A 136,157-nucleotide genomic window follows, 5' to 3' on the forward strand; every position below is an offset into this window, starting at 1 on the left:
CACACAAACACACACACACACATACAGGACACCTACACACTCACACACACACAGATATCCTTATCACTGACTACACTGAGGCATGAAAAAACATTATGGTTTTTAATCAATTATGGTTTTCACCTTTGGGGCAGCACATTCATTACATATGATAGGAGCAGCAAAGGGACAATATTCCAATGGCGTGCAGAGATTGAAATGAAAGAAATTGTATGGTTAGAGGGTAGACAAAGACTGCAATTTCGCAAAGCTGAACATCCCTAGCTGGATTTACATATGTGCACACAAAAGGCCTATACCACATGCGATTTCACTAATATAATTTATGTGTACCCAGTGATTTACCATCCTTAGATGACTGAGTAGAAATCAAGCACAGATCTCCTAAAGAGGACCACACATGCTGCCAGTAAATGATAGCTATTATAAAAGTTTATCATGGCAATGAAATGGAAGAAATCAATCAAAAAGGCACAGGTTGCCATCATGCAAAATGGTGCCCAATCAAAAGGTAGTTATTTGGTAGGAGGAAAAAAAAAAGATTTAACACATGCAGAACATGCAGCAACACTTACATACAGTAATTGAAAAGGGCAAATGGTGTTTAAGTATTATTAAACAGGACGTTTCAAAGAAACATCCCAGATGTGTTCATAATTAACCACAATGTACATGTAATAGAATCAAAAGATGTCCATCCACACTGAACTACACATGTAACACTACACATACAGTACATACAGTACAACACAAAGAGACACAGTTTTGGAATAAAGTACAAAACATGGTAATTATGTGGGACACTATTTCCTACTTTAAGTGTACTATTTTTTTCATGGAAAGTTAAGTATGGTTATTTCAGGGTAAGCAGTAAAAGGCAGTTGGAATTGGGAATTTAGAATATTAACAGGCAGCATTAGCATAAGATATTCAAAGAAATCATAAATCTTGAATTAATCACTGTTTAGTAAAGAAAGACAAACATCTGGAAGCTTCTGGTAAGTACAATGTAAGTAAGTAAGAATGTATCTCAAACACATACATCATTTTCGCACTTATTCTCTCTCAAGTAACTCAAGTCACAAAATGATGTCAGGTAACATAAATACTTACATACATTATGTCTAACAAACTCTGGGACAGAAGATGGCAATGGAGAGTCAGTGCATTCAGGAAGTCCTCCTCAACCTGTAAAGTCAAATATTTTAAGACATTGCCCTTAAAAAGCAAACAAAGTGTTAAATCTATGTCGGAACCTGTGACAAGCTCATTGATCATCATTATGTGTGGTGATTTTTCACTGTGACATGAGACGGACAACTGGCAAATAATGTACCAGGTTATTAGTAAATATATATGTATGTATTTTTTATTTCTCTGCAACAAAAAGTGATATATTTACCACTGAGTGATGACTGTGAAAGTGAATACATGGCAAGTACAGTATGACCTGCTCTTGCAGTATTTCCTGAATTTAGAAGTTGGTGAGGATGGCCCTGAATTAGACACTTGATTACAACAACTGTCAAAAACATAATTGATTTGGGGATGTATAGGACTACAAGGAATATACTGTTGTGTCCTCAAACAATGAAAGCTACATTTTTTGGCCATAATTGGAGGGATCTTTGAAATGAGACAAACCTTTGTTATAATTACTTTGGTCTAAAAACTTGAACTTGAACTTGAACCTGGCAATTGTCTACACCATTAAGATACTGTGGTCTGGGCTCAAGTTGCTCATCTTTGAGGAATTCTTTTCTAACAAGAAATGAAACAAGAAAAGGCTGCTACAAGAGAACTTCCAGCAGGTGTCACTAATCTAATGTAGTTACTAAAGTGAATACAGTCCAAAAATACAACCTTCCACCTTTTACTGGTTGCAGTCAACTCCTCTTGTACTCTTTATCTTTTTTTAAGTATGTATGTTACTTTGGAAATATATACTGAAAATATATAAACGTATCCATAAGTAAATGTTGACAAAATAAATTACTCACTGTAAATTAATGTATATTTAAGCTTTCCTGTAAGGAAAATCTGTGATCCTTAAAGAAAGACCCCATCTGTGTATTTGGCACACAGTCTGCTGGAGTCTACTCCCTTACAAAAAAGCTGTGAGCACCCTTGCGGCTAGCTGCACAACACACGTTTGCTGCTTGGTGTAGAAGTAGAGTCCTTTCCCCAGGCAATGGCCCGTCAGGCCAGACAAGGAGGCCGGGTGTTAAAGTGTGAGGCGGGTACACAGAGTAACAACAGGGCCATCTGCCCTGGGAATGCACACATCCATCTTACTAAGGACAGATAAAGGAAAACAAGGGGGAGAGAGAAAAAAGAGAGGGAGAGAGGAAGTAAGATGGGGAGTGACAAGGAAGCAGAAGGGAAGATACAGAGAGAAAAAGACAAATGTGTACATGTATGTGTGTGCACAGTGTTGGTGGTGGAGGGGAGCTACGAAGGAGTGAAGACAAGGTGAGAGTAGAGAGAAGGGAGCGGTTGCTATAACAGTAATCTAGACTGGTGGCACCATCTGCAAATAGTGAAGGCTGAACAAATTACACCATCACAATATGCAAGTTTTTTTTCTCTCTCCTGCTGTCATTTACAGGTGTCCAAAAGCCTGGAGTGGACATTAACACCTATAATACAAAACAATAGTAGGTACAGTGAACAGCTGAAACGTTACTAAATGAATGACCCAACTTTACTTTTAAAGCTTAATTTTGCCAGCTACTACAGATAAAAAGCACAGTAGGAACGTCATTCAATTTTCTTTTCAATTTAATATTCCCACTTTTGTTCATAATTCATCATGTATTTGCAGATACAACAGATTGCTATGCTCTTTTATCTTATCAAGCGTGACATCAGAAAGGTCGGTTGAGAGGACAGCAGTAAGTCTTGGCTCCCACCGTCATCCCTGCTTCATAACCATCTGGATATGACTCCAAACACTGCAGTCAGCAATCTGGGTGCAGTGATATCATCTAGCATTCTCCATTTGTTTTTATTTTTAGACCATTTCCTCATCATTGTATAATCAGTATATATGGTCCCACTGATACAGCACTCTTTCGCCCTCTCTCTCTCCGACTCCACATTACCTTATCACACTGAGAGCTTTTAGCTGTGCTTCCAGCCATTGGCTTCAGACAGTGGGTAGCTACCAGACTGGAACGGAGAGAGAGAGGGAAAAGTGGCCTCCCGGTGGCTCTGGATGATGTCAGTGTCGAAAACGTCTTTTTATAACACCACTGCCAATCTTGTCTATGAGGAGGCTCAATACAGGTCTCAAAGCATGGGGAGCCACTGTATAAAATGACCTTTGACAATTTTCATTTCACTCACACAACATATAAAAGTTCATAGGCACTTTTGTCCTATTCAGCCTCTGACTGGAGTGACAGCCACTATGTGCAAGGCACTGAACCTCACCTGCACAAGAGCTGCCCAGTAGCTTGTGATACAAGATTGTTATACAATTAAGGCAGCTCCCACATCTAAAGTACTTTTTCCAGACATTTGCTGTAAAGAGGTGTTTGTAGTTAATTTACCTGGGTAAAGGTTAAAAAGGAATTGTGTACTATACATATGCCATGCATCAACTATTATTTTGAGTGCTATAGAGTAACGTGCGCACTATAATTCATCATTTATAATAACTGCAATTTTATCACAGCGAGAACAGAATTAGTATATGCCCATCATTTCCAAACAACTTTGTGGACCCCTGACTGAAACAGACGTGAAACACTTTAGCTTCAAGCCTCCTTTCAGAGCAGAATATTTAACATCACATTGGGAACAATTGTTCAGCTGCTTTCTGAAGCGTTTGAGCTGGTCAGAGTGCCTGCCGTGTGAGGCGACTGACGTGTTACTGACAGATGGCCAGGAAATTTGCCCTCTACAGGAGACTTCGTAACCAAACAACTACTGGATACACCAAGGTGATCCTCACATCAATTTCAATCTGTTATTCACATATTTGTGCTGGCTTGCGAAAAGCAGCTTGACTGCATTTCATAAGTGCTAGACTGACATGCATTTTGTAGGAGGGGGAATGGAAGGAGCCCAGCTATTACCCTGCATTTGATCCTACAGTTGTGGTGAATTTTCGCACTGTCACAGCGTGACATAGAACTGCGATTAAGTGGGTCAATGATTCTTATTGTCTGCATTACAGCCATTAGCTTTTATGGAAGAATACATCATGTACACCAGTTCTATATTTGAAGTAACATGCAGAGAAGCCTGTTTTATTCATTTTCAAATTTCTTTCGACGCAAAACCGAGGTCAAGCCTTAAACTTTTCTGCATACTAAGTGCACTTGAACTGAATACATAACTAGGGAGGAATATTTTTGTGTGGGCGCCTTAGTTATAGTACATGCTGGAGAGGAAGAAAAGCAGAAGCAATAGTACTGTAGTTATACAAGCAGTTGTGTCTAGTGGCTTTGGCAGTACTTGAGGGAGATCTAGTTTATTATTCCTTGTTTAGTCAGCCTCTCTGGACTTTTTCCTTGAAGTGCTTCATATGAAGTATAAAGTAAAGCATTACTACACTGTGTTTAATATGATGTGCTTTGGTTTGTCTGAGTACATACCACGACATGCTCTTTCTCCATTTCCCTCCCTCATGTCACACAGAAATATTAAAGCTGTGCCCCGAGGTCAACGGCAACAGCCCTCATTCTACCCATCACTGTGCCCTTGTGTTCTTAATAGCCACCACTATGAGAGGCAGTGATTCATTCTTTTGATCCACTCCAATATCATTAAGTTATTAGTTGATTTCAGTGGATTTAATCAGCATAGTAATTCCTCTCCATGGGAAGATAAGTCTCTCTCAAGAGCAGTTACGCTGTCCACTACGTCTGCTGATTAGACACAAGCCCCTAAAATAATTCATCAGAAAACTGCGAAAAATAATTTATCAAAAGTGCTTCTCACAAAACCCGCTCAGGACCTTTGCTTCTTAATAATTAAACTCTGCAATTAGGCATCTTACCGTGCACTCAGTGTGAGGCTCCATGTAATATTCATAACCATACATAATTATGCAATATATTCAGTGAAATAAGAGGCCATATATTCACGGTGGGGCTGTCAAGAGGGAAGACATTTTTATTTGGTTTATAACACTGTTTCATCTTATACATGAGCAGCTGGCTTCTGGAGACAGAAGAGAACGAGGACGTCTGGTCCTTAGCAGTCTGACACTGTATTCTATGACTCTGGCTTTTAGAGGAAAGAGAAGGAGAGAGAGGGAGGAAGGGGGGGGGGGGGAGAGAGAGAGATAAGCACTGAGTGGTGAAGCTCACACTATGGGAACCACTAATATCAAAGTATATTCTGCTGGACACAACAAAGACATACCTTAGTGGTATCATACATTGACCACACTCAACACAAGATGCAGAAAGAAAGAGGAGGCATTAAATTAAAATGGAGTCGAGACGGGGTGCTGTCTCGGGATGTATTGTATGATAAATTATACATAATGCTCATCCCAGCATGGTACAGAACTATAGAAAAAAAAAACAGTCCCGAAGCCCTTGATGGTGCCTGAAGGAAATAAGCAACAGCAGCGGTCTACAGTGGACACACTATGGACAAGGTTGGCTTTCATCTTGAGATGCAGTTCAAAGCTACGGACTACGCACAGAACAAACTGGCAATCAAAGCTAATGTGTAACTGGGCAGTGGTGCACTTCACAGAGCCTGTCGTCATAAATGCAGCGGAGATCACACGCAGACGCGTCTCTCACATCACAATGGCTGATTTTCAACACACGGTCTTCGGAATTATTTTTCACCATGTTAATGTAAGAGAAACGTATTGCTGTTGGGAGCAGGCGCCTTTTGAAGGCCTTTCATGACATGTACAGTATATGATGAATGAGAAGAAAAGCATACATTTCCCTCCAACTTTACTGTAGTTAAAGGTGGGGTATGTGATTCTAATCCAATACACGTCTTTTTGTCAGATTAAGCGAATATCTCCTCACCATCTGCTAGCTGTCAGTGTGTGCACTGAAAAAAACTTTGGCTCTGTAAATGCTAAATAATCAAAGTGACTCGGACCGGTCCACACAACACTATTCCAGCCATTCCAGCCATGATTTGTCTGTCAGGTAACGTTAAATGATATTCCCATGGACATTCAGCTTACTTTCTAGTTTGCGAAGATACGCTGTTGTTGTGGTGTTAGCTATAGTAGCAGGAGAGTTGTGAGTATTGCTGTCTAGAGCTGGTTTGCTGGCTCTGGGAAACCGTCTCGTCCTCTCTGGCTGTTAGCTTCGCAGCAGCAACTGTAGGGACAGTTTGCTAACTCACAACCTAGCTAAGCTAACCCAAAACTTACCTAATGTTAGTTACATTACTTGCTGTGTCGTTGTTCACTCTATATCATGGTATTTGTCATGGTATTGGATTTCTCCAGAATTGCATACCCCACCTTTAACAAAGGCTTTCATTCTCCCTCAGTGGAGCCATCCCCAAGGATATAATTTGCTCTTTGCTGAATAAAAACTCCAATATATATTCTGTATCATAAGATGTATTGTAGTGGACTAACATCAATAGAGCATGTGGTTCTATTCGATGTGGTTCGACTTTAGTGTCGTAAATATCATGAAGCTCTTTGTGGAGGGATTTCATAAGCATTTAATATCCACACCAAACATCTGTAATGCTCACAAGTTGTTATAATTTGTTACAATAACATGGAACATGCTGTATATCCCCATATGGTATAACACTGCTGTGCTCTATATTGAGCTCTACTACACTCTGCAATATGTTTTATGTATTTGAGATTACAAGTTGAATCAATGAGAAATTAAATTCTACTATTTGTATAGTACATACCTTTTGAATGAATGTCATGCAGATCAAAGCAATGAATGTTATAGTTTCATTTTTTCTGAAAAAAGACAGGATAAAAAGAAAATTGTTTTTATACAAACATTAAAGAGTCAAACCTTCCTCTCAAGACTTCTTACACTTAGTAATAAACAGAACCAGTGTGTTTTTCTGTCCTCATCATATGCTGTACTGCAAAACAATGACCTTTCAGGATATGACACAATTTTACTGTCGGTATAATACAGATGTGATTAACATAAATAAGACTTAAAGTCAAATAGGCGTAAAGGTCGTCACTCAGGACTAGTCTCGGGTCCGCAAGGTGATTTACAACAACTTAATTTGACTGTGTGGAGTAATTTATCTGTGACAGAGCAAGCCATGCAACTCTCTGGATGTCGTGCACACATGCAGGCGACAATATGCCATGAGTGCACACATCTCATATCTACCCAATCAGTCAAGATGCTTTACAACTTCTGTCATAGGCCCTAACAGTTCTCATAAATTACAAGGCCATTGTACATGGTGCCAATAACTTTTGAAGGAGAATCTCAGCCAAACTGGACCCAGTTGTATCTCTTGCTTTTATACATGGAAGTCAAGATGGAATACCCCTGGTATAGTATATGAAGGAGACAGGGCAAGTACTTTGATGGTAGATTTGCTTTTAGAAAAGGGCTTCCTATTTTCACTCAGCTGACAAATTCCTTTCAAGGATAAAAACTGGTCCAGACATTGACATTTTGATGCAAAGCAGGTGGCAGGCAGGTTTGATTCTGTTAGAGATCACTTGCATTTCCTTTCACATCCCACTTCCCTCCACTGCGGCTCTGAGTCTCCTGTTAAGCTTCGCATCTGTGTCATCTGCAGATCCACTGTGACAGCTAGGGAATATGGTGGCATGAATGATGCAGAACCATTCATAAACAGCAACAACAATATAATGTGATAGGGACAGAAAAGTGAGTATGTGGGTCTAGAGTCTGCAAGCAATAATGTGCTGTGATTTATTTCAAATGCCCCATGCAGTGTTTACTGATATTCTGCAGGGAAATCACAGCCAATACTAGAGTGTACATCATTCTGCATCTCACTCTAGTACTATCAATATGAGGATAATTAAAGAAAATACATGTATATACGTAAAAATCATGCGCACGTGTGGAAGAAAAATGGATGACACGTGAGTAAGGTAGGGAGCCTGCTGTTAGCGCAGGATGCAGCGATTTTCCTGGTGTCACACTGAGAGGGCGAAACTCAGATTGAAGGGCAGACAGTGATAACCATGTGCAGGGATTCACATCCCGTTCCATTTAGTCACCTTTGGAATTTTCACAAGGAACAATTTTAAGATGCTGGGAAACCACTGAATGGGCATCACTACCAAAGCCTATGTTTTGCAGGCAATTAGAATGAAATTGCCTGAACCAGCTGAAAGGCACATTCCACCAACAAAGGAAAATGTCAAGTTTACACATCAATGCTGTGGTTTTAACACTATGTTATCTTCCCCCCCCCATAATCAAATGTGTATAGCACTTGTTTTCAATTTTTTCAGATGTGTTCTTCTCTAGATCAATCAAATAAAAGTCAGACCATGCAATTCTACTTAGAATAAGTCATGGAGAAAAAAACTGACTTTCATAACAAGGTACATATCTCTCTCATTCTGTCTGAGTGGTTCCAAATTACAAACGACATGGGAAATATAAAGAGCGGTGAATAATCCCAGGCTCTCAGCATGGCACACCTTGATGTGCAGGTGCCTTTAATACTAGAATAAGTCATCTGAGATTGGGAAGCAAAAAAACCCACTCAACCAGATGGTCTCCATAAAGCATGGCGTAAAGCTCTCCCAGATGTTGAGAGGTGGTTGCGGATCCGGTGACATGCAATGTGAGGGAGGAACTGGTAATGCAGAGTGTATTAGTGGTCTCTTTATGGGTGCATTAGGTGCTGTGGAGGGGAACACGGGGGCTGCCGCTGCTGCAGCCAGTGAGCTACTACCAGGCTTTATGCTTTGATGAACCTACCCTTGAAAAACCGGGACATCCGTGAACGTATTCTGCAAAGCCTGGAAGACACCTCCCTCTCCTTAGCCTCCTGGAAAACATAAATCAGTTTCTCATATCATCATCTAGTCATATTCAATGCATATGCAGCTCTAAATCGGTAAATCTGTCAGCTTTTTCTCCTTTTAGTGATATATCAGATTCGTAATACTCTCTCACATATGCAGTAAATCTCTGACCAAGCCTATGTTTCTTAAAATTCAAAGATGGTGGGCTGCGTGAAGCAGAGAACTTCATTTGAAAACAGATACAGAGTGGAATAGCAGTTCAGTTTAGGTTGTCTCTGTACTGAAAGCTTCAGTGAATTCCAAAGTGTCATCTTTCTCCTTACCACTAAACAGCAGCCCAGACAGGAAGCCAGAATAAATTTCCCCAGTTCATTGTCCCCGCTGAGGACTAGCAGAACATCTCAGTCTGATTAATGGCTGTACACTGTCTAATGAACAGTAATTGAATGGTATAATGCAGTAGGTCCTTAAAAGCCCAGAGGAGTCGTCTACCTCTGCCTAGCTCTCTGGAAATGCAAGGCGGTGACATTGTCTAGAGTTGATTATAGTTGACCTTGCATGTAGAGAATAAGGCCTTTGAAATGGCTAACCTAAGCTTCAGGGAATAGGAGCACGAAAAAACAACTGAAAGACAAATGAAATGGACTTGCATTGGAAAAGGAAAGGAATGGATCAATGCAGCGGTCAGTAACGATTCGATTTTTTATCACAAAATTCTTACGAAGAGGAAGACAATTGATCAAACATCCCTAGTCGTATTGGCATTTCTAACAATATTAATTAAGAAAAAATGCTTAGCTGACTGGTTGATAAATCAGCCAATATTGTTAAATCAAAACAAATGATAGTTGTAAACACAATACCAGACCAGTGAGTACAAATCTACCCTTGTCCACATTTCCTCAAAGTGTATGACATCTACAACATAGACAGAGTCCCCCCTCATGAAATCAATCAACTCCTTAACAGAGTGCACTCCAAAAGAAAACCCAACCTTCAGAAAGCCCAACAAAAGTCAGTTAAGTGATTATAAGAAAAGCTTTGATAAATGTGCTCTAGCCCGCCATCCTTTGCTCTCTTCCACTGAGATAGCCTGCCTTCACTCCCAGCGGACATCTCCACTTGGCAGTGATGCTGAATCTCGTTATTCTTTATTTGGCCTGGACCACACAGGTCAATATGACACGCAAACACAACTGCCTCACCGGTGTACTGTCTGTAAATGTATTCACTATTTAAATTCAATGCAATAAATCATTTAAAGCTTTGGCTGAAAATGTAATCATGTAATTGAATTTGGTCATCAATATCTACTATATACATGCACATATACGGAATGCAAGGGGAATTTCACAAGCACATACGAGCACTGGAGTGGGAGGAAATCTGTCCGAACTCAGCATAAAGTATGAGTCATAGCAGTGCAGTTATCCCTCATTATTATTCATAGCCCTCTAAATGATGAGGTTGCAGACAACGAGACAGCGACAGTCTGTTTGGCCTCAAAGGGAAAACCAGAGAGTATGCATGAATGATGGTTAGACTTTTAAGTTTTTAAGTCTCACCTGCAGCATTAGTATTTCTGGTCTGATGACAACCTTTACAAATATACTGGAATCCTTGATAAAACATGAATAAACATAAAAATTGCAGCAAAGTAAAATTTTGTTAATATAGAAGGTGTTCAGATTAAAAAAAGTCGCAAAAAGTAGCTGAGTCTGTAACAGGGATTATTATTATTATTATTTTCCATTATCTAATGGCCTTTCCCTGCAATCCATAGCCAATCTGAATCAGCAACATTCATGTATGACTACAAGCGATAAGTAATGAATTAAGCTATTGATGAGGTCTTTAGCCAGGGTCATAACTGGCCCCCAGAAGTCAATAATTACCCCGATAAGAATATCTTTATTGCAAAAGTGCATATGGCAGCAAAATCATCACCACACCAAAACATTCCCCTATGGTGTAATTGCCACTGCTTGAAATTATAGTTTTCATTAAAACAAAATGTTCAAGGTTATTGATTGCTTAAATAAGACTCAATATCTTCTCATTTCAAAGCTGAATGAAATTGCTTGGAATAGTAATATTGCCAACTATTGTGCGCATTCATCACAGTTACACTGCTTCACATGGTTATCCCTCGAGGATTATTAGAGCAAAATAAGTGTATTTAAATGAGTGTAATTTCTAGGAACCACAGATCCATGCAAAACATCTGTATACACATCTCAGCCCTACTTCATCACTGTGAACGTACACTATTGCCAAAGTAAAGGACAGACATCAAATATAACCACATACTGTTATGGGGCTCTACTCTAATCACAAATGCACACTACTATGTATCTTTTTAAAGGTGCTGTGATACATACAGTATATTTGGCTACAGCTAAGCTCTATAAACTCACACTACATAAAGTTGTATTTGGGGCTCAGGTGTCTTTAATCCTGTGTCTCCAGTATCAATACTGTGCCCTCAGCCTTTCACAGGCTCTCCTTGCCCTGAAGAAAGGCTGCGCTGGTTAATACACAGTACACAATACACAGAGAGAAGCCATGGAGACAGAAAAACAGGTTACACACACATTATATAAAAGAATAGTTGCTGGAAGCAGGTCTACTTGACGCTCTTGCAATTATGGAAATGATGATTACCATAATTGCTGGTTAGACCGTTTTTATGTGACCTAATCCAAAAGCAAATGAAAAAAGTGGACATAATAATAAAGTTAAAATGAACTAAACGTGAAATAGTAACTACTTGAAACTCATAAAAAGGGTACGTACATCCTTCCTGGAACCTGCAGACGAAGACCTCTGCAGACACAAGCTGTCTGAATCATGGAGGGAGGCCTTGCAGGGACTCGCACAACAACTCCCATCCTCACACTCCTCGTCAACTATCTTGGCCTCAACCTGCAGGGAGGAAGAAAACAAGATCCCCCTTGGCTTACACTGTACTGTACTGCTGTATTGATTTTGTAAAATATTTATATATTTATGTAACTTGTTCTACTGAGAATTCATGAGCCTTATTCCAAGCAGAAAAAGTATATTGCCAGTCCTTTTTGAAGCTGAAAAACACACAGGAAGGTAGGTAAAGCTTAATGGGAGGAAAATGGGGAGAGGATGCTATAGAGGCAGACACCTTTGCCATCTATACCATACATTTGCTAAAGACCTCCTCAGGCTGCAGTGCTGTGTGGGGCTGTGCTTTACCTGATCAATTGGCAGATCCACCTTCAACTGGCGGTCTTCCTGCACCTCAGCTGCTCCTGCCATCTCGCTTCTTTTGTTTTGTGCATTGAACACGCTGCCCTCTGAGAAAAGTGATTAATCACAATTACCTCATCTGCTGGCAGTCACCATCTCATTCTTCTGCACACTCATTTTCTCTCTCTCTCTCTCTCTCTCTCTCTCTCTCTCTAACCCTCCATCCCTCACTGCCCTCCTGTCCTCTCTCTTTGCTGCTTTTCCTGTTCAGCTTCACAAGAGATCAATGTTGCTGTCAAACCATTTATTTATTTTGAGTGGTCCCACAGACCAAAGGGCCACAGAAATCCACAGCTGCCCTGACACAAATATGGCCAGCCAGCGTGAACTTTCGGTCCAGGGTTAGTTCCTGACAGTGACAGGTTGCTCTTGATGCATGTGAAGAATAGCTTATACGGCAACATCACACTGTTTTCCCTTGTAAACAAACTCCTTTTTGTCTGTGGCTGCTGGATCTGATACGAGGTAGAATGTGAATAATTAAACACACTATTGAGCTTAAATCTACTTCAATAGCCTTAAGTAATTTAATTTAAATAATAAATAAAGCATGTTAGATTAATCAGTGATAAGACAAAGGAACAATGTATAGAAAAATGTATGTGGTTAATAAGTTTAGCTCAAAGAGGTAATTATACAACTACAAAACATGTAGACTTCATTATGTTTTTCAGTGAAGCATTACTTTTGGATCTCTTTCTAGACTCACTCCATTTAGAAAAAGGCAAAATGATGGAAGAAATCTGGTGCCAAAAGCTCTGATCCTGCACCAGATGATGCTTGTAAACACTACTCAGAACTATTGCCTGTATGAAGGGTTCTAAGAGGTAATTTAGTTAAAAAGAAGACTCGTGAATTCCATCTTTTTAACTCTTTTAGTAATGTGTTTTGTGGGAGGAAACAATACTTTAGGTATGATCAAGTGTCCAAAATGTGGCCAGGGGAATGCACTTTGGTCTAGCTATTAACAACAGCATCATCATCATCATAAGCCCAACAGAAGAGAGCCACTTCTATTTAACAATGTCACCTATCTTAGTTGCAACATATGAAAGGATGGCATGTTTCAAACTGTAACAATTAGCCCATCTATGCTACCATATCATGTCATGTGATATGTGTTCAAACCCATCAATCTAAAGGAGTATTTTGTCACTTTTAAGATCTTTTGTCAGCATTATTTGTGATTAATAACTTATTCCCATGTTTATCCCCACGTCAGGAGAAAATTAAGAGCATTTTGTTTTCCCCTACATAGTTAACAAGGCTTTCTGGATACATATTCAACAAAATGGCCTGATTGAATTCATCTATGATTTAAGCTCCCTTGATGGTGTTTGAAGTCTTGTCCTGTTTAAGATTCACAGAAAAGACTGGTGTTTCTTTCAAAGAGCAGGGAGCAGTGTTCTGTTTGGACTTTAAAGAACAGGTTGAGAATCCAAAGAAAGCTCCTTCACCTGCCAAATGTTAGAGAAAAACTAAGTTCCAAACACACACTAAACTCATATCTCCTCACATACACACGCAGAGGAATGTATGGTGGTGCACATACCTGCATGTGTGCCCAAATGTATGTGCCCTACACATGTACGCGTGCCCATGCACACACATACTGTATCCAAACACGTGCATATACATTTGTCTTCAAAGGCCAACAGGTTTCTTCAGATTGTCATAATGAGAAAGGATGTGTTGGAGGGAAAAAACACTATGAGGACAGGGGGTCCTGGAGAGAGAGAGACGGGGAAAGAGATATTTCTGTAGAATTGCTCTGCTTACCCCCTGTCGAGAAGAGAACTGGGTTTCTGGACACCTGCATCTGTTGTTTGGTTCTCTCCAGCTTGGCTGCGTGTTTCTTCATCTGGCCCCTGACTGTGTGCTCAAGGTCCTCTCTAAAGCCTGTGTGAGCAAACTACATGAAGAGACAAAAGAAAGAAGAAAACAGGGGCACAGATTAAGGCATATTTCCTCAGATTTCTCTGTGATTCATCATCGACTTTTTGCTGTTGTTTTGTAAAGAGGAAGAAGAAGACAAAAGACATTGGGGCAAAGCTTGTTTCTCCACGCAACATTTTCTTTTTTTTTTACATTTTCCATTGACCTCAATTTTTCATGAGCTGATATGCTTTGTAGCTCCCCGGTGACTCCTACTGTATTGAATTCATCTGGTTCCAATACATCCCGTGCACAACCTATCAATCACTAGGGAGTGGGGCAAACTAATCATTTATTGATGAAATGGGGCAGCCATGAATTTCAAACTGCATTTGTCTTATTTATCAAGCTAGATCAAACAATGAAAATCCAAACAAGCTTAAAGGGAAAGGGAGGGAGTTGTAGGGAATAACTTATTCTTCAGCAGTAGACAGCAGAAGGTTATTGATGGAGAGGGGAGGGGAAAAAAAGAGGCTTGGGACTTAGTTGCGTGGTGGGAGAGTGAAGGAGTGAGAGAGGAAGAGAGATAAAGAGAGAGAGAGAGCAGCGGGGAGAGTTCAGAGTGATGTTCAGACAGCAGGGTACACATCTGAATTAATGCTTCCACAAAAGGCAATTTTCTCCTCACAGGCTCCTCATCCCCTCTGTAGGTAGCAAGGTGAATGAGAGACACAGACGCAGAGAGCGGGAGAGAGCAGACTTAATGTTTCTTTTCAGCTACAGTGCTCTTTACTGCAGCTGCCTGGCTGGATCCCTGGGCTGGCTCGGGGGATAGTGTAGTGATCTCAGGCTTCCACCAGAATACACTTCTGGCAATGGTGTTTGCAAGCTCACTAACATGGACTCTAGGGAATAGCAGCGTTGTTTCTTCACTTGTTTGCTTTCTTTAATGCAGAGGCAAAGTCTGTTGATATTCTTTTGAATTTCTACAGCCATTGGTGGGCCGAGGGAGAAAAATAAAACAACAAAAGAAGAGTGAAGTTTGCCTGATATATTCAGCAAAAGAGAGTTGAAACAGAGTTCACACTCTATCGCTGTAGTGTCCACATAACCACACGAGATCAAAGACAGAAGGCAGTGGCACTGTCGCAGCGGTAAGCTGTTAATTCAGTTTCGTAACCTCAATTCGTCTGTGAGTAATGTGAAACAACTTCACGATAAAGTTCAGAATCAAAATACATCTGGGCAATCAAAAATTGAACAGCTTGTTTTCCATGTTTGCAGCCTGGTGGTGAGATGTAAATAGATCTTATTTAAATCAACAAAGTTAAATCAAGACTGTCTCACTCGGGGAGGAGAAAGCAGAGGACGAGGGGTGCCTCAGAGCCAGGAGAGTACAGTACAAGTAGCAGCACAACTGGAAACACGACAGTGGAAAAGCTGAGGTCATCTCTCCTCTCGTTCTGCATGACATATCTACAGTACCATGTCCTGTGGGAGCAGACAACTGTGTGTATCAGGAGGCCCCAGAGAGAGAGAGACCAAGAGAGAGAAAGTGTGCTGGAGTTAGTGTGAAGGGGGCTCAGGGGGACCAAACAGCAAATAATCTGTGGCCCTCTCAAGTGGCAGCGAACAGGAGTCAACAAAAGCACACCGTGATATGATAGCCAGGGGAAAACGGGGGTCCCAACCAGTTGGACCGACCAGCCTCCAGACATATTGGCTGTGGTATCAGTAGGAGCCACTCCCATGGCCAGGTCCTCAGTGAGCAGACATGCTGGCAGCAGTGAAGGGGTATAGTTTTCCACTGGGCATTGCTACTTCCCCTCACCAATGAGATCATCCAGAAACAGCGGAGAAATGGGGAGCAGCAGCAAGTCATCGCTGATGTCAGGGAAAGCAGCTATTTAATTCAGGGCTGCTTTCACAGGATGCTTCGTGTGAAGTACATGTGAAGCACAATTACATTGCTCATTATTATTACTATAATATGAAAGTACTCTGCTTTGATGCACATCATTATTCTCTTTTTCTTTTTGTCTCTTGGCATTCCTCTCCCCCCTATTAATCTTCTCTTTATGCTATGTCTACCTCAAAAGTTTCTACCTCATCATGTCTGTGAACACCTAACTCAGCATATATGCTTGCTTGGGAACATGGTGTGCTGTAGAATTTCAATATTACACTCTGCAGAGCTGTCAGTTTATACTTCAGTGGTTGCTCCAGACTCCAGATGTCCCATTCAGCGGCGCAGAAATGCTCCACCGAAGGTGTGGACAGGACAGGACAGACACTGTTCCCATACAGCGAGGTTGCAAGAGCAAGGTTACATTTTACACAGCCTCAGTGGGCATGTTTAAAGGATCTTTTAACAGGCATTTCAAACCAGACTGCTGTTGTTTTGTGAGGTCAAACTGAAATTAATGACGGACATGACCCTATAAATGTATGTGTAATCAGTAAGCTAAACAGCTGACAGATCAAGACAGAGTGGGCCATTTTTGTCACATGTATCTTTCCCCACTGAAAGGTCCTTATTAACTGGTCAATTCATGAGGGATCAGACATAGAGGCAAAGGGAGTAAAATGCGGCAGCATCATGTCCATTGAATGACTAATAATACAATAGCTGGTGGATGCAAAACACAGCCATAGCTCTGTCTTTGTCTCCACCTCATGGTACTGTGTGAAATGGCAAAGGCTATGGTCTTAGCAGTGTTGATTCAGATTTTCCTATCTAAAGACTGTGGTTTTCATATATTGTTTTATGCTTGGACAGTTTTTAATAACATGAAGAAATCTTACAAATAAGCCACAGCATTTAGACGGATTCAAATATATTACTAATAAATAGTCATCATATGTCTGAATATAACAGTAGTCAACCACAGTTACAGCTGGAGATAAGGCATGGGGCTTTTTTCTCCATCTGAAAAAAATTGGCATCTGCCACAGCATTGTCATCTTTCATGGTTACAAAAATCAGATGTCAGACACATCTCTCACAGGGGGCCCCATCACCACCTCAACCTGCTGAGTGGGCAAGTGCTCATCTTCACCATGTGATTTGGTGTTCATCTCTGGCCCACAGCAGCGCAGTCAATACAATACAAACTGTCCCAGTTCTGGTTTGAATAAGAGATTTTTTTTGTTTTCAGTCAGTGAAGTCCCCCTGGTGCATATGATCTGTCTATGAGGCTCACTGCACTTGATCAAGTGGGCCAGTCTGTCTCTGTGGGGATTACCCATCAAAGTGAAAAGCAAAGGTAACTCAATGCCTCCCGCAGACAGTGATTGATGATAGTGCTGTTTCATAACGAATTGCACCCCCACAACAAGTCTCACACATGGGAAATGTTAATTGAAATGCTGTGTGTGCAAAGATATGCTTTTCAACTGTGATACTACCAAGGTGTTACAGCAATAAAAAGGAGGGAATTTAATGTCACGAGTGAACATTGAACAACCAGATGGCAAACTGCAACAAACTCTGAAGCAATAGTACTTACTCCATCCTTTTCATGTCTTGTCTTTCTAATAGCAGGCAGGATGTCTTGGCTGCAGGGGGAAAAAAGGGAAACCAACATTGACAAAGATATTTTCACTTTCTTTTTCACATCAAAATAGTGATCCAGTGATTATTTAAAATACATAGATAAAAACGTATTTAATTGATTTAAAATCATATGTCTCATACCCTTCAAACATCTTGTTTTCCCGGATTAAATCCCTGCAGGGGATGCACTGCTCATATGGGAGAGCTTTAAACTTTTCTGCACCAACTGCGACATAGTGCTGGTTGTTCTCCAGTTCAGTGGAACCGCAGACAGGACGTCCATCTAATGTGCAAAGCCTGGGAATTCAAATAAAGATTCAGTATTGTACTGGTTAACTTTTAACAACTTAAGTCTTCGAATTCCTGTAATGTACACACATTTTTGATTGTTTTGATTTCACTGCAAAACATGATGAATGACATCAGTTGTGTCATGATTCATAGTATATTTGAAACTAAAAAATTCAAAAACATTCTTTAGAGATGGGTCCAATTTTCTTATTACAGAAAAACTACAGGTTATACCTTTGCTTGCCCTCACTGGTACATGACTAATTTAAAACTATATGGGTTCATAATGTACTGATGTCGGACATTACCTGTACACAGCACCAGTGCGAAGACGTACTTTCTCTGTCACCATGGCTAAAACATTTTCCCAGCTTCTAAGAGTATACTTTGGGATCCGTATTCGAGCTGGAGGAACCAAGACATCTCCGTTGGTAAAGACACTATGAAACGCAACAAAAAAAATGACACACAGAGAGATAATCATTCAATTGTTGAAAAGGAAACGGGAAGAAAAACATTATTTCTTTACTATCTCCTTTTTACATTCAGGATAACTTTGTATCCAGCTTAAAATCAACACTCACTTTATCGTGCAAGTCTCATCAGTAGTTCTCCTCCAGCGAGCAGAAGCTACTATTCTGCTGTGAACAACAGGTCGGATCTGAAAATGTCAAAACTATGGGTCAGACAATTAATATGGACCAGTGGTAAACAAGGAATGAAGCATTTTTAAGTCTCTGACTCAAACCCGGATGAGTGATAACAGTACTTTTTTGTTTATCATCACTGTTTGGTATTATTGTCATTCAGACCACTGTAAAGGCAACTTTGTTGCACTAGCAGGATTTAGGCTTCAGCCACCTGCAACCTCCCACTATAGATCGCTTTATAATCATACAGTATGGTCACACACAATATAGCAACTGAAAATAAAGGTCAGACTTAGTTTAATCGTTTTCAGTACAACTGATCAAGCACAAAAAGGGATCTTACCTGTTCTTTTTTCTTTTTCTGTGGCTTCTTGGTTGTTATATCACAATAGCTGGAAGGCATTAAAAAATCATGTATGACTCAAACCCAGGCTTCAGGTGCTACATGTGAAACTATACAGTTACTGATAAAGTTAGACGGAAGACATCTCTAGACCTGATCACGGCAATTCAAATAAAATACTTACCTATAAAAAATTTGAATATAAAGTGCTTTAGACATTCTTGCTAACTAGACTATAAGAATACTGGTCCGCAATAAGACAGCACATTAAACACAAATTTAGACTTTATTTAAGATACTGTATGTATGTGTGAATGTAGGCTAAGCACATAGAGGTTAATGAAATGGAGACATGTTTTAAGGACCTTGGAGTACCAACCCAGTCAAATGCCCACCAAACAAAAGAAGAAAACATATAGCAATGTAGCTAACCTAGCATACTGGCCGAAATAAATGCCCCTTCTCAGGGCCCAGGGTGGAGCTCGTCCTTGGTTAAAGTGACCTGACCTCCCTGCTATAACCCACACACACCTTACAGCATGGTACCTACTCCAGCTTTTTGAACTGCTCATTCCCGGCTGCAACATATACACTCCCATGCTTCAAGTCGTCCAAATGCTGAACTTTGTGGCCCTCTCTGGGAGTGTACAGCTTCCTCACGGCACCAAACGGAGCCTCGATCCCTCTGGTCAAATAGGTCAACAAGTTCTCAAAGGTTGACACCTGCCGCGGGTTCACAACTATTTTTCTTCCGGGAAAGAAACCGTCCCCGTTCCTGTAGACAATTATTGTTTTTGTCGGCGGCAGATCCCCTGTCCCTGCTGTGCCCGGCATACTTAGCTAACAGAAGCAGTTTAAACATCAATGGCGCTTGGCGTCAAAAGTAAATGTGACACTGGCAGATGTGTTGAGCCTCCGGAGACGTAACTGGAGATAGCATCTGATAGGGAAACCACTTCTTCACATGAGAGGTGTATCATCAAGAAACCTGTCCACTGCCTGTGTTGTTGTTTGCTAGTTTCTTCTTCTTGTGTTCAGTTAACGTTAATTTAGTGTTTGATTCCAAAACTTAAGTGTTACCAAGGCAACCAGCAGGGGAGCATTAATCGATTCGTATGTATTTATCAGTAGTCATGTGAGATCTAGCCCATATTAATTTGACTTCTTTTCTGTAACTAAATTGGGTTATAGTACTTTAAAATAATACTGTAGTATACTATATCTAATGCCCAACAAGCTAACACATTTTATATTGAAATTTCTTATTTCTCAATAGAGAAATTTCTCAATTTCTCATTTCTTTGCATTCTGTTATGAGTTGTGTGATTTTTATTTTAACAGGTGTTTGGGGAAATTTTATTTTGTCAATGGCCCTGAGTCCATATTTCTGTAAACTTTGGACCACTGGACTTCCATTAAATGAACCAGATTCAGCACAGTCCTTGATTATCTGCGTTTTCAAGACTGACTTTGGCATCATGTGCCTTAACATGGGCTGAGTTTTGCTTTGCAAGATAACCTTATTATTGTATACAAGTTGCAATAAATAATACATAATTTTGACCATTTGGGAACAGAAAGACAGCAGCAAGCCTTGATATACCATACGCTGTATTGCCTTTAAGCAAACAACTGCCTACTACATTTGGCATAAACAACCTACGACCTCCCGGCCATAAGCTCGCTTCTCTAACCTTTAGGCCACCACTGCCCATATTGATGAGAGCCATTGGTACGCATAGTTTGAATAACCAACTGAACAGGGTTACAGCTGCTTTACACCTCAATACCACCTCTATGCCCCAACCTCGTTGGCCATCCCCTCCTCTAGAATCTATCACATTTTTATCTGAAAGCATATCCTGATATTACCTGAACTGGCTGTTTATTTTATTACTTTTATGTATTTTATTTCTTTATATTTCATCATTCACTGTGGTATTTTATTTCTGTTGTTGTGAAGCACTTTGTACTTTGTTTTGATAAGTGCTCTATAAATAAAGTTTTATTATTATTATTATTATCATTATTATTATTATTATTATTATCTATCAAAGTATATGAAATAAGGATGTGAAACACTGTGGAGAGAGACAAAGTGCATCAATTTAAACAAGACAGGTGACTTGCTGACTGCGCTCCTGTAGCTTGCCTTTCCAATTTATTTTTTTTTTCTGTTTACTGGAAGATCAATTAAACTTTAGTCCATTTATTAAGAGCACAAGCTAAAACATCACTATTACAGTACAAAAATGAAAATATCCATGGTGGACATTGAAGTAGATATAACATCAGATGAAGAGTGTGCTTTTTTTCTCATTTTCATGCACTGTAGCCATATCTCCCATTTGCAGGCCATTTTTTCATCCCAGATTATCTGCCAGTCCACTTTTAGACACAGCTGTCCACATTGTTTACCACAAAAGTAACCAGAGATTGCACCAACAATGACACCTAATTGGTTTATTCCAGGCAACTCCTGGTCAATTAAATGCATAATTCATCTCAGCATTAATTATTCATTTCTTAAGGGATTGGTGCTGTCCTTTATTAGAAGAACTGTATCATGCATATTCAAATTCCTCTTCTTAGAGAGACTCAGTAGGCTATCATCTCAGCTGGGCTGCCCATCCTGAAAAAACAATAGCAGCCAGGACTGTAAGACAGCGTCTATTAATTACACAACTAAACCATAGAGGATTTACAAAGATGAAAATGTCATATTAACCTAAGGTATGTAATGTCTTATTTTTGTCATTCAGGAAACATTATGCTGTCATATTGTTACCACGTTTAATTAATTTATTATTATTTTAAACTCTCTTGTGTTTAGACAATACATTTAAATAAACAGTCCTGTCACAGCAAAACTGTCTGTGTTAATTTAGCTCAACACTATATGCCAGTGTGTTTGCTCCACATCGTCAGATTTAAATCACTGCTTAAGTTAAATTTCAACATTTTCCCCAAGGCAATATTAATATTGAAAAATCCCCAACAACACCAAATAAACATCCCTTAAAAAACATCAGTTAAATCTGCTCTGCAGCTTTAAAGTCTATATGGTGTTTTCCTTGAGTGGTCGCAATTTTTTTCTTAATGATCTTCTTCCCATCCTGTAACTGTAACACAATGTGTGATTACCCAAAGAAAAGACTCCTGTGTCTTGTCAAGTGGCGAATCAGGGAGTAGCAGTGGGTGAGTTTCCTTGGTCACATTATGTAATCACTGTGCTCCAGTGGTTAAAGGTTCCCTGTGGAGTTTACTTGTCAACAAACCAAAGTTGTGTTTTCATTCTGTGTTACTCAGAAAAACACATTGTGTGTATCCTTGAGGAACAGATGTGATGAATGCATTTTCCTTCCTCATAAAACACTTGCAAGACAATTGTTTATGTCCATGTTTACTAGCAAACAGTGTTTTTCTTTCTTGCCTTCCAATACTGCATAACTTGGCGCATTACGTGAGTTATTGCATCCAAAAGACTTTCGAATACTCCAGAGGGAGGTCTTATCTATTAACAGTGGGTTGGGGTTTTTTATATTATTATTTTAGATAATAATAATAATGACAACTAGACGATTCTGATGGGGGTTTTTTTTGTTGTTTATTTTGTTTTTGCTGTTATTTATTCCCCCTTTTGTGCCAGAGAAACAAAGAAATCTTCATTATAAAAAAATAACTGAACTGTATGTCTTTGAACAAGCATAAATTCAATCATACAAATTTATGAAACAACATTTAATATAACCTTCTTTCACATGAAAAAATTTTGAAAAATAACTGCTTCAAAATCCCTTTTAGCCTGCTTTACAACAAATACAAATACGCAACCCAAAATTCAGCCAGTGCAGAATTGATGTGATGCAACAGATAAACATTGGCCACTGCTATCCAAAACATAAGATATGAAATCATTTAAATAGTTACATCAGTAAAGTGCGAATAGCTACATTATGTGTAGATACCTTTTAAACATGTGCACAGGCTGTTTTCACAGAAGATATTTCACAGTAGGAAAGCCACAGGTGTAATTAATAAAATGAATGATGGCTGAATTTGTTACTGTTTCAATTTCAGGGCCCAGGTATTGTGCAGCTTACTGGGACACTTGAATAGAGCGGAGCCATCGTTAAAGTTATTAGTAACACCTGTGCTTTTCCTACTATGGCAAGTCAAAATGTCCCCCATGAAAAAGGCCTGTGGAGCAGCCACAGCCACTAAAGTTACATCCCAGTGTACGAAATTGCCACAATGCTGTACAATTTTCATCCAGCGGGTGGGGGCTGTCTCACAGTGCTGGAGTTGGTTCAGCTACTGCTCTGGATAAATGTAGTCAGCTCAGGGGCAGAAAATAATGCACAGACACTGTCACTCTCTCTCTTTTTTTATTATCAGTGAATCTTTATTTTACAACAACCGTCACATAACCTATTATATGAATATAGAATGAATATTGTATTCCATTTCTCTGATTAAAAGCACCCAGCTGGAACCAAAATCTTTCTTTTAATTTCATATTTAATGCACAAACTACAGCCTTCTGCATTTGCTTATTTGTCTTGTTTGTTGATGGCACTGTTGCAAATATTGCTCAGTGGATAGTTTGCATAACATAAAAACTCAATACATTGCCTGGCCATGCTTGAAACACTAAGGAACAGAGTATGAGATTAAGGGTGTACTTGAAAGTAACATTCTCACAAAAGAACAAAACCCCAGGATGTTTTGTGAGTTAAGAACATAAATAGCTTTTTATAGAAGAGAGAAAGTAGAAAATTTACTAGTTTGCACAACTTGCATGTAATTTTGTCATCCTATTTACAGATAGAAGATATAGCACAAACAGTACATCTAACATTTGTTCCATTATATTTATCCTTTCTTTAAGCAGTCTCTTTAGCATAGACTGAACTCAGACACTGTCCTTGTCAAATTCACAAACAAAATACATGGTAGGGTGGCACGCTACATCAGTCCACTCCCCAGAGGCCACCATCTCAGCACAGTCCTCATCGTCATAAGCGTTGTTCGGCTCTCCTTTTCTCCATTTGCTGAAAGTGGTCATGGGAGAGAGGTCCACGTAGGTGAAGACACCCTCACGGTGCAGGTCATGAATGCCAATGTAGACTCTGTTCAGGCCCGCTTCAGTTATGTACCCCGCGATGGCCGTGTTGGCTCCCTCCTCCTTGGGCATGGCCAGGTGCCCTCCCCTCGTCTGGCAGTAGACCTCAGCGTCAGAGTAGCGTTTCTCCTCCTTCACCAACAGATAGACCTTACTGTCTGTCTCTTTTATGCCAGCAACAGCTGCAGGGGAGGGCAGTGCTGAAAAATGAGCACTTGTATTTCTATAAATTTCACATTGACATGTCCAGCATTTGCAGTTCTAATGAGGTACAAGTGAAGCAATAGCATGGATGGATAAAAGAACTGATCATGATGCAGATTAAATGTCAAAATGTTTTCAAAAATGCACAAGTGCTTTTTTAAACGAATGCTAAGATCATACCATTTTTAATGAATTTCAGTTCAGAGGAGAGCTGGGCCACAAGAATGTCCATTTCTCCAATCATCTTTCTCATTGGTGTGCACTCACATGGAACACCTGATAAGACAAAAATGTGGGGGATTACCACACGGCTGTCTTAATTAGTTCACAGATTCCACCAAATGTGTCTGTCTAACCCTGGAATAATCACAACACGGTATAATATCTCACCTGGATCTCCATTAGGGCCCCTTGGACCTGGATCCCCTATGTCTCCCTTCATCCCTGAGATATGAAATGTAATTATCCATAAAACATGAAATATACTATACTTAATTCACTCCTAAACAACTACACGTAAAGTACATTTTCTAATTACCTTTCATTCCACTTGGGCCCACTTTTCCATAACGTCCCATTACGCCTTTCTGACCTTTAAGCCCAGGTTGACCTGAAAAGAAGAATTAATATTTTGTTACTGTGCAATCTATTTAAAAAAATATATTGTGTTAGACAACATTTCTGCACCTTAAAAGACTACAAATTAATTTGTGAAAATAATAACTGAAATTCTCAAACCACTATTTAATTTCACTAGGTACATTAATTAAAATGCTGAGTCTGTGTAATTTCCTCAAAAAGTATGTCAACACTCTCCACTCCTCATTAAGTTCTTCAGTAAACACTTGTCCACAGCAGTGGACTCCGCAAATCATTTCTCCTCCAACCTCTCACCCAAATGTAAACACATAGCCATCTCTGGATGGCCTGGTAGTGATGTAACAGCACATTATCAGCCCAAGCAATGCAATCTTTACCCCAGTTCTTTTTTCTTTCAGCTTAGTGGTAGCATGCATAAGTTTGGGTGTGTGGTAAATGTTTTCCCCTGCATTGAGAAACAAAAATATTCTGCAGTCATCTCCCTTTGTTGTAAGTGCAAAAACTATACCAGTCTCTCCAGGAGGGCCAACCCTTCCTGGTCTCCCCGGGGCTCCTTTTTGTCCTTTTTCTCCTGGTTCTCCTTTTGCAGAAGAAGAAAAAAATAATAAGAAAATACAAAGACAGATTCTATTTTCTGTTTTCCTAGTATGGTGTGCGTAAGAAAGTATGTAGAATGGTGTACCTTTGAGTCCAGGGACCAGGATCTGAACTGTGCAGGGCTCCTCTGCCAAGTGCTCTCCATACGTTGTCTGTAGTGTTAGTAAACTCAGCACAGACATTAGTATTAAGGGCAGAAACAGCTTCTCTCCTATCATCCTTTACATGGGCTGGTTGGTGGGCTACACTGGAGAAATGAGAGATGAAGAAAATACAAATCATTTCACAAAATATATAAAGAGTGACTACAGATATCTTCATGACAATACCGTGTTTCAGAACTGAAACAGTGGAATCAGAAGTAAAAGTTTGTTTCAGCAGCAAAACAGAAAAAAAAGTAATGCCACAAAGTAATTCCATAATATATTACTATAAAGTCATTATCCATTACATCCAGTTTGCAGGCTACTGAATTCCTGAGAAAACACGCCTTACTGCAATAAGTGAACATCCCATTTAAATAAAAACCTATACATGCAGCATTTGTTTCATAAATATTTCCCCGAAAAGAGTTTTGCAAAATACATGATTTCTTTATCCTAAGAAATATTTGGTAGTTGTGAAAATCCCCACCACACGTTTGAAGCCATAGATACAAGTTTAAAAAAAGAAAATAATTATTTTAAATCAATCCATGCATATCCTCTAGATGAGTTAATGTTTGATATTATAAGTATTTAAGGATGGAAGTAACATCCAGAATCACATTTGCCTAAACCAACAACATATTCAGCTTTTTTGTTATAAACTTGGCAACACAGGAATAAATATAACCCCAGAGAAAAAAAACTGTTATCATGGGTTTAACAGTATACTGCATTTCAAAATGGCCTACCTGTAGAGATATTTCCAAACAGAAATAGAGAAGTATTGCCAGCTTGCAAAGACTTGCAGGAGCTTTGAACACTGGTGGTCCTACAGAAGCATTTCATGTTCCTCCACAGGCACCACAGAATGTGTGTGATAGGACATTTCATAAACAGTTCACAGATAAAGTCCGAAGCAGCTGGGGCCTCACAGATAATTGGCTGGGAAAGTAGTTGAGTGATTGACAGTGGAGGGGCCCGATAAATACACTGACTCAACCTCAAACTATCACAAAACCTTTGAAATAATTGCACATGTATAATAACAGTATAACGTTTATTATTAGCATTTATCTTAACAAGTGACATAGCCACCCTATGTAGCTGTAGTATTGATTTACCTATGCTTCAGTTTGTTTGGGGTGCCTGAATTCTTTCATAAAAATTTTATTTTATAATGGGTTGTGTGAAATTGCCTTATGCATTTCATTGTAGATGCTAAATAATGTACCAGTTCCATGTATGTATTTTATGCTTTGTGTAATATAATTACAAACAACTTTACTATCTACATTCTTTTGAAATGTACTATATTTTGTGTCTGCAAGTTCTTACTTAAACAACACTGTTTATTCCTAAATTGCAGTCTGGTGTGTGTGTGTTTCTAAGGAACAATAGAGATACTGCTGAGTCTACCCTGAAGCTAAAACGTACATACCACAGGAGTTAAATCTATCATGATCACATTTTCTAAGGCATGACTGCAAGTTTTGCGTAATTCTGTCTCCAAGAGTCAATCCAAGTTAAGCATTTAGGATTTAACATGAATGTGATACTTCACTTATATAACATTTCTGCCATTATGATCTCCCAAGAGTGTGCTGGTTCCTTGTGATGATTAACTCTCCAATGCATCCCTTCTCTCTCTTTGGGATTTTGCTTCACATATACAGATATGCTTATCCCATTTTTTGACCACCTGAGGGAGCCATTGTCTGTGCAAGTACAGTAGTGGACCTCCACAAAAACTACTGGTCTGTATCTTAAATGTACAATTACTTTTTGCAATACATCAGTTAGAATTACTGTGACTAACATAACACATAGTCAAAATTACAAAATAAATATATTTTCAGGCTTTAAATAGACTTAAATCCTAATATTTGCATGTGTTCATCTTGACCAGACTGAAAAGGAATTAACAAAAATACAAAATGGTGAATGATGAATAATTCCCGTCCATAATTGTACAGTAGTTGTTGTTTGGAGACTAGGATGAACTGTGGGATCCCAAAATAATATATGTAAGTGGTGCTTGTCTTTGTTGTGCATTATTTAGGATGTCCTGCAAGTTCTAATGTGGACTTTTAACTTGTGACAAAAATATGTTATGTTAATGTTTACATGCTCTCATCTAGAGTCAGTAATCAGATATGGTCCAATACAGGAGTATCAGATATCCTAATTAGATTTACAAACCCAGTGGTGGCTTTCAATGGTGGATTGGGTGTCTCCTTCAAAAATCCCCCCAAAAGTTTTAGATTACCTGCCTCTCAAATATTCATGACTCTCAAGGCAACATTTGCTGTCTTTTCATTGAAGCCAGTGCAGTAGCCTAGTTGTATGTGTCCTCTAACTCCAGTTTTATGAATATATTGAAGTTAAATATTCCTCACATTGACATACTGAAAACTGTATTTACAGTGCAAGTGTATGTGTTAATATATGGGGCCAAGCACACAGTTTCCAGAAATGTGTCAATATGTTAGATATATTTTATTGTTTACTCTATCTAACCTGATTTTTAAAATTGAATGTTACAACAAAGTGTCGTGCATACTTGAAAAGGGGTTTAAAATGGCACATGTTCTCTGTTGCTGTGAGGGGGTAAAAGCCAAATTTGGAAATATGTGATATTAAATAAATGTTAGACTAAAAAACTGCCAGTTTAAAAAAAAATTACCTGACACAGGATCTTACGCGCAGCACTTCAACGCACCTTCAGTAGTGTACAGTCAGAGTGACGTCACCTGTGCTCACCGGAGCGCGAGCACAATCATACAGATAGCCTGCAGCGCCGGGAAGAAAGACCGAGAAAGTTGGACTACTGCTACAACTACACATCCGTATGAGGGACTTAATACGCATTGCTGTCGCCCTGAACGTAAATTTGACTGTCTGAAGGATAAGAGTCGTAAGTGCCCCCGCTTATGTCTAACTTTGACACTTTTTAGCGAATAGCCAGGGTCAGAAACAACTTGAGGTACTTTGTATTATCTTTGCAGTAACATGGATGGAGTGAGTACCGCTGCTGTAGTCTAGTGTGTATGCTAACTACCTATAATTTTATTTAATTAATCTTTAATTATCTCTAATTAAGTCTTGCTTGCATAAGTATAGAGGTACTTTGCTCCTACAGTAGTCATAATGGATTATTTACAGTTCAAGGGGCTTAGTACCGTTAGTCTCTTATACAGACGGTCTTGATGTGTTTAAATTCATTCAGTTATGAGGTTGTCTTGAACTGACTCGAAAAATCACAGTAAGACAGTAAAATATACTACCCTTTTCACCTGCATGACATCACAGATATTACTGGTTTGTGTTAATAGATACTACTTTTGCTGTCTTTTATTCATAGTATCCCTGATACTTGATAGCCTGATAAACATGGTTACATTTGGCATATTTCTTTTATTTTTTCATTTGACTGTCTAATATCCTCTGTGTGCTTAATTCTTCTTTTTCTGACATGTTGCCACCCCTCAGCCAAGTCAACCCCAATCTTGTCTGACCATGTTTTTTAAAGATATGCATGGGACAGTGTGACCTGTCTGTACATCTCTCTTCCTCCCGTTGTCGATATCCAATGCATTTTCCATGTCCCCTTTTGCCTGGTAGAGAACAGGAAACAAGAGGCAGGAAACAAGAGGCGTGTTTGTGTGTCCTGCTTTAACTCTGAGCCAGTCTCCATTCATGTGTGTGTATGTTTATGTTTCCTTCTCTCTGTACTGTATGTGTCTCTGTGTTTCATGGGACTTGTGACACCCTTCTGATTTGCATTGTCTCGCAACTGATCATTACTTTTATTTTGTTAGGCTTAGATCTCACTTGAACCGTCTCACCTCCCTGCCTGGATTAGGGTCAAACACTAAGAGGATTTAGGGCTGCAGAGTCAAAGTTACTCATGAAGGACTGGTCTCTGTTTTGCTGAGAGGAGTCAGGGATGCCTTTGCTTTGTGATGTAGACGTTTAGGCTGAAGGCCACCTCCCTAAGTGATATACCAGATTGTTTGGAGGTTTGCTTTGAAAGTAGCATGAGAATCCCAAAGCTCTCAGTACATTGAACAGACAGATGTGTTGTGTGTGGAATTGAGTTTGCAGCAGACTTGGATAGACTGCTCTTAGTGTATGCCAGATAAGCATGAATTTTGTCTTCATTGTGCAGTATATGGAATATTTCCATTAAAGCAAAATGTGTGTAGTTATGTAGGATTTTGGTGGTCTTCTATTTGTGTATTCTGTGTGGACATACTGTAATTAAACTTAGACTGAAGTAGGGACTGTGGGAAAGCTTTATGGTTATCAGTCATCTGACACAGACAGTCTTGAGAAACCCCCAGCCTTGATCTCGCACTTGAAGGTTGAAGATAACAGACTGGGAAAGTAATCTCTTCCTCCTTCCTTCTGATGTATTTCCCAGTTATGTTTGAATGTGGTTTGAATACAGGAGTATGCTGTGTTATTTCACCATTAACAACCCTACAGTTTTAATGTTTGATAATCAAATGATCACCACTGCAAATTTGCATTTGGCATCCATGTAGTGTACACACAGTCGTAAGTTTCTGAAAGTTGCACATAGGGCTTTTGCACTTGTTGCAGCCAGCTCTAGTGAATGTTGTAGAATCAGATTTGTGTATTGGCCTTTAGTGACTGTAGTATGCATCCTGTCAGTGTGAAGACAATTCATTGGCTCTTCTTTCTACAACCAAGTTTCAGCTTCTAGTATCTTATTGAATCCAATTTTGCTAGTATGGATCTGACAGATTGCATTTCTAAGCGGCCATGAAGTCTGCCTCTCAGTGAATTGTTTGAGTTTTTTGTGCTATTTTGGTCTTGATGGTGGGTCGATCCTTTGACGTGTGAAATCATCCTCTTGCTTGGCTGTTGCCCTACACTGTGCAAAGACATCTATTGTAAACAAAGATTATTACTCTAATAATAGATGGGCCATATAACAATAAATTGAGATAACAGCATGCTATTTGTCTTATCTTACATTCACTTTCAGTGGAAGCAAAGTGGAAGAAACATTTAACATTTGAGCCTAAGATTACAAAGTCCTAAAAGTGAGTGACTGACTGGAAATTGTTGTAGTGTATTGACAAAAGCCAGATGCACGGTAGGTGTATTGATCAGACATGACGTGCTTGATAACGAAGCAATAGAAGTCTGTCTGCTGTCACCTTGTTACTGTAAGCACAAACATGCAAGGCTCTATCTTTTATTTAGTAAGAACGAAATGGTTGACTGGTTTTGCAAAGAAATTTTTATGTAACACAAAGAAATCAAATATCTTCCAGTTTCTTGTCAACTGAGCTGTAGAAGTAATATCACGATCAATATCATAAATATTATCTAACAGAAAATGTTGAGTAATGCAACATCATTGTTGTCTTGCCTCATCTAGGTTCAAAAGAAAAACAGAAAAGCAATTGAGATGGTCAGTACAGGTTACCATATCCATTCTCTCCCCAGGGTGGATCCACCATTATGCTGAGTAATGTACCTGTTGAACTTTTGAGTCCTTGTTAAAGGCTGCATCAGCAGTTTCCAGCACCTATCCTCTCTGACAATTGACCCCAATCCCTGAAGTTAATAGGATACTCAAGCAAAACGTCAGCACTTTTGCTTTGAAGAACTCTCAGGTTGTATAATTAACTGTCAAGAACTGTTAATGACACGCAGCTTTCACATTTGACTGAAGATGTTCTGAGATTGTCAACACAAGATTTAGGCAGAAATTATCTACTTGGTTGTACTCTGCATCTGCCGGGGTCCAACTACTGCTGTCAATTACAGAACAAAGTCTTTTATAATTTGAATATACAGTTGAATGTATAAAGCTGTGCTTTTGGTAAAAACAACAGTGCTTAAGAGAGCCAGTCAGCAATATGTTCTTGTCTTAGTTAGACTTCCAAAATATGCCCACATGGTTGATAATTAAGAATACCTACATTCAACACTTAAAAACTGTATAGTTGGGATTTAGTTGCATAACAGTCTATATGCAGAGACCACTATACAAATCAAATACAAAAGATTGTTACTTTACCAGTGGCCATTGTGAGCACAGAGTACACCCCAAAATTACATAGTTTAATAGCATTGTCTCAGGAATAGCTGCTTTAGCATGGACACTGCACAGTTTAATCATACACCGACAGTGTATGTCAGGTCACTTGGGGCAGTGTTGTCCTCACTAGAGATTGCAAGAATCTCTCAGGAGACAACCCCAGTCGTGTTCCAGTGGAAAATCCTCTCTTACAAGATCAGTAGGAGGAATAACAGGTTAATGGAAAGCGAAGCAGACATCAGCAGCAGTGGGTCAGGTCTCAGTCACATCATGCAAACGAATGCCACTGTAGATCAGTTTGACAATAAAAATGTTTTTGTGTGATTTCACTTCAGGTTCTATCTGTCATACCTAGCTTCTTTGATACTAGTCTCCATGTCAAGGAAAAGATAATGTTTACAGACAAAATATTAATGTGTTAAAAGGATTTTCATTCATTTTTAGGGTTTAGTTAAGACTGTGACGATACAAAGGGATGAAAGTGTTGCCATGTGAATCGGGATCAGGTGCTCAACACAAAAAAACAGATCAGTGACACAGAAATTACCCTCACAAGGGATTAATGTTTTCTGAGTTCAACTTTTGTTTGTCAACTGTGAAGAAAAGGGGAAATACATATTGTGTAGCAATACAAGCTTTGGGGAGCGACCAGCTTAGAAGCAAATTCAGTTTGTTTGTACTTCAGTAAAAATGTGTACTTTACTTTGCATTTCTATTTTAAGCCACATATGTGCTTTCCTGTATTCATGTTGCCGTTCTTCCCCTTTCTGTCTCTCCCCCTCTCCCAGTTGTGTGGTCGTGCTGACTGGAGGTAAGCCATGGAGGATGGGAAGCCAGTGTGGGCGCCCCACCCTACCGACGGGTTCCAGCTGGGCATGATCGTTGACATAGGAGCTGACACGCTCACCATAGAACCACTGAACCAGAAGGGCAGGGTGGGTCATCACACACAAACACACATGCACATACACACACACTGACTTTCAAGGCAAGTAAGGTCAACTGAGAAAATGGGTGAGGAGCTGATGCTTGTTTTTCTTTCATGTGGCTCTGCGACTTGATGTGAGAATCGCACATTCTTTGAGTGGGTCACATAAATGGGACATTGTTTGCCTTAATCCCAGGATGGTGCTCATAACATACACAAATACATACATTTATAATTCATGTACAAGACTTCCATGCAGATTACAATGCAGTGTGTAAGAAATGAAAACATATATTTTCTATAATTTTGTCGCAATCTGTCTAAAGTGCAATTTCAGGTAGAAAGGCGTTCGCACAACAATATGTAAAATGTGAGAAACATGAGAGACCACATGTACAGAGACATGAATAAATAAAGAGAGCAGCAGCAGGTGTGCTGATAGTGTTGCCTAGAGGGAGAGCTGCTCATTAGAAGGTAAAGGCCACCTGTTACACCTGAGCCGTCACGTGTTCCTAGCAAGCAGACCTCTGAGCTAAATGGAATTCAGCCATCATTAATTTTATTATTTACACTTGTGCTTTTCCCTTTTGTGACATGTCCAAATGAAAAAGGCCTATTTAGGTGTTTGAGTAAGCAATTCCAGTGAGTCAGCATGCACAATACCAAGTACTGGTACAGCTAAACTGAATGCAATCATGAGTAATGTTAAGAGTTACCCCTGTGTTTTATATGTTATTAGTTTATTAATAAGTTTGATAGATTTACGTTTATCTAGATATTTTATGCAGAATAGCTTTATGTTTTTCTGGTAAAAAGTCATGTTCATGTCGTTGAATTCCTTGCACTTCAAAAATATCTGCTCTTATTAAAATGTTAGAATCTACCAATGTAGTCAGAAAACCTTGTGTTTGCATTGCAATACAGTCTCACTTTTTAAAATTATTTTGTAAAAATATTGTGAAGTTTTTATAATTGATACTGTACTTCATTCTCATCTCACAATGTCACCAGTTACAAGAGACGTGCTGAATCAAAGTTGCATTGGAAATGAGCAGTTATCTTACCCAGGCAATTGCATGATATTAAGACTCTGCAACACACTAAATGACTCATGAAGATAAATATTTAAAGTTGTACTACCCTGAGCTGGAAAAGATTTAAAGTGAATCTCATTTGAAATAGCTGTGAACTTCACATGATCAGTTCATGTCTTATTGCAAGGCATAAACTCTGTCCCATTCAGTGAGGGAATAAAAGGCCCATTGAGTGTTTTTTTTTTTTTTACTACCGTGTGGAGCTCATTAGTGCCTTAGCTCAGTACACGACCCGCAGCCTGGCTGCCTCGTATTCTTTGTCAATTTTATTGGTTAGACATTTCTCACATGGTTATTATTGTGGATGGGCATGTCCAGACTGAGCCAGGGTACTGGAGCAGGCACACAAAGCAGACTCTGTTTATGCTTACAGCCTGTTTGAGATAATAAACCATGCATAATAGCACAGACTGGGTCACACACACACACACACACACACACACACACACACACACACACACACAGGGAGTGGTATTGATATAGGGAGTGTAATGAAAATGTAAAGAGAGCAATAGATGTTTATTATATTGATATATACTGTAGGGAATAACCAGACATTGTTCGGTTTTGATAATGTCACTTGGTCTGATTGACTTGATTGGTTCCTACAAGATCAGCACAGAGCACCAACGCCCTCTCGTCTCTACCACACACATGCACCACGTACACTCACTCACTCACTCACTCAGGTGTTCAGATCCGGTTGCTCTCCCACCAAATTATTCATTACCCTGCCATGTCTCCCCTTGTTTCTCTCACAGCTGGCTTGTTCCATTGAGTTTATTTCCATTAACTCAGACTCTTAAACAATAGAGTGAGAATATCAGTAACTAATTTAGCCTGGGAACATGTCGCACCAAACATCATTACTGTGATCTTTAAGCATGATGAATGATTCATGTTTGTGCATGCTTGCTTAGCTTTTTATGACATCTAATATGTCACTCTTTTTTGGATGCTAACAAACATTTTTTTTGTGTCATAGGCTTTTCAAAGAACAAGAAGTAAACAATGAATAATCTTGTACATAAAGTTGGAAAGGATGAGTAGAGACAGTGCCACTTGTAGCATGTCTAGCTATTCTGGAAATGACATCATGTGGATGTTACAATAAGGAAAACTGTTTGTGTTACAGACCTTTCTTGCTCTGATCAGCCAAGTCTTCCCAGCAGAGGATGATGTCAACAAACATGTAGATGACAACTGTAAGTCAACAATTTTTACATACATTTTTTTTTAATGTTATTCTTAACAAGGTCTATTTTCCAAGAAATAATTTCATTGTATTTTTCTTGTTTGTTTTTTCCTCCTTGATTTCAGGTTCCCTTATGTACTTGAATGAAGCCACTCTTCTCAACAATGTCAGAGTGCGGTACAATAAAGACCACATCTATGTATGTCTTCATCTCCTCCTATACTAGCCTGCATTAGCGAAAGTATAAATCCTTTATATATGTGCTCTTGCAATGGCTTAAAGTCACTGCTATCCAGTTGCATCATAGGCGATACAGTAACAGGTTGAGGGATATATGAAGAGAGGATCCCTATCTTTGTTTCCCTGGGGGAAAAGTACCAGGTGGTAAAGAGGGAAGGGAAGCTTGAAAAGGTTCACAAAGTCAGACTGGCAAACCCAATCCTGATCCCAGTCACTCACTTAGGAAATGAGGGACAGCTGGTAGATGGGAAAAGCAAGACAGGGAAACAAGTTAAGGTGTGTCTCAGCAGCCTTTACTCGGCTCGTTTTTGCCTCTGTTGTCTCATTATTCAATAATTTATATGTATTTTTGCTATTTATTAACTTTCTCTAAATACATTGACTCTAATCATACATGTATTTATATCTCTTACAGACTTATGTGGCCAATATCTTGATAGCTGTGAATCCTTACTATGACATCCCCAAACTGTATGGCCCTGACTCCATCAAGTCGTACCAGGGGAAGTCACTGGGAACTCTGCCACCTCACGTCTATGCTATAGGTGAGAGCTCACACTTTCTATTCACTGCTAAGTAAGGGGCTAACATAAATACAAGCTCAACTGATATTACTTAAAAAAACAGAGTTGTATTTGAAACAAGTTGCTTTTTAAACTGATACTGTAATGGTACTTTCTAAAGAGGCTATTGTGTTAACCCTCATTCATATTTATTGAATTGAATGGAAAAAATTTTTTTTGTTTAAGGGGAATGCATCTTTACATCATATATTATTTCAGTGCCAGGTGTTCCAATTCAAATTTAACTTTGTTAAATTAATTTGTTCGGAGTTGGAAATAATACAGTACAAGAAATATGTGAAGTCAAACATAACAGAATACAATACAATTAAGACAATGTACAGTTTATTTGAAATGTCCAGTCATTTTCAGTGTCATCTTTTAGAAGCAATCCCCTTAACACTTCTTATTCTGTAAGACAACTTAACAGCTACACTTTGAAATATTGCATTATTTGATCCTTGATATTTTTTTTTTAGCCGACAAAGCATACAGGGACATGAAGGTTCTCAAGATGAGCCAGTCCATCATAGTTTCTGGTGAATCTGGTGCTGGAAAGACTGAAAACACCAAGTTTGTTCTCAGGTATGAGCCCACGATTCATCCTGCATCCCATCTTCATCTTCCCTCCACACTCACCTTTGGTCCTCTCCCTTCTGATTGTGTGTTCACAGGATACAAAGTGGTGTTGCAAATCAAAGTTCCCCTCTCTTTCTCTCTCTCTCTCTCTCTCTCTCTCTCTCTCTCTCTCTCTATATATATATATATATATATATATATATATATATATATATATATATATATATATATATATATATATATATATATATATATATATATATATATATATATATATATATATATATATATATATATATATATATATATATATATATGTGTATATATATATATATATATATATATGTATATATATATATATATATATATATATATATATATATATATATATATATATATATATATATATATATATATATATATATGTATATATATATATATATATATGTATATATATATATATATATATATATATATATATATATATATATATATATATATATATATATATATATATATATATATATATATATATATATATATATATATATATATATATATATATATATATATATATATATATATATATATATATATATATATATATATATATATATATATATATATATATATATATATATATATATATATATATATATATATATATATATATATATATATATATATATATATATATATATATATATATATATATATATATATATATATATATATATATATATATATATATATATATATATATATATATATATATATATATATATATATATATATATATATATATATATATATATATATATATATATATATATATACTTTTACTGCACCAAGCGTTACTGATAATACTTAGCAAAAATCTCATGGTAAATAGATGTACAGTAGAGGTGGTAATACAACATTAAACTGGGTGCAACTGCCAATTAAACTAGCCATGGCCTTCCACATTCTTGCTGTCGGCTTTTATGCAAGTTGCAAGTGGCGTCCCATTCCATAGCGTTATTGTTAATGTTATTTTTTCAACTACCTGTCAGAGCTCTGTTTTTAGAGGGCCACTCCAAACAATACAGAAATGAGGGGAACATTCATGGGAGAGAATTGGTCAAAAAGGCAATAAGTACTTCATTACTGTTACTGCAGCTGTATGTCTAGCAGTCGTAGCTGCTTTGCAAGGGAAAGCTATTGTAGTAATCTGTAAACTGTGGATTGGGTTTTAGTGTGAGTGTCTGTTTTTTAAACTGTTTTAACTTCTGGTGATTTACGATACATATTCATCATTGTTGATGTCATCCGAATTTCATCCCCATCCTGTAGATATCTCACCACAACATATGGAAGTGGTCAAGATATAGACGAGAGAATTGTAGAAGGTAATACAATAACAAACCAAAAAAAATAAACTACAACTACTAGTAACTATCGATACTGTTTGTACTGTATGGGGGCAGTGTGGTCCTGATTCTGTTTTTTCCATTTCAAAACCCAGCAAATCCCCTCCTCGAGGCCTTTGGAAATGCAAAAACAGTGCGGAATAATAACAGTAGTCGCTTTGGGAAGTTTGTGGAAATCCACTTCAATGAGAAGGTAATAGATGATCACTGATTATGTTTTAGGTTGGTCTATAATTTGCTGTGTGTGGGCCATGAATTTTAAAATCTGATTTTAAGACCTGACTCTTCTCTTGTGTCACCAGAGTGCAGTTGTGGGGGGATTTGTCTCCCATTATTTGCTAGAGAAGTCGAGGATTTGCATGCAAAGTAATGACGAGAGGAACTACCACATCTTCTACAGGCTGTGTGCCGGGGCATCCGAGGACATAAAGAAGAAACTGCACCTGGATTCTCCGGACAGCTTCAGGGTCAGTGGGCTTGGACAGACACCATGGTCAACAGTGTCATAATTTCTCAGAAAGAACACATATTTTACTGTACAAGATAGAATTAAGATAATATTAATTGTGCCATCCCAAAGTGAAATTAAACTGAGGAGTTGTGGTTTTTGTAAGAGATCAGTATTTTGAAAGCTGTTTTTTATGTAATTAAATGGACTTTCGCTTTGTTTTGTTTTTTAGTAATTTGGAGTAGACATTGGTTGGCATTTCTATGGAAGCCCACTAGATGTCAAGAGGTCCTCCCAAGTGAAATGAAAATCCCCTCAGTAACAAAATATTTCACAATTTAATTCTTTTCCCTTTTGAATGCAGTTTTCTACTCAGCAGGGGCAAAGTCAGAGAGCATAAAGGAGTTTACCCCAGCCTTTATTTTCTTCTACGTGCTCTACAAAACAACGTTTAAAGGAACAACAACCAGTGCAAGCTGTTCCTTTAGATGTTTATCATAGTGTCATTATATTACATCCCTGAGGTGACACCCACATCAACAGAGGGAATTACTTTATGTGATTCACTACTAGTCAGCTGTGGAGAAATATTGGAAGACAGCAAAGTAAATCTTTTAGATGATGAAAATCAATACAAATATCCCCAGTAGGTTTGCCACCACAAGTGAAATGCATTTATTCTGTGTCTATATTTAATTTATCAAAATACTAATTCTGTTTAAATGTTTTTAAGCTGATCTTTTCCCTGTTGCAGTACCTGAACCGAGGATGCACCAGATACTTTGCCAGTAAGGACTCTGATAAACAAATCATGCAGAACCGCAAGAGTCCTGAGGTAATGTCACGTTCAGTTCTGGATTAATTACATGATTGTTTTGGACACTTGTGTTACACTTGCCTACTGTATGGCAACATATTTTATGTCAAGGAGCAAAGCAAAGAATGTATTGTAATGCAACACTTTTGGATTCTTTCCTGTACAATAAATCATTCAGATAGATGTACATTATTCTTTTCTCAATAATGATGAGTAAGCACTCGACTGAAAGCTAATCCCAGACCGTATTCAAGGAAATCAGCTGCAAATGTGAAATGAAATGCAGGAAACTGGTCAATAAGAATATTTCATGCCACGAAATTAGTTCAGGTCTGTGTATTTGATGAATTATGTATGCCATGAAAAGAACCAGTGCCTTGTTGAGTTGCGCTGCAAAGCATGCAAGAGATGTGTAATTAATATAATGAAACAATTAGAAGAATAATTGTAACATGTTGCTCTCTCAGGGACTAATTATACATGTTCATTTCACTTCTTGTTTGCTAAGATAGAATATCTTTTATGCTAATCAAAGTTTCAGGAAAGTCACGTGAGATGGTGGTAAACAAAGGAGGTGTTTTCAGTTCTCTATTAATTTACTTATAATGGGTTTATTTATGTATATATGCTTTAACACTGAAATATTGTAATCATACTGATAGATTTATAGAAGTTCAGAGCAGCTGGTGTTAGATTAGCTGGGCTTCAGTTTCATTGTCACCATACCAGTCCAGCTTTTAACTGCTCTATGTACATGTAATTTGTATTTTCCTCTTGAAATATTGGATCAGTGCAGATTAAAATGTGTTCTCGTCTTCCGTTCCCCTTTTTATATTTGTAAGAGACATTATTTTAGACTAGAATTTCAATGAAATAAAGGTCTTTTTTATAGATGTCAATTATAGATAAAATTTGAAAGGTCTGTATTTAACATGCTTGCTATGTGCTTACAATATCAAGAGCAGTAACTTAATGATGGAAGTGTGGTTACTGTGTGGTTGTAAGTACCTTGTGTGTTATTAACATGTTGCTAATGTCATTGTACATCTGTCTGTCCTTCCACGGGTCTGTGTTATATAGGACCATAAGGTGATGTTTCCTTTCTTATCAGAACTTTGTGCTCCCTGCTCTTTATCCTGTATATTTCCTGAAGTAAACACTGAGACTCTCAGGTTTTATGTGCTGCTGTTTGTAGTGCAAACAGGAAATAAGAGTGCATGTTTCCTCTTTGTCTGCATGTGTCTTCCAGGTTTTGTTGGGGCTGGGTGGTGCTTAGAAAAATACAAAGGATGTTTGCTTATTCAGCTTTTTTCGTTCATACAGTGCAGGGCTGCACAATTATTGTATATTTTCCATAGTTTACAACTGATATTTGTTAAAGATTGACATTTTATTTTGAAGGCTCACTGTTTTTGAAAATGGTCAACACGTAAATAAAACATGAAAAAGGTACAAATAAAGCATTTAGTTCTAATTAATACAAGAATTGTGAACGGTATCTTATCTTATAGTATAATCATTTAGTGATAATTGTGCAGACCTTGTTAATTATTACTGTATGATTAATCTTCAATCTTGACTCCTAATGAATCTTGAAGTGCTCTGTCTCCAGTGACATTTCACACTGCATGTCTGTTTTTTCTGCTTTCATCATCCCTGAGATATTGCTAAATATTACATTGGCTCTTTTTTTCTTTAATTGTATAAATACAGTATTTGTCAAGACATTTGGAGACAAGGCTACTGTAGCAGAGCAGCCTTACAGTAGTTCATAGGATGGTGTGCTTGCTGTGTGCTGTTGGTGGTGGCTCTTTCAACACATTCATGTAAAATATTTTGGTTTGTTAAAAGTGCAAAGTCCACGTCAAACATGTGGCTTTTATAGTTTAATGTGGGCTGTTGGATACCCTTCAATTCAATTTAGAGTCAGATTTACTCAATATAAAAAGACAATTTAATGAAATTACTAAAATATAGAACATAGTTTGCCATTTGGGAATTGCATCTTGTTTGAGTAAATCATGATTTGAATTGAATTCTCACACGTTGTCTGTTTCTCTTTTGATCTCTACTTTTTCTGACCCACTCGTGTTTTGTAGCATGTAAAGGTCGGTGCTCTGAAGGACCCTCTTCTAGATGACCAGGGTGACTTCAACCGAATGTGTGTAGCCATGAAGAAGATTGGCCTGGACGACACTGAGAAGCTGGACCTGTTCAGGGTGGTTGCTGGCGTTCTTCATCTTGGCAACATTGACTTTGAAGAAACAGGGAGCTCCTCAGGTTAGATGGACGCTGTAATTACAAATATTTATGACATTTTTAGAATAATCTGTGAGAATCTGAATATTTTGGTACTGGCCAGATCTTACTTGAGAACTTGTCATTGCAAGGGTATCTTGCAAGATTACTTTGACTGTCACCATGTTGTAATGTCTTTTTTGTGTGTAGCACTCTTATGTTATATTGTTTTTTCAGCCACAGCACTTATCACTGTTCATGCAAACCACCAATATCTTCTATTTTTTCTGCTGCCAGAAATAAGAAATATTTTAGGATTTTTCCCTGAAAAGGCCTTCCTGGCAACAGGGGTTAAGAACATTAATTGTATAATCTTTTATGAACGGAATATGCAGCCCATTAAAATGAACATGTGGGTATAAATAAATTTTTTCAATAAATGTGAGCACATACAATTCCACAGATGTGTGTTACAGTATTAGATCAATATAAAATATTGAAGAATATATCTACTGTCCTTGGATATCACCACCATTTAGTCTTTAACGGTGATAAAGAGAACGTCTGTTACCCTGGTAACCAAGATTTTTCTAGTTTATTCTTTATCTTTCTGTCTCTACAATCAAAGTCTCTGAAATAAATAAGTAAACTTTAACTTTTCTTGAGAGCAGTTTTCAGAAGTTTCTCCCTTACTGTACCTTACACCCACTGAACCTGAATAGCAGCTCTGTACCAGGCTGTTGATTCCTTCATTCTCCCACCCATACTTGACTGTTCATGTTCCATTGTGGGGCACAGCTACAAAACTCTGTGATGATTTAATGATGGTTTGTAAAGAGTAGATGTATTACTACAAGACCCTGAGTTCTAATCTCTACACAGTCAAATTAGTGCTAAAATGGATCCAGCTCATCTTACAGTACTTGAATCGCGTGAACACATTGTTGTTTTGAAGGTGATATGAAATGTGTTTGTAATGATTTCCCTTAAAATCCATTGGCAGGTATTTAGAAAGTACGGCTGATACAAAGGGAAGAAATTATCTTGCACATTTTCAGAAACTTACTTTATGTTTCAGGTGGTTGTGTCCTGAAGAATCAGTCAGGCCAGACATTACAGTACTGTGCTGATCTGCTGGGTCTGGACCAGGATGATTTGCGTGTCAGCCTCACAACCAGGGTCATGCTCACTACAGCAGGGGGCGCCAAAGGAACAGTTATCAAGTAAGAAGCACTCAGCTCCAAAGATCTGTGACTCTTTGCAACTTCTTTTGAAAATGTTTTTGTTGAGAAAAAATTATCCTCTTAGTTCCTTCATAAGTCACTGTTATTGTTTACTAACAGCTGAACTCTGTGAAGGCAGTAAGTTTATGATAGGTCTGAAAATAGCTGATAATCCTAGACAGAGATTAACCAACTAGAATGTTATTGACACGGGCAGTGCCCAGGCAGTTGTTGCTGATGTCTTTATTGTGCAAGACTATGAGACGAAATCCTGACACTGAATTAAGCCTTTTATTTTTTGGTCTTATTATAAAAAGCATATGATGATGGATCTTATATATTCCTTGCAGGTAAGTAAGTGGACTGTGACTCAAACACCATTGCTAAATCACTCACAGCAAACTTCAATGGAAAAGGGATACAGTAACACAAATTTAGAGGGATGTTTGGGATATTTTGCGTAGGTAAACTGTACTTCTACTTCTACATGCAGTATTGGCACTGCTCCTCTGTGCTTTGGTGGTGATGTGGTGTTTGAGTGATGGGGCCAGGTTTGATAGATTAATATTTCAGAAGGGCCAGATGCTGGCCTGGCCTGGAAGTGTTTTCTCCACATAAATAATGCAGCCTGTATCTGAGGAGGCAGGCGAGCATGGCTGCAGTACAGTAAAGGCCCGTCGTCTAGGGAGCAGGTTGAGCGGAGGGGGCCTGGCTTTGTCATTAAGCCCCAGACAGATCCACCCTACCCCTGGGAGGTTGAGAGTTGAGGGGGTGGTGGACGTGATGGTATCAGGGATGACTGAGTCTCTAACTAGTGCACATATGAAACATTGCAATGGGTAAAAATGCCTGTCACTGAGATGAATTGTAAGGATTTCATGTGTCTTCTAAGACTTGCTGCATTTAACTCATGTCATAGTGAAATGGATGAAGGTGGCTTATTCTCTGGCTGAATAGGCCACCTTAGCATAGGTGGACTATTCCTGTTTGTAATGGATGAGGGTTTTTTCTTTTTTCTGAAGTGGACTGGGCAGGTAGAATATCAAAAGAAAAAAGGGTAACAATCTATCATAGCAAAAGACAGACCTTTTCATTTTAAATTCACCTTCTTCTCAGCTGGGACAGCTGAGTTGAACTCTGGGTCACTGTGGAACTGCACTTCATCCATACACTCAACCCCTCTAAATAATTTAAAAATAAGTTGTGTTAAAGCGCCATTAGACAGTCTAGTAGAGTTCAAAGTTCATATTTTAGTTTTAATACATCTTTGGCTCAGAAACCCTCATTTTAAAACGATCGCCTAGTTTGACTATAGAGATCAGAAGGGGAACGGCACTATGTGGCAACAAGTGTCACATCAACACAGCTAAACTTTTGCTGCCACATGAAAATTGGGTTGATTAGAAAAAAAATAAAAAAAGAGGGGTTTAATAAGAGACTAGCATGTCCCAGTTTCGGACTGTCTCTCACTGCCCCACTTTGTGTTTCCCTCCAGGGTGCCTCTAAAGGTGGAACAAGCAAACAATGCCCGCGATGCCCTGGCCAAGGCAGTGTACAGCCGCCTCTTTGATCATGTGGTCAAACGAGTAAACCAGTGTTTCCCCTTCAAGACTTCCTCCAACTTCATCGGGGTGTTGGACATCGCTGGGTTTGGTAATAAAATGCAGTTCGTGTTCAATAAAATGTGGAAGTTTAAATTAAACTTAATACAATATATAGATTTAGCCCAATATCACTGACAACATAACAGACAAACTGAAAATATGGGTTTCCACAACATCCCAGGTTGAATTCAATTTAATTGAATTTTGCTGCTGTGTAATTGGCACATTTTTTCATTGTTTTGTTTAAGATTCAGTCTGCTAACGAGACACTTGTCTGTGCAGCTTGTTTTTTCACATAAGTACCTAATGCATACACAGACTTCATTACCTGGGCTCTTGCTTGAGAATTAATTTCCCCCATCTGCCATAATTAACACAAGCTTTGCAAAAAAATTTATTTTGGAAGATGAATTGAAATATGTACTTTTTCTGCTTCTTCTGTTTTTTCCTCCTCTTAGAGTATTTTGAACACAACAGCTTTGAGCAGTTCTGTATCAATTACTGCAATGAGAAACTGCAGCAGTTCTTCAACGAGCGTATTCTGAAAGAGGTGGGTGAGCAGCGTGTGGATTAAGGTGAATTGGTGTGGTTTACTTTTTCATCCTGGGAATCCTGCCATGTCATGTCACTCACAAGCCAAATTTACTGACTCTTTCACGAGCCAGGAGGAAGTGTTTGGCACACTAAGCTTCAGTGTCTTTCTCTTCTCTCTTTCCACACTTATATGTTCCTCCCGTCTCTCCTGTGCTCTCTCTTTAGAATGCTAATTTCTCAAGGGACATGATGAGGCTTGTTTCTCTCCTGTGATCTCTTAACATTATTCTCTTCCAAGATCTGCAATTAATGCGCAACAATTCTGGTTTAAGCCTCTTTCTCATTATCTGAATCGTGTGTTGTCGGTTTGATGTTTTTTTGTTTAGTTTTTGAGGTTCTGATATTCTGAAGCCACTCAGAAAAATGTAAACTAATTCTATTTCAGGAAATTTTCAGAATGCAGTTTTTTAGTTTTGATTTTTGACCATGTCTGTACAGGAGCAAGAGCTGTATCAAAGAGAAGGGCTAGGAGTGAATGAGGTACATTATGTTGACAACCAGGACTGCATAGGTAAGTCTGAATGTCAGCTTCCCTTTTAGTACCCTGTTGATCCCCAAATTTTACTCATTCCCTGTGTGCTTAGCCAGTTCTCAAAAGTTGACTATTTCCCTGAAAAATGTCTCAGCATTGCATACTACAAAATAGAAGTAAAAAAACATAATGCAGGACTTTGATCATATCTCCTTCTAAAGCTGATAAGATGTCTGTCTTGAGCTGGTTTCAGAAAACCAGAATTAAAGGTATTCATGTGTAGGAGTATGTGTATTGATATCATATATGCATCTGTACCTTGGGTGATCTTTGGAAGTGAAAACAGGACCCATTGAGCAAAACACAAAATGACTGACAGAGATGTGGCTGTCTGAGGCTGGTTCAAGAGGAACATCAGCTCACCCACATGGCATTCATTTGGGCCATTCCCTGTGCTCTGGGCTACACGTCAGAGCAGGGAAAATACACCTGTCAGGGGGGAAAAAATACCGACTTCTCATTATCCAAGAAGCTGAAGGGAAGTGTCTGAAGGGAGCAAGCGTAATGAGTATTTGTGGGTTTTATCACTTCTTTTGTGCAATGAGAAGCTGGAGAAATAATGCCCCCTTGTTTTTGTTGTCTCTGTCCTCGAATGAATCCTCGAATTATTGGGATGAAGTAGTCAGTATATCAAGGTGAAGCAGTTTGATTTGTATTTCAAAGGCTGTGATTATTCAGGTGCGAGGTTAACTGACAGCCGCAAATAACATTTATGACTTGCAAATGACCGTTTGGGCTGGCCATTAATTCACTCATCAATCTTCACGATTTATGCACAGGTGCTTGTTTATGCAAATTTTTTCTGAGGTCCTTGGCTATTAGATTATATTCCAAACACAGAATGCCGTATGAATAATTCAAATATATGGCTAAATGAGCATCCTGATGAACATGTCTTGTGCTTTGAATATTCACATCTAGAAACAGTAAAGAGTGGACATTTCCAATAAATGTCATAATCAGAAACTGAATGTTTAGTGATTTTATAACTTCTATCATAATGGCCACTATAATTCCCACCTCCTAAATACCTTAGTAGGGATTCATGTGTTTTGTTGTTGAAAATATCTATAAGCATTTGATGAAACTTGCTGATTGGAAATGTTATCAATTTGGAAGTACTTCAGGTTTTGTCAACTAACATGTGGCATCTTAGGCATTAGGATATTACTTTTCATGCAGATGCTTCACTGTACGTTGTAGAGCTGGGCTTAGACATGAATCAAAATACTGTTGCTGATACACATATAATTGTTGTTTCCAGACTTAGTGGAAGCAAAGCTGGTGGGAGTCCTGGACATTTTGGATGAAGAGAACCGTCTTCCTCAGCCCAGCGACCAACACTTTGCACTGGCTGTTCACAGCAAGCATAAAGACCACTTCAGACTGACGGTCAGACCCCTTAGCAGACCCCTTCATTCACTACGTTTCTTATTCTCTCTCTCTTTCTGTCTTTGCTTTCCCTCCAGTATTCTGCTATTATTCTCTTCCTTTGTGTGCTAAGTTCTTTTGTGAGAGCAGGCAGCGATGTAACTGCACATTGTTTTTTTCATTGTGATAATTTTTACTCTGTTTATAACAGCAGTTTTGTGAATAACGCAGAGTCCCAGTCCCTCCCTCTGTCTCTCTCATTGTCGCTATTGTTCTTCACTCTGCTTGTATCTCTGCAAGCATGAAATCCTTTTAGAATTGTAGTCTTGACACCAATTCAAGCTTAAGATTAGAGGTGGCTGGCTGCAGCCACACTCTACTGCAGGGATAGTTATTACTCAAATAAAGACTATTCTATACATTTAATAGGGTGAAAGACATTAATCTTAATCTAAAGTGCTTGAATGTTGAACATTTCTACTGTGCAGGGTTCACACTTTATGGATAATTTATAATTGTTCTTCTCACTGCTACATTTAATTTTTTATCCTGAAGCTGAAGTTTTACCTGAATGTTGGTAATGGATTTTTGGTGCCCTTGAGCCAGATAAGAGGAATGTGGCATTTAAAAAATATATCTTTACTGTGTGCAGTTTTATTTCCTTTTTATATCCATGCAAGTAAACATATTAAGTAAATACAAATTACTCTGTACAGAGTTTGTAAGAATATGCCTGTATTTATTACATACTTTTTTGCTGTATTTCACTGCATTTCATTGATCCAAATGTTTCATTCTCCAAAGCAGCCCTCCTCATTCAATAGGGGTGTGGATAAACAAGATTCTGCTGTAGAGATGGTGATGCATAGGATTAGAGTGAAATCAATATATATGTGTTTTAGCAATGTCATTAAATTTGATTTGCTTTCTTCCTCCCCCACTTAGGTTCCCAGGAAGTCAAAGTTGACCATTCACAGGAATCTCCGGGATGACGAGGGCTTTATCATCCGGCACTTTGCTGGAGCTGTCTGCTATGAAACGGTAATTCTTAACACAGATCTTATGAAATTATAGGGCTGTTGGGGCCGGGTGGTATTCACAAAATCCAGTATTAGAATATTTTTCACCAAACACCTCTATTTATAATGTGTCCTAAATAGTTACCAGTTACATAAGACAGTGGAGTTATTAGCTAAGGTTAAAGCTAACTAAAACTCAATAGCCAATGAAGCCAATCACATGTTAAACACATTTTAAGCTTCCAACTAATTTTATGATAATTATACCATTTATTTTCATTGTTGATTAATCTTCTAATTTGTTGCCCTGATACAAATGTCACAACAATACATCACTTATGCTTAAATAAAAAGTTGCTTTGGTGATGTGTTGTATGCTCATCCTCATTTGTTTTTGCATTTTGTACATCTGTATAAAACTCTGCTACTACATAAATGTATGCATTTACATGTGTGTATGTCCACAGACTCGGTTTGTGGAAAAGAATAATGATGCCCTCCACATGTCCTTGGAGAGCTTAGTGTGTGAATCGAAAGACAGATTTGTTCGAGAGCTGTTTGAGAACTCTAACACCACCAAGGACTCCAAACAGAAGGCAGGCAAACTCGGCTTCATCAGCGTCGGCAACAAGTTCAAGGTCAGAGTAGCTGTTAAAGTTTGTTTTTAAATTTTTGTGGAATTTTTTATTGTTAGACAAAGTCCCTAACTTTATAAAAACAAGCAAAGCAAAGCAAATAAAAGCAAGCAAATTAAATTTTATTTTTTCAACCAAATGATGAATCCACTGAATCTAAACACTTAGATGCTACAATATTTTGTGTTATTGTAGATGCCAATGTGTTTTATTGTTTTAAATGTACTGTTGACCGTAAAATGTTCTAAAATAGTTTATAGTACTCCATTATCTTTTTAGCTTCTTCTCAGACTTTCCTATCTCTAATCTTTCCTAAGACCTGTTCTATAACTTTTCACCTTTTCACTCTTCTTCCCATCCCTCTTTGTCCTCCTTATTCTGGGTTCCCCTCTCTTAGATTTCCTCCAGTATCCCACCTCTTTCCTCTGAGAAAGCCTTCCTTGGTGGATAAAGCTGGATAAAGTCAGATTGAGGTATAATAGAGAGGAGTTAGAAAACAGAGGGAGTAAAAGAAATAAGAGAGAGAAAGAATGAAACACGTTTTCTCACAGAAGTGTGTTGAGTGAGCCAGAAGTACACAACTTTTGTTTCAACAGCAATCAAAAAATCCAACGCCAGTCTTATTTTGACTTGAAATTTCTTTATCACTAATATAGCTTCTTTGCTTGCATCACTAATGCACCAGGCATGGACCAAGCACAAAGATGATGTGCATGTTTCAAAAAGCTACTAAAAGCTAGAAAGTGTTATATGGAGAGGAAATGTGGGACTAGTTGTTTTCATTTTCTACAGTTGGAAACATCTGCCAAAATGAGCAGTCTTTACCTGGATGTGATGTAAGAATCTGTTGTTTTTTTTGTGGAAGTATTCATCTGCTTTACAAGTATCTTTAAGGCAGTATTGCTTAATCACTTATTGATGAGTCACCCATTTGTGCACAGTATGACCTGTATGCATTGTTGTTTTTGTTTGATTGTAAGATTGTGTTTGTCAGTGCAAGTAGACATCTTTTGAATATGTTGCTCTTGAATTCCGCATGTCAAGCTGTATTCTTAAGCAGCACTAAAGAACTGTGTGTGTTCTGTATTCTGGATAACTATGGACTGACTCAGCATGTGAAGAGGCTTTCTCTTCCACACCTGCCCCAAGCTTGGGTCTCAGTCAGTGATCTTGTACAGTAGATCATTTCAATTCTAAAATTACTAATGTTATTGATGACATTTCTCCCACTAAGGTAAAGGTGGTCTCTGGTAAGAAAAAAGCACCATGAAGAAATGCCACACTGGTAAAAAAAAAAAAAAAAAAAAAAAGAGCTGAACACAGGTTGTGAAAAATAAATCTCCAGGTTCATTATGACATCTATAAAGAACTGAGAAAGGCAGTCCTCCTTCTCTGAGATAATAGCCAAAACCAATAATAATGCACATGCCTTATTTGCTACTGTTGACAGGCTGACAAACCCTTCTGTGTCAATAGCCCCTGAACTTTTATCTACTAAGTCATGCAATGAATTTGCCTCCTTTTTCACTTACAAAATTCAGAAAATTAGACAAGCTGTCAGTACCTCCGTATCAGGTATAGCGTCTGTATTGTCCTTGCATCAACCTAAAACCAATTAAATTAGCATAACACAATTTGATTCTATCAACCACATAACCTTGGATTAAAATTGTGCAACATTTGAAATCCTCGTCCTGTTGCCTTGATATTCTCCCTACAGGCTTTTTCAAAATTGTTTTCAACTGCATAGCATCAGATCTTCTGCAAATAGTCAACACTTCTCTACTCTCAGGCTATTTCCCACAGGCCACTTTTAAAAAAGAACAATCTACACCCCTCACCAATGAACAGCTGTAGGCCCATATCAAACCTCCCATTTTCAAGTAAAATCATTGAAAAAGCAGTTTTTCAACAGCTTAAAGGGATAGTTCACCCCAAAATCAAAAATACATATTTTTTTCCTCTTACCTGTAGTGCTTTTTATCCATCTAGATTTTTTGGTGTGAGTTGCTGAGTTTTGGATTTGATTTTGGGTGAACTGTCCCTTTAACACCTTCTTGACCCTAAAGAATCGTTTTAATGTTTTCCAGGCAGGATTTCGTCCACACCACAGCACAGATCTTGTTAAGGTCTTGAATGACATCCACTTAAGCGCAGCCAGTGGAAAAGTTTCACTTTCATTACTAGACAGACTGGAAAACTGGGTGGGGCTTTCTGGCACAGTGCTAAACTGGTTTGAATCCTATTTGAAGGACAAGGGCATTTTATGTGAGTGTAGTTCCTCAAGGCTCTATTCTGGGGCCCCTTCTGTTCAACATCTTCATGCTCCCACCAGCTCAGATAATAGAAAACAACAAAATATCTTACCATTATATGCAGACGACACACTGATTTATATAATGATCTCACCAGGTGACTATGGTTCCATATAAGCACTGATTGCATCAAACAAATCAGTGATTGGATGCGCCAAAATGTTCTCCAGTTAAACAAAAATAAAACTGAAATTATTGTCTTTTGACCCGAAGAAGAACGATTAAAAGTCAGAGCTCAGCTTCAGTCGCTAACGTTAAAGACCACAAACCAGGCCAGAAGCCAGTGTAGTCATGAACTCAGACCTAAATTTTAACAGCCACATTAAGACAATTACAAAATCAACCTACTCTCACCTTAAGAATATATCAAGAATTAAAGGACCTATGTCTCAGCAGGATTTAGAAAAACTTTTATCTTCAGTAGGCTCGACTGCTGTAATGCTGTCTTTGCAGGTCTCTTTAAAAAGTCGATCAGACAGCTGCAGCGGTTCCATTATTAACCGTCCAGACCTCTCAGATAGTCTGGGACAGGTCTGCTTACTGTCCCTAGAGTCAAAACTAAACACGGAGAAGCAGCCTAAGTTTGTATGCACCACATATCTGGAATAAACTCCCAGAAAACTTGAGATCTTCTCCAACACTCAGTTCTTTTAAAAAAGGGCTTAAGACTTTTCAGTTTGCCACTACCTTTTATTAAGTTAAATTTGGGACTATTGATTAATATATTGCACTGTATTGTAGCTGCACTGTAATTATATTCTAATGTTTAATCTGTTTTATTCTATTTAAGCTTATTTTAATCTACTATTTTACTTTGTTTTAATCATTTTAAATCCTTTTTATATTGCCTTGTGTGTCTTTTATATCTTGTCTTAATGCCTTTTATGTCTTATGTAAAGCACTTTGAATTGCCTTGTTTTTGAAAAGGTGCTATACAAATAAATTTGCCTTGCCTTGCCTTTGTCTTTGAGTGACTGTTAACTCTGGTTGCTCCCTTCCCTCACCTGTGACGTGGATGTGTGTCACTACTGCTTCATTTCAAATGCCTGTCTGGGCTACCTTCATCACAAACATTAAAAACAAATCATTAAACATTTCCTTTTTTCTGCTTGCACACACAGACCCAGCTGAACCTGCTGCTGGAAAAGCTTCGCAGTACTGTGAGTAATATGTCAGTCATATGTCAGTTTCATTACATATTTTCTAGAAAATGTTTTGCTTTCCTGCTCGGAATCAATATGAAATAAATCACACTTTACAATATACAGTACAATATGTACTAGAGTGTACTTATTACAGCACTACTATTACATATATGTTGTTGTTCAGATGCCAGTTATAAAGATGGCAGGCACAGACTGAGAAGTACTGTGCCGAGACAGGTGTTCCTGATTAATCTTTGTGTGTGTAGGGCTCAAGTTTCATCCGTTGTGTAAAACCCAACCTGAAGATGGTCAGCCACCAGTTTGAAGGCGCTCTAATTCTCTCACAGCTGCAGTGCTCAGGTAGGACCAAAAACAATATGTACAATATATACTGTAGGAAAATAAAATTGTTAAAAAGTTGTTATATTCAAAATATATAATCTTTAGGATGAGTGGATATACTAAGGATACCTTCCCCCAATGTAGCCCTACTGTAATGTTAATACTACATTTCTTCCAACTGCTTCCCACAAAGGTAAAATTATGCTAAACTGTAGTGACTGGAAAGATCTTGTAATGCATTTGACTTTATTTATTTTACTATATTTCAGTGCAGTTTGTCCTTGTTTGGCATACTACACTGTACACTGTCAGAACTTTTTAGACAGTTTCCTGTTCATATTAAATCATTTTGATGTTTTTGTAAATGTTGCATCTGCACTTGGGGCATGGACTACGATGAAAGTGGAAGTTTGCTTCATGTTTCTTTAAAAAAAACAAATAAAATTATGCTAAATTATGTATTTTGATGTCTGTGCATACTGTTAATTAATGCAGAAGTTAAAGGGATAGTTCACCCCAAAATCAAAAATACAGTACATATTTTTCCAGAAATCATGACCCAAAAAATCATGACCCAAAAAAAATTAAAAATTCTACGTGGTCTTTGCATTGTGCCTCCCTCTCCCCCCTCCCTCTTGATTTTGGGGTGAACTGTCCCTTTAAGCTGTTGAAAAACAGCTTTTTCAATGATTTTACTTGAAAATGGGAGGTTTGATATGGGCCTACAGTTGTTCATAGTTCATTCATTGTTCTTTTTTAAAAGTGGCCTGTGGGAAATAGCCTAACAGTAGAGAAGTGTTGACTATTTGCAGAAGATCTGATGCCATGCAGTTGAAAACAATTTTAAAAATACCTGTAGGGAGAATTCAGGGAGAACCGTTTTTTTTCTTTGTTTGTGTGTTTCTCTTGATTAGGAATGGTATCGGTGTTGGACCTGATGCAGGGGGGCTTCCCCTCCAGAGCCCCCTTCCATGAGCTCTACAACATGTATAAACAGTATATGCCTGACAAGCTCACACGCCTGAATCCACGACTCTTCTGCAAGGTGGGATTACATAAATTAAATAGTTTTCTCCTTCACTGGATACATACAAAGTGTACCATTGGCTTTAAATAATTAGCTAATCTGTTTAAAATAAAGCCTAATTTGTTGTGTTAAAAAAAAAGCCTATAGCCACAGTGACCCATTTGGGAACTGATTAACTAACATAAACTGTTAAGTGCTCTACATTCTTAACGCATATACAATGTTGCTGCGTCACTGAATGTGAATTTGTTCCTCTGTAGGCGTTGTTCAAAGCTCTGGGACTAAATGACAGTGACTTCAAGTTTGGATTGACCAGAGTGTTCTTCCGCCCTGGAAAGGTACAGAGAAGTCAAGAGATTATGCATTAATGTTTCAGGTCGTTATGCAGAACTCTAGAGAAGACAAAATTGCCTTAAACTACATGGATAATAGTTTATTTTGTGTCTGTGTGCGTGCATCAGTTTGCTGAGTTTGACCAGATCATGAAGTCTGATCCAGACCACCTTGCAGAGCTGCTAAAGAAAGTCAACACATGGTTGTTGTGCAGTCGCTGGAAGAAGGTCCAGTGGTGCAGCCTGTCTGTCATCAAACGTAGGTTGAATCCACTGAACAACAAAACTTGTGATGTGTAACTCAAGTAGCCCCAATACAAGTATCTGCAGTATAGGTTAGGAATGATTTAGATTGTCTTTCTGCTTTATCATTTCCCTAATGGGAATTATTTTGTCAAATTTTTGTGTATTTTAGTGTGTTTTAGGATTGATCATTTACCACACTTGGTCTGGACATTGAGGAAAATATGTAATCATTATTTAACATTGTCTTTGCCTAGGTTATGTCTGTTTCAGATAGAGACCCTACCTATAAAGTCATGATTTAATTTCTTTTTTTTTTTTTTTACATTTTTACACATACAATATACAGCTCAATGCAAGCATTTGTGTGTCTGTCGTCATGCTGATATATGACACTTGGCCTGAGTTGGTCCTTTTCTAGAGAGGTGATGCCATATACCCCATATGGGAAAATCAGCCACATCACATGAGACTTAATGAGACTCAAAAAATTTAGAATTTAAGAAAGGCCAGTTGCACAGCTTATTTTTGTTAGTTAAGCTTTTTCACTTTCCAGTGGTTGACTATAGGATGCTTTGTCACTTCCTCACAGTTTATTATACAGCTCTGATAGCTATACTAAATCATATTTCACACTTTTCCATTCATTCTGAATATTGAAAGCAGCAATCTCTAGCAGTATGGAATAGTACTCTAAAAGCAGTTCCTTGAACCATTACACTCTGTGCCAAGTTATTGATTTCCACCATATAACAAAGGCTGGTTTCTGCTTATTTGTGTAAAAGCATCAAATGAAATTACAAGTTAGAACACTGCCCTTGCTTGATGACATTTCTTGCATAAATGACCTGAGGAAATTTATGTCCCTGGTCCTGGTCATTTATTTCCTTCAACACTTCACCTTATTATTGCAGTTTAATTTGTGTGTGTGTGTGTGTGAGAGAGAGAGAGAGAGAGAGAGAGAGAGAGAGAGAGAGAGAGAGAGAGCATCTAAGTGTATGATATTCTGCACTACTTGTTTTTGTGCATGCCTGATCAATAGTACCCATTATAGCAGTTGTATTATGCCTTGATGATATTTATCTTTAAAAATAAAGTTTTTACTATAATGTTTTATATTATTTTTGAATCTTAAGAGGGCATTTCTGAACTATTTCCATGGAATACCCTTGGTTTTTGCAGATGAGCATCTTCATGCACTGAAGAACAAGTAAGTATGTAAATGATGTAAGAGTTGAGAACTGCAGTGATTTCAAATCTAGAAGTTGTGCAGATGCATATGTGTCTCTCCTTTAAGTATTTTCTGGCCATCTTTATGCCTTTATTACATAGTAGAGAGATGATGACAGGAAATTAGGGGAGAGCGAGATGGGGAAGGACAAGCATTAAAGGTCCTGTAACCGCAAAGTGGGGATGTTGCGGTTCATGGTCAGCACCCTAACCTTTAGAACCCTCTTCTTTTTTTCTCCCCATCTTCAACAGTTCGGAACAAGATGAGTTACAGAGCTTTGGCCTGCATTAAGATTCAGAAGACTGTCCGTATGTGGTTGTGTAAGAGGAAGCATAAGCCACGGTGAGTCTCCTCCTGGTTCTTGTACCTAACACACACACACACACACACACACACACACACACATCATCATTTTACCATCTTTCTGTTTGTCTGTGCCCTTTGCTCTCTTATTTTTTTCTTTCACCCTGTACTCTCTGTGTACTTTTTATTGAAACGTGCTTGGTGGGTTTTGATGGTTTTCCCACATTGTGCATTTAGGAGTTCAAATCAATCTAGAAAGCCATGATGTCTCACTGTACTGCTTTGTGAAATACCGCATGTCTTGCTGTATTGGGTTGCATTTGAAAAATGGCTCTGGTGAAAGCAGCCATCCAGATGATGGGTTTTCAGATTTTGATTGCGAGTGGCAGTATGTGTATGGATACATGAGGAAATGTTTTATACCAGTATAGACACCTGTAGTTCAATATGAAGGGTCCTCCTAACAGTAGTATATCTATTTATGGTGAGAACTAAAAAAGGAAAAAAGTACCTAAGGTGTCTTATGAAAATAAGGTGAATACAGAGCTATAAATGACTGTTGGCCTCCACCCACACCTCCCTCACCCACATTATAGTCAGAAGGTGGAAGTTGGGGGGGGGTTCTAATAAATTAGAACACAACCACTCTCTTGGAAATATAAACAAAGTTTTTGCCAGCTGAGATCCAAACACACACTGCTGACCCATGAAATTGCTCTGCTTGCCACTACGACCCACAAGCTAACAGTCAAGTGCGATTTTATGTGATGGGTGGAGTTAGCTTGTTGTCCCAAATCACATTTGATTGGAATAATTTATGTTTATGCCCCTGAGGTCAAGATGTCAAGTGTTTTAATGTTTTACAGGAAGAGAATAGAGAGGGATTTTGATGAAAAATTGACATATATTTGGTGTATAATATAAGACATAACTGAACAATTAACACAAGGACACAAGATTAGATCAGATTGGAAAATTTATTTTTATTTCACTGTGTCTTAAACCAATGCCTCAGTTGCACAATCATTTCTGTTATAAGTTTGTCACCTCTTTTAAGCAGTGGCCATTTAAATGAAACTCTCCATATGCTCTAATTTGTTTATGGCGTGTTTGCATTTTTCACTTCTCTTGTAGCATTGATGGTATGGTGAAGGTTCGAAACCTGAAGAAACACATGGAACGGTTCAACGAGGTGGTGAATGGGCTGAAGGAGGGCAAGCAGGAGATGGCCAAACAGGTTCAAGAGCTGGCCGCCTCCATAGACGCTTTGTTAGCAAAGATAAAGGTGAGTCATTGGTACTGTAGGTCTGTGACCAGGCCTGACTGTGTTCACCTCTTTCATATCACCCAAGGATTATTGTTCTGGTGATTTTAAAGCTGCTCATATCAACAGTTTTTCAGGTGCTTTGAGCATGATACAGTGTTAGCAATAGGGTGTACATGAAACATTTTGCTGTTCTTCTTTATATGTGTTTCAGAGCATATACCTTGCTTTAAGCATGACTGCCTCACATTTATATGGTTCTCTACATTCACACCTGTAGCTCCCCAGCACAAGCAGACTTCTCCTGTTGTAGTACGCTATGCCCTTTCCTAAGTGTGCTGTGCCCTTTTCTCATTCTCTTGCTCAGAATCAATATTTTCAATCACCTCAGGATAAAAAGAAGAGCTAGGTGAAGAAGAAATCCTCTCCTCTCCAATAATATAATTTAGTGAGGCTGCGTCGCTAAATTATCAAACTTGGTTAGTGAAATCCCAGCTCTCCCTGTGCAATAAGCACCCGTCTTATTGGACCCTGTAGGTACAGCAAATCATCACAAACACATCCAGACACTGAATTCCCCAATAGTGTTGATTTTCTTGAAATCTCCGTAACCTGTAAGCAATCATCAGGTATGATTAGAGTGCTCATAGGTTCCTCGAGGACGCTCGACACTCCCATCTCTCCCATCTACCCCAATCAGCCTCCTATACGTTCCTCTGTTAGCCTATTAGCAGACTCACTGTCAACACTCATGGCATTCTGAATGCTTAGAAATTGCTCCTGGCATGGCATCTCTGTTTGAATAATGCATGAGATGCCAATGGTTGTCATTCAGACCTCTATACGTTGGGGACAAGACCTTGTCATCTTCCCTCCTTGTGTCACTGTTAGAGACTCCCTCTAATGAATCTTCACAATCTCCCCCCGCTGATTGTCTGACAAGTATAGTGGGGAATTGAGCACTGTGGCTGTGGTGCACAAGTGACATGCGCAGTGTCAGTCAGTGTCTTCCCTTGTTGCCATATGGGAAGGTTGTGCTATGGTAACAGTGGAGTGTGTGCCAAGTCAGGGTGCACTCTGTGTCACTTCTCAAATGTTCCTTCCCCTAATTGAAAATTGGCACAGGGCAAATTGTATTTGAACAAATTCAAATAGCATATTATCCATCAGTTTTTGTAGTAGGCTTTGAACTCCACTGAGGCTTAAGTCTGAGAGCTGATTGAACAATTGGATAAAGAAATGTAAAGCATTTCTTCATTCTGTCACCATGACCTGCCACTCTGATCTTTCTCTTGACCCCTAGGCCACAGTGATGACCTGGAAAGAGATTGACACAGAGTACCAGGGGCTGGTGAAATGTTCAGAGCAGCTGCTCTCCTCAATGCAAAAGAAGAAGCAGGAGGAGGAAGAGAGTGAGAGGCTGAAACACATCGAGGAGGAGATGGAGAAAGAGAGGAAGGGGAGAGAGAAGGAAGAGCAACGACGCAAACAGGAGGAAGAGGACAGAAGACTGTAAGTGATGGCGGGGGGAAGAGTATCAGTACAAATGTTAGTAAATGCAATGGTAAGGGGTTGAAACTAAGTTGTCTGTCAGTCTTAGTAAGGTTTTCTCTCATTTCTTTTCTCCTAACATTTAGGAAAGCAGAGATAGAGCTAAAGAGGAAGCAGGAGGAGGAGGATAGAAAAAAGAGAGAGGAGGAAGAGAAAGTAATACAGGTTTGTACCCCCCCCCCCTCAAATGTTATATTTTTCCATGGTCTACTGTTGCACTGCTGTTGAACTTTGGAAAATTTGTGAAAATGACCATTTATTAGCTTGAATATCAAGTTGTGCACTCTGGAGATAGATTTAATTTATTTTTATGTGCACATGTTTATGAACTCTGCAGTATTATTATTATGGTTTCTCCCCCTATTTCCAGGTAAAACATTTAAAATAAACTGAGTGATATATTGAGTTTTCCACAGAAACCTATTTTACAGCAATAGAGATTGGGTTTGATATCGATAGAGTTCAGTCAATTTATTAAATATGTATTTCAAAGTGTTTTGTAGAGTGTGTGATTATGTACATTATGGCACTAGAGCTAAAACAACTAGTCAATTAATGTTCAACAGAAAATTAATCTGCAACAATTCTGATAATCGATTAAAGGTGTGGTATGCGATTATAATCCCATTGAATATCTCCTCACAGTACGCTAGCTGTCCGTTTAGTGTGTGCGTTGTAAAAAAGAAAATTGTGTTTGTACACAGCCCTGGCTCTGTAAATGGGAAACAAACAAAGTGGCTAGGACTGGGCCACACAAACTATTCCTGCCATTCCAGCCATGATTTGTGTCAGGTAACGTTAAATTTCTTGCCCACAGACATTCAGCTTACTTTTTAGTTTGCCAAGATATGCTGTTGTTGTAATGTTAGCTGTAGTAGCAGGAGAGTTGTATCACTGTCTAGAGCTGGTTTGCTGGCTCTGGGAAATGTCTCATCAAAGATATTCTATAACTGGCTGCTAGCTTCGCAGCAGCAACTGTAGGGACAGTTTGCTACCCACAACGTAGCTAATGTTAGTTACATTACTTGCTGTGTCGTGGTTCACTCTATATCATGGTATTTGTCGTGGTATTGGATTTCTCCAGAATCGCATACCCCACCTTTTAATGATTTGAATAATTTTTCAAGGAAAAATGCCAAAAGAAAAATCACTGGTTCCAGCTTCTGGAACATTTGCTTGTTTTCTCTGAATCTCTTTAGATTTTGGACAGATTACTGACGTAACCTTGGACTCGTGAAGCTTTTCAGCATTTTCACTGTATTCTGACCTTTTCATAGATCAAAAGGTTAATTGATTATTCAAGGAAATAATCTGTATATTAACTGACAGTGAATAAATTAGAACCATTAGTTGCAGCCAAAATGGCAACAAACAAAAAGCATTGCATGTAGGAGTCAAACGAGTAAACATGCACTGTAAGTTTTCCATCAGCATCACACAAAGGACACTTTCAGCATAACCGCAAATTTCATGTCTCTTGAGGTTGGTTTTTATACAATACCATACTGACCTTACAAATTAATACCATGGCTTCCAAGGATGTAGTGTATGTTTGTTTTGTATGGGCAGGGGGAAAAAAATCATACAAAACCACCGGTATGGTGCTAATGTTTCCTCTCAGGCAGAGTCTGCCTGCTCTCCCCTCTGAGTGAAACATTCCTTAGCTCTTTGCTCTCCCACAGTAACTGCTGGGTCATGACATTGGTCGGTTTCCCAGAGGGTTGCCCACAGGGTCTTGATTGATGATTCCACTTCCTGCCGAGTTTCTCCTAACTAAACTACTTTATCCCTCTGTGCACTGTCCCGTGTTTTACTATCATGCCTTTCACTCTCATCTACACCTTTATCCATCTCTGCCTGTTTCATTCACTCACATTTCATTTGTCACTTTTCATTGTTTCTATTTCTTTCCTTATTTTTTCTCCTCTGGCCTTATCACTACACAGACCTGTTTCTCCTTTGCCATTATGTCTCACCTTTCCTAACCATCACTTCATCCATCTGTTACTCATCCCACCTTCTGAACATCTAAAGCCCTTTTTATTCACCCAAGACCAGTTGGACATTTGCATGCTGTCATTTTTTTCTTTCTAGTCGTGAGACAGTTGACACCAGGCTGTCATAAGCCACATGTCTCAGGAGGCTCTTTGCTCTCTGCAAAGTTTGTTTACCCACAGCTCTACGGCTCAAAGCTGTAGCAGCAACCTTTCTAAGGGTGTCTGCTGTGACTTCGATTGCATTTTACTCTGTGTTCTTTGCTATTTTCTGCTGTGTCAAAGGTAAGTCTAGCACTATAACCCAGTCCCTTCAAACTATGTATCATGGTGTCTTTCAGCCTAACCTTATTTATTGTACACCACCCAGTCTTCAACTATGCAGTATTTATTTTCTTAAAGGGGAATACCACTTAACTGAAGACTTCAAATGTGTTATCCCTGTCATTCACAGTAATGTAATGAATATTTGTGAACATGGACAATTCTGCAGCTTATCTATCTATCTATCTATCTATCTATCTATCTATCTATCTATCTATCTATCTATCTATCTATCTATCTATCTATCTATCTATCTATCTATCTATCTATCTATCTATCTATCTAAGGATCCTCTTGTGAAATGTTAGTGAGGGAGTCAATGCGTCTTGTGGGCCTTATTCTGCAAACAGTAAATTTGATTTGACTTTTTTGGAAAAGATGGTCAAGTTCACTGAGAGAGTGCCAAAGGAGATTTTGGGGTTTAGCATAAAATTCCTGCTTCTGAACCGGTAAATCTGTGTAATACATTTTGTGCATAATACAAGGGGGTCTTTAAAACATGCTTGATCTAGCTACAAAGCAGCTCATCTTTCATACAGAAGCCATCACATTTTTGAGTTTTTTTGAGTTTCTCATGTTTCCATGCTGTACCACGTATCACAGCTGCTGATTGGACCATCCTACAGTATGAATAATATATTCTTAACTGGAGAGGCATTCATATTGAAAGCTCCTCAGAGAAAAGTATCCATTGTAGACTTCATTAGTGGCTTTCTATAAGTAGATAGGAGATGAATATACAGTATATATAGTTTGAATCTGGGTCAAACCTATAAAAAATGTTCCTACTGATTGTTGTTGAATGTTTGTCTGTTGAATGCCCTGTTGTGTCTAGACGAATGAAGCCCTGTTGTGTCTAGACGAATGAATTGAACGTTTTATTAGCAGCCCTACAACCTGGATAAATAGGTCTAATCGGGCTTGGGCACACAGCAGAGCTCTAATTGTTATGATTGTCTGATACACAGGGCACCATTAATATTTGGGCAGGATTTAGGTTGTTGATAGATTTTATAAAGTGTTGGGTGTTTGTTTGTGTTTACAGGCAGAGCTGGAGATTGAGCTGGCTCTGGAGCGTGAGGAACAGGTCCAGCGCGCCACTATACTGGAGCAGGAGAGAAGAGACAGGGAGTTAGCCATGAGAATTGCTCAGAGTGAAGCGGAGCTCATTACTGAGGAGGGGCAGTTGGATGCAGGCCTGCGCAGGTATTGTATATGTGAACTCAAGGCACACCTTTGATTATATACTGCTTTTGTGCAGTATGCATTGCAGAGTAAACAAGCAGTGTGAACAATTACCTCCAGGTTAAACAAAATGTCACTTTGACCTCAGCATGCGTGTGTAACTGCATTTTTCCTGTTGCTGTGTTTTCTCCCAGTGATGAGTCTTTTTCAGATCTTCCTATCTCTTCATCCTCAGCCAGAGCCATGTAAGATATCAGCTTAGGTTTCTATTGCCCATGTCCAAGTGTACCTAACACCAACAATAATCACTCACTCCTTCGCTGTCTGTCTTAATCTTTGTCATATTCCTAAATGTCTCAGCTCCTTAATATAGATGCAGGATTATACCAGCAATGCAAAGCCAACATAAAAATTCTTTGATTTTAAGAAATCACCAGTCAAATTTAGTATGTGTTATCAATAAGATGTGTTAATCATAAGATAAGCCATTTAGAGGATAATTTTGTGTGATCATTGGTTACTCAGAAATGAAAATGGCACACCAAATCATAAATGAGAGGTGGATCAGAATGTGCACTATGTGATCTTTTTGTTACTCTGATCCTAATTGACTCTGCATGAGTCTGTGGTGGTTAAAGCTTGTCTGGTGCACAGCACAAGCTCATGAGTGTGACTATGTGCTTCCTCTGACTCACACATTGAGTTTTTATAAATGAGTTAGCTATTCTTGTCCTAAGGATACATGTATAGTTTTTAACTGTCTGATAATTACATAAGAATTTTTGTTGTAGGTCTTAACTCACTCACTCTACTGTACCTCTAGCTTAAATCTCTCTAATGATATCAGCGGCTGTTAATTACCAGGTGTTTAGAGTCTTAGCTATTACTGAAGATAATTTATTTATTCCCTGACAACAACTCACAAGATACATTCATTTATTTTCATTTCTTCACATTTCTTACCATTGCAATAAAATATGCAATTTACAATATTTATAATGGTACAAAATTGTACATTCACTAATGTTGAGAGTGAGCTCAGCACTAGTGTTGACATACTCTACTGTGTGTAAGTGAATACAATACAAGGTGTCCTGATAGAGACAAAAATAACTGACAAGGGGAAGGAAAAGAATGCTTCATTATTTTCTCTATCAGGACACCTCAGAGTGTATTATCAAGTTCATACCATGGCCACTCACCACAGGGAAATAGAAGAGCTGTGTTCAAAACTCATTAGTAGTCAGTGTAAACCAGTGGTTCCTAACCATTATGGCTTGTGATGTCCACTTGTGCCTTAGTGTGTGACATGAGCAGTTCAACCAAAAATTGTTTCATTTAAATTACTTTAAATGGCCTGGAGAGGTGAAAGTATTTCACAAGAATGAAGCAAAAATTTGCCAACAGAAAAAATAAAACACAATAATATAAATGTTTCATTAATATAAATATTTTTTATCTATTTAATCATCTCGATCATGGTTTGTGTGTCATGATTCAGGTGAAGCCACTGTAGTTTCACCAAGAGAGTGTTAACAGGTTATGAACAGGAGCACAATGCGTAGCACTGTTCCCATGGTTACCTACAGTTTAATGTACCCTGTGTACACACTGTGTTCAAAATCACTCCCTTTTTCACTCATTCACTATTCCCTATATAATAGACACTCAGTAGTTTACTCCATAGTGAGCTGTAAATTCAGACACAAATAAAGTGCACTATGTAGAGAATAGGGAGTGATTTCGGGCACAGCCATTGATTGAGAACAGTGTTTAAATTGTTGACTAGAACTACTATATGACACATGCCTGACAATTCACACCCAAATACATATATCGTAGCTACCCACTTCCTACTCCTAAACCTTCCTCATTAATTTGAACTCCACAGTGTAATTTGGACTGAATTTACATAACCCTACTCTGTGTTTAAAGAAAGGAGAAGTTCTCTCAAAGCCTGGATGGGCCTAATCTGCATGTCCAGTGAGCACAAATTTACATTTGATCCAATAGCCTGTAATCTTGTCAGTGTTGGCTCGGGCATTCAGGGGCCACGTCGCATGTCACCTAGTATCCCTTGTTAGTCAGCTGACCCCTGGAATCCAAAAGGAGATCTGTTGCACGAAAGAAGCTCCAAAGGTCACGTGTGTTAAATGTGCACACCACAGAGCTTAAGCAGATGAAAGCATGCATTGCTGGCATAGTAGCTAGAGGACCACCTCCCTCTTTCTACAACCATCCATTTCCTGTTCACCTACTGCCAAAAGCAGAGTCCTGGCCATCACTTCACTTCCTTTTTGCCTTGATGCAGCAGAAGTAAAGCCTTAGCCCTGGTTCATCACCATCATATGCTGGCACATGTCTCAGCCAGAATGACGATGATCCTGAATCTTTCCAGTCAGTATGAATTATAAATGATAATGGTAATCTGGCTAATGATTCATAGATCAGTAATCCTCTACTCTGAGACATTAGCAGCTATGCTGACTGAGGAGCTAAAACCTTCGGATTATTTAATTAGGAGCCTCAACTCAGCAGGGAAGCTGGAGACACAGCTGACATGAGCTCAGACTTGCTGCAGCAGTCATTTAAGTAGCTGAAATTCTGCGCCATCAGTTTGATTCATATATTAAAGTGCTGCATCATTTCACCTTTATTTTTCAGTCAGCTCTCATTCCTGTTAAAATAAGCCTGGGAAAAAACACTCAAAAAGCCAGCAGACGTAAGCTGGCATCTGGCAAGTTGTAACATTAGAAGAGCTTTGCATCATTTTAAGTGGAGTTGAAACAGTAGGCTGCAAGGATATGGACAAACTGCTTTTCAACTCCCCTGCTGACCGGCCTCTAATGTGAATTTAATCAGCTGAGACAATGAAAAGGGCTTGAAAGAAGTGAGGCATCTGTTTTCATTTCTCACAAAGAGCTGTATACTTAATAAATCCTTTTAATATCATGTGTTTTGTCTGCCATAGTAATTACACATCACACTATGCTTGAAAATGATGAGAGCCAGTATAATTACACATCAGATTTGCTTTACTGTCAGTTATTTACTATGTAAATTCTGGAATTTGTTTACAAGTAAGGCTCTTAGTACTGTATTTATGAGGTGCTGTTTCTACTGATCTTTTAGAAATTGACACCTCTTGATTGTGAAACTTGAATCATATTCAGTGTTGAAAAATAAGAAACCTCAAGCCCTTAATCTGTTACTCCCACCTTGTCACACTCTCACCTGTCTGCACACTCACCTTATTTTTCTTTTTTCTCTCTCTCACACACCCATGTTCATCTGTTCCTTGCTACAGGGGTCCTCAGGTGCAGGCAACCAAAGCCGCTGCTGGTGTGAAAAAGTATGACCTCAGCAAGTGGAAGTATGCTGAGCTGCGAGATGTCATCAACACTTCCTGTGGTGAGAAATCCCAAGCACACCCAAGTTCAGCACGATGCCGCCTCTATCAACTAAATAGAGTGTGTGTGTGTGTGTGTGTGCGGACGCAGCCATTACAAACAGATCAAGGTGGTAGAGCTATTAGCGAAATGCATGATACAGCTCTTTTCCTTCCTTCATTCAAAATGTATTTACAGTTTTCAGCCCCCACATTAAATAATTCCGCAGCAGTTCATGTTTTGGCACTTTGTACCCAAAGTGTGGCACCGTCTCCACACATGCAAGTTTTTCATCTGCACTCTGTGTAATTTTTCTCTCCGTAATTTTTTGAGTAGCCAAAGTGAATGTATAAAAAGCTGAGACTGCAGCTGTACACAGTGTGGACACAAGATGTCTTGCCTGAAAAGTCAAAAGACCGATCTGAGGATGTTCCCACAGCTGCTACGGCTCATCTGCATGCGTTTTAGTGGTGGAGAGAGGAAATTATCACCATTATGGAGGTTGGCAGACTTCTGCCCTTCCTAGTCATTCCCATCCAACCCTCTCCTCTGTCAGCATGAAAAGCAGATGCCTTTTTGCTGGCACACTTGTCGATGCTTTTATAATTGCCACTGTATACAGTACTCTGATCAGCGTTAGGGACTCTGATATCCCCTGTGGGATTCCAAGGACATCTGGCTAATTTGTGGAACCCATTTGCTTTGGAGGTACTGGTGGTGATACCAAAAAGCTGTGTTTGAAGTCTAACTGATTATAGCCTTATGTTCACTAAAAGGACTGTATGTTGTGAATGTTTTCCCTTGTATTTCATTGTAGGGAAGAAAACACAGTGTGAGTCCCTAAACTCATTATACTGTGTTACATTTTAAGATTAAGTACAAGTTCATTAAAATTAAACATGTTGCACAACTTGTCTCCAATATATTATGCTTTATTCCCTAAATGTTTTCAGCTATTTTGCCTTCATCAGGGTGATATTTTAGGCATTTTTCCAGTTTCTTAATATACAGTCCATCAATTAGTTAATGTGACTTCCAAATCAAACACCAAATATTATAAACAATATTACAATCATCTTTTTAAAATACATTTTACAGAGAGTTGGATGAGAAGATTGATACCACTCTTATATCTGTCCATTCAGTATAAAGCTACAGCTAGCATCTGGTTAGCTTATCTTAGCATAAAGACTGAAAACAGAAAACATCTAGCCTGGCTCTGTCCAAAGGTAACAAAATCCGCCTACCAGCACCTCTAAAGCTCATTAATTAACATGTTATATCCTGTTTGTGTAATCTCTGCTGGACATGACATGAGCGTGGTATTGATCTTCTCATCTAACTCTCAACATGAAAGCGAATAAGCGTATTTCCCAAAATGTCCAACAATTACTTTAACCCATCAATGGTCAAACAGGTGGTTCAACACATAACAAACATACAAATTCTACTCTCCTACCAAATTTTTCAGTATACTCAAATCTCTTCAGTGTAATAACACTTATGGATAAAATTTCTATCTACAGTTGACCTCAGTACATCCTTTTCGCCATGTTTTAATAGATGTAAAATAATACAATTTCTTTTGATGCATATGGAATTGTTCATTTCAAGCTTGTAATATCACATTTTACATGTCCAGAATTGAGACCAGTTTATAAAGGATGGAAGTGAATACTTGAGTTCTCACTGTTTCCATGTTGTGTGAATAGACATTGATCTGCTGGCGGCCTGCAGAGAGGAGTTCCACCGTCGTCTGAAGGTCTATCACGCATGGAAGTCCAAGAACAAGAAACGTAATGATGACGGGAGTGATCAGAGGGCTCCTAAATCTGTCACTGACTATGGTTAGTAGAGAGATTATTCCCTGTATTATCCTCTTGCTCTGAATTACTTTCATTTAATGCTTCACCTGTGGATATTAGCACAAACCTGTACATTCACAAATACAGCTCATAAACATACTGTACATTTCACACGTGCACACCTCACCCCAGGCACATTACGTTACATGTGACAAATGTTTAGTTTCTCCACTTTCACCTCTTGCTGTCATTGGCAGGAATTAATTACCTCCACACAAATAACCGCCTGTGTTTCCTAACATTCAGTTAGCCGACGAAAAGCCAGGGCCTAAAACTGCAGCCGCCTTCTGTCTGGCTCTGTCAGAAATATTTGTTCTAATTAGCAAATAACTGCCAGCCTTGTCAGGTTCAGTAGTTGCTTGTATGACAGCTCACTGCTTTGCTCATTTCATTCTCAACTCAACCAAGCACGGGCTGTACCACAAACACACACACAAATGTTATTTAGCTGCTTGAAAGCTTACTGGTGCACTGCATTTCCCTTCTTTTTCATCTTAAAAACAAACATTAAATTTGATGGGGAATGGGAACATTAGCTTCACTGTTGCTTCTACTTTCACTATATTTACTCGCCTTTCTCTTTTGATATGATAGCTCCTGAAAGCCGTACTGGCTGTGCTTTGTTTGCCTTATATTTGGGTCCTATTCTTGGCCTCTGCGGATGCAGCAGGGGTCTTACCAAGGCCATTTCATAAGAGACTATTTCCATGTGATGTTTACTTGGGCATTTCTACTTTGATCTTGTATGTTTTGAAAGCTTTATACTTTGTTTTCTGCCTCATTCAGTGTGTTAGCAAAACATGCAAAAACATGATTATAAGGTTACATTTATTTAAGACCAAATGACAGATACTGTGTACCTAACAATGCGACTAAAACAACAATCTCCACTTTTAATACAAATCCTTTTTTTTGATGATGATCACACTCTGTCCCACTGCAGCTGAACAGAACCCAGCTCCAATGACGGCCCAGCATCAGGAAGTGGCCATGAACCGCCAGCAGCGATATTTCCGCATTCCTTTCATCCGGCCCGCCGACCAGTACAAAGACCCCCACAATAAAAAGAAGGGCTGGTGGTACGCTCACTTCGATGGGCCTTGGATAGCCAGACAGATGGAGCTTCACCCAGACAAGCGACCTATTGTGTTGGTTGCAGGTGAGTCAGCAGCTTTTGCTTTTTGTCATATTATAATAAAAAATCCTTTTTATGTGTTGCTTTATATTAAGGCTGCAATTTACCATTATTTTTATTATTGATGAAAATGTCCATTATTTTTTGGATTATTCAGTTAATCATTTAGTCCAGTGGTTCCCAACGTTTTTGGCTTGTGACCCCTTAAAATGAAGCAATATCTGCATCTCAGATCATGGACTTTGAAGACCTGAATCGTAAAAGTATCTACTGTAATATTTCACAAGAAATGCAAAAATTTGAGAAAAGTAATAAAAAATAAATAAAACGTACTCTCTTTTTTTATCCCTTTAATGTGATTGTGATCCCTGAGATTTGCCTTTGGACAATGACCCCCAGGTTGAGAAATGGATTCAGTTCAGTAAATTGTCAGAAAACATTTTTTTTTAAATCCCTATCACAATTTCAGTCCACAAACAAAATGTATCAATGAATTTACACAATGACATAAAACTGAGAAACATCTTGCATGTTTTAATTTTTTGCTTGATAAATGAACCTAAAAGATAACTCATGAATATAAATAGATTAGACTGTAGATTAATTCTCTGTTGATCTGCAAATCAATTAATCGACTAATTGTTTCATCTCCAGTGTATTCTTTATGTACAGTTGTGAGGTGAGTGGATGTACTTTAACTGGATGACTGTGGTTGATGATGATGTTCATTCTGTTATTGATTATTCTGTTGTGCAGAGTAAAGTGAAGAGTTATGAGCAGTTCAACTAAATAAGGGTTTTTGAAGACCTGGATCATAAAAGTATCTGGTATTTTACAAGTCAGACTTGCAAAAGTCAGAAAAAAAGTAAAGAAAATCATTTACATAAAACATGTTTTTGTGTAACAGAACTATTTTTTATTGCATATCTCTTTAATCATCTTGTGAGGGTTCCCAATCCTCAGGCACTGCTGGTTTAGTCTATAAAATGTCAGAAAAGAGTGACAAATGCCGGTAGGTGAAGGTGAAGTTTTCCAATCGCTTGTTTTGTCTGACACAATCCAAAACCCAAATTTATTTATACATTTTTAAATATATATAAATCAAAGGAAAGTAGCAAAATCTTTACATTTGAGATTATGTCAATCAAATAATTGTTTTAGCACTACTTTATATGCTTTGTATGCAGGTGTTTGGTGAGTAAATGTACAGTAAATGGATGACTCTGGAAAGTACATGTCCTTTCAGTAAACCTCTGTCCTTAAACGTCCACTACTCAGGGAAAGATGATATGGAGATGTGTGAGCTGAGTCTGGAGGAAACGGGTCTGACCAGAAAGAGGGGTGCTGAGATTCTGCCCAGGCAGTTTGAAGAAATCTGGGAACGCTGTGATGGAATTCAGTACCTCAAGAAAGCCATTGAGAACAAGCAGGCCCGCCCCACACATGCCACCGCCATGCTCCAGAGTCTCCTCAAGTGAACCACAGCAGCAAGATAAGAGCACAACCTCGAGTTTGGTCCTGAAACATGACACTGATACACAGTCTGATGCACATTCAAGGGCAGCGCAGTGTACCTGTGGTTTGTGGGATGAAAAGAAGTAACCACAGAGAAAGATGCTCCCTGTACAATCTCACTGTAGGCACTCAGTGTACTCACTGAATCATCTCCTTTTTAAATAATGTTGTTTATTTTCACTTTTTATATCTTTATTTTGCAGTGTAACTACACCTTATTGGTATAGTGTTAGCATTTGTGTTCAGTCTTATTCTTGATCTATGCTTGAACGGAATATCCCACTGTGAGGCCTTAAAATGCAATATCACTGCACTACACCAAGGAAGTCTTAACTGATGCGTAGCCTATCTAGCTATTAACCTGAAACCTTAATGGTCTGCAATAAAGACAATAAATTAGACTTTTATAGAAAATATTTAATAACAATCTTGTCTTTCAAGTCATGCTTTATGGTCGTCTGAATATTAAGGCTCTAATTACTGTTCAACATCTACACCTGATTTGATTCGAAAGAATTTAATTTTTCAAACATATTCATCTTAAAAGGGATAATAAGAAAAAGCTTCTCCTACTCTGGTTTTTCTTAAAGTACTGAAAGATGACTTTAATCATGAATAGAATATCATACAACTAAGAGACAGTGAACAAGTTATATTTCTATACATATTTATATAATTATGTTATCATACTATTTTTCATAATAAGTTCAATATAAAAGTCATTATATTTCAGTCCTCTATCTACTACAAATTTGACACATATAATCATAGAATGTATTTTTGGGGTTTATTACAATCTACAATCCTCCTACAAGTTTCCTCTTTTTATCCATCCATTATTTTCTTGTTGTTACGCTCTGTATTTTCTCTCTGTTACTCTGTTAACTGTTGAAATCCTTGAAAAAGGAACCTTTTTTGTATTGCTGCTCATTTGTTATGTAAGAGGGAAATGTAGAAGTTGGTTTGTTTGCAGTTTTGTTGGTTTGGGGTTGTTTTACAGACAATAATGTAGTGTGTGTGTGTGTGTTCATGTAATATTTTATTAAGCCGATTACTTGACTTCTCTGTTGGTTAGGTCAGGAACATTTCAGTCATCTCATTGCACAATCATGCAATACCTTTTTTTAGGCTCACACTTATTTACTGAAAGATACAGTAGACTATTGTAACTAATGATTCACTCTCAAATGTTCTCTCTTGGCTGTGGTTGTATGTTGGCCTTTGCACTGGAATACTGTAGAAAATAAATGTGTGCCCCCATGTTCTTGATGGCTCTTTGTTGCTAAGATACTATAGATAATTGACAAGTGAGAACGAGTTAATTCACAAACAAAAGTTCTCTGTAAATGGATCTGAACGGTAACAGCAGCTAACAAGATAAAAGTGTAGATTAATTAAACAACAAAGGCTAATGTGCTGCTGATGTCGTCACTGAGCTGAGGCTCAACAGACTTAAGGTTCTCTTTTGTAGATATTTTCTTTATATTTTAGGTTTTTCTGCTTTTGCGGTAAATTAACACCAAGAAACAGCAATACATATAAAAACATTCTTTCTTCATATTATATAAAAGTAGTAGTATAAGTAACAATCAGTAACCAACACTAATAAACAGTAAATAGATGAGTCCTTGATTTGACTGCAAATACTTTTTGTCCCACAAAGGTGGTTGACTTCAGCCTTTAACTCATCAATACATTTTTTTGTATTTTTTCACAACTGGCTCAGTTAGATAGACCTAACCATCTTTGAGCATTCAAAAACAAACAAAACATCACATTTTTTATGCAAAAAACATTTTATTTTTTTTATTTTAAATGTAAAATGTGTAAAAAATAAAAAAAAGAGTCCAAATCGATGATTAGTGGGAAGAGTTGTTTTGAATAGGACAGACTGATAGCAATACATCTCAGCAGCCAATATTTCTATAAACAATATGTCATGACCCAAGTCAATGGCTTATTCATTCATTCTGTTTTTGGGACACAATAATGGTTAAGCATTAAAATAAACAACATTTTACAGTCTAAACTTAAGATACCACCATGTGTATCAGTTTGTAAATAATAAATACCTCATTGTGAGGAAAGAACAACCTTTGCCAAGGGTATACAGGAAATGTTCCTACCATTCAATATATAAAATAAATATTAGGTTCCACTTTAAGACAACCTAAGTCCACCTTAATATCCATAGCTCTCTGTCTAACAAGACACTTTCATCACTATGAACAATTCATCTCAACACTTTTAACACCATTTGACTGGTCTACTGTATCAAGCATCCCATATACAGTTTAAACAGCAACTTCAGTCTTTGCTACCTCGTGTTTTGCACTGTGTCACCGTGTTGGCTGCTCCTCAGACGAACAAGGTGTCATCAAAGAACTGTTACTTCAAAACATTCGTTATCTGATGCCCTTAAAACACAGCATGTCCTGAATTCATTTGGTCGTCGCCACATCTAAAAAGAGACGAGAGGGAGAATGAAAAATAGCTCACTTCAGATTAGGTGAGTCAAACAATAAATGACAGAATACCCTTGTAACTATATCTACAAGATATTTGCTTTGTATAAATCAATCAAATATTTACTTAAACACAAGAAAGAGACTATTTTTCATTGCTCCAAGTACATTGCAGAAGCACTGATCAACACTGAGCACTGAGACTTTTCTACATGGAAATCATTTCAAGGTTAATATTTGATCATTTTCCCATAATGATATTTTTAGATCATGTTAAAGCTATTGTTTAAATGCTCAAAAGTCAACAGCGATTTGGCTTGTAAGTGAATAATCAGCAAGGACTATAGTACATGCACAGATGTTTTACCTTTGCACACATCATAGAGCTGTAAAATATTTGATGTAAAGGTTATTGTTATTGAATATCAGCAACACTTAAACCATAGTCCATATTATATATAAATAACCATCCTACTAGAAAAGTCAAAGGGAAAAAATATTGGGACTTTTTGGGTGCTATGATGAAACAGGAAACGTACAAAAATAGTATCATCAGAGACCTCACACTTTAGACATTCAACATTCATTATATAATACGTGTGTGTGTGTGTGTGTATATATATATATATATATATATATATATATATATATACAGACACATATATATACACACACACACACACACACACACACACACACATATATATATATATATATATATATATATATATATATATATATATATATATATATATATATATATATATATAATGCATATTGAATGTCTAAAGTGTGAGGTCTCTGATGATACTATTTTTGTACGTTTCCTGTTTCATCATAGCACCCAAAAAGTCCCAATATTTTTTCCCTTTAACTTTTCTGGTATGATGGTTTTATGTATCTTTAAATCTACAAAATCAACAATCAGATTTTACTCTTTGGTCCTCACCTCATTGTGTGGTATACAGTGATGGAAGTCCACCATTTCTGAGACTAACTTTTCTGATCTTGTTGTGTAGAGTTGTCTGGGGATCTGTGGAGAGAGAGAGAGTAGACAGGCTCAGTGTTTACAGTGTGCTTCATTAATATATTATAGAACCAGACGCACTTCAACCAGATACGCAGAAGCAATTTGAATGAAAGCAGGCAATATACCAATAGCATAAAGAAAGATCCACTACAGGGGATTATACCTACAGCTGCAGTTCAGTGTTAAAACTATACACCTTTGTTGGATTTGGCACAAAGCCTCAAAGTTGTGGATCGTGTAAAAGATTCTATGGATCAAGGCCTTTGAGAAACTACTGAGAATCTACATTTAATTACCATTAAATCCACACTGAACACTTTCAAACATTGTTTAAGTAATACTAAAAGATACATCGGACAGTTTGTCAACTTCGATGGTGAACGTAAAGTTCTAAAGACAAGACAAAGATGAAACATATGGAGGATGAGAGGAACACTAAGTTTGCTGCAAGGAAAACAAGACAAGTATTTGCAGAGTTTGTTAGAGTGTATTATTAGTATACTGTACTGTAGTTGAAGGTTTGATTTTAGTAGTTTAGTCAGTTTAGTTCTTTGTGCTGTGCAGCACAGTGTACCTCAATACTCAGATGTATATTTTCAATTGAGGCAAAATGTTCTTGTTCAGACTGTTGGGATTGGGAAGAAGCAGAACTTGAAGGACATGGCAATGTGGACACTTGAGTTAAGACACCATCATCATTCTCAAATACTGGGTTCACCCTCAAAGTATTCTCAAAGGCATAGGGAGCAAGTGTGTGCCTATAATGTAAAGGAAATTAGGTGGTGAATAAAATACAACACAAAACATCACAAATCACTTCAAAAGCAACACCCTGTAACAAAAATGGTTCAAAATATAAACAATAAAAGAGCTTGTACTTACACCAAAGTTAAAGCCTTTCTGGTGTTTATACATTTCTTGTTAATGAAAATCAAAATGCCAATCACGGCACAAACAAGGCAGAGACTTCCCACGAGGCAGGTTACAATTAAGGCAGGGTCTACCGGCATAGACACCAGCTCGTTGCAGCGTTCTCCATGGTAGTGCCAGTATTTACCTACAGGACATCTGAAAGAGATAAGAAAATATATCACTTTGATTGCCAGGTACAGAAGAAATGTACATAATTATTACTTCTACCTTCTGGAAAATAGTTTAACTTTAATAAATACCTCATGATGAAGTCATAAATATACATAAAATTGCCAACCAATTAAATCATCACAGATTTTGTTTTTCACAATTCCAAGCTTTCCAAATAAATCCACTTTTCCAATTAAATAACTGAATAATCCCTTGCTGCAACATCCTGTTTCAACATGAATATATCAAACTATGGAAGCAAGAGGATCTCTAGATCGCGACTTTAAAAAAACATTGCAGCTGCAAGCTACTAGAGTTTTGATTGCTTTCCGAACAGTATGCACATTGCGCAACTGTAAACCGGAAATGAAAAACACGTAACACTGAAGCAGCATATAAGGAGCCGTTTTGATTAGTTAGAGTCAGATATGTAATTTTCAGGGCTATATGTTGAGCAATGCAAAGTAATGGCTGCCAGACAGAAAGGAATTTGCAAAGACTTAAGGTATGCTTTTGAATGTACAGTAAATAGACCTTCTCTAGTTTAAAATACAAAACCTTTAAACAAGCTCAGGTCATGTTGTTCGTGTTTTCTGTCATCTGTCAGCTTATGTGTACCTGCAGGTGGCTCCATGCCCTGGGATTATTTCACACAGGCCTCCATTCAGGCAGTAGTCTGGCTGCACAGTGCAGGTGCTCTGACACGGCAGGCCGTTCACGGTGCTGTAGCCCGGATCACACAGACACTCTGCCTCTTCGGTCCAACTGTTCACCACGCAACGTGAAAACTCATTGCAGGCCAGGAATTTACAGGGGTCTGCTTGGTCAGCTGAAACCAATAGAGAGGAGGAGAGGAGAAGCAGACGGGAAGAGAGGCGTAGAAGAAATACAGACCAGAGAGGTGAGACAACTCATTATCATTAATGCAGTGTCCGCCTGTTTCTCACTGTCTGCAGATTCAGAGGAGAAATTAAAGGGCATTTTGATTGATGTGAATGAAGGTGTCTGCTTTCAATAAGGTGTGTTTAATGAGGTCACATACAGTCGTGAACTCTTCCAAGCAAAAAGATGCATCAGATTTATACTGCAAAAGACAGCAGAGTGAGGATGGGTGTTGTAGACAGGAACTCTGACCTTGTAGCATTAATGAGCATGTCACTGCATGAACAGATTATGGATTTTTTATGCATGAGGTGTCTGGATCCTATGGAGCCCCAGAAGGATCACAAAATATGTATATTGAGGCCAAGAAATGCTATTGCGTGCCCACGAGATACAATTAGTTTTAATTGTATTTATCTTGTGGCCACAAGATAAGTGTATATAGTGAGAACCGCTTAAAGGGCTTAACCAGCCGATGCGCAAACATAGATCTCTCTCCATAGTATTCATGACGGGAGGAAAAGGCCACAGCCAGGGTTTAAAGTGTAATATTTAATGCTTCCAGGGCTCCATAGGATCCTGTAATCATACTGCCACATTTCACTCACACACACTCACTACCTTTAGAGAGTGTAGAGTGTTTTTATGATACTGGACAAGCAAGGACATTTCACCTGGTTCTACTTCCAAGGAGCGACTGTCAATCTCGATGTCAAGCCGTTTAGATGCTGCGCTGCAGAAGTCTTCAAGCACACAGTGAACAGCTCCTGTGACGTTATAAGGTACCGGTTTGTCCAGTTTCATCCTGCTGTTTACCACAACACTGCCATTCCTAAAGTTGAGAATTTCCAGCTGCTTAAATCCAGTCAAATTGGATTGTAGATATGGCAGTAGCTGCGAGGGAAGGAAGAGGAAAGCAAATGAATTTAAATGTAATGAGTTTATTCAACTATTCTCTTGTAATTTTTCAGACAATGTACTGAACTTTCTCATTTGAAAAGATTAGTTTTCTGTGCTGTTAGTGATGAGTGAGAAAAACTACTTTTTTGTAGCAAGAACATGAAATATAATGTTCCTGAAAAGCAACACTCAAGCAAGATTGATTTCATTGTACAAGGTAAAAAGGGAAACATTCTTGATCCTAGGAGGACAAAGATTTCCCCTTGAATGTTTAGGTTAATGAAATGATGTCAGATCTATGTCAGTGTCAAGCGTTAGTAAAGATCTGTATCCTCCTGAGAGGAAGACCAGGGCAGCAGAGACCACATTTACGTGTGGTTTTTCTTCCACAATGACAGGACTGAGGTTGTTGTAGCACGGCTGATTTTGAATTATTCAGGTCACATTTTACAGTGTGAATGCTATGAATAGTTCATAATTAAATTTTGATGCAAGCATGAAATCCTGCCATTACTGCACTGACTGTGTAATTAGATCCAGAATAAAATTAGGGTTAGGTTTATAAGCATTAGTATAAGAACACAGAACATGCTAATTCTAGTCACAGAAGAGCCTGAGAACACATAATGTGAAGATCAGAAACTTGCAAAGACTTGCATGACATCAAAGCTATTTCGAGTCCAAAAGAAATCTATGATACATGCTGTTTGGTTTCAACAGTAACATATACATGCTATATTGTTGGGTCAAATATCTCTGAATTATCCCACCTACTCTGCAATACAAAGCCAAAACACAGGAACTACATAGGTGTTCAGACCAGATTCCTTGACTTTATGACATCTGTTTTGTCATATATCAATTACTATGGGGAAAAAAATCAATTGTGATGCTCCAACATCTTAGTATCCGAGTTAACACCAGATAAACTAGTCCTGCTAAAAGTGAACTAGCCTAGCTTAGCAGAGTAGCAGCCGTCTCTGCAGCGTCTGACTGTGGAATTAACATGATTTGATGTGGTTTAACAAACACTATCATTAAATCACATACTAAATGTATTAAATTGTAAATTCATTTATTAAACTCATTAGTTGAAATGGAGAAGAAAGCTGCAGTATCTACATTTTGTTTAGGTTTTGTGTAAAGACTATTAACAATCAGCCTAAAAAGACATAAAATTAAGGTTTTACAATTTCTATACTGTCTCTGTTATACAGTTTGGCCAAGACCCTTCAAACTTCACTGTTTCTGTAGTTGCTTAATCTCTATAAACAGATATCTGCATGTGAATGTAGAATCTGTAGGCAAAGGACAAGATTTTGGTATCAGAAGCGTTCTGGTTTCCATTTGTAGTTCAAGTAGTATTGACCAATCACATTTGAGTGGGCTGTGGTTGCATGCAGGTAAACAGTCCGTGTAGAGAGCAAAAGAGGCAAAACACACTGGCCAAAATGCTATCTCGGAACCCATCAGCTATCGTCTGAAGACAATTTAGCTTTTTATCAATCTCGGAACCCTAGAGATTAACTTTTTATTAGCTTTTTTAAAATTTATCTGCATTCAAATTGTCGTCAGACGATAGCCGATGGATTCCAAGATTGCTAATCAGACGAGAACGATCCAACTGCAGTCCTCCCTCCTGAGGCCCCAGTTCTGTGAGCCAATGGGGTTTGAGCATGAGTAGTAGGGTTCCGTTGTATGAAGTAGGCTACGTAAACTTAAACTTTTTTTTATGTAGCAGTCCACCAAAATGTGCTTCAGAACAAATTTGAGACGAAAAATAAGCAATCCAGTTGCTGAATCTTCACTCATATTCATGTTTTTCTGACGTCACCCAAGTTGCCAGATCATCTATGAAACACAATCTACACACGCACTCCACACACTACATACAATTTCAACTCATCTGTTACCGCAACCTGGCAACCCACACCCCGATCCAAGGGGTGTGTGTGGTGCAGGCAGACGGGCTAGCTAAGTTAATGTTAGCTGTTAACTCCCATATTTTGAAATCTAAATGTTGGCAGGTATGCATATTAGATCTACAAGGCCTAATTTGAAAGTTTGTTCTGACTTTAGAAAGGCAGGGGCACTACTGCACTGCCGATTGCCACTGCTTTTCTAGCCTATTAGCTTACTACCATAATTTCCCATAGTGGTTAGCGAGTAAGCTAAAATTAGCTTGCAGTTTACTGCATACAGCATGTGGTAGCTCATTAGCCATCAGCATCTAGCTTTCCAGCAAATGCTGTTCTTATACATTTATGACGTGTGATCAGCAATTTACTATACTAAAACACCATACGGTTTTCTTTCTCTATTATTTTGATTATTATAGGCCTATACTGTTAGATATCTTGCAAGTTAGTACGTCTGTGGTCATTTAATTACACTATAACTTTAGCTGGTCAGAGGGGCCTGAGGAGAGAGGTCTGAGGAGGGAGGTGTGAGGTGCTGCAGGTGGACCCTTTTGAATCGGACTGTAAACAATGGCCAGTGCACAGAAGAGGAAGTCTTGGCCCAGATATCTGTTATCCGGATATCCACTGGCTACACCGGAAGCCCCGAAACATTATCCATTGCCCCCAGAGGCTAAATTGTCATCAGATGATAGCCGATGGGTTCCGAGATTGATAGCTGCTGACTGCCTTTGTAAGGCAGTACAGTACACAGCATCACCAACACCTGTGCAGTAAAATCAAATCTATGCAGTCACATTTTACCTCATACCTTACCATTTTCCACATTGTTGCATTTAAAAATATCCCCACAGACTCTGGGAACTGAGAAACCAATCAATTAAGACTGTGGACTTGGACTGATGACAGTGGTGATATTTAGGCAGGGAGGAAGTCAACCAGCTCAAGTAATGGACCTGCATCAATGTTCATCAGTCTGAACCGTTCTCCTTCCAGCCACATGATGTTCACTACAGATGAGGCAAACATCAAACTGCAGCAGTGTGAGAGGTAGAGATTATGATGCTTTAGCTGGCCTTGCTGTCAAAGGGGAGATAAGAGGCCTTAAGGAGCTCTGCTCTGATCGGTTTTCTTCACTTATCACTGTTAGACAGTTTACTGAGGGCTAATTCCCTATAGCTAATAGTCTCTGAGAAAAAAGGGGTATAGGCTACGAGAGGGTCCAACATCCCGAACAAATGGGCAACAGCCCGTAGTACTGCTGGGCACACAGCTTGCTGTTTGGTCATCCATGTGTCTCAATACAAAATGTCAAGTATTACATGTACACTGTAGATTAGATACTTATCTGTACCTCTATTGCCTTCCACACAAGGTCAAAGCCGAGTTCTTTCACAACAAACCTCAGTGCAGTCTGTATTGTGGACTAAGGAACCAATAAGATACTGTAGATTTCTTTCTTGTCTTTATACACTAGGCTTTGGTAAAGAAATGTAGACAGCATGGCACAAACACAACCATAATTTCAGTCTTTGACACAGTCACATATGCTTCTCTGAGGTTACACATGTATCTACTGGTTCTTGTTTTGGAAAACCTGATGAAACATCCCTTCTCTGATGTCAAAAAAAATAAAGGTCACAAGGAATATTATGCTGCTGTGAAAATGTTAAATAAAATAAAGTCATTCCAACCTCCATATCCAATTTTATTGGTTGCTTCACAAACCAGTAGGTACAGGAGTAATGTAGGGGTGTGGCAGAGGCAAACAGGGGGAACTGCAAGCCACTGGAGGCTAATGGTTCATATATATATATATATATATATATATATATATATATATATATGAGAGACACTAATGGAAACGGGGAGTATCACAAATTGGGTCCAATATCCAGGAAAACATTACATTATGTCCATTTAAATGGGCTGCAGAATGTTTATTATTTGACATGTCTTCATTATTGTTCTTTCTATTTTTCAGTGATTTATAAACCAGCTTTGACCACTTTGAAATATTTGTCTCAATGTGTCCCTTCTCTATCTAAATAGCCCATTTAAAGGAAGATATATTGAATATTCCTAATTGAAGAGTGATAATAGAGAGTATACGGTAAATACTTACCAGTTCAAACATCTGATCACATTAGTTTTGCCAGGAAGCTAAATACATCGATTAATGAGGAGAACTGCAGAAACCACGGTTTGGGCAACCATTAAAGATTGGAGATGGAGTATTATTTTCATTATTGCTTTGGATTTTTGTCTGTAATGTGTATCTGTGCTTGCAACTTGTGTCTATGTATACCTACTACTTAATATTGTATTCTCTGATCCAGTGCAGACATTGATTATTTCCATATCTGCCATGAAAATGGTCTAAAACTTCATTAGAAAAATGATCAATCAAAACAGATCAAATTCATACCATGAATCATCAAACCTAAACTTTTCACAGTCTTGTAAACTACTATAATGAATAAGTGAAAATTGTTGAGAAATGATCAAAAAATAACGCATTAACTATTTATAATGCTCGTCACTTTCTATCAGAAAACTAAGCCCACCTGCCCCAGTAGCTCACATTCCCTCTGCTCCTTGGCATTGCAGCAAACACACAATCCAATTTGTATTGATGCACCTCCTCAGTTAGAGGCTGAGGCCTTTACATAACACAGAACGCAGGGCACCTCTGAGCGAGCCTAAAAATATGTCCCCTCAGTCAACCTCGGGGTAAGCTTTGAAACTAAATAGGGATGTCAAGTGATGCTTCTTGCTTTGATGTACGCTAATAGGTGCAGGTTTAAAGAGAAACAGTCCTCATTTGCTTGCCTGCAGCTAATGCAAATTTTAAACTCTTATTTAGAGAAAAAGAGCAATGCAGCCTATTTGCCATAACAAATGAAACAAATGGAGACATTCCAGCATTGATTACAAGTATGTGCATTGGATTTACACACAAAGGCTCCAAAACAAGATGACCTTGACCAATCTCTGATCTATTTTATTTCATTGTCTTGTTGCCTATAGTAGGAAATACAAATAGTATGTCTATAAAACCAGATAACCAACAAAGTAAAGCTACTGCAACATGCATACAGATGTCCACACAAACCTGATGTCACACTAAACAGATTGGAACCATTAATAGCATGTGTGTGGTGCTGGACTGACCAGAATTACTTAAAGCTTCTTACCAAAAGTCACAAACCTACAATGACTAAGGCAAACCCAGGTCTCATGATTCAGACTACCCTGGGCTGGTTTGCGCTCTACCATGTACAAAGCAATACAGTTTTAGCAACACAAAATGCATAAAGCTGCACAGCTTTCCTGTTAGGTTTACTAAGCCTATTATCACATTATTCTGCTCCACATTCATTTATTTATTCATTCACTCACTCTGCAAGTTTATCTTTAAGGCTTCAAAGATGTACAAACACACTAGTCAATGTTGTAACAATAATCAGTGCATGCTACATTATGATACAAAGCAACTTCAACAAGCAGCATCTCTATAGTTTATCACACCAGAGAGCTTGTCTGTACAAAGAAATGACAACAGTTGTTTTACTTACAAAGTTGTGTTTTAAAGGAATAGTTTTGGAAATATGTTTATTTGCTTTCTTGCCGAGAATTAGAAAATCGATGGCACTCTCATGTCTGTCCACTTAATATGAGGCTACATCCAGCAGCCAGTTAGCTTAGCTTAGAATAAAGGCTGGAAAGAGGGAGAAACAGCTCACCTGGCTCTATCCAAAGGTAACAAACTCTGCCTACCAGCACAAAAATGACAATTTGTGATTTGGGGGGGGGGGGGACTCTTTCTTTTTTTCTCAGAGTCCTGTTGTCACTGCTAGGTTGCCTGGCAACCAGTGTTGCTTTGCATAAACCAGTGTTTATTCTATGCTAAGCTAACCTAACTGGCTGCTGGCTCCAGCTACATATTGAATGGACAGATATGAGTGTTGTCAACATTCTCATCTAAATTTGTGTCCAGATAGAATGCGAGGCGAATTTTAAACGCACAACTATAAAGTCGATGGTAAACGAAAAAAGGAGAAAGACTGGAGGAAAGTAACAGAAAGAACTGGAGTTTCTGGTGAGATTTGAGATCAGTCAGAGGCTGAGATGAACACAAACACACAAGCACGCACCGACCGCACACATGGTCAAATGCTATTGTTCTATCTGTACAGTTGGTACATTAGCTGTTTGTGGTTAATAAATATAGACTGCACAAACAGTCCAATGGTCAAATTGGCACGACTAACATGAGGCAAAAATTTGCTTCGCTTTCTGTCTGTTTTTATTTTTGACAGCCCAGAACTTTGGACAAATCTCTTGCAGACACAAATTTTACAAAATTACTTGCTGAAATATGAGTCAAACAGAATCTAAACAATCCCTACAAAAGCCAAAACAATTAAAAAATGAAGGCAAAACACACCATAGCAAGCAATTTTAGAACCAGACTCACAGATAAAACCAATGGACATGAGCAGCTGCAGCATGAAGGTCTAATGTCTAATGTAAGGACAAAAGCAAAGCTGAAAACTAAAGCTGACTATTTCAGAAATGTTAGGTGCTTTCAGATTGTTAGATACTGCATTTCAGAAAAGGTTAGTTAAAAAATAGAAAGGTCATATGCTCTCTCTGAGGCATTGGAGATGTAGTTCCAATATGGAAAAAAAAAATACCGGTATTGAGGCTAAAGTCGTCTGTCTCCTAAGCCCAGATTTACTGGAAGCTCCAGGGTTTGGCGAGTTTCTGGACCCAAAGTGCTGAGTCTAAGTGAAACAGAATAATTCTTTATACTGTTGACACAATAGCTCATCTGAAATTAAAGCATTAGCATATTGCAGATTTGATCAAGAATTTGGCGATTGCTTAAAGCCTTATCACACTTTTATTAAAAAAAAATGAATTTATTGAAGAAAAAATATAAACTTATTATAATTTACTGTAAATTTTTGGAATTAAAAAAAGCAGAAGTGAGGATAAGGCTTACTGCAAAGTGCATCCTCACTTGTGCAGGACAACAAGATTGAGACTAAGCACCAATCTGGGACTACTCTAAAATATTTTTAATCTTACTAAAAATCTAATCCAAAACCAAAGTTTAACAGTATATATTGCACAAATGTACTTCTATCACACATTTAAGCTTGGACTACCAAAGCAAATATGAGAATGAAGCATGAAGCAACATGATATCCAGCATAAACGCTTGTGTACCTACCAGCTCAAGAAAGGTATTCTCCAGTGACTTATACTCTGCGGAGCTCTTGTTGAACAGGTCATCAGAAAACATCATGTTAGTGACCCTCAAGCTAAAGAAAACCACTAACTCTTTGTTCTTATCCATTGCGGCCATCAGAGGGGTGCTGGCTTGTCTCATGGCCGGTGCAGCCGTGGATTCGTACGGGCGTTCGTCAGACTCTGAGGGGAATCCACTACCACTCTCTTCTTCCAGAGTTTTGGTCACTTCCGCCTCCGTCCCGTTCTGACTTGACCCTTCATCCTCTTGAATGTTTGAGTTTTCAGGAGGCAGGTCTGTTGAGACTGTGGTCACTCCACTGTCCCCTCCACTAGCTTCATCTATGTCCTCGGGAGCTTCGCCGCTCTCTGCAGGGGATGGCAAAGGCTCCACATCTGTTTCTGGTTCAGTGCCCTGGACAGCATCCTCATGAGATGATGGTGTGGAGACTGGGACTGATACTTCTATGACATATATATCAGTAACCGTGGGATATGTAGACTCTGGAAGGTCAAGGTTAAGCTCTGGAGGTGTTTCAGTAATTTCTTCTTCTGGTTGGGAGTCTGGAGTTGCCAAGGGAAGGTCCTCATTCTGTTGCTCTGGATGTTCAGTAGGGACCCCATCAACTGGTTCAGGTTCTTGTAAATAAAACATATTCGAAAAGTGGTTTTATAATTAAAGGAGTTATTTTGTGCATGAAAAAAATATACAGGTACACTAATTGTTATATATGGGTATGATTGCAATTTGGGCAGGCCACTCATGCATCATGTTATGCTGTTTCATCTGACAGGTAGCCTACCAGAACCCATTATACAGTATACCACTGCTTTGATGATTTGACTGTTTTTTGCTGTTGCTGCTGTTGGCCAAAGCCCCCTCCTCTGCGGCCATTGTGCTATTTATTCTATGTTAACACCTTGACACACAGCTTCCACCATTTCCCTTTAAAAATATTGATCGACCAAAAGCCAGATAAGATGATTGATACCACTCTGTAATTAGCATTTAATCAGCAATTAGCCTAGTATAGCATAAAGACTGGAAGCAGAGTGAAACAGCTAGACTGACTCTCTCCAAAGTTAAAAAAATACTCCTACCGGCACCTCTAAAGCTCAATAATTTGCATGTTTTAATCTTGTTTGTTTAATTCAAACACGAACATGAATGTAAAAAAAAATAATAATAATTTGTGGGTTTTGGGAAAGTTACGTGCTGTAATGATTTATTGTCGAACAATAGCCGAGTGCAGTTACTTTGCGGACTCTTGCCGTTAGAGTGAGGTTGCCAAGCAACTAGCGTCTCTGCTAGTTACACAAACAGTTGCACCACGTAACTCTCCCTTTTGACATTACTGTATGTCTACAAATTAAACAAATTAGATAAAATAGTGAGCTTTAGAGGTGCTAGCAGGTGGAATTTTCAAGCTAAGCTAATCAACCCCTGGCTCTACTTAATGCACAGGCATGAGAGTGGCATTGATCTTCTCATCTAACTCATTTCACCAATGAGTGAAATACTAAAACCCATAATATTAAGACTCCTTGTTTTTTAATTGTGGCTGCACCGATCTATCAAATTCAAATAGATGAGCATCATTTTATACACATTGTTCCCCAAAATTTAGCTTGACAAGCCCGACATATTTTGTGTCTTTGGAAACTCCACTAGAATATAAAATGAAGTTCTGCAGGTTTGAACAAAATTTGGCTGCACAGCATGAGTTTGTAATGACTCGATCACTGGCAGGCCGCTGCTTGTTAATGGGTTTTAATATGATGTATTGCCTCAGCAGGGAGCATCTCCATGTGCAAAACCAAACCACCAAGTCTAATTGAACTGCCATTTCCAATAAGAGGTGGGTGTTCTGTGCAGATATGCGTGGGTAAAAGAAAAAATGAAATAGGTCACACACTTTATTTGGACAGTCCAGTGCTGATACTCACTATTGAGTCTAGTGGAGTTTCATGTGTAAAATTAAGTTGACAAATATTTATTACCCAGTTAAAGTTACTCTCAGGGTTGGGGTTGCTATTAAAAATGGGGCTAGGGTATAATGTGTAGATATAAACAATCAAATAAAGTGTGGTTAAATGGTAATATGAAATAAAGCACAGTTTAGGTTCAGTCAGTAAGTTAATTGTTTTCCCTCTACTCTTTCATTCTCCACTCCCTCTTTCAATACGTTACTATCTGGCTTTTTTCTATTTTCCTGTTTTTATCCAATTGCTTTAAAATATTTAGTCATTTCTTTCTTTTGGTTTGGCATCATCTGCACAAGTAAGCTTAAAGTTTACTTCTCCTTCTTACTTTTCTAGATTGCTGATGTGTTCTTTTTATATACCCCAATCAGCTGTTCCTGTATTTTGCGTCTCCTGACTATAACAACAATGAGCTCATCCTCGCACCATTTTCCCACCATCAGCAGAATCAAAACTTAGAAACCAGACCAAGATGGCAAAGTACGGGTTAGGTTGTAGTTCAGTCCTGAGGTTCTTCCTGTTTTCTGTCAACAGCTTTTAAATCTGCACCACAATCTAATGTTTGGTTAATCAATAAAGGTTTGAATTCTTAAACTTGTCTTGTCTGATTGAACTTCAACATCCTGCTTTAAAAACAAAATTTAACCTGATGTATTGGTACCGTCTGTCAACTGTTCTTCGGGTTCAGCCTCACCTCCATCATCATGTTCCTCCTCCACCTCTAGCTCTGCTTCCTCTTCCTGCTCTGTGATAGTTTCCACTTTTGTACCTGGTGTTATAATGTCACTAGGCTCCTCAGCAGTATCTTCTGTGGACTCCTCCTCTGCTGCTGCCATTAAAGGGGTCTCATCAGTGGCGGCAGAAGTGGCTTCTGGGAGGATGTTTGGGATGAGAGGCACAAAGGTGTGTGTTTCTGGTTTGATTGTAGAAGCTTCCAAAGAGTTTTCTATCACTGCCACAGTGGGGAAGAAACTTTGGGTGGGAGTACTGTCCTCTGTGGGAGCCTGTGTGGTGTCGTCCTCAGATACAATGCTCTCAACAGGGTTCATGCCAAGTTCCGCAACTGGATAAACTGTGGTTACTGAAAAGGAAGAGTTGAAACATTTATACAGCTTTAAAAACCTATTCTGAGCTCTAACCTAATATTTTATTCAGTTAAATGTGAGTATAATATTATGCTTACCAGCCTCAAAGCTGAGCGTCTGTATGTCCAGCGGTAGTGACGACTCCTGTTTTAAGGCCTTTACGATGATGTGCTTCAGTTTAGGAGCATTTACATCCTCGTGTGTCTCTGTGTCAGGCTCCTCGAGACCGTCAGGTTCATCATTGAGCTCTGTTTCTCCATTAAAGACCACAGCGTAACGCACAGACACGTCCTCAGAGCTGATCAACACAACAAATCATGTCACAAACCCAGACAGACCTCACTGGTAATGGATGTCTGCTAAGGCAGAGATTTCTGAGTCATACCCCAAAAGAGGCTATATTGGGGATGTTATGGTTTCTCTTGAGACTTGAGCAATAAAACTCCTCAATAAAAGTCACTTCAAGGGAAAAGTATAAGAAATTTATGTTTTGAGTCTCTTATCTTATTTACTGTGATGTTTTGTCAAAATCAGTCATTATTACAAAGCACAATTATAGTGCCAAACCTTTAGTAAAACTTGATTCAACCCACCGAAATCCCAGAACACGAATCTCTTTGAATCCTGGAACTTTTTCAAACACATGAAGCATCTATACAAAGAAAAACAAGAGAGTCAAAATGAAATAGATGTGAAAGAAACATGAGCATTTTCTCTCCAATCATTCTGTTTTGCAGTGTTGGGGTTTGCTGTCCAGTAAAATGTATCTCAATATTTAGTGATTTTATAACTGATGGATTAATGCTGCTTTATGGGTTTAGAAACTTCCGCATCATTCCTATATCTTAGGCTTATAAAACTCTAAAACCCAATGAATAATTTAAGAAATGCATTTTCACAGACGTTACTACTACTACTATTTTTCTTATTTCACAAAAAATAGTAGTTTTCGTTGGACAGTAACAGATTAGCCAATAAAAACAACATAGTTAATTTGCTGCATTATTTACTGTACACTAGAGCTGCAACGATTGGTCGACTAGTCGATAAGTCAATCAACAGAAAATGAATAGGCAACTATTTTAAGGAAAAATGACAAACCAGTCTGGTTCCAGTCTTTCAAATGAGAGAATTTGATGCTTTTCTTTGTCACACACAATAGTAAAGTGAAAATCTTTGAGATATTCTGTTGGTTGGACAAAACAAGACATTTTAAGACATCACCTTGGACTGTGGGAAATTGTAATAGTTTTTTTTCACTATTTTCTAAACTTTTATAGACAAAATGATTAAACAATTAATTGCTGTACACATGCTACTGTATAGGCTCTGTGTTGCTGTCACAATCTGCTCCTCAGTCCAATCTCTTCAGCCACACTCTCCCATCCCCAGCCCTCTGCATTGCTCTCTGTCCCTGTCTCCAGCCCCTGCTCACTTCTCCCAGGCCATGTACTTTCCTCCAACTCCCTAGACCTGCCATGCTGTCCACCAGATGCCCTCGGACTTTCCCTCCTTTCCCCATTACCTGACTGCCTCACCCATCTACACACCTGTTCCCACTTCTTTCATCAGCCCTGCATTTACCTGGCCTACTCTGCCCATTCCTCACCTACAACGCATTCCCCATATATATATCGGTCAACTTTCATTGTTCACTGCCAGATTGTTAAGTTAGTTCATATTCTTGCTTTCTAGCCTCTTTTTTCTGTTACCCTGCTTACCTGAAACCTGAACTCTGGAACTTGTTTTTGGCTACCTGACCTTTTGCATGTTTATTGGACTTCCTGCCTGCACCTAGTTGGATTTGTTTGCCTGTTTAGGACTACCTCCCTGGTTTTGGTTCTGGTGGTTTATCAAAACTGGAAAACAAAAGGGGAAAGGCAAGTAGGGAGAAGTCCAAAAAAGGCAGATATATGGTCATAACAAGCAGGCAAAACAGGTAACAAGAAGGCTGAACATTAAGACTATAGCAAAACTGGCAGGGAAAAGAAAGTGAAGAGGCCTGTGTATACAGTATATGCCAGGGAGCTGCTTAGGGGATTGGAAATGGGAACAGGTGTGTATCTGGGTGTAGAAGTCAGGTGATAGCTAGAGGTGGAAACACTGAGGACTACTGCAGGGCGGGGGCAAGCAGGCTCTGAAATGACAGGAAGAATTAGTGGCTGGCAAACTGACAACAGGTAAGACGATGCAAGTAATAAGAATTGGTAGTAGTCATGACAGCTATATGGACATGCAGTTACTCTTGTTTCTTACTCTAGCAGAATAAGCAACAAAAAACAGTAGTTGTTAAATAGGGCAATAAAATGTTTGCACACTAGACATTAAAGTTTTCTTTAAAAAAGAAATGACCTAATGGTTTTACGCCAGTAGAAGTGATTCTTAAGAGCTGTGTTTAAAGTCAATGCCTTCTTAGTCGAAGATAATCTATGTGATGAGATCTTACTATTTCAGGCTTGTGGTCATTTAGAAGTCTTACCTAAAGTCCCTCGGTTCCAACCTTAAAGCTGTTAAATCAATCAGTGAGTTTTACCCGTAACAATACAATGCCTTAGAAGCTGGCAATCACATTGATCTCAATGTAAGAATATAGGCCGAGTAGAGGAGGTAATTTTGTCAGCGAAGAGGTTCCAAGTGATAAAACAGCTGTTGAAATAAAGTGTAATAATACATGCACATTTTAACTACAATAAATCTCACTTGCTACTTTTCCTATAGAATTTCAGTGTTTCATTACCCTCAGTAAGATTTTTTTTTTTTTTTATTGTAATTTTTTTTAAGCTTTTTAAAAGTAGCTCTGCTATCAAGGGCCTTCTTGTGTTTGTAGAAAGGTAAAGCAGACAGCTCAGAGGCCTGTTAACATTTGCTGTGGGTCTGTAAACTCACACTCTGGCTCTCACCTTTTGTGTGAGCTCTTGTGTGATGTCATTGTACTGTGGAGACTCTGGGTCACTGAGCAGCTTAGTGTATGTCGGGTCCACAATGGTGACGCTAAACTCAACAATGTACTCCTCATAGTTCTCTTTTATCATGTTGGGGTCTTCTTGGATCTGGCAAAGAAAAGCCAAATGACGTTATTAGATTATAGTGCCACCGGATTCTGTCTGTGCTTAGATTATTAATAAATATTCAAAATAGTCATATGATTCTGAAACTTTGTGGGTTAACTTACCACGTCAGCCTCAGTTGGTAGCAGAATCAGTGGAGGTGTCCAGGTGCCTGAGACAAAACAACTCACCAGTTCACTTATTGATAGCTGTTATGTTCTTAAAGTAATTCAATTGCTTTTATTGAACAGTATTGATTCATTAGTGTCCAACTCACATTCTCTTCCTGGCTCTGGGGTTCCAGCGACAACTCTGGAAATAAAAACATTTGTTAGGAATTTAGTTGGATGACAATGCACATTTGCTTGTCTAAATTTGTGAGTTAGTGAAGAATTCTTAAGCTTAAAAATCATATTTTATTTTTGTCTAATATCCTCAATAGCTCTCTTTCGGGTTAGGGTGGCAAAGGTTTAGCTTGGTTTGAATGTCTGTCTGTTAGGTGTTAATAGCTCGTCTGATGCTTTCATTGCATGTGGAAATGAAAACGCTGATAAATATTTGCCATTTTTGTCTGTTTAAAAACAGAAATTACTTCATATACACAAAAGAAACTCACATTTAACAGAAAATTTAAGAAGGAAATTTGCACATACCCTTCAATTTCAGCTTGCTCGGCTACTCTCTGGAAATTAGAGACAAGACCTCAACTATCACAGATTTACACTGAAGAGTGACAAAGCAGCCATGCAGTATTATGAAACACATAAAAGTGGACTTGTCGGTCAAAGTATTTGGGTTGTGTCGGTGCTGGACTCACTCGGGCCACCATGTCCAGGTGCTCCTGAGAGCTGCTGAAGTTCTGGGCCAGGTCGTCCATGCAGAGGTTTTCATGCTGGCAGGTGAAGACCCAGGCTCTGTACTCCTCTGAGTTTGGGACTCTGTCCAAGAAGATCCGAAATGCTTCCCAAATCGCTTCCTGACAAACTGAAGAGAGATCACATAATTCTGTGAATGTTTTCTTTTGACTTTTCTCAGAAAATACATCAAACTCACAAATAAGTATGAATGAGACATCTAATCTTATGTTAAACCCCCACAAAGGATGATTGGACATGGCATTTCATATATTTGCAATAAGGGTACACAGGATGGAAATGACAGCATGGAGAAATCAAATAAGTGAGGATTTAGAGGATTATTGGTATTGATCTTGGCATCTCTGCATGTGATGAGGTTGCTGTGATTTAGCGATTTATCTATAAGATTAGGTTATTATTCCCCTCAGAGAAATGTTTCCGTGCAGCTTTACATATGAATACACAGCACACAACAGTCTACAATGCTACACTAAATCACAAAATAGATTCAACATGATATGATTGGGACAACCCTAAAAGGTAGTGATGCCTGTTTCAGGAAATGTAAAACTGTATATTTAAGTCGTGACATTCTTGTGAATATTAAAATCATGAGCACAAAGACCCCCCTGAAGCAACAGTATGTTTTATCTGCCTCTATGGTGGAAACAAGCTTCACATTGTCCAATATCTTGATGCCTGTGGGAAATTTATTCTCTGACAAACTCATTTCTGGAGCAATGCCATTACCTCCAATACACCAAATTAATCTGCCTCATTTTAAAATCATACGCCACAGCAGCTGTCGTGGAACAATTTGAATTACTAGGCAATTGCCAGGGTGGCCATCTTTGCCTCGTAAATCATCCACAATCCATCTCTCTCGGGCAAAGGATATTTGCATATAACTTCATTATCAAGTGCTTCAATATGTGTATCCCTAAAGTCAGTACAAAGGCTTCAGTGGTATCATGTCAGCGTCACCAAGCTAAACAATAAAGACAAACAACAAACATCTATATTGAGCTACATGTATGTGTTTGTATCATACACAGCTGAGAATATCAAAACATCTTTTTTATCCTCTTCCCAAAAAGCTCCAACTGCAAAAAAAACATCAGAGCAGACAGCAAATTGTCCTGCTAAGACATCTCTGTTTGATGAAGTGCTTTACTCTGTTTTGACACAGAGTCGGTGTTTTAGGAAAGGCTTATTCATTTCACTGTAAGATGTTCAATCATAACTATGCATAAAGTTAGCGTTCATTTACAGTATAAGCTCACATCAAGGTCTAACAGCGGACATTTCCGTTTACCTCTGAGTTTGTAATAGGTCCGATGGCTGCCGATGACTGCTTTCATCGTCTCCTGGGGACACACTTTGACCCCTGTGCTGAAGAGCGCTGACCTCTTCGTCCGATGTCCGTCCTGCTCCGCTCTGACATTTGTGGTGTGTCTGATTGGTCTGGAGGCTTCTAGAAAGTGTCGGTACTTCACATCCCTGAGTCCAGAAAAACCGTGGTCATGAAGGTCTGTAAGAGCAGTCAGTGAAGTTATGAGTTTAGGATGAAATACAATAATGTGACCTAATTTTTACAGTATTCAGCACATGAAATCTGAGTAAACATGTGAGCACTGTTGGTGCTAAGTAGATGAAATTGTGTTGTTACCATGAAAGTGTGAGATTTCTCACTCAAAGTGTTTCTGATTGTTACAATTAACAACTGAGGGGTGACAACACAAAGTCAAAGCACTCTTTGTAGTAATTGCTCTGTAAATTGGGACATACTGAACTTGGAGTGAGTTGAATGGTGTATATTAGTTTGGTGCAAATGATGCAAACACAAAATTCTTGGATGCTGGTGAAAATCCTGCTTATCTAACATAACGGTATATACATTAATTTAAAACATGGTGCCTTTGCCCTTATGGATGAAAGCAGAATCACAATTGCAAATAGTATTTACTGGCAACAACATACTCTTTAAGTTTGCATTATCACAAGCAAAACAGTGTCATTTTAAAGGAGGAACTCCACCAATTTTACACACAAATATCAGTTTAATTATCACAAGGAGTGATACTCATCCAGTGAAAACAGCAACAATAACCCTGATGATGTCACAGTGATGTCATCAGGGTTATATGAGATTGGGCTGGAGAGATTTTAACAGAAAACCTGTTTTATGAACTGGGGTTGTAGAGTTTGAAAGACCAGGCATGGTGAGTCTGATGAAACACGCTATCATGTTGCATTATAGGAAGTGTAGGATCCAGTGTTTTTAGAGCATGACCCATTGCTACAGTGCATCACTGTAAAAATTATGTATCCTCTGCTGCATCAATTTTGACCATTCTTTTTTAATTTCTCTTGCAAGTCCCCCAAGAAGTGCAATACTAAATCACTGGTGTACCCTTTAAATAGTAGTGTGTATCCAGGAATTAGGCAGTCAAGACCAACTACCACTAAGAAGTTTTTAATTTGACAGATACTTAACCCAACAAATTACCTAATGGCACCTGTCCAGCCCTCTTACTGTTGCTTGTGCTGACACTGCCTCTAAATAGCATCTGGCTTTGCAGTGAAAAGTATATTATACATGGAGGGTCCCTGAGAGACTATTTTGAGACAATTTAGCAGAAATAAATCCTCTCTGTGATTTTGTATCTTTAAAGGTGCATTGAGTGATTTGAGCTTTTAAATTCGCTGCTGTAGCCCTGAAGCTTTGAGGTGCTGGCTTGTGACTTTGAAGGATATCATTTTGAATGCTGGGAAAGTGCACAGATGTGTGGAGAGGGAGCGAGTGAGTAACACACTCTTCTCCTTAAGGAGACCCAAGGGCATCTCAGTTGCTGAGATGCCCTTGGGTGACTTGACCCAAGCTGCATCACTGAAGCTGCTCAGTGGCCAACAGTGTAAGGATGAGTTTGTACTGGGTGGTGTCCAGGTGTGACTGTGCAGAACTGCACGCATGTGGATTACAGCTGAAAAAGTATGTGCGTGCAGAGCAAACCTTAAATGGATTAAAATGATGTACAGGAGGATACCCAGGTGATTTTAGTGGTTAACAAAAACAATCCTACCACATGAAAACATTCAAACAATGACACTGACAGGCCTATTTCCATAAATGATATCACTGTGATGCTGCACACATTATGAGGAGAAGTGCCCTAATTTTCTGATCACCTTAGTAAAAAAAAAAAAACAAGCTCAGTCACCTGGTGCCTGGTGAGGCATTACAGGAAGGTAATTCCACACCATTACATAAGCCAATGTGCCAGTCAACCCTTTCTAACACAATCACCCCTTTGAATAAAGCTATTTTACAAGAAAGACACTCATTGTGATGCCAGGTGGCAAACCTCTCAGGACTTTTTAAGACAATAAGCCAGGATTTATGAGCCCCAAAACACAGACTCAAGGTCAATGGACACAAATAATAAACTGTGCCTCCTCTGGATTAGGGAACAGAATGAAGGTTACAGAAAAATTAAAAGAGCAAGTGAATATAAATAATATAATCATTGTTACACTGGCATCAGACACAGAGCTTTTTGCTGAGATGCTGCATTTTTGTGTAGATAAACAAGACTAGGGGGACTTTGTGCATTATTTCTGCATCTCTGCGACAGACATTGAGTTGTGTTAACTAAACGTAGTCATGTCCAGTATGGTGGCTTCTTGTGGTCCAACACTGTACCACAAGCAGAAGAAGAACAATACAGGAAGAATCCAGAGAGTGTCGAGTGTTTGTATTTGCATTTGCATGAGTGGGATACAATATCATAAACACGTGTACAAGCTAATGCAATGCAACACATGAGCCCTGCAACATTAACTAATACATACAGTATTACAGCAGATAATAGTGTATGGATGTAAAACATTAGTGAAAGAGTAGTATTGAATTGTTATTCTGATCATTCTGATTACACTGATACAGTGATGATAAAATGATACTAATAATAATCTTAGTTGATTAATCAATTAGTTGATCGGCAGAAAATTCGTAAAAATGCCAAACATGCTGGATTTGGAAAATAAGTCTTTGCTTTTCTATGTTATATATCATTGTAAACTATTGTTAATACCTTTTGGATTTTCAACTGTTGGTCCAAAAAAACCAACACATTTGTAAATATCACCTTGGGCTGTGGGAAAATTGCGATGGACTCCATATACTGTTTTCTGACATATTTAATTAAATTAATTAATCAAACATAAAATAATTGAGAGAATTACAAATAATTAAAGTAATTAATTAATTAGCTATGGCCACATAAATGATAGTATTAAAAATAATATTTATGTGATTTCAACAGTGATTCATTCTATTTTGTTAAACATGTGATGTTACATGTCATTGTAAGCAACTCAATGCTGAAATGCAAACATTATTGTAGCTCTCACACATTGTATTGTCATAATGTCATTGGAAGTTGGAAGTTGGCTTGACATGTACTTTCACAATTTTACTTTCTTCTGTGAACACGTAGAATATGTGTTGTGTTGAGTAGCTGTGGATGCTACTAAACAAACAAACTACCTTTTGTGAAGTGATCTTTTGTTGAGACTGACAGAGATGTGTGTGTTCAACCCTATAGCAGTATTATAAGTCATAGTTTATGGTGGTTATTGCATTGCATTATATAGGTATGTGTTGTTAACATTGTGTACACCTCCTATAAACTGTCAAAGCATAACTGAAGTAGGAATGTGCATGCCTGATGTGCTACTAGTCATTATTCACAAATTAGAATTAAACTTAAAATTTAAGACACAAAAAAGTTTAAAAACGCAGGCATTCATTGATGATTTGCTTGACAGGGCAAGAAAAGAAAAAACTGTTAACCACAGTATTAAACATAAATAATAAGCCGTTACAATGAACAATATTGTTTTCCTCAAATCCACATTTGGCCCGACACCAAGAACATGCAAAGAATGTGTGGGCTCTGACATTGTAGCCTGTAGCTTTGTGGACAGATATTCACCAGTTTAGCGTCAGTCAGACCCATTCACCTGACAAATCTTCCACTTCCAAAAATTTCAGCAGGTCAGAAGGTGGCATGAAATTTAGCCAAATCATGTGTGTTCTCATTCATAGTCACGCCACCAAGACAACTTTTGAATGGGTTGTGGGGAATCGGTAAGCTTGAAGCCTGATTTGCACATGCAGAGACACGAGGGCCTGAGCGAGAGGAGGGAGTGTTTGAGTGGGCTTTAATGCAGCCGCAAAAAGGCCTCACAGCAGAATTACAAGCCAGAAAAGATTAGCGTCCTGCGACACTGGGAACAGAATGCCTTTTGTTTCCTTGAGGATAATGAGCTCACCCGGGCAGATCACACTGAACAAGACAACCAGTACGGGCGCAAATGTTATCACTGGTGAAATGATGTTATCTTTCTCAGTATTATGTCTCTGCCCAATAATTCATAGTGAATATTCATGACAAGTGGATGAAGTCTTTACACCAAAGGATGATCTGTCATCAACTAAAGTTAAAGTAATGTGACCTTTTCAGTCCTTCTTGTGGCAGGTGTGTAAAAGAGGCGTGTAGAAAAAATATCATTGGCTTTGTATTTGATTAACAGAATTACATCTGTACTTGCTAAAGCTGTATTAAATGGTTAGATTGTTGAAAATTTGTTCATAAAGAGTTGTCCAGCACTCATACATGCAACTACTGAAACCTGCTGTGTGAAAACAAACAGCATCTCTTTCTCCAATCATAATACAATGGCAATAACTAAAAGAAAAATCTCTAATATGTTAACAGGAAGCCTTCCCACCGGATTTTTACCTTTGATTCGACTTGCTTGGAGGGTAAACAGACACAAAGTGAAGAATAGTCCTGACTTCAAAAGCATGATGGGCTAATTTATGTGGTTTTCAAGCCCAAAGTTGTCATTTGTAAAGAGACAGTTGTATGCAACAGTTAAATCCGGGATCTCTTTATCTCAAGTCCATTGGCAGAGTGTGCAAAAGTCTTCTCATCAGTGCTTACAAGGTCTTCAGCTTGTTGGGAGGGAGTCCGGTCCACTCCTATGTGTGCTCCAGCTCAGTTCTTCAGCAGCAGTTAGTTCCTGGATGCTATTGGATCCCTGTAGATAATAGAGGTGGCTGCATGGATGGATGAGCAGAGGGAGGGAGGAGAGGTAGAGGAAGGAACAGATGGAATTTTGGCTCAGGAGTTTCCTTCTACGCTGTCAGTGTGACAACAGTGACGAGGTTAAAAAAGCAGGCTCCGTTTTGAGTCTAATCTCTTTACCTTCTTCTTGCTGCTTGTAATCCCTGCAGGGCCACGTGGCCACCCAGCCTCATCCTGTTAGCCACCTTCTGGGTTCTCATCTGTCAGCTGAACAAACTTGGGGATCTGCCAACCAGCCTGGACCAGATAACTACTCCCAACAGTCACCCCCAAGTTGATCACTGACACCCAGCCTCTTTGTGTGTCCGCCTCTACATATCATTCCGACTGCCTAACTCATCCTCTTTCTCTCTCAGTTTAGATTCCTCCTTCCTGGGTGCCCACAGCAAATCCCTGCCTCTCATTCCAGCAATTGTGGGTGCCAAGTGAGGTCAGGATTGAAGTTTTGTTCTGTGCTGTACACCCAGCTACCAGTCAACCAATGTGCCTCATTCTTACTCTAGCTGCACAGCCAAGTTCAGGCCTCTCTTCTGACTGTGCAGTGCAGTGTCTACATCTCACCCTGCTCCTTCCTTTCTCCTGTTGCATGTTTGATCCTCCTCCTTTGTTATCTGCACTGTTACCTGTGAGATGGAAGACAAACTCCACTTCTTTTTGATGCTCACTTATCCCATATTCACTGTGAATAAGGCTCTTCTTTTGTCCCATCCAAAGATAATTTGATGTTGACAGATATGCATTGCTTCACAGAAAAAAACAGGTTCCCTTACATGCCCTCTCTTCTCTCTCCAGGTTTGGGTGCATAGGGTGATGGCTGCGCTGAAAGAAGTGAGTAGACACAGTGGAGGCATGTGTGGCCTCTCCTGTTATGGTGTCTCAGGGTGGGAAAGCTCCATGTTGTTAGTCTCCACCCTCATGTGAAGAGGATTAGCCTCCCTTGTTGGTTGTTAACAATTTGCTGCAGTAAATAAACCTTTGCAACATAATCCATCCAGGCAGTCTTCTGACACAGTAATCTGAATTTTGAACTAGTGATTGTAACTCCCTCAAGTGACACATTTTAAAACAAAATTAAAGCAGTTTTTTTGGACTTTTGGGGGCAAAACACTACAACAACCTGAATATCACACACACATTTTACATTATATCACCTTTTGTTGTGACTAACATGCCTGTTACACATTCAACAGACATTGAGCAACATTAGCTTTCATTTGGAGTTGTGTATCTGGCGACCAGATGAATGAAGGTCCAATATTCACTCTCCTTTTAGCTCTGTTTTAATCTTCACCAACTCTTGAGGAAAATATCCGGCTCTTTGGCTGCTAAATGTACCCAGCTATGTTCACCAGCTAGTCACTAACTGTGTCTGTCTGCCGTTCGGTGCTGAGCAGGTAGTGTACGGTGGGTTTTTAGAGCTTTTTCGCCAAAAACAGCTGGCTGTTTTAGCTGGAAACGACGCCAGTGAGAGCGGTGAGAGTGAACTGAAATACTAAGGTTGTGGGCCAAAACAATGAGCTGAAAGGATCCTTTCAGCTCTATAACCTTTAACCTCCTATAACCTTTTCACTTTTTTGCACCGAACAGCTTCTCTCCTTTTTTGTAAGTGTTCCTGCTGACCTGTTTGGGAAACTTATTTTATTATTACAGTTAATTTCCTCTTGTAAAAAAATCTAAATTCTCTGCAATTTATCTTTAATATCAGACAGACTATACTTGCACTGAATTTAAGATTATAAAAATAGTTATATTTGACATAAACAAAACAAAACATTCAATATTTTTTGTGATACTGTGTTGATCACTGAGGGATACATTTTGCTTAACACTTTAACTAGGTAATATTAGGTACAGACTGTTCTCATCACAGGGTGGTTGAGAAGATTTTAAAATCAAACCATCTTCAACTGCAGTATATTTATATATTGAAAGAGGCTACATAACACACTGGCATTGGTGGGGACCGCTTTTTTTCATGTTGACTTTTTTAAAATAAAAGACTTAACCTCCCTGGGTAAATTAAGCTGAAAATTACATTTAACTTTACATGTATCAACAAAGTTTAGACTTCTGAGTCCTCTCTTGCACATTTTGCATATGTGGTATAATCAAACCTGACCATTCAGGTATGTGACCGTATGTGACCAGTATGTGACTGTGAGGACCCCAATCCTGACAGGGTCACAGATCAGGTGTTGGTCAAGCTTAAATCAAAAATTTTGGCTCAGGGTGAGGATTAGGAACAAATTTGACATTCAGCCCTAAGCGTTATTATCAAGTTTAAGTCTAAACTTAGCTGACACTAATGCAACATCATTGTTGAATTTTAGCATCACTTATGTATAAAAGCAGCGTAATCTTGTAGCTGAGTTTTGCAGATTAATAATGTATTTTAGCTTCATTGTATATTCATGAGTCACTTTGATATTTTTCAGATAAACAAATCCTTCTCAGTCTCAACCAGGATTTTATTCAGACAAGCTTGACCTTCTCTCACTGGCTGATGACTTGAATCATTGTCCAATTAGAGAGGTCAGTTTAAATTATGCAACAGAGGGAAAGTGGTACTTGCCATCTGTCAGAAGGGGTTATTTCATTAGGGACAGAGCCAAGGTTTCTCTGGCTGGCAGAGTCTGGCACAGCAAAAGACACCTCTGCTGTTACATCCATCAGCTGTAGTTATTACAGTATGTGTGAATGTGAATACCTGTATGTGTGCATGATGTGTTGCCGCCATTACACTGTCATTGTTTTGTGTAATTAATGTGTTAATGTGTGTGTTTTATTCCAAAACACTTTTGTACAGATAATTGTCCATTGTGATTCTAGTAATTCAACGTAACACACTTCATGTAACATTTACTATTTCAAACAGTGATTGAAATATTTGCTGAACAGACAAATAAGGACTGCAGCAATATAAAATCCACAGGAAAGCCATCAGATTACTACCTGATATGCTTGATTGTCAACTGATGAGTGGAAAATAAATCAAACAACCACAAATATCACTGCTTAAAATCAAAGGTGTAATGAAAAATAAAAAAAGTATGCATCTCTGAATGTCAGTGATTACCACTTTAAAATAGTTGTGTTCTACAAATAAACCAACACAAATCTGAGCTGCCCTACAAAGCCAAAATGCAGTAAATATATTTTTTGACTTTTTGGCATCTGTTTTACCATATAAAAACTTATTATGCTATTAAACTCTATAATTTCTGTGAAAATAGCGTGTAAATTGTCACAGAGAGACAGACAACTAGACAGTTAAAGCAGGAGAGATATCAAGTGAAAACTAGCTGGGGACATAGCTACAGCTGGTTTTAGCAAATGTTAATGATAATACTAAATTTACTTATTGATTTTTCCTTAGCTGTAATATGCCATTGCTGTAATATGTCATTGAAAATATTCATTTTGACCAACGTCTTGGTAATTCAGTTTAGTATTAATTAAATGAGGCAGTAGCTAAATCAAATCATGGTGGGGGGAAAACAAGCTAAACTCTTGCTAACAGTAACTAGCTAGCAAAGTAGAAGTAAACTACCATTTCAGCTTTTTACTCTAGTGGAATTTATGCAGTTTTAGTGTGGTTAAGCACCTACAACCTTTAAATCACATTTAAATGTATTGTAGAAACATTTATAAGTGATTTCAATGTACTGTAAAGATTAGCAGAACTATAGATTGTAAATAATCAAAATAAAGTTTGTTTTCTTTAAAGAAAATGTGAAAGATGCAAAGATATATTTTGTCTGTAGATACTGTTTTCCTCTGAAGATTGTCCAAAAGATGAGTACATATATCTGCATATTTAAGATCTTATGTAGGTTTCTAAACCTAAACTTTAAACGTTCTCAATTTAACTGCTTGTGTAGTTGCTCTTTGCCTTTGTAAAGTAACAAAGCACAATAAAGATTTCAATACAACATATAAAAACCTGTGTGATTAATTTCCGGTGAGGTTCCAGCTTTTCATCATCAGAAACATCAGAGTCTCCACCCCCCTCACCAGCAACCACCTTCTTCACCCACCCAAACCCCATCCAGGTTACCCTCACTGACCAGATGAAAGAGCTGGTCACTGCTGGAACCAAACTTACCACCCCCAACCCCCTTGGCGCCCACTTCCACCATAGGGTCCCCTCCACGACAGCCACAGAATCATCATCATTAAAAAAAAGGAAAAGTACAGCACGTCTAGTTGCTTGTGTACAAAATACAGCAAGCTCTAACTGATATCTGCTGGGTCCAGGCTACAAGGCTAATGGTACTCATGACTCGTCCCAGGACAAGCCGGGGCCCTGTGTACCGGTAGCTTTCCCAATTCCTGTCTTCATAGGTAATAGAAAAAGAATGAAGAATCTGCTAAGAAACAGGTAGTACTCAACTGATTCTGCAAATGTATCAAATTTAGCATTCATTCCTTATCAGCCACAGCCTGTCGCAAAAAATATGAGCGAACCTAGAGTACATAAGAAAGGAGGTGGAGTTGCCATTTTGTTTAATGATTCCCTCCAATGCAAGATGATGTCTTACGGAAATTGGGCTTCTTTTGAATATGTTGCTCTTCAGTTGAATTCCTCTTCTCGAGCTATATTTCTAAATATCTACAGCTACACCTAAACTTCTTTTTTGACATTTCTTGTGGTGACTGATAATGTTCTTTCTGATCTTTCCTGTTTTCTCTGTGCACACAAGTGTGTCGTAAAGCTGAACGCAGGTTGTCGAAAAACAAATCTCCAGGTTCATTATAACATCTATAAACAGAGACTTTGCATTTATAATTTAGAACTGAAAAATGCAAGGAGGACTTTCTTCTCTGACATAATCACAAATAACAAAAATAATGCACGTGCCATGTTTGCTACTGTCGACAGGCTAACAAACCCTCCTGTGTCAGTATCCTCTGAACTTCTATCTACCAGGGCCTGCAATTAAGTTGCTTACTTCTTCACTGACAAAATTCAGATAGTTAGACAGTTAGGCAGTCAGTGTCTCCAAACCAGGTACAGGGTATGTGTTGTCCCTGTGTCCACTTAAAATCAACTCAAATAGCATGACACAATTTGATCCTATTAACCATAAAAACTTGGAGGACATTATACAACATCTGAAATCCTCCTACTGCTGCCTTGATATTCTGTCAACAGGCTTTTTCAAAAATGTTTCTAATTACATGGTCTCAGATCATCTGCAAATTGTCAACAAGTCTCTTCTCTCAGGTGTCTTCCCACAGGCCCTGAAAACTGCGGTCATCAAGCCACACTTAAAAAAGAACAATCTAGACATGTCACTAATGAACAATTATAGGCCTATATCAAACCACCCATTTTTGAGTAAAATCACTGAAAAAAGGAAGAAATCCCGCACACTGTTCTTGCTCAGCATCACTATTTATTAATCATACTAACGTTTCGGTCCCTCTGGACCTTCGTCAAGAGTGTTTGAAACAGTTCTTAAAACCTTACATAGATAATGCTCCGCCCACTTTGTGTACACAGGTGTGAGACAATTATTCTCCTGTGGGAGTGTCTCTCAATTATTTACAGCGACCATTGTACAATATTTCACGTTATATTCCACATATGCAACAAAAATAAAGGACTGAGAAAAAACAAAAATAGAGTGGGAGATAGTTTGTAAATTGAGTATGCAATACACTTTTCTTCTATTAAGTATTTAATCAATGTCCACCATGCTCTCTCCACCTTTTCAATGCTCTGGAACCTAAACAACGAGATATCAGGCTTAAAGACTTATTGAATAATCTCTATCGTTTCTCCTAATGGTGCTCCTATTTTCACTAACTCTCTGCTTTAATGAGCGTGATGTTTTTCATTCATCAGATGCAATTTACGTAAATATATATTAAATTTACACACATATAATAAAATTACATGTGGAGTTCCCCAAGGCTCTATTCTGGGGCATCTTCTGTTTAACATCTACATGCTACCACTGGCTCAGATTATGGAAAACAACAACATATATCACAATAATTATGCAGACAACACACACATTTACATAACAATGTCACTAGGGGACTATGGTCCAATACAAGCGCTGAGTCATTTTCTTCAATTAAACAAACATAATAGTAATAAGTAATTGTTTTTGGAGCCAAGGAGGAACAATTGAAAGTCAGCGCTCAGCTTCAATCAGTAATGTTAACAACCACAAAACAAGCCAGAAATCTTGGTGTAATCATGGACTCAGACATGAATTTCAACAGACACATTAAGACAATTACAAAGTCAGCCTACTACCACCTTAAGAATATATATGTTGCTTTTATGTTTTATCTAAAGCACTTTGAATTGCCTTGTTGTTGAAATATGCTATACAAATAAACTTGCCTTGCATTGCCTTGCCTTTTAACATTCCTTTGGAGAGCTGAGAAAGACGAGTGCCTCAGGGGCTACTTTCTAATATTAGAGTCATGTTTGTCTTAACGCTCCTCTTTGGGAAAATCCACTCTGGGCTGATTATCAGTGTGATCCAGTCTACTAGACCTGCAGCAGTGAAAGTGCCATTGCCAGTGTGAAGTCTAAATGCCATTGCCTGTGCCAACATCAACTCTGTGACCTGGTACTAGAGTTCATACGTGAGGATGTTCTTAGTCCTCCATAATCTGTGATGAAGATCTGTTCATAAGTGTAGTAGCCTTGAGATTAATGCCACTGCACATGTGACACCCTTGAACCCGTTAACACTCATGTAGACACATATTAACTGCTGTCTGGACATGTGAATGCTAAAGGTCAGTTCTGGCAAAATTGATTCATGGATAACCATCAGGATGTGCAGTGCAATAACTGAAATATCTGAAATATGGAGGCTGAGATACTGTTTTCTCTGCATTCAAGGGCTTCAAGAGTGGAAATTATAATAATGTGTTTTGGTTTGCAGGAAAAATGTCCACTATCCTGTCTTGTCCTCCAGGAAAGTCAAGTACATATCCTTACTCAAGGAAACTTCAGAAGGGCAGGTGTTTGACACATCAGTCTTGTATTCGCATTTTCATAAGGACACTGAGGTCATGTCCTCTCTGATTTTTCTGTTTGGGGGTGGGGGGGTTGTTATATATCAAACTTCTCAATGCATTGGGTTAAATAAAAAGCTTTGCCTAAAAATTATAATGTCTGAAGTTATGTTTCTAGCTGAAAATCTGGAAATATTTGATCAAAGAAGCTTAAGAATCTAACCTAGCATTTGATACCAACCTTTGATACTTGACACTTTTTGATGCCTCAGATGTATTTCAGACAGTACTCAAAAAGTATTGAGGTTGAATTATGCAGTCCATAAAGGACTTATTTAGTTTCTACACCAGAATTGTATTTCTCACGGTTCAGAGAAGGATTTGAAACAGCATTTAGACCTTCGTATTTGGGAATAATTTTACAGGGAACAAATCTGATTTATTGTTTACTGGAAAGATAAAAACATCAAAATAATTAAGAGGGTTAGGGTGATTTTGAGTGTCTAGGAATCATGACCTCAGCCCTTCTAAAATCCTGGCTGCAGCCCTGCTCATGCTATGAGATTTCTGATGTAACCACAAGCCTGTCAAGTCATTAGTACTCTACAGATATTAAAGTGTATCACAGAGGGTTTAATTGCTTCCCATTCATGACATTTTGCACCAGTGTGTCCCAATTTGCAAAAACACCAACAGAGGGCAGCAAGTTGAACTGTCCTGGCAGGAGGCAAAACCAGAACAGTTTGAAGTCAGTTTGAAGTGTGTTAAGGCTCTGCAGATACACAAATAACTCATTCAGAAATAAACCTCTTATTTCCCAAGCTTTTTTTCTAAAACTCATGACCCACTCTCTTTTCCAAACACTCGATAAAGGATATTTTAGGAAAAAGTGGAAATCAATTATTTCTGTTGAATAAATTAATTTATAAATTTTCAGTGGATGGATTATGTGAAGTGAAAATCTGAAAGTACATGCAGAAAGGATGAAGTTGTCAGGAACATACAGCAATGCATTTCAGTATTTTCTTCTTACTATACAGTAGATTGCTTATGGAAATCTGGTGGTTAATGATGCACATATGAGTATGTGTGCAATATGAAACGCACTGTCCTTTTTTTCTGCATTTTTTGCTTTCCTTAGAGATTTGGTAAAAGAGAGCTGACATAAAATGAAGGGAGAGAGAGTGGGGCAATTACATGCAACAAAGGTCCATGTTTGGACTCTGGGCATGTTGCAATTACATGTTCAATGCCTTAAACCCCTTGGCCGCCCAAAAATGCAGCCATTCTGATGTTCTTATGATGGGCAGTGTTGGTAAAAGCCATTTCTAGATATCTGATGATTCAGTCTTTTTCAAACTCAAAGGACCAAGGCACACTGTAGCATTAAAAATTAAAATTGACTTCTTCCCCACACTCCCGGCAGCCACTAGCTTCTGTTTATTTCACTGAGATGTTAAAAACCAACTGTCAGAGACTTGAAACATGCTAAAGTTTCAAGGGAATATTTTGTCAGTGTTGGGAGGCAATGCAGAGTGGACTTTTCAAGTCAATCAGCACTACCATAACACACTATGATAGCATGATTGAGAAAAATACTGACATGATGGTGATTGTGTTGGATTACTAAGCATGCAACTTTAGTCTAATAAATGATTTTTATACCATACATAAATTAATGAAAATCAAATGCTCTCTGGGATATGTAAAACACATCATGCTTTGATTTGGAAAATGATCAACAATAACATAATATTATTTAATCTATAGGAACACTAAACACTTAACACACTAAAACCTGCCCTTTAAATGACTGACTCAGTTAATAGTCAATTCCCTTCTAAAATGCATTCTAAATGCTCAGACTTAAATGGAAAATAGCTGAAAATGACTCTGGATGGAGGTAGTCGCAGTGTAAATTATGAACACAATATGTTCTGTCCTGTGGAGAGCTAACAACTGTGAGAGTCCTGCCATTCAAAATCACTTGTCCTCCACAATTTGTTCACAGTTCCACACAGTTATTTTACAGAAGAATAGAATAGAATAAAATAGGCCATCCCTGTGGTCTAGCAATGTCTCCAGTTCGATTCCAGCTGGGGATCTTGGTTGCATCTCCCCCTCACTACCCAAAAAATCCCCCCCTCCATAAAAAACATAATATACCAACATCTTCACATGTTAGTGCATTTCATTTTTTAAAACAAAAGAATCGAATAGAGTTTCGCTGAATATATGCACCACCCAATTATGATACCTGTCTTGCTTCCACCATCATGACATCAGCTCCACCTACCCTTTCAAACTGACCAACTTGAAATCAAACACCCATTGTACTGCAAGTTGGAAAACAATGTACTTTTTGTTGTTTTGTTGTCATCATTATGTGCCTCTGGTTAAAAGGCAGCCTGTGACCACAAGGACAGTGAGGAGATGGTCAGAGGCGGCATATGAGACACTGCATGGATGTTTTGAGGTGACAAACTGGTTATGCACTCTGTGAGCCTCATGGAGAGGACATAACTGGCTACATTAACTTCTGTGTGGACTGCAATGTCCCAACTAAGATGGTCCATTATTATCCAAATAATAAACCGTGGGTAACAAAGGACACGTGAAGATGTTTTATGAGTCTGTGGTGGCCAGTGCTATCCTGTATGCTGTTGCATGCTGGGGCAGCAGGCTGAGGGTAGCGGACGCTAACAGGCTCAACAAACTGATCTGTAAGGCCAGTGACATTGTGGGGGTGGAGCTGGACTCTCTGTCAGGGGTGTCAGAGAGAAGGATGTGGCCAAACTACATGCCATCTTGGACAGTGTCTCCCACCCGCTCCATGACATGCTGGTTAAACAAAGGACTACCTTCAGCGAAAGACTCATCCCCCAAAAAGCACCACAGAGCGCCACAGGAAGTCATTCCTGCCTGTGGCCATCAAACTCTTTAACTCCTCCCTCAAAGTGACAGTCTATATGACTTTAAGTCACTAAACTGGACATTGGATCATTAACATCACTGCAATACTTGAAATAATATTGCAATATTCTCTGTTTAATACTCCTGTGTAATATACTCTGTTTTCAGTTTAATTTATTGATATATATTTATACTTATAGTCTCATAATCACCTTAATAAGCTACACTTAACTTAACTTGACAGTACTCATTATTGCACTATTACTTATATTATTACATTGTATTATTATACCGCACATACTTTTCAACCTATAAAGCTCTAAATCCACTTTGGTACACTTATTTTAGCTTTTATACTTATATCCACGTTGTACTTAATTTATCTTACCTGTATTATAGTGTATTATATTTTGATTTGCTTAGTACTTCTATTCCTGTGTGCATTGACGTGATAGTGAGCAGCTGTAACAAAAGAGTTTCCCCTCGAGGATCAATAAAGTATTTCTGATTCTGATTCTGAAAACTCACATGCAAGTGAACTGAAGTTTTGCTGAGTTGTTTAGAAATGCAGAAAAGCAGCGTCATTGCTAACAATAGATTGAGAAACACAAGCAGTCAGACGATCATACATGTTGTAAATAAGTCAACAGGATAGTCAAATGTATTTGGCAGAGAAAACAAAGTCAAATGGTAAACATATTGCCCAAATTGTTTGTTGTAAACATCACTGTTTACAGATCAACTTCCTGATTTAACTTTAAACTATGTGTACAGTGACGTAGTTGGAGGTACAGAAGAACTACAGACGATTTCAGCTTGGATTTCTAGTCTCTGCCTCTGGGTACCCAGGGGACTTGCTCTAGATGCTGCTCCAAAACAAAACTTGTTCTCTTTGATTGTATTGCAAACTAGCTATGTTACCAACAGTGAAAATGACCCAAAATATGAGTGCAGAGGACGTTATGGCTGAGGATACATTTTACAATGTTTTGGCTGACCTGGTCATTCAGCCATATTTATTCCAGCCAGAGTATACTGCAGAGGAAATGCTGCGGAAAGAGGCTGAGGCTGCAGCTGCATTAGCTGTGCAAGAGGATATGGCCGGTGGGGACCAGATCTTGAGCCACCGAGAGCAAACAGCGACTGGTGGTGCTCAAATTGCCCTCCGATGCAAACAGAAACTGAATCATTCTGCTGCAATGATTTTCAGAGTGGGCACTTTTTGTTGGATGCTGTCACTGACTCCATTCCCGAGAGAGCCCGTGCGTGCGTTGAAAGTTTTACTCCAAACTTGGACAGAGGTGTGCTGGACACCTTCTTCAGGATCCCAAAGATAAACTGGAAAAGACAAAGTAATAGCTTAGCTATAGGCTAGGGTGGGAAGTCACTCCCAGGCAGGCTGGGGCGATGTTGGAATAATGTTGTAATATTGACGGGACAGTCAAGAGAAACTTAGTGAACATTAAGCCTCACTTGAAGCCAACTAAACAACGGGAGTAGTGGCTTGGATGCCTGTAACTGTTTATTCATGTTACTTTTTGTGGAACTTTATACTGCAGCGCTAGCTCAGCTAGCGTTAGCTTTGTTGTTATATGAAAGCCTGCTGGGTGGATTCTGGTAAATGTCGGCACTGCCGGCACGCTTCCTGCAAGCAGAAGAACTCTGCTTTCTTGGTCAATATAACACGCACTGAGCAATTTATTGCTTCAATTGACTACATTTACCATCAACACTTACTGGACATCCACATGAAACGTGGTGAAATTTCCCTTTAAAGTCACTGATACATAGCAAAAGAAATCACAGTAAAGCATTTTCATAGCAAAAACTTGCATTCAACATTTTCTCTATTTTAGTTGTCCACAGAGAGATATACTTTTTCACTCTATAAACTAATGACAAATATACAAAGTCAGGAGATAAAAGATATTTTTTATTTAGGGGGCAACAAAATTCAGGGAGGAGGAAAAAACAGAGAAAACAGTTCAACTAAATAATTAATTTGGCCAAATGCCATTTTTATCCAAGATTCCAAGACAGTTTGGATTTCTATCACTAAACTATGTGCAATGATCCATGTGCATACGACAGGTTGACCCTAAACTCACCTATAGGCCTCAAAATCACATCAAACTTTTATCAAGAGAGATACTGTATCAGCCTTACAAAGCCTATTCAAAAGAACAAGGAAGACCAATCCTCCAAACGCACAGTATGTCGAGATAAGCACTCATGATAATGTTGCATAAGGAAGAATCATATAGGAAGGCACTTCCACCCTGCAGGTAGAGAATATCATGCTGCAGTTCTTGAAAGACAATGATGACATCATCCCTCAGGGACTTTCTCCTAAAGAGAAAATTATTGAGTCATCTGCATATGAGACATGTGACAGAATATCAGATTGAGGTAGCTTTAAGAGTTTTAAATGACCTGTTAAAGATGTCACATGCAATGAGAGCTTAAAAAGGTTCATAGCTTTGTGAGGAATTAGATCCACAGCTCTCTATAGTTGACAGGTGGAAGTCTAGAGATTAATCGCCCATGTCTTTGTTCTCCATAAGAGGTTCCAGGGTAGATGCCCAGGAGGGTTTCCTCCAGCTGTCCGAGCTGAAGAGGAGTTAAAAGGCTGCCATCCCATGCTGGTAGAAGGAAGATGGAACCGTGACTCCTTGTATCCAGTCAAATGGAGCCTGTTTATCATGTTCTCCATGGGCAGCTTCATTTTATGTAGTAGGAAGGGAGTAAAGCAGCAGGAAAGACAGTGATAGAGGGTGTGGTGGGAAGGAGGCATGGGGAGGCAGATGACAAAGAAAATGAAGGAAAATGGGGAATGGAGAAGACACAAAAGAGAAAGAGGATGTGGAGGAAAAAAGTGTGGCATGATGATCGAGGGGAGCCAGAGTGAAAGGCAGACATGGAGGGAGGAGAATATGGAAAAATATATAGGGATGAACCTGGATAAATAGCGCTGTATGACAGGGGAACAAAGAGTTGAAAAGAGTGAGAAGTGGAGAAGGAGGTCAGGTCGATTGACAGCCCATCAGGGATCCATTTCCGTCCCGGTATATTAATCCTCACCTGCTTACAGCCCACAGCAGCATGACAGAGGCTGCACAGAAACCATGACTAAATCCAATGCAGAATATAAACCTGTCAAAATTGCATCAGCCACAGACCAACACATGTATTACTGTGCTGCTGTGGTTTTTTGACAAGCTTGATTACAGCAACCATGAAAAGTCATGAAAACATTAAATAAATTTAGAGACTGACGTGATGCCCTCATATTTTTAAGCCAGTCAAAGCAAACAATGTAGAAGCATATATCGGATCTAAGAATGTCATGAAGGTTATCTGTGCTCTTCCTCATGTATGCATTTGTCTGCTAGTGTGTCTGTGTGTTTGCTTTGAGATTACGTGGATCTGACATTTTACAAGAGAAGAGAGCTCTCACTTTGTCTGAAGATGCTCAGCTTTCTCACTGCATTTGAATTCTGAATGGTGAAATGGCCAATATGGTATTCCTCATTTATGGATATTTTCACATAAGTAAGAAAACAGACATACCTGTCAGAATACAAAAATAAGGGTGCCCGATATCTTAACTTCTCACTGAATGTTTACGCTACATCGCAGCATACTGATTATCCACCAAGAGACTTGAGCTTTGTGACAAAAAGAGACCTTTTTAAAATTTGCTTTAGACTAAGTTGACCTTTTGATCTTGGTCATGTGCATTTTTTGGTTACTAAGCTACTGGTTTTACTGGTCTATGTAACAACCCTGACCTGGCAGTCATGAGGTTTGGATAATGACCAGAACCACTCTATCAGGTGTCACAGAAGGAGTGACATGTTAACCTCAAACATTTCTCAGTGGCCTCCATGTTCTCACTTCCTTCTTTAGTAATGACAAATCAGTTACCTACTTACCAGTCATAGTCAGAAAATGTGTTATGGAGGAGCATCAGGGCTGGCCAGTTAAGATTCCAGTGAGGCTGGTAACACTTCTGACCCCTCAGGACCCCCCCTGCAGGTAAATTGGGCTGGAATGAGTTTTCTCTGCAGGATGAAATGACCTCACTCTAATCAGGGATGACCTGCACCTCCAAACTGAGATACTCAATTTAAGGTGGTTTGGCATCTGGTAACGATGAACTTGTGGACCTCAGGAATGAGGGGAAGTTGACCTGGATAAGCAGCTGCAGATGGATGGATGGGCATTTGGTAAATAAACCAGATTGCATTTTAACCATTCTAAAGGCACTGAGATTTCTTTCTATTACAATGACAAAAAAGGTGATGATGAAAGTTGGAGGTGGTGGTGTGGTTGCTTGGTGTGTGGTGGAGGTGGGTTGTGGAGTCTCCACATTCACCACTGCATGAACTCCAGATTTAATGGGACTGTGAGTCCATGCAGATGCACTTGCCTCAATAGATGCAGTATTTTTCATATGATCTCACACTGACTGATATAATGCATGCTTCATTTAATGATTTCAAGAGTCAGTTCAGTTTAAACTTAATTCATATGATTTGATTCAGGACTAAAGAAATGGACCGCATCAGTCAGAAAAATGTCAAAATGACCACTTGCTATTACAGCTGCATCTCCAGTATTATATCATGTTAAATGTCAATATTTAGTAGTAAATTTTAAATTAAAACTGTTGTTCACTTTCATCAGCTGCCATAAAAAAAATTGCATTTGACAAATCATATTGAGTCACAATTACTCATGGAGCTCATTCAACAAAATAGTTTGCCACTGAACGACTTATTTCAATAACAGTAGAAAGTGAAAACTCATCTCAACTCATTAAATCAACCAAATCAACCAACCAAACTTCATATTTTAACTACAATGTGACAAATTTGAATACTCAGAAAAGAATGCTTCATGAAAGAGATTTGAAATACAAATAATTCAACATTAAAATAATCCCTTTAGAGCAATCTCCATGCTCAAGCAAGCTAAGTTAGTCCTACTGGTAGGACTATTTCTAACATAAATTACTGTCTTTTGAAGGCAGTTTTTAAGCTAGCCAGTATAGTATAGTAACAATAATAATAATAATCATATGAATCTTGAGATTGCAATGAATCCGTTGATACCAAACATGTCATGCTAGCTTACTGGGAAATGGGCTAAATTTCACTCCAAAGTTGAACTGTCTTTACCACAAAGTCTGCAACACCTCAATGTCAAATGATTGCTTGTAATAACTTTTAGTAGCCACTTCATGAGCTCACCTTGTTTCATTCCTTGGTACCTGTCTCACCTACCGCTGCTCCACTCTCTGTGGCTGTTTCTGAGGGCCATGTGTTTCATGATGTTAATCTTTGCTAGGTAATGTTGATCGATATAATGTCATATGACATTGTAGCTATGATGCTGATTAATGATACTGATTCATTTATGTTATAAGTTGCAAATATGCTCCAAGCTAGAGTCCTGGCTGACTGCCTTTAATGTAAACAACTGCTGATATTAGCTTAAACCATTCTCAACTGTGTTAGTTGTGATCACCTTTCTTTTGAACGAAATTAGTTGGTACCCTGATTTGAAACTGTGTGACATGAGCGGGAAGCTTGTTTTAAAGTGAGGTCGAGGTAGTGGGAGGGATTTGTGAGGAGAAAGTTGCTTATTAGAGTGACAAGAAGCTTGGGGGTTTGTAGATGAGGGGAAAAGGCGGAATTAGGTTGTGTCAGGCAGATTTCATGCTAATAGCTTCAGTGACATTTTATGTTGCTATTGCTTGTGAAAATGGGAAATTACAATCATGCTAGTCAAGTTTCCATCTCAGTGCACCTTCTCATGGTTAATGTGAAAAGGTTAATAAATAATATGTAAATTATCACAGAGGTGAGGGAAAACCCTCATTTATATTCTTCAAGGCTCTTGATGAAACAGAAATCTATGTGTGATGTTTTTAGTAACTAATATATTGCTTTATTATTGCAGGAATTGTACCTCTGACAAAATGGCCCATTGGTGCAGCCAAATAGTTTTAACAAAAACATAGTCTGTGTGTGCGTTATATATAACAACGATCACTTGAAAAACTAATGTACCACCAGATGAAATATATTTGAGACATATATTTGAGACTTAGTGCTGGAGAAGGGAAAGGAGAGCTATACAGAGGAATAAAATGACCTCTTGTGATGAACTGCCATCATCTATGTTGTAGTGGTCTCTGCACACTGCCTTTTAACGAGGACTTAAAAAAGTTGAGTGTGCTTGACCTCTGAGCAGGGGTATCTGAAGTTCAGCACAAATGTCAGCCAAGAACAAGACATCCAACTCCCACCAGCTCCTTATTAGATAACAGTTTAGTTTTCTCTCTTACTTTTAACTTTGTGTGCCTTGAAAGTCTCAGTAATCAGAAGATTCAACAGCAGAAGTAGTGGCAAGATATTTGTTAAAGGTAGTATATTAAGCTCAGGCAGATTACATCACCCACATCAGACCTAATTTTGGAATGTTTTGTTGCTTTAAGGAATTTGTTTGTCCCTTAAAGGTCCAGTGTGTAACATTTAGCAGGAATGGAACATAATATTTCTAAGTATGTTTTCATTAGTGTATAATCACCTGAAAATAAGAATAGTTGCGTTTTCATTACCTTAGAATAAGACGTTTTTATCTACAAAGGGAGCGGGTCCCCTTCCACAGTTGTTTCATGTTTCTACAGTAGCCAAGAATGGACAAACCAAACACTGGCTCTAGACAGGGCTGTTCGCGTTTTTCTCGACTTTTGCAGCCATTGTAGATTCTCCTACATGCTAGGAACGGGAGGGTGAGGCAAGCTGTATTCAAATGGTTACAAACTGCAATTTCACCACTAGGTGTCACTAAATCCTACACACTGGACCTTTAAAGGAATATTCCAGTATTTTTAAACTTAGGGTACATCCCAAGTATCTTATTTAATATTTCCTAGCTCCTTGATGCTCGCTTGAACCGGAAGTCGTTCTGGTCCGCCATCTTGAAGGCCGACCCAAAGCTCTTATTTCTGCTTCGAGGAGGGAGGATCGAGGAGGGATATACGAGAGCAGCCCTCATGGAAGTATTTTATTGGCCAACATGCCCCCTTATTGGTGATCAGTTATTGATTGGACGCTGCAGCTGATCGTACTGATGTAATCACAACATCACTGGAGTTTCATACCAGAGTGAAGACAGATAAATCAAGATCAATTTCAAGTGTATCACTCCCAAGTTTTATATGTGATTTGTTTTCTGATTCACCACAAATTTGTTTATTGTAGGTCTGAACAACAAAATGACCACAAACAACTTTCTTCATTTATTAGAAAGGTTTTTCTTTTCATGATCTGTTATTTCCACTATTAACTTTTATTATGGATACAATTAAAGTCAGAGAGAGTAGGATAGTCTGTCTGTCAGCAAGAAACACTTTTTACATAATTTATCATCATTTCCATTCAGTCACATTTGAGGCTGATAATTGCTGAGCATTGGGTTTGATATGAGTTACATAATTTCACACTTCCCTGAAACATTTCGCCTAATAAACCAGACACCATAATCATATTCTGGGTTATTCAATAATGAATTCACATCAGAATATCAATAAATACAGATGCAAATAATGAATAAATAATATAAATGCATTCTGATTCCTGTGCCTCTGAGTAGGACACACTACAAACAGAATGTAGGTTGTTATTCATGTGCAGGTGTTTGTTAAACAGGTAACAGGCTACAGAGAGAAAACACTGCTGTTCTGGCAGTGATAACTGTGTGCCATTATTAGCATTAGCACAGTACACATGTGTGCAGACACAAACTTACAATTCAATTTTATTTATATAGCACCAATTCGTAACAGAAGTTATCTCATTGCACTTTTCCTATAGAGCAGGTCGAGACCGTACTCTTTACAATATTATTTACCATGAGACCATGAGCAAGCACTTAATGACAGTGGGAAGCACAATGCAAATACCACCTAGAATTTTAAAATAGTAATAATGTAATGGCAGTGGTAATACTAATATTAATAAATTAATAATAATAATAGGAATGACAGTCATAGGAACAATAATATCAATAATAGTAAACAACAACTGTAGTAGCAGTTAGTAATATGCATTAATGGGATAAAAATACATACAGATGGAGAGTGAGAGAAGGAGAGAGGAAAGAGATGCATCACGGGAAGTCTCCCGGCAGTCTAGGCCTAGAGCAGCATAACTAAGGGATGGTTCAGGACTCACCCAAGCCAGCCCTAACTATAAGCTTTATCAAAGAGGAAAGTCTTAAGCCTACTCTTAAATGTGGAGATAATGTCTGCCTCCCGAACCCAAACTGGGACCTGATTCCACAGGAGAGGAGCTTGATAACTGAAAGCTCTGGCTCCCATTCTACTTTTGGAGATTCTAGGAACCACAAGTAACCCTGCATTCTGGGAGCGCAGTGTTCTAGTCAGGTAATACGGTATTATGAGCTCTTTAAGATACAATGGTGCCTGACCATTAAGAGCTTTGTAGGTGAGGAGAAGTATTTTAATTCTATTCTGGATTTTACAGAGAGCCAGTGCAGAGAAGCTAATATTGGGGAAATATGATCTCTTTTCCTAGTTCTTGTCAGTACACGTGCCACAGCATTCTGGATCAACTGGAGAGTCCTACGGGACTTATTCAGGCAGCCTAATAACAAGGAATTGCAATAGTCCAACCTAGAAGTAACAAATGCATGGACTAGTTTTTCGGCATCATTTTGAGACCTGATTTTTGCAGTGTTACGTAGGTGAAAGAAGGCAGTCCTTGAAGTTTGTTTTATGTGAGAGTTGACGGATAAATCCTGATCAAAGATAACTCAGAAGTTCCTTACAGTGGTGCTGGAGACCAGGGCAATGCCATCTAGAGCGACTATATCTTTAGATAACGTGTCTCAGAGGTGTTTGGGGCCAAGTACAATAACTTCAGTTTTGTCAGAGTTTAACATCAGAAAATTGCAGGTCATCCAGGTTTTTATGTCCTTACGGCATGCTTGAAGTTTAGCTAACTGGTTAGTTTCATCTGGCTTGATCGATATATATAATTGGGTATCATCTGCATAAAAATGAAAGGTTATGGAGTGATTCCTAATAATATTGACTAAAGGAAGCATATATAAGGTGAATAGTATCAGTCCAAGCACAGAACCTTGTGGAACTCCGTGACTAACTTTGGCGTGCACGGAGGACTCACCGTTAACATGTACAAACTGAAATCAATCTGATAGATAGGATTTAAACCAGCTTAGTGCGGTTCATTTAATACCAATTAAATGTTATAGTCTCTGTAATAGGATGTGATGGTCAATGGTGTCGAATGCAGTACTAAGATCTAACAAGACAAGTACAGAGACAAGTTGCCTAATGCAATTAAAAGGTAATTTGTAATTTTCACCAGTGTTGTCTCTGTGCTATTATGCACTCTAAATACTGACTGAAAATCCTCAAATAAACTATTGTTATTTAGAAAGTCACACAACTGATTGGCGACTGCTTTCTCAAGGATCTTAGAGAGAAATTGAAGGTTAGATATAGGTCTATAGTTGGCTAAAACCCCTGGATCAAGAGTGTTTTTTTAAGAAGAGGTTTAATTACAGCTACTTTAAAGGACTGTGCTACATATCCTGTTAATAAAGACAGATTGATCATACCCAGTAAAGAAGTGCTAACTAAAGGTAAAACATCTTTGAGCAGCCTAGTTGGAATGGGGTCTAAGAGACAGGTTGATGGCTTAGATGAATTAATCGTCAAAGTCAGTTGAAGAAGGTCGATAGGAGAAAAGCAGTCTAAATATATATCAGGTTTTACAGTTGTTTCTAAGGTTCCTGTGTTTGAAGATAAATCGGTACCGGTTGAGGACAGGACATGATGAATTTTTTCTCTAATAGTTTTAATTAAAAAAATTTATTATTAAAGAAGCTCGTGAAGTCGTTACTACTGAGGGCTATAGGGATATATGGCTCAATAGAGCTGTGATTCTCTGTCAGCATGGCTACAGTGCTGAAAAGAAACCTGGGGTTGTTTTTATTTCCCTCTATTAATGATGAGTAGTAGGCTGCTCTGGCATTACGGCTTTCATTTATGTTTTATGACTATCTTGCCAGACTAAACGAGATTCTTCCAGGTTGTTGGCATGCCATTTCCTTTCAGGTTTTCGCAATGTTTGGTTTAATTTGCGAGTTTGGGGGTTATACCATGGAGCTAACCTTCTTTGTTTTAAATTAACATATGAGTCCTCTGTTATATCAAGACATAGAATAGAATTAAATGCAGATTGGATCACTTCCCTAAATTTAGTTGGAGCTCAAAAGTTATAAAATAATCCGATAATGAAGGATTCTGTGGAAAGACTATTAAATGTTCAATTTCAATGCCATATACCAGAACAAGGTCGAGGGTGTGGTTAAAACAGTGAGTTGATTTATGTACACTCTGACAAAAGCCAATCGAATCTAATAATGAGATGAACGCAGTACTAAGGCTCTCATTTTCAACGTGCACATGAATAGAGAAATCACCTACAATAATTACTTTATCTGTTTTAAGGACTAAACTTCTAAATAAAAATTCAGAATAAGGACCAGGAGCATGGTACACTGTAACAAATAGAATTGGCTGTCATGTGTTCCAGGTTGGGAGTGAAAAACTGAGAACAAGGCTTTCGAATGAGTTATAATTTAGTTTCGGTTTAGGGTTAATTAATAGGCTTGAGTCAAAGATGGCTGCAACTCCACCTTCTCGGCCTGTGCCTCAAGGAATGTGAGTATTAATATGACTGGGCAGAGTGGATTCATTTAGGCTAACATATTGCTCATGACCCAGCCAGGTTTCAGTAAGACAAAATAAGTCAATATGATATATGATATGACGTTCAGTAGTACAGCTTTAGATGACAGACATCTGATGTTTAAGAGTCCATATTTAATTATCCTATTTTGTTGTGCTATTTCAGCGTTTTTGTTTAGGTTTTTATGTATAACTCCTCTTCTGTTAACTTTTGGTTTTATTAATTTAAGTGGCCTGGGGGCACACACCATCACTAAGGAGTTTTGGGGGGGTAACTGCTCTGGAAGCGCAGAGAAACGTGTCGGACTGCAACTCTGCTTCCTGGTCTGAACTCTGAGTTGTCAAACTCCATCAAAAGTCTCTATAACTGTTATTTTCAACTGACAGCTGATCCAGCTGTGATCAGCTGCCGCTGTCATCAGAAACAGATGTTGCTTCACTAGACGCTTCAGAGGAAAGGACGTCTCATTTCTCTAAAAACATATTTCCTCGATTCTTCTCTCCTTGCATGGTTTCCACAGGAAAAGACACAAGTGAAGGAAACGTGGTTGCAATTAAGAGACTTGAGATGTACCTCTGGATTCCACCTGTTTTCGACAGCGACTCCCAGCCAGTTAGTTTGATTAGCCGGTAAGTTGCTCCAGAAGTCACCCCCATGCAGTTAGCCAGAACACATAGCCAAATCCAGAGGGCTAATTTCTGTGTTTCCTACCCATCAGACTCAGAGACAAGCGTTTGAAATGATTTATGTAAAACTGAAGTTTATTTGGAAAGATTTTGAAGGCTTGCCCCTCTATATAATGTTGAATCACATTTCCCGAAACTGTACAACAGTGTTGGTGAGTGCAAAATTAGCATGACCCATAGTCAGAATGGACACAATTATGAGGATAAGAAATTATAGATATTATAGATAATATAAGATATTAAGAAGGAACTAGCAGCTGGTTATCTTAGCTTAGCATAAAGACTAGAAAAAGGGGAAACAGCTAGCCTGGCTCTGTTCAAAGGTAACAAAATCCACTGACCAGCACCTCTAAAGCTCACAAATAAATTATATTACTAAGTTAATTAAAAACGCTTTAGAGGTATTGGTAAGTGTATTTTGGAATTTTGAAGAGGGTCAGGCTAGTTGTTTCCTCCTGCTTCCAGTCTTTATGCTAAGCTACGCTAATCACCTCCCACCTCTGGCTCCATGCACAGGCATGAGAGTGGTATTGCTCTTCTCATCTAACTCTCTGAAAGAGAGTGAATAAGCGCATTACTCAAAATGGTGAACTGTTTCTTTAAATATGTTCATTGGGAGCCCTCAATAATGTGTGCATTTTGATATCAAACATTTAAATTAATCTTTCACTGGAAGGGCAAAGTCCCCTGAAGTATACATATATTGCATCCAGAGTAACAAAGATACAATGTGTGTATATTTTACCACATTATACAGTATATTTGGCACTATATGTCTCAGCATCTCCACCATCAAACAACTGATATTTCCTGCAGCTGGCAAAGAATTTCTGATTCTTCATGCTAAAATTAAACACACTTCATCTCTGCCAGGTGAAAACATTGTATCTCCAAAATGTCCGCTGGGTAGGAAATACAGTAAGAATCTCAGTTGACCAGATCGGTTCTCAGCCCACAGAGGACCATTTAATCTGGCGATTCATGATTACACACCCAAAAAAGACACCCTTATCCGAGTTATGAGGTTTTTGCATTTTGACCAATATGCAGGTAAGCAGGACACCCTTCTTTCTCTCACTGGTAATTGAGCGCCCATTACCAGTGATGCACATGCAGTATAGATGGATGGATCATATAACAACCGAATCATCAGCAGTATGCACACCTTCTCTACCACCACTACATGTACAGTAGCTGCCTAATTTGGTGATATATTGCTTGTCAGGGCAAGTGTGATAGATTCACAAAGCTCCACTAGTGACGGTCCCCACAGCCGGTCAATCAGATCACCAGTATGGTGAGATTGTTTTACTCAGTTATTATGATTTTAAAGGCATCCAAATACAGTGTGTCTTCTAATTTGGACTGCAGGAGAATCCCATTGTTTCGATTCAGAATTGCAGAGAAACCTGTCATTACACATATGGGTGAGCTGGAGGAGAAGCTAATGCAAAGTACTGTGAGCCTTTAAACTAATCCACTTTGCTGAAAGGCAGAGAAATTGCTTCACTGGATCTGCTGTGAAGTACAGAAAGAACATGCATGACTGAAGGCTGTGATTTAACACACACACACACACACACACATTCACAACAAAATATAGTGTGCACTTCTCAGTGAAGCCTTCATCCACACATGAGCTGAGGTGCATTTAGTGTTTCTGGGCATAAATAAAGCAGTGAATTGCTCCACCTTTGACTCCATTGTCTAATTTTAGCTCCATATCATTCTTGTTATCACCAAGTATTGATGAAAATTGAACCTAGATTAATGGTTCTGACAATAGTTATTGATTACAATTATTTTTATATGATGGGCCATTACAGGCCATTATGTCTGTGCAATTAACATGCATACAATCCAAGTGAATGGGTTTAGCCATGTAGGGAGACCTAACAATAATAATAGTAATTCAGTGGTCAGCATTTGACAAACACACATAATATGCAAAACTATAAGAAAGCAGATAAATCACAAAAGGTACATTTTTAAAGTAAACCATACTGGCGTATTTTTTCACACCAACAATCTTTTAAGAGTAAATGATAAAATGTTGTTGGATGATAAAAAGCCACACCTTGTGGCACCAGCCCATGTGCTGTATATAAGAGGATTTCTTACAAAATGGTAACTATTGGCGTCAGAATGAGGATTAGTGAAAACTAACATCAGAACCTGCCTCTAATTTTTATTCACCCTCAATCTCCTTACCTTCCCATGTTGCCTATTAGATGACTTGCAGACTTGTTTTCCTTCCTGTCAAGGTCAATTGTTATCACCTTGGTAAGGTAATTTATTAATAGAAGATGGGCCCTTGTGCCTCCATTTTTCAGGTGATGAATGCTGCGAACCTTCTTTGACCAGAAAGGGTGAAACAATAAAGCTGTTATCCAAAACTTTATTCACCGAAAGAATATTTTATAGGTTCATTATCCATGTGTTCAGCCTCACTAGCTGTTACATCAGTAACGTCCTTCACGCAAACCTGTGGCAAACCAGTAATGCAGCACATTCAGCTAATAGGAAAAAAAAGTGATTGTATAATTAATGTATTTGTTTGCATGATGCAATCATCCTGTGTCAACAAAATGATAATGTGTACTGCTCTGCAGCTGGAGGTACAGCAGTGTCACCTACATGAGCCATGCATGCTTCTTTGGATACACAAAATCATAAACCCTGTTTGCTAAACATCAACAATCTCTCAGCATAAAATATTTATCTGGTCCATTATGGATCAACTCTGCTCTATATCATCCTCTGCATGCATTCAGAGGGACTGTGTGACATCTACAGTATGAGCCCTTTTGCTATCCTGTATGTGTAAAGACATGGAATAAAATATTCAAGCTCCCAAAATGGGAACTCCAGCACTGTTGCATGTGTGAAAGAAAGTTGTTTGGTGGCTTTAGACTAGACACAAATCTCCACATTGTAACCATTTTTCTCTTTTTATGAAAAATTATCTTCCAAAAAAAATGTCCATTCTCTAGGACCGTCATTATACATTACATGAGCCTGTTTGCCTGACGAAGACCGTGTAGGTTAAAACACTGCATTAATATTTTGGGAGCTTGAAACTTTCAGTGTCCAGACAACCTCTCTGTTTCCTTTGTTTGCTATTATTTATTTATTTTTTGTCCTGCACCTGGATGTGCACACCATCCACGTTCTTTGAATGGACTTTTTTTTTTTTTTTTACTTCTTATGAAGGTCAACCACAGCTGTAAATTGGGTACAAGTCTTGTTCAGAGATTCTGTTGATTTACTTTTGTCTTTGGAGCCACATGTGACCATAATTTGAAGTGTTTTTATATGTTTATATTGTTTGATTGTTTTCTTATTATGTGGTGTGATTGCAGGTGGTGTTTCGAATGAGTCTATACAAAGACTTTTTCAAAATAAACCTCTCTTTAGCCTGATAATTTAACATAATAACTGCCACAGAAAATCCTGGAAATGCTGTACTTTGAACGCTGCCTGCTCAGGTGCACTCATCTTTAATGCATGATGAGCCATATGAAAATTCATATATGGAAAACAAAAGGGTGTGTGAATGTGTGTTGACAATATGAGTTGCCCTCTCTGTGTGTGTGAAGTACACTAGAAGAGCATCGTCCACTGTCACCCTCATGACTTATTGAACTGTGACAGCCGTTGACTACACAGATCATGTCCTCATCTGCCTGCAGGAAGACGGCAAAGAGACGGAAAGGGCAGGAAGATGGTGGAGAGTTCAAACCTTAGTGGAAATCTCAGCCACAACAGAATCTCATTCTGTCACTAGAGCAGGAGGAATATATGTGAAATGACGCACATTAGTCTAAATTGATCTGTATTTAATGCTCTGCCACGTCTGTAAGTGCCTCAAGAGGTTGTTGGATTTCATTTTGACATTGTCGTGATACGCAGGGGCCATTACGCTAACCTCGCATTACATTTCAAGGAAACGCTTTACAGCAGTGATAAAACGACAAGTTGTCTGTCAGAATATCTGTGCTGCTTTCAACATGCTGACAGTAATGAAAGAAAAAAATGTATTTACTGCTGAAGATTTGACCACAATCTTGATTTAAAAGTGCTTTAAAGCTCTCACTAATAGAACAATTTGCCAAGCAAACACTTTAAAGCCTTTATTGCACAGCATCTCTGAATGTGAACAGATATATTCCTAGAACAACATACCTTTATTTCACATAATGCTGACAAATCCTCAGCATTATTTGTATGGCTCTGCAGGCCAGACTTTACTGTTCAAATCAGTCTCTATAGCCATAAGATGGCAAGCCATTTTACACATGAACATAACATACTGTAGATACAGATTTAATGTAGCAGCAAATATTACCCCACACACACACACACACACACACACATACACACACACACACAAAGTAAAACAAGGTGGTGTTTGTTCTGCAAAATTGAACTCATGATCAGCTTTCAGCTCTGCTGGGTAGATATCAGCTACAGTTTCTTTGTTTGACACTGTTATGAATCTTATTATTTTTAAGTGTGCCTTTGTATATAAAAAAAAGATAACCATACAGGGTAAGCAGTCCATGGCCATAATACCACTGTTATCATTCCTCAGAATACAAAGACATATTGTTGATCTCTGAGTTTTAAAAACAAAACTACTATATTTGTACACACGATGCAAAAAGGATCCTGGGTAGCCAGATGTTCATATTTTTGACTTATCATGTCAGATGTTCATGATCTCTGCTGCTTACTGACATTAATTAACATGCTGTGCATTGCAAAGAGGAATCCAGACAAAATACTAACAACCCCTCACTTAATTTCTCCTAGAACAAAACATTGGCCCATCATGAAGAGATTATATGACATGTTTAAGTGTTTTTGTGTGGTGTGTAAAGTTGATTTTCTCCACCATCTTCACAAGTAATTAAGCTTTATATTCAATATTAAATCGTGTTTTCTTTTTCTATTAAAACAAGCTTTTTTAAGAATTTTGCCTAGCAGTGGTCTGAGCTTTAAATTGATGGAAATTATGTGGAACAATTCCACTCCAGATTTTATTTATTTGTTTAATAAAAACTGGCATTTTAAATTTCCATTCCGCACCAAATGACTAAAAGAGGGATGTTTTTTCTTTTGCATACACAACTTATAATGTCTATAACTCCCAGAAATTGTGTTGTTTAGAACATTCTTCCCATTTTATATTCTCATACATTTTTAGAACTTGATATCCAAAAATAAATACATAAATAAATCTCATTGGAGATTGAAGGAGCATTTGTTCACTGCCTGCAGCATCTGAAGCGCACAAGTTTATGGAAAGCTTTCTTGAAGTCCTCATTGGACATGGTGTATATGATCGGGTTGATGAGGGAGTTCAGATATCCCAACCAGGTGAAAAAGTCAAATAACTCGGGGTTCAAACATGTGTCACATGTGGCCACCACCAATGTGTAAATGAAAAACGGCAGCCAGCAAACAATATAAGCGCCGAGGATTATCCCCAAAGTCTTTGTCGCTTTTCTCTCTCTGGCTGCTGAAATACGCTTTTTCTCCAAAAGTGCGTCCGACACCGTCACTTTCACCTGGTTCTCGCTTGTTGAAGACGCGGTGTCGCTAGACGGAGTGTCGTGTCTCCCGCACTGCAGAGAGGTTGTGGACGCCACTGAACCAGGGGAGTTGGTGACCAGGTGCGCCGAGGTGAGTCTCTTCCCCACCTTTTTGGGGGACTGCTTCAGGATCCGTTTCCGAGCCTCGACGTATATCCGTCCGTAGAGGACTATAAGCAACAAGGTGGGGATGTAGAAAGCCCCAAAGGTGGAGTAGATGGTGTAGAAAATATGATCCGTGTTGACGCTGCAGCTGGTCAGCTCCTCCGCCTTCACCTGCCTCCAGAAGAGAGGCGGCAGGGAGATGGAGATGGCGATTACCCAGGCTGTGGCCACCATCCCGGCCGCGCGCCCCGGCGTGCGCTTTTTGGAGTACTCCACCGCGTCCGTGATGGCCCAGTACCTATCCAAAGCGATTACGCACAGGTGAAGGATGGATGCCGTGCAACACGTTATGTCCGAGGAGAGCCAGATGTCGCACACAATTTGCCCCAGCGTCCAGGTGTGGATGACCGTGTACAGGACGCAGATGGGCATCACCAGAATGGACACCAGCAGGTCGGTGATGGCCAGAGAGGCGATCAGAAAGTTCGCAGGAGTTTGCAGTTTCTTCGACTGGGAGATTGTTGCGATGACGAACGCGTTGGATAAAGTGGTGGCAAGTGTGATAACGGAAAGAATCACCGCCAGACTGACTTGATAGGCGAGACTCTCTGCGCTGACTTCCACGGTGGTTGAATCTGTTATAAAACTGCCGTTAGTGGTGTTCACCGGCGGAGTTGGCTCGACTTGACCGGAGCGCTCCATAACTTTTAGTCACCTTTTCTCATATTTTATGTCACCTTCTGAGATGTCTGACATTTAAGGTGCCCTTTCTCTTGATAGACGGCGCCTTATCCGTGCCATACGGTCAGATAAATGGCATAATCAGTCTAAGATGTAAAAATGGATTCCTTCCTTCTTTCCTTCCTTCCTTCCTTCCTCATTTTCTTCTGTTACATCAGGTTTTAATGTGCAGATGCCAAATTGTGGAAGCAAATATCCAATCCCCGCTGTTCAAACTTTTCAGTTTGGTAGCCATAAAAGAAAACTTCTTAACAGTTGTACTCAACATATAAGAGAGAAAAGGTTTATGTGTAAATGATGAGCAGTGCGTCCTGATGTCCCAACATCTGGGAAGATGTCACAGATAATCTGCATGTAGGGCAGAAGTTCTCCAGAGCTGTGTCTCCTCAGGCCCCCTGTGGTCGAATGGAGAGCCAACCCTAAGTCTCAGTTTTATACAGACTCTGACATCAAACATGCACCACTGATAACAGCCTTGTTTTTTCTCTCTCTCGATGAAGAGTAGCCTATCTGCTGGGTCATAGTGCCCATGTAGTGTTTCTCATTTGTCACTTATTACGCACCTTAAAGATTTGATTTGAATTGGAAAAAATACCAATTTTTATATCACAGAATGCAAATTCTGCTACTGTCACTTGTTTATAAAGTCACACTTTATAAAGTGTAGAAATTGGAACAATTGGCTTTATTAATGGTACCAATGCTTTATAGATCCATTATAAACCATTGGGATTTGGTTGTCAGGTTGTGAAAAATCTCTCTGGCTGTTGAGTCATTAACAGTCAAATCATTAATAATTCATTAATAAAGCATCACAAGTTTCTACCTTTCTAATAAGCCGTCAAGTCTGCAGTTATAAATGTTAATAAGGAATTAATAAAAGATAATAAACACCAAGTCAGCATTTATTGTCATATGCCTTTTTGGTAACACATTACTTTAAGTCCCCCTATGTAGCATTTATAACCAGTAAATAAACATTTAATAAATGGTTTATAACACGCTATAATGTAGTTGTACGCAGCTATAAGGACGTTTTAAGTGTTTATTAATGTACAAAACAGTTCAGAGTAACTTCTCCTATGATGACATATTTGATATTATTACTATTGTCATTCATTACCTGTTTATATGTTGACCTCCACTTATGGGTGCCCAAAGGAGGAATTATAGTTGTTTGCAAATACATTAATAAACACTTATATCTACTTACAACAACATTATAGTGTGTTACAAACCATTTATTACATGTTTATATGCTGCTTATGAATGCTAAATAGGGGGACTTAAAGTAAGTCCCAGTTGTACTCTTCAGTTTTCGACAAATTAAAGTCAGTACAACAGAACACAGAACATGATGAACCCACAAGAACATAGTTAACATGAAACATGAACATGAAAAAAACAATCTTCTAAGAGCTGATAGTGAGACTTTTCATTCGAATTGATACAGACTTTTCCCCAAGTTTGTCCTTCAAAGCAAACCTGATTCTTTTAAGGTGGAGGGTACTTGACAAGTCTTTTAGTCAACGCTGTACTGAAGGTGGTTCTGGTGTTTCCAGTGTTGTAATAAAAGTTTCTTTGCTGTCATAGGGAATGAACATCATTGTTGGGTCTGGTTGCACTACAGTCCAAGTTTGCATTTACTGTTAACTAAATGTTAGTTAATTCATTAATTAACATTCATTAAGGGTCAAATGTTTCCTATTTGTAATAAGCCAACAGCAAATGTTAGTAAGTTGAATGCAATTACAAATGTTATGTTAAAGTCATTAATAAAGGGTTCTTAAAATAATCTAAGTCCGCAGCTGTAAATATCAATAAGTTGCTGTAAGAAATAATTTTAGTCCACATGCTTTGCAGCACTTTTCTAGAAGATCCAAGGTTGAACTGTCCGTTGGAGGGGTCTGCATGATGGACTAAAATGCTAAATAGATGAGGATAAACACTAGCGACAACTTGGCAACCCAAAAGTTACTAATGGTTTATAGCTGCACTATAAAGGATTTGTAAATGATTAATAAAGCCATTACATACAACATATTAACCCTCTATAATAGATGCTTTATGCCTTATAAGTGGAACCACTATACATCACACCTTAACATCAAGGCATAGGAGTTCACACGCATTGAATCCTGCCATTTCTGCCACTTCTGATGTGTGAAAATGGCCGTCATTGGGTCAGTGCCAGTTACACATGAGGCTATGAACCTCTCACACTCCTTCAGTGTATGATGTCAGTTCTCAAGTTCACTCATTGTTCAATCTCACATTGGCCAATAAGCTATTCAAGAGCCTGATGATATTTCTGAAATGAATTTTTAGTCTGGTCAGGAAATATATAAATTATGCAATCAGACTCTGAATGCCGCCACACGCACACACACACACACACACACACCAGGCCAATGTCCATTTTCCAAACTGAGGGACTGAAATGACTCCAACTAATGAATCTGCTGTTATATATTCTTTTCTCATCCCAAGCGGCTGTAGCAGTCATAGTTCCCCTTCTACTTTTATTCGTTTCCTCAGCAGAAACTTTTAATTGAAATTGACTTGTCACTTACATTGTGCACAAAATTCTTCAGAATCACACTTGATTGTCTACATCTGTGGTGCTCAGCTGGTTTTGTAACAGCTGAAATTTATAGTTTTATAAGTTTTAAGGCAATATTTTAGAAAATACCTCATTCACGCATCCTTTTTTCGAGTTGTAGGCCTTGACCTCTCAGTTGTAAAACCCCATCTTACTTAGGTTGTAAAGTGATATTATTAGTTTTGTGAAGAATAAAGTTTGTAATTCAGTGTAACGATATGAGTGACCATGATTTAATGCAACAAAGAACAAGTGTTGTCATTGGGAGACAACTACATGTGCTTAAGATACACTTCAGATTGCTTCAGACTGCTAAGAATATTTATTATCATATTGAACTGTATTGGAGTTAGCAGGGGGCAGGGAAGTGCACAACACAGAATTCAAATACTCATTTATTGTCTGAATGTCTAAACATTGTGCATGAAAACAAAAATGGGGTTCCCTGTCTTTGCAGCATCTTCAGCAACTCAGTCCAAATGTTACACTTCATTCCTTACCACAGAAAGTGATGAATTTGAGAACTTAAACTACCGTAGTTTTTACACAGATTCTTGACAGTTTGGGACTTTTCAGCAACATACTCTTTGTAAGGACAACTACTGCTGAATCAGGACCACGGACAGCTCCTACCTTTTCCCCTCACCTGTATTCTGGATGTAACACCACTCCTTTCATACACACTCATGTAAACATGGAAGTATTTGGTACATTTCACTTTATTTGGAAAACTTTAAGCTTTAAGTTTTGGTTACCTACTGATTTTAAAGAGCAAATGTGTTTTGTTAATTATTTATGGAGACTTTCCAGAACAGCAGCTGAACAAATTTCCAAAAGAAAATGATGCAGAGTAATATAATTTATTTTCAGATGTATGAGACACTTACTCTTTTTGATGTTTTTGCTTGAGCTGAATAATAAACACCTTCATTAATGTCTATCATAAAAGCTGATTTTGGATGAAACACACATAATTCTTGCATTCTTCCTGCTTGTTGTTTTTTAGCACTTTTTGAGAAAATGGCTCAGTAAGATCCATGAATACGAATATGTATTTTCTTCCAACCAAAGATCCCAAGAGATGATTTCAGTCATTCCTTCTTCACTGGCAGGGATATAGTGAAGCACTGAGGTCATCAGTTATAGGTCACCATCCCACCTCAGAAAAACTTTTACCCAAAACCCAGTTTTTGACACCAAAACTAAAGTCTCTAAAACCAATTTTTTTCAGTTGATTTATTCAGTTAATTGTTTAATTACATTGTCTGTAACCTTTATTTTCAATGTTAACATCTAGATGTGTTTTAAAGCCTTCTACACACTACCAGGAATTCAATTCTGGTGAAGAAATACTGAATCTTTTTTTTCAGCCTAAAATTAGTCAAATTTAAATTTGTAAAGTCTACAAAATATGGTGGAAAAAAATAAAATACCCCCCATGTTGTAAAGCCCCAAATTCATGTAAAATACTGAGGACGTGATCTCGGTGTCCTTAATGATAGCTACGGCCCTGCTTGCTGGTCATCAGTTAAACTGACCTTTGTGATGTTCATTAAAAAACTTCAGACAAGCTGATTAGAAAACTAGCAAGAGCATTTGTGTCAAACAGTTGAGAGTCATTTAGAGTTTGATGTAGCATGAAGGTATCTCACTGAAGTGCAAATTAACGATGCATTCATCTGAATTCACTGGAGTTTTAACAAATAATCTATGGCAGGAAAAAGAGAGCAGAACGCAGAGAGAAGTCTCTCTAGGACATGTTGTACTGGGCAGAGTGTTTCCACAGAGGGTGAATGCAGTTGCAGTCCCCCTGAGAATAACAGTATCAAAGGTTTTTTTTTTAATGAATACAGATTATTGTGTTTGGGAAGCGCTTGTGTCAGTGCATTTAGGAGAATTTCAGTTTCTGAAATTATGTTTTCCTGCATATAATCTTCAGTTTATACCTGCAGTTATGCATAAAGATAGACATTTTACATCTTAATGAGCAAGAGATGTTAGGTCGGTGATGGGGAGAGAGAACATTGCAGAGTGTGGTGATGTCTCTTTTATTGACTCAAACACTAAAATAATCCATAAGGCATACATAAATACCTTTGACACCTTTGAAAATTACATTAGCAATGTGCTTTTTCTCTCTGGTGTTAATTAAGTCATTCTGGGGAGAGTGCATCTGTTGCAGAAAGCTGTCATTAACTTTGTTGTAAGACTTGGTTATACTGTATCTTTTGCTCCCGTTGGACATCTAAAAATGTTCAGTGAAGTCAACATGTATGTTGGTATATGTCCTCAGTGATTTCTATGACTGTTGTTTTACACTTAAATTCCCCTGCAGACAGTGACAAACAACAGTCATTTCTCTGTATCTGAGCTCAGCAGAGAGTATCGCCAGGCAGGGCTCAGAGAAACAGACCCTCCTGTGAGCTCATGATTGCACCCCTTGACTGACCATGACTGTCTGGCACTGCTAATGCACAGGCACTGGGCACAACGCAGCCACCATTACCACCGTCTACACAAAAACGTATGCTCTTTTCTGTTTTCACACCCTCTCTTTCCAGTTTTTGGAAGTTGGAAGAATGTGGCTAAATTAGAGTTCAACACATAGAACGCTTATTTCATGTATCGTGAAATGCTGAATCCATTTATGTTATCCTAATGTGATACTTGGTGTTGTTTCCTAGTTATAGTTTTTTATGTGAAGAGGCTTCAGTGTGAGTGACCCAGTTCAGTGGCGGCAGCAGCAGCACGGGGCAATTTCTGTGACTCTGTTTCTGTTATCTCTCCTCATCTCTAAACACATTGCAGCACAGCACAGTAGCTGGCTACATCCAATCTCACATTGGCTCTGAAAGTCCTATTTTTAGTGCGGTAATAAGGTATCGAGCAAGACTTAAAGTCGATATATTATACCACATACAAACAGTACGATGTGGATTTTCTTAGTTTTTTTTTTCAACCTTTTTTTCTTTACAATTTGAGGAATGTTGCATGAATATTAAAATAAATGGGCACCCAAAGAGCTCCCTAGATAGTGTAGTGAAAAATATATTTTTGTTTCACAATAAAATCTTGGAGTGAAATCTTCTGTTCATAGAAAGTTCTATGAGTAACGTGACATAAATTAGAAATGATAATTAGGGTTTTCAACAGGTTACTTGTATTTTAATTCATCTTCTCTTGAGCTGATTTAAATTATTAATCATTAATCAAACTTATAATTCAGTTGTCTCTGTACAGTTTTTATCTTAAATACTGGATCTCGGAAAAATGGCAGGGAAAAGGCCAAGTGGATTCTGGCATGAGTTCATCATTGTTCAGATGTGTTTTTAGAAAACTGTGTTGTGACGAAAACCTGAGTAGGTCGATCAGTAAATGGTTCAAGTTCTTGCCTAGAAGCTTCCACAGAAGAATAGTTGGAATATCAGCTGTAGTCAGTCTACAGTACAAGATGTCAGGATTTCTCTAAAACAAGTTCCACATCAAAAAAAGAATGTGCAGCATTTACACTTTCTCTGACTTAAGTTCATCAAGAGCACTTCTAACACATTTTAGTGACCTTTTAGTTATTGTGGCCATCTATTTCTATAATTGATAACTGACAGCTGTAGAGACTGCGACCAAATAGGGCAAACCCAAATCAGGGCAGATCCCCTGTTGTTATGAGATTCAACCCTCTCTCTCTCCACCTACCCAAAACTCCTTCTTATCCAAGAGTTTATGAGATGAGACACGGGAGAAATGACCAAGCTGAGCAGCTAGGTCAGCCATGTTTGGAACCTGCATCCTAAAAGTATCTCATGTGTACAGCTGTATAGCTGCAGGAAGTCTGCCTTTAAACAGTGACGGTGCAATGAGTTTGTATATACAGAATCACTTTCATGTTTGTCACAGTAAGCGCTGAAGGCTGCATATTAATCATCATGTCAAACATCCCTCCATCGGTCAGTTCCATTTAGTTTGAGGTAATTTACAATAAAATAAAAGTTGAACACTTCTCACTATATATATATATATATATATATATATATATATATATATATATATATATATATATATATATATATATATATATTCCTAATTTTTCTCATTGTAGGATAATGATGAATATACGGTACAATTAAGCTCCTTGAGATTTAATCAAGAAAGTTCTAGCCAGCCTTGGATGGGCTTATTACAGGACTGCCACAGATACCGGATTTTTTAAATTTTTTTCCAGAGCATTTGATTTATTGATTGCTGTCGGGATGTAAAGAAAATTTCAACAAATATATCAAAAAATGCTTCTGAAATACATCACCTACCGTAGCTTTAAGGGGAAGTGCGCTACTTTCCCACTGAGCAATTTTGTGTTGATTTGATGTCTAAAAGACGTGTAAATGATACATAGCCATCCAGTCTAAAATGTGGTTAAAAAGTGAAAGTTTAGTAGACATCTAACCACTTGAACCCCAATCTCCTGAGGGAAGAGCCTGTGTGTAACCCACTCACCCAGCACATCTTCTTGTAGATAGAGACATCTTTTTGGTTTGTATACCCGACTTCCTAAGGCCGCTCTGCCAGAAAGCACATGCGCATTACACCAAGTACTTGTGCATTACACCAGTAAGAGTAATTTTCTGTTTTACATTAATGTACAGAACTTCTCCCATTACAATGTCCTGGAAGCTTCTTTTTGGCAGCACACAGCCTATATAGTTCCATATTTATGACATTTTATATGAAACATTAAAGGTGTTGAAATTCCGCCTTCGTGTAGACCAAAAACTACAATGAAACTATTTTGGCTAGAAGTGGGCTACAAATAGCGGCCTGAGTGGGAGCTAAATCGTGGCTACGCATAGATCATGTCAAAGAAATGAAACTACCCTATTAGACGTATATTAAATGTGCATTCAATGTAACATTGCATTGTGGAATATAAGTGAGCAGAATCTGTTTATATGACAAAAAATGAACAGTTATACTGTAAATGCGGGGGTGTGGCAGTGCTTATTTTAAATATTTACAGGTTTGTATGCATTTTTTAAAAGCTGTAATGATGTTTTTAAAATTTGGTCTAAAACCAGGCTATACATAGCCCAAAAAAACCTGGTCTATATCAGAGCTAAAACATAGAGGCGATGCTGAAATGACTATCTATTGCTCAGTGGATCTAAGTGAAATTTTAATGCATGTACAATCTGAAGGCTGTATTTAAGTACAGTGAGAGAATCAAATATAGGACACATGTTGAGTTGCAGAACCCATCCCACTGCAGTGTGCCCCAGCCTGGTCTGATGGCATATGGTGCCTTCTGGTCTGCCAGTCAGCTCTCGAAGGCCTCCAGCTAAAAATGCATTGGGAGAGATATGGGCTTCTATTTACAACTGAGGGCTTTTTGGGTTCTAACTATCCAAATCTGATAATCATATAAAGGAGCTGGTGGCACCATGTAGCTAACTGTTCCACTTTTTTGGAGACCTTCACTTTTGAATATTGTGTGGGTCACTCAAGTAAAGGGCTGCTCGCTTGTAGAGCATTTCACAACTGCAAGGAAGGAGAGGGGAGGAAGTGTAAACTAAATGCATGTATAGGGCAGAATTGTATTCCCTGGAGGGAAACATGAGACAGGAAATGAGTTAAGTGGTGATGATGAATGCTGATTGATAACAGGCCTTTGTTACTGCGGTCAGACTCAGTTTGGCTCGAGTGGAAGTGGCCGAGTCCATTTAGAGACTGTATGGTCAGGATGGGAAACTGACTGCAGGCAGTAATGAATTTTATCAGTGCTTTTGAGAGCTGGAACTGGTCCACAAGCAAGCGTAGAATTGATTTATTAAGCCCAGGCAATGATGCCGCAGTGATACCATTGTGTCAGTCAATGAGGTTTTGTTGCATAATGCATATCATTCTCTCTCTAAATATTCACAGCATGCAACTACAGCATCACAGATGGCCTCATTTTAACAATTAAAGGAAGATTACCCGGCAGTATAGATTGCAAACATTGTAATTGACATGATGCTCCAAGATAGAAGAGGACTTGATTATGTGAGCGTGTGAGATGAGACTTGATTCACTGCCTCCTGGAGGTATAAGCTGTCTGATTTTTGTGTGTGCATGTTTGCTTACATACTGTATGTGTGAGGTTGGTGTGCTGAAAGAGACAGAGGGTGATAGCGAGAGGAGGCAACCGGCCCAATCTTCAGTGAGCAGACGAGTGCTAATAGCACACATCAGTGCTGGTGTGGGTGATGGCTCGTGGAGTGAAAGGAGAGGCCATTGATCAGGACGGGCACGGGGTTGAGGTTAGGAACAAGCATCACTGAAATTCATCACCCTGTCAGCAGCAATATCTGAAAATCAGGGTGGTGGATAATCCTGGAGAAACATTATATCGTTATGTATGTTATGTAAATGTTAGAAATGCAGGGTTGCAGTCGCAGCTGCTGCTTCACTTCAAGAATGGCGTGCAAGAGAGTGCAAGAACAGATGATTTATTGGGTAAACACTTCTCACCTGACTGCCCACGAAGACTCGCTTCTATCAAGAACAGCAGAAAGTTAACCCACTTTATCGCAGCTGCATTTGCTCAAAGTTTCCTTGACATAAAAGATTATGTTATGACAGCGAGCGTCTGTACAATAAAGTGCTTTTAGCCACCCAAAGGAGCACTAAACAGGAGAAAGCAGAGGACAGGGGGATTCAGTGTTCCTCAAAGGCTGGAGAGACCCAGTATCACTGTGTATGTGAATAATGTTTACGCTGTAGCTTCAAGTACAACACCATCTGTCTAACTGTGTCAACTCCTGTGTCAGACTGCACCAGATGCAACCTTTAGCAGTTTTGTGGACTGTTATACACCAAACACTGCGAGCTATTGTATGTCAAGGCTACCCATTTAGTGAGCTGCGGGCTTCCTGATGGAGGCACAGGCCAAACTGCATTTAGCACTGTGGAGATTCCTGTCTGTGTTCACATGAAAGACTCTAAAGGTGATTCAGTGTGCTGTTTGATCCAGTTGAACTGCACTTAGTGGTGGAAATATTGTACTTTTCACTCTACTGTATTCATTTGATGGCTTAAAATACTTTGCAGATTCAGATTGCTGTACATGTACAAAATAGAATCAATAAGTTAACATAAAGTAGTTAAAATCAACCCCACCTTTACCAGTGGCAACATTACAGTAATGCTTTACTTTTGGCACTTAGAGTGTATTTTGATGCTAATACTTTTGTACTTTTACTTTGAATGCATGACTTTTACTTGTAACAGAGTATTTCTACAGCAAGAATAGCAATGTGTCAGCAAAAAGGCAAGGAAACATGGATATTGAACTTTATTTATCCCTAGCAGGGCAATTAAAATGTTTATGCAGCAGAGCACACACATATCCCGATAAAAACACATAGGATAAAATAACACATAAATAGATAGAATGCTAAATTTAAAAAAAATGATGTGCTCATCAGTCACCACTGGGAGGTGGGGATGGTTAGATTCCCCAATGGGAGGTGGCAGAGTTCAATAGATAAATGGCCTCAGGTACAAATGTTCTACAACTGGGGCAGCACATGTCGACTAGATGGAAGCCACTTAAAGGCCTGGAACAAGATGTGTGTGGGATCATAAGGATTTAACTGGCCTTCTGAAGAGTGCATTCCTTGTATATTGTGGCCAGAGACCTTAAAGGGAGACCCATGATCTTGGAACATGTAGTGTATGTTCTGGACGGTAAAAGACTGGTACCAGCAAGTCATTGAAAAGGTGAATATACTCTGTGTGAAGCAGTTGTAAAAAGTGAACATGATGTGGGGAACAACCCCAAATGAGTTGAGCTGCTGACACTTTTGAACTATGGCATCTGTATTACTGTCAAATTTCAGATGCTGATCAAAACATTTTGCCTAGGTACTTATATTTTTCCTCCACTGCAGCTGACTTCAGGTGGATAACTGTAAGTCCAATCATGTGCTGTTTCCTGGAAAAAGGAATCTTTATGATAAATAGATTTCAAAATATTAAAGCCCCTGAAAACTTCAAATCCTACATATTTCTCTATAACAGTAAATACATATAACTAAATAAGCAACACCAAAAAAAATATTCTTAAGGCATTATTTATTAAGAGTTTTTAAAAAAGTATTATTTGGCTATATATTATAAAGGCAGGATTTGTTAATGAATTAAAGCACAAACCTTTGCACAATGATGCACGCCACTTTCAATCAAGCGCAAGGGTTTCTATTATTAAGTTATTTTCAGTTATCATCACTCATTGGGTTCTTTCATGTTGTATTGTTGTGTCAGGTTTGATAGATGGTGATTTCACTCCCTGATCGCGAAGATCTGTCTGTTTTTGTCTCTCACACTGTAATTTTTTCTTCTCAACACATAAGATACTTTCAGCAGCATATCTTCTGTGGATAGACACTCATGGGCATAACCATTTTTTTTTTCCAAAAATGTTGTTGATTTCATCAGTGACATTAAATCCTTGTTGTTTAGGCTTCCTTATCATTCACTATGATGTTGAGTTCACAGTGGTGGTATTGATGGGGATATTTCATTCTTGAATTATTGAATTAGTGGCCTATACTATTAGCTTATATATCTTAAAAGTATTTCATTTACGAGGAAAAAATATTTTGGAGCCACAATGCTTCTGTTTGAGTAGCCTTTGATTAACTTTTAGTGTTGTAGTCCCAGTCCCTCCACTAAGGGGAGCTGCTGGGTGAGGGGCACTGTGTTCAACAGAACAGACAGATCTCATTAACTCCATACAGATTGTAGAGTGTGGTGATACATTCATTCATGAAAAAGAGGAAACCCTACTGCTGGAGAGTTGTAAATAGTATAAATAGCACCAATATTTTGTATTTTCTTTAATTTTTCCATGCTCCAGATTTACATTTTATTTCATCATTTTGTTTTTAAATGTCATTCTAATTATTTTCTTTGCCCATGTAAAGCACTTTGAATTGCCTCTAAGTTTGAAATGTGCTATATAAATTAAGCTGCCTTGCCTTTTCTTGTGAGATTTACTGTGAAAATAGTTACATTATGTAAAATAGTTACCTGAAAAACAGCCACTTTGCCATACAACAACAACAATCATGTGGGCCTTAATTTTCCAGTATCTAGTAGACCCAATATGTCAGTTTTAAGAAACAGGATGTTTATACTGTAGTTACTAGGAATTGATCATTATCTCTCTGAAGAGCGCATCAAGTTTTCAGTATTTTTAGTACCAGTTGCAACAGACCTATGGTAAAGTTAAGTGTATCATATAAAGTTGGAGATATAAAGTGAGTATGTAAAAATCATTGATCCATTAACAGATCAGTATTGAAGTCAAGGTTGAGTTGAGATATTGGGGGGAGGGTGTTGCAATTTTTTCAAGTCACAGGGAGGGCCCAAACCAAATATTAATAACCCTGGGGAGGGTCTTGTTTTTTAAAAAAAAGTCAAACATAAGGTCCTCCACACCCCAATCATTTTCGTACAGACTCTAATAAAAACAAATTTGGGGGTGGCCAGGTTGGGAATTTTCTGGCTGGTATTTATCTTTTCTTTTATGAAATTATAAACGTTTGTAATAATTAGTAAAATCTTAATGTTTTATTAATAAATGTATTTTGGTCGAGATCATCCTGCAGCCCTTTTCCAGAGGGTAAGTGGTCATATGGTCCATTCAGTCAAAGGTTTTTTTCAC

General features: G+C 38.5%; 5 protein-coding genes and 1 long non-coding RNA gene across 13 annotated transcripts; 2 read left to right on the forward strand and 4 right to left on the reverse strand.

Annotated features, from left to right (window-relative positions):
- Nucleotides 1-5,091: 5,091 nt before the first annotated feature.
- LOC122862128 (doublecortin domain-containing protein 2) lies at nt 5,092-20,031 on the reverse strand. 4 transcript variants are annotated; one of them, XM_044167392.1, is made up of 12 exons: nt 19,498-20,030; nt 18,948-18,996; nt 18,539-18,615; nt 18,263-18,394; nt 17,805-17,960; nt 17,617-17,665; nt 14,012-14,144; nt 12,179-12,279; nt 11,747-11,875; nt 8,904-8,973; nt 6,871-6,925; nt 5,092-5,238 (listed from the first exon to the last, which is right to left on the reverse strand). In XM_044167392.1, exons 1-11 carry the CDS (start codon nt 19,779-19,781, stop codon nt 6,909-6,911), a joined length of 1,197 nt encoding a protein of 398 aa, XP_044023327.1. In that variant the 5' UTR covers nt 19,782-20,030; the 3' UTR covers nt 5,092-5,238; nt 6,871-6,908. The 4 variants fall into 4 exon arrangements, with proteins under 4 accessions (XP_044023327.1, XP_044023326.1, XP_044023328.1 ...); XM_044167391.1 differs by lacking the exon at nt 6,871-6,925 and having other exon boundaries at nt 19,498-20,031; XM_044167393.1 differs by lacking the exons at nt 5,092-5,238; nt 6,871-6,925 and adding an exon at nt 6,977-7,754 and having other exon boundaries at nt 19,380-19,680.
- A 3,266-nt stretch (nt 20,032-23,297) lies between these two features.
- Nucleotides 23,298-26,499, reverse strand: colec11 (collectin sub-family member 11). The gene is made up of 7 exons (XM_044166558.1): nt 26,369-26,499; nt 25,559-25,720; nt 25,385-25,456; nt 24,815-24,886; nt 24,667-24,720; nt 24,457-24,552; nt 23,298-24,254 (listed from the first exon to the last, which is right to left on the reverse strand). The coding sequence occupies exons 2-7, from the start codon at nt 25,689-25,691 to the stop codon at nt 23,863-23,865; spliced, it is 819 nt and encodes a 272-aa protein (XP_044022493.1). The 5' UTR covers nt 25,692-25,720; nt 26,369-26,499; the 3' UTR covers nt 23,298-23,862.
- Nucleotides 26,500-28,358: 1,859 nt separating this feature from the next.
- myo6b (myosin VIb) lies at nt 28,359-70,611 on the forward strand. The gene is made up of 33 exons (XM_044166559.1): nt 28,359-28,533; nt 32,487-32,633; nt 34,856-34,925; nt 35,041-35,114; nt 35,571-35,700; nt 36,198-36,303; nt 37,630-37,685; nt 37,802-37,899; nt 38,009-38,173; nt 38,909-38,989; nt 41,071-41,251; nt 42,288-42,432; nt 43,928-44,085; nt 44,495-44,586; nt 45,069-45,141; nt 46,427-46,554; nt 47,479-47,574; nt 48,020-48,190; nt 51,624-51,662; nt 51,914-52,007; nt 52,904-53,034; nt 53,277-53,354; nt 53,478-53,607; nt 55,074-55,164; nt 56,260-56,410; nt 57,693-57,901; nt 58,027-58,105; nt 61,304-61,464; nt 61,638-61,688; nt 64,751-64,854; nt 66,545-66,679; nt 67,641-67,856; nt 69,111-70,611. The coding sequence occupies exons 2-33, from the start codon at nt 32,517-32,519 to the stop codon at nt 69,308-69,310; spliced, it is 3,810 nt and encodes a 1,269-aa protein (XP_044022494.1). The 5' UTR covers nt 28,359-28,533; nt 32,487-32,516; the 3' UTR covers nt 69,311-70,611.
- A 513-nt stretch (nt 70,612-71,124) lies between these two features.
- On the reverse strand, nt 71,125-96,811 carry impg1b (interphotoreceptor matrix proteoglycan 1b). 5 transcript variants are annotated; one of them, XM_044166555.1, is made up of 19 exons: nt 95,665-96,811; nt 91,173-91,388; nt 89,818-89,984; nt 89,654-89,682; nt 89,278-89,312; nt 89,126-89,172; nt 88,854-89,003; nt 86,547-86,605; nt 86,052-86,251; nt 85,563-85,949; nt 82,869-83,524; nt 82,327-82,416; nt 75,482-75,701; nt 74,544-74,754; nt 73,725-73,910; nt 73,417-73,600; nt 72,762-72,845; nt 72,180-72,198; nt 71,125-71,808 (listed from the first exon to the last, which is right to left on the reverse strand). In XM_044166555.1, the coding sequence occupies exons 1-19, from the start codon at nt 95,729-95,731 to the stop codon at nt 71,789-71,791; spliced, it is 3,027 nt and encodes a 1,008-aa protein (XP_044022490.1). In that variant the 5' UTR covers nt 95,732-96,811; the 3' UTR covers nt 71,125-71,788. The 5 variants fall into 5 exon arrangements, 4 of the variants coding, with proteins under 4 accessions (XP_044022490.1, XP_044022489.1, XP_044022491.1 ...); XR_006374560.1 differs by lacking the exon at nt 73,417-73,600; XM_044166554.1 differs by lacking the exon at nt 72,180-72,198.
- On the forward strand, nt 87,484-96,945 carry LOC122861732. Its single transcript, XR_006374561.1, has 4 exons — nt 87,484-88,133; nt 91,180-91,386; nt 96,369-96,442; nt 96,805-96,945. It is a non-coding gene; the product is annotated as an uncharacterized LOC122861732 (long non-coding RNA).
- A 24,840-nt stretch (nt 96,946-121,785) lies between these two features.
- Nucleotides 121,786-124,809, reverse strand: htr1b (5-hydroxytryptamine (serotonin) receptor 1B). Its single transcript, XM_044167575.1, has one exon. It carries the CDS (start codon nt 123,814-123,816, stop codon nt 122,683-122,685), a length of 1,134 nt encoding a protein of 377 aa, XP_044023510.1. The 5' UTR covers nt 123,817-124,809; the 3' UTR covers nt 121,786-122,682.
- Between the last annotated feature and the right edge of the window lie 11,348 nt (nt 124,810-136,157).

The sequence above is a fragment of the Siniperca chuatsi genome, linkage group LG15 (assembly GCF_020085105.1).
Source record: "Siniperca chuatsi isolate FFG_IHB_CAS linkage group LG15, ASM2008510v1, whole genome shotgun sequence".
Classification (NCBI taxonomy): domain Eukaryota; kingdom Metazoa; phylum Chordata; class Actinopteri; order Centrarchiformes; family Sinipercidae; genus Siniperca; species Siniperca chuatsi.

Coding starts and splice junctions, on each gene's coding strand:
- LOC122862128 (XM_044167390.1), bottom strand. CDS start 19,781: ATGCCGGGCACAGCAGGGACAGGGGATCTGCCGCCGACAAAAACAATA. Junction 18,997..19,497: donor GAGCAGTTCAAAAAGCTGGA/GTAGGTACCATG, acceptor AATGCCTTCCAG/CTATTGTGATATAACAACCA. Junction 17,666..17,804: donor GAAAACAAGATGTTTGAAGG/GTATGAGACATA, acceptor TTCCCCCTGCAG/CCAAGACATCCTGCCTGCTA.
- colec11 (XM_044166558.1), bottom strand. CDS start 25,691: ATGATAGGAGAGAAGCTGTTTCTGCCCTTAATACTAATGTCTGTGCTG. Junction 25,457..25,558: donor CCTGGTCCCTGGACTCAAAG/GTACACCATTCT, acceptor CTTCTGCAAAAG/GAGAACCAGGAGAAAAAGGA. Junction 24,887..25,384: donor TGGCCCTCCTGGAGAGACTG/GTATAGTTTTTG, acceptor TCTTCTTTTCAG/GTCAACCTGGGCTTAAAGGT.
- myo6b (XM_044166559.1), top strand. CDS start 32,517: ATGGAGGATGGGAAGCCAGTGTGGGCGCCCCACCCTACCGACGGGTTC. Junction 61,465..61,637: donor TTGGATGCAGGCCTGCGCAG/GTATTGTATATG, acceptor GTTTTCTCCCAG/TGATGAGTCTTTTTCAGATC. Junction 67,857..69,110: donor ACCTATTGTGTTGGTTGCAG/GTGAGTCAGCAG, acceptor TCCACTACTCAG/GGAAAGATGATATGGAGATG.
- impg1b (XM_044166554.1), bottom strand. CDS start 95,731: ATGCTTTTGAAGTCAGGACTATTCTTCACTTTGTGTCTGTTTACCCTC. Junction 89,004..89,125: donor TACCAACTGAGGCTGACGTG/GTAAGTTAACCC, acceptor TTTCTTTGCCAG/ATCCAAGAAGACCCCAACAT. Junction 86,606..88,853: donor CACAAGAGCTCACACAAAAG/GTGAGAGCCAGA, acceptor TTCTTTGTATAG/ATGCTTCATGTGTTTGAAAA.
- htr1b (XM_044167575.1), bottom strand. CDS start 123,816: ATGGAGCGCTCCGGTCAAGTCGAGCCAACTCCGCCGGTGAACACCACT.